Source organism: Neofelis nebulosa, chromosome 1 (assembly GCF_028018385.1).
Source record: "Neofelis nebulosa isolate mNeoNeb1 chromosome 1, mNeoNeb1.pri, whole genome shotgun sequence".
Taxonomy (NCBI): domain Eukaryota; kingdom Metazoa; phylum Chordata; class Mammalia; order Carnivora; family Felidae; genus Neofelis; species Neofelis nebulosa.
Window position 1 is genome coordinate 66945594 of NC_080782.1, and position 140174 is coordinate 67085767.

General features: G+C 47.2%; 5 protein-coding genes, 2 long non-coding RNA genes, 1 other non-coding gene and 1 pseudogene across 36 annotated transcripts in view; 4 read left to right on the forward strand and 5 right to left on the reverse strand.

Moving 5' to 3' along the window:
* Window positions 1-4539: 4539 nt before the first annotated feature.
* On the reverse strand, window positions 4540-22714 carry PDLIM7 (PDZ and LIM domain 7). Of its 6 annotated transcripts, none has more exons than XM_058724769.1 (13): window positions 22563-22714; window positions 21522-21628; window positions 17608-17759; window positions 17497-17527; window positions 16474-16490; window positions 16090-16226; window positions 15892-15928; window positions 14829-14890; window positions 14433-14670; window positions 13255-13435; window positions 5242-5362; window positions 5034-5149; window positions 4540-4878 (listed from the first exon to the last, which is right to left on the reverse strand). In XM_058724769.1, exons 2-13 carry the CDS (start codon window positions 21615-21617, stop codon window positions 4792-4794), a joined length of 1275 nt encoding a protein of 424 aa, XP_058580752.1. In that variant the 5' UTR covers window positions 21618-21628; window positions 22563-22714; the 3' UTR covers window positions 4540-4791. The 6 variants fall into 6 exon arrangements, with proteins under 6 accessions (XP_058580752.1, XP_058580746.1, XP_058580738.1 ...); XM_058724763.1 differs by having other exon boundaries at window positions 14829-14899; XM_058724755.1 differs by lacking the exon at window positions 16474-16490 and adding an exon at window positions 16893-17011.
* LOC131509272 (uncharacterized) lies at window positions 22117-47270 on the forward strand. Of its 3 annotated transcripts, none has more exons than XR_009260401.1 (7): window positions 22117-22240; window positions 23044-23143; window positions 35172-35327; window positions 40382-41602; window positions 42666-42788; window positions 43841-44219; window positions 46996-47270. It is a non-coding gene; the product is annotated as an uncharacterized LOC131509272 (long non-coding RNA). The 3 variants fall into 3 exon arrangements; XR_009260402.1 differs by having other exon boundaries at window positions 35257-35327; XR_009260403.1 differs by lacking the exons at window positions 22117-22240; window positions 23044-23143; window positions 35172-35327 and adding an exon at window positions 35618-35783.
* Window positions 29225-33856, reverse strand: DOK3 (docking protein 3). The gene is made up of 5 exons (XM_058724792.1): window positions 33703-33856; window positions 32447-32752; window positions 30542-30641; window positions 30259-30431; window positions 29225-30138 (listed from the first exon to the last, which is right to left on the reverse strand). Exons 1-5 carry the CDS (start codon window positions 33766-33768, stop codon window positions 29440-29442), a joined length of 1344 nt encoding a protein of 447 aa, XP_058580775.1. The 5' UTR covers window positions 33769-33856; the 3' UTR covers window positions 29225-29439.
* On the reverse strand, window positions 35809-41234 carry DDX41 (DEAD-box helicase 41). Its single transcript, XM_058724722.1, has 17 exons — window positions 41094-41234; window positions 40902-41012; window positions 40488-40647; window positions 40336-40410; window positions 40149-40209; window positions 39885-40021; window positions 39424-39496; window positions 39149-39302; window positions 38936-39072; window positions 37920-38082; window positions 37609-37740; window positions 37246-37317; window positions 37014-37110; window positions 36725-36874; window positions 36570-36641; window positions 36343-36453; window positions 35809-36163 (listed from the first exon to the last, which is right to left on the reverse strand). The coding sequence occupies exons 1-17, from the start codon at window positions 41118-41120 to the stop codon at window positions 36027-36029; spliced, it is 1869 nt and encodes a 622-aa protein (XP_058580705.1). The 5' UTR covers window positions 41121-41234; the 3' UTR covers window positions 35809-36026.
* Window positions 43808-76009, reverse strand: FAM193B (family with sequence similarity 193 member B). 21 transcript variants are annotated; one of them, XM_058724620.1, is made up of 14 exons: window positions 74604-75670; window positions 74145-74262; window positions 69138-69198; window positions 63758-63837; window positions 62793-62855; window positions 61085-61327; window positions 60053-60281; window positions 58427-58814; window positions 56177-56378; window positions 55020-55259; window positions 47674-48694; window positions 47442-47517; window positions 46507-46604; window positions 43808-44190 (listed from the first exon to the last, which is right to left on the reverse strand). In XM_058724620.1, the coding sequence occupies exons 6-13, from the start codon at window positions 61196-61198 to the stop codon at window positions 46508-46510; spliced, it is 2367 nt and encodes a 788-aa protein (XP_058580603.1). In that variant the 5' UTR covers window positions 61199-61327; window positions 62793-62855; window positions 63758-63837; window positions 69138-69198; window positions 74145-74262; window positions 74604-75670; the 3' UTR covers window positions 43808-44190; window position 46507. The 21 variants fall into 21 exon arrangements, with proteins under 21 accessions (XP_058580603.1, XP_058580667.1, XP_058580639.1 ...); XM_058724684.1 differs by lacking the exons at window positions 74145-74262; window positions 74604-75670 and adding an exon at window positions 75694-75826; XM_058724656.1 differs by lacking the exon at window positions 74145-74262 and having other exon boundaries at window positions 69138-69193.
* A 35-nt stretch (window positions 76010-76044) lies between these two features.
* LOC131509281 (uncharacterized) lies at window positions 76045-84332 on the forward strand. Of its 2 annotated transcripts, XR_009260404.1 has the most exons (4): window positions 76045-76412; window positions 78661-78775; window positions 82891-82971; window positions 84091-84332. It is a non-coding gene; the product is annotated as an uncharacterized LOC131509281 (long non-coding RNA). The 2 variants fall into 2 exon arrangements; XR_009260408.1 differs by lacking the exon at window positions 82891-82971.
* An 11072-nt stretch (window positions 84333-95404) lies between these two features.
* Window positions 95405-114623, forward strand: LOC131509287 (apolipoprotein C-I-like; annotated as a pseudogene).
* LOC131489416 (U6 spliceosomal RNA) lies at window positions 105160-105266 on the reverse strand. The gene has a single exon (XR_009250546.1). It is a non-coding gene; the product is annotated as a U6 spliceosomal RNA (small nuclear RNA).
* Window positions 114624-127312: 12689 nt separating the features above from the next.
* The window catches only part of MCC (MCC regulator of WNT signaling pathway), a 435778-nt gene continuing 422916 nt past the window's right edge, over window positions 127313-140174 (forward strand). The window contains exon 1 of the mRNA XM_058724854.1: window positions 127313-127486. Within this exon, the coding sequence (XP_058580837.1) occupies window positions 127335-127486 (152 nt within the window). The 5' untranslated portion in view covers window positions 127313-127334. The remainder of the gene's footprint in view (window positions 127487-140174) is intronic.

Sequence of the window (140174 nt, forward strand, 5' to 3'; positions counted from 1 at the left end):
TCTTCACCTATAAAATGGGGATGATCATGATGGTACCTACTCACAGGGTCTGTTTGAAGATTTTTAAAACATTTCTAGATGGTTGCCTGGGTGGCTCAGTTGGTTGAGCATCCAACTCTTGATTTCAGCTCAGGTCATGATCCCAGGATCATGGGATTGAGCCCTGCATCAGGCTCCGAGTTGAGTGCTGTGCGTGGAGCCTGCTCAAGATTCTCTCTCTCCCTCTCTCTCTGCCCCTCCCCCCTGCTTGTGTGCACTCTGTCTCTCAAATAAAAAAAGTAATAAAGTTCTTTAAAAAAATAAAGATAAAAAAGTATCTAGAAAGTGCTTAAAATGACAACTGCATACAGTAGGTGCTATTGATGTGTCAGCTGTTATTACTGTTTTACAGATGGGAAAACTGAGGCTCAGTGAGGGGCAGTGACTTGCCCAGAGGCATGCAGCTACTGAGGAACAAAGCCTGGATGGGAACCCAGGTCTATCCCATGTCACTTCACAACCATATGCTCTCCCTGCTTCCCCTCCTGTCACCCCCATTTCCAGGGGTGTGGCCTGGCTAGAATTCGGTCAGAAGTAGTTCTTGAGGCTATAGCTGTGGAGACTAGGGTGAGAGTCAGGGGGCCGGGGTCCTGGGTGTGGAGGGGAGGAAGTGTGCCCAGTGCCATCCCTATCCCTGTTTTCTGGCTGCTTTTCCACTACAGGCTCCAGAGGGGAGCATGTAGTCCACGCTGGTGGTCAGCTGCAGGGACTGCTTCAGGGATGGACATGTTTCCCAAGTCGGTCCAATGGGTGTTAGCTCTGAGCCTATTGCTGGAACCGTTAAGAAAGCTTCCACCTGGGCTACTGAGCTGGCAGGATGTGGGCCTGGGGCTGGTTGAGGGGCATCTTTGCCAATAATGGGGAGAGCCACCTGACAATACAGCCAGCATGAGGAAAACAGAGCTGACACATGGAGAGTAAGCAAGAAAGCAAGCTCAGAGAGACTCCCACTGCCATTAACTTTTCTAGTTAAATGAGCCAAATTATTCCTGTCTTTGCTTAAACTCGTTTGAATGGCAGGAGTCCCTCCTAATCTACCCAAGTAGTAGTCACTTTTGTCAGTGACAGGGAAATGGGTGAAAGCTGAGTTGGCCTTTTAGTGCCCCACCCCACCCCAGCCCTGAGTGGAAGGACCCAGTCCTGTGCTGGGGCCTTCCCTGGCCACTCGCAGTGACCTCACCACACAATCTCCCAGGGCTGGCCTGGCCCCGTGAGTTCTTCCCAGACTCCCAGCAAGCTTCTTGCTCCACTACAGCCCCTGGAGCCCTAGTCCTCCTCCCCCCTTTAGGCTCCATTGAGGAGGGGCCCTTCCTCCACTCACAGGGTTGTCGGAATCCGTGCACCGAGGGGCCCAGCCCTTTACCCCATGGTCTCAGCTGCCTTCCCCTAGTAGGACTGCTTGGAGGGGTCCACGGGACTGTGCATGTTCCAAGACTACATCGGAGCCGGCACTGAGGAGGCAGTACCAGAATCATCAGTTCTCTGTCCTCTGTACTCCAGTCCCTCACCCTGCACTGCCTCTCTTCCTGCTGACTTCAAATGAGCTCAAACTGCTCAGAGCAGGCAAAAGCCCCTCCTCTGCCTGCTGCCTCTCTGGTTGCCCACTCATGCCCCCGCTGTGGGCTCTGCCCCCTCGGTTGGAGATTGCACTCTCCAAGGGTGCTAATGGCCTCCCCTGCCTGGCACAAGGACATTTCCCAGTTCCCATGGCCTCCACCCGCACAGCCTCACACCCCAGCTTTGGAACACTGTGATCCTTGCAGCTCTAAGGTTTGGAGGGGACAGTTGGGAGGTGCAGTGGGGAGCACCTCAGCTTTTGATCTTTGGAGGAATATACCCAGGATGTTCTGGCTGAGTGGCTTTGGACAGGTCATTTTCACTCTCTGAGACTCAGTTCCCTCATATGAAACATGCCTTTAGTGACATCTCTCTTAAGTGATTTTCTAGGATTAAATTATATATAAGCTATTGCCCTGTGGTTCCAGGTAGAGAGAGGCAATGTTCAGAGCAGGTGCTCCAGGCTTGTGTTTATTTCCATCTAGGTTAGCTCCTCTTTCCTGAGATTCGGTCTCCAACTCTCTGTCCTTCACCCTTCTGTCCCCACTGTTCCCCCAACCCTGCCTCAGCCCCCGCCCCACTCCCACCCCAACTTCCCTTTCTTCTACCACCTTCCCTGGGCAGATACCGCCGATCTTCCTCCCTCCACCCATCTTGGCTGCCCAGCTGACTGTAGCTGCTAGTGGTCAGACTTCCTCCTGGCCCACCACAGCCAAGCCTCTTAAGAGAGTTGTCTACACTCTCTCATCTACTCTCATTCTACATCTCACCGGCCCTCCCCCGCCTAGTTCCTCTAACCCTGGCTGCTGCCCCAGCTTTCTGCTAAACTGATCTGGCAAACATCATCACTTGTTGCGAAATGCGATGGGGACTCCTTGGCCTTATCTGCCTAGATGACACTGTTGGCAACTTCTGGAAACACTCCTGCCCTGCCCTCGCCTCCCTGCCCTTAGCTCTCCAGAGGCTGTCATCTGTCCTCTGCCTCTGGAGGTTCCTTCTGCTTTCTCTGCCCAGTGCTGTGATGTTGCCGCTTCCTGCCCTCTCATTTCTTCCGTGGCTGTCCTCATGCTGGATTTGTTCCATGTTTATTATTTTTTTAAACAGGTTAAAAAAGAATCTAACTTAGTTGCCAACATCCAAAAACCAGATTTCATATTAAAGTCTGAATCTCTGGATGCCCTTGGTAAACTGTCAGATGTGGCCACAGCTCAGCATTCACACATGGCGGCCCTTGCTTCAGGCCGAGTGGCTGCCCCCAGAAGCTCCCCCCAGACTGCTCCCAGCAGCACTCAGCATCCTTCCCTGTGTTCTTGCTCACTTGTATCCATGGAAACCAAGGATGGACTGAGAGGGCTTCATGGTTCAAGAGAAGTGGGAGAGAGTGCATTTCTTTGTGGAAGTGAAAGATACTGTGTTTAATATGCTAGGGATGTCTTAGTTCCAAAGGAAATTGCATCTCACCTGCTTTACTCCTGCTGTGACCTACCTGGGCCCTGCTCCTCAGCCCTCTCTCTGGCCATCAATTACAAGCATCTGTGACCTCCCCATCCCTGTCCCAAACTCATTCCTGAGTTGAATCTGAGGTGAATACGGACTTGACTCTTCATCCGCTTTCTGAATTTGTCACCTAAATGTCCCACAGGCATGTCATCCAGTCATTTAACATTCATTGGGCATCCACTAGGTGCCAGGCACTGTTCTAGGCTCTGAAAATAACACAGGAAGCGCTGCACTTATGCTCCAGGGGTCCTCAAGAGAACACAACAGAGTGGCCGTTTCTTCTCTTAAAAAGGATGGGCCCAAGGACCTGTTGAGAATGTCAGCAACTTCAGGTGTGCTAAAGGTCCTCGTGCCAGGGAGCCCTGAAGGACAGGTGGCCATGGGCAGGCTGAGTTATCCTAGCCCTAGTTTGGGCTCCTCTCCTCGGTCCCTCTCTAATGCAGGTGAGATGGGAGAGAGGACAGTCCTCCCAGGGTGGTGGAGGGCATCAGTGGTAAGCAAGAGGCCCCAGAGAAACATGGGGCCACCACCAGAACCTCCAGGTTTTGAAATAGCAGGCAGAAGGGAGCTTTTAAAGGACACTCGCTGGTGAAGGTGCTTAGTGCCAGCCCATCCCGGGACTGTGTGCCCAGCTTCAGGCCTGGTGTCTAGTGTGGCTCAGGGCTCAGGAGCTATGAAACCTTGGTCAGGTCTCCTAACCTCTCATGTCTACAATGAGAGTAAACACCTCACAGGGTGGCTGGGAGGATGGCACGGGACAGTGTAAGCAGTGGCTGGTATATTCCAGATGCATATCAGAATTGCCTTCTTGCCTCTCCTGACCTCTCATCCTTCAGGCCCCCACTCTAGGCTCCATGGGATCTGTCATCAGGTCCCATCTCTGCCAAATCACTCTCTGCTCCTCCCTTCTTGTGGCTCCTGCCCCTCCTCCTTGTCCCTCTCCTTCTGTCCACCTTGCTCACAGTTCTCGGAGCTCTTTTACAATACAAATCTGAACTGGTTCCTTCCTATTTCACACTCTTCTGTGCCCTGACACCCCTACCCCACCCTCAAGATGAAGTCCAGCTCCTTGTCCTGGCACTTGTGGCTTCCCAGGACCTGAGGGCTGCACTCTCCAGCCTTACCTTCTGTTGCAGCACAGGGCTGACACCTCTGGGCCTTCACTCTGGCTGTCACTGTTTTCCATACCCCATCTCTGCAGATGTACCTCCAACTCCTCCTTTCTGACCTCCAAGCCAGTCCAGATTAGGCACCCCCCACTTCTGTAGGTGCTGGGGTGCACACATGCGATCCCCATTTACCTCCTCCTGCAGACCATGAGCTGTCCAAGTCCCCATCACAAGGATAACCAGGATGGCTAGCCCTGGGAAAACCATCTTAATCTCCACCCTGCTGTGCCTCAAACCACACCTTTCCTAATGCATAGACAGCACACATGGGGCATAGTTGGATATAGGTTTATTGTGGCACTGAATGTGAACAGGGACTGGTGTGGCCAGCACCGATGTGTGGTGGTGGTGGAGGGAGTGAGGGGAAATGGAGGGGGTAGGGCAGGGCCCAGGGAACCCCAGGCTCAGGCCAGGAATTGGGGTTGGGGTGACCTTTGCCAACCCTATCCAGAAATCTGGGGTGATGACTCAAGAACTGGCAATCCCTCTGGCTGGGCTGGATGAGGCAGCAGTGGATGGGAGGGGCTCACACATGGGAAAAGGCGTGGCTCTTGCAGAGGGGCTTGTCCTTCTTGGAGTAGAAAGTCTTTCCTTCCAGGTTGATCTGGCATATCTGAGGACAGCCAAGGTCAAGTCACATGCGGTTGGGGGTGGCAGGAGAGTCCCCGTCCCAACCTCTCAGGAATTCCAGAGGCAGGGGGTGGGAGGGAGGCTGGTAAAGAACATGGCACAGGGGTGAGACCCAAGTCCAGGGAGGGGGGCACTCACTGCACACACGAAGCAAGTGTCATGCCAGCTGAAGCCCAGCGCCTCCAGGAAGCGGTCCCCTGCGTCGATCTTGAAGTCACAGCCCCGGCATTTCGTGCCAAACATCTTCTCATAGTCTGAGGATGGAGGCAGAGAGGAAGGGGGCACTGAGTTCTGGCCTGCCCCACCCCCATCCCTTACCTGTGCCCCCCCTTCGCCACCCCCCTACCTCGCTCGCAGTAGGGTGCGCCTTCCTCCATGTAAAAGGCCCTGTTCCGAATGGGCGTCTTGCAGGCCGCGCAGGTAAAGCAGTGCACATGCCAGGTCATCTTTAGGGCATGCATGATCTCCTAGGAGGATGCTACAGTCACCAGGCAGCTCGGCCCCTCCTCTCCAGAGCTGGGGACACAGGAAGGCTGGCCTTGGGCCCTCTTCCTTCCTGTGGTAAATGTTACATCTGCACATACACCATTCTCACTCTGCCTCCGGCCCTGAGGTCTCCCGGTAGATGTCCACTATGTTTCTGAGATTTGCCGTGTCCAGATCTCAGCTCCTAACCTCTGTACCCCAAACCTGCCTCCCCGACAGCTGTCCCTATCTCAGTTGACAGCAACTCCATCCTTCCATCTGCTCAGGCCATATGCCCTGCTTTCTCTCATGCACCACATCGGATCTTCCAGGAACTCCTGCTGGGTCCGCCTTCAAGGTGCATCCAGATCTTGCCCACTTCTCACTTCCTATCTGACATGGGATGTGAACCTCAGGCACCCCTGGCCTTGGTGATGCACAGTAACACTGACTTCTGAGCTCCTCCTTCTGCCCCTACAGACTGATACCAACCTGAGTGAGTCCACATTCCCCTCTGCTCGAATGACTCCCTGCCTTTCCCTCTGGCCTCTGTATCCTCTGAGCTCCCCACATGGCCTCTTGCCTATGGTTGATGCACCGGGCCCGCCAGTCTTGGGGCTTCACACTGGCTGTCCCCTCTGCCTGGACTGCTCTACCCCAGGTATCTCCACGTCTCACCCCTCACTGCCTTCAAGTTTCTGCTTCAATATCCCTTTCTCCATGAGGCCCGTTCTGACAACACCAGTTAATACTTCCTAATCTGCCTTTCCTTTTTTTTTTTAATTAAAAAAATTTTTTTTAATGTTTATTTACTTTTGAAAAAGAGAGAGACCGAGCACGAGCAAGAGAGGGGCAGAGAGAGAGGGAGACACGGAATCCGAAGCAGACTCCAGGCTTCAAGCTGTCAGCACAGAGCCTGATGCTGGGCTTGAACTCACGAACTATGAAATCATGACCTGAGCTGAAGTCGGATGCTTAACCGACTTAAGCCACCCATGTGCCCCCAATCTGCCTTTCCAATGCCATGTTCCCAATACTTTTAACTCTGTTCTCTTTATCCCTGAACACTTTTACTAACACACCACCAAGTAATTTACTTATTGTGTCTACGGCTTATCATCTGCCTTTCCTCCCTTCTTCCTGCTCAAATGTAAAGTCCAGGAGGGAGCCAGTTGTGACTGTTCTATTAGTGGATATACTGTAACAGTGCCTGTCTCTGTGGGTGCTCATCAGCAAATATTTGCGAGTTAACCTGCACTACTGGAGTGGGAGGAAGCAGAGGCTCAGGGAGAGTCTGTGCTCTCACTGGCCTCGGCTGTCAATCCTGAGGACCCTTGGGCCAACCAGGGTCAGCAGCATTCAGATCTAGAGCAGGCAGAGGGCAGTGTGGGGCTTTGAGGGGGTCGGATCTGTGGCTCCAACCAGACCTTGCTTCTTAGCTGGGTAACTTGGCCAAATTACCTTCTCTTGACAGTTGGTTCCTTCCCTTGTGATCTGGGAACCTAATCCCAGCCTTGCAGGTTGTTGTAAGAATGCTCCTACAGGGGCGCCTGGGTGGCTCAGTCAGTTAAGTGTCCGACTTCGGCTCAGGTCATGATCTCGCGGTTTGTGAGTTCAAGCCCCGCGTCGGGCTCTGTGCTGACAGCTCAGAACCTGGAGCCTGTTTCAGATTCTGTGTCTCCCTCTCTCTCTCTCTGACCCTCCCCCCTTCATGCTCTGTCTCTCTATGTCTCAAAAACAAATAAACGTTAAAAAAAAAAAAAAAAAGAATGCTCCTACATTTATGTTGGGGGTCCCAGACCCTGTGCCTGCCAAGGTGTCGTTGGGGGAGCACCTATTTCTGCCTGTAGGGATGGTGAAGACCAGTTTGTGCAGAAATGCCTGGAAGGGTCAGGTTGAAATCTAGGTGTTACAGTGAAATCTGATTTTCAAATGGTGCCCACTAATTTATTATTATTTTTGTTGTTGTTTATTTATTTTTGAGAGAGTGTGTGAGAGTGTGAGCAGGGGAGGAGCAGGGGGAGGGGGTGGACACAGGATTCGAAACGGGCTCTGTGCTGACAGCAGCGAGCCCAATGGAGGGCTTGAACTCACAAAGTGCAAGATCATGACCTGAGCCAAAATTGGACACTCAACCAATTAAGCTACCCAGGCGCCCCTATTGCCCATTAATTTAAAAGGACAATGTAGACCAAGCAAGACATGTGGGCATCACCTAGCTCTCAGATGGCCTATCTGTGCCCTCTGCATCTATGTCACATCTCACATATACCTCACAACCATCCTGGCCAGGAAGTTACTGCCACCATTTTAGTGAGGCCCAGAGACAGTGACTTGCACCAGGTCACATAGTCAAGAGATGGTAGAAATGGGTTTCGTGCCCAAGTCTGGCTAGCTTCAAAGCTGGCTCTTCCCACTGTCTGGTGTTGCCTCTTTTCAAGGAGCGGACAAAGGGTCCAAGGGAAGGAACTTGGCTGCAAGCTGGCAGGACAGGGGGCTCGGGCAAGAGCATGGGCAGCCCAGAGCTGGGTCCAGTGGATGTGTGAGCAGGGAGGCAGATTTCTGCTGGTATTCAGAAGAACCTGTAAGTCAGTTACCAGTGTTTATTTTACGCCCTAGTTCCTAAATCTGTCTGCCTCTCCCATCCCCAATGCCCTGACCCAGGCCCCAGCAGCCTGTTCCCTTCCCTAGCTCTGTTTCCCCCTTCCCAGAGGAAGCTTGCTGCAGCACAGCTGACCTCATCAGCCCCAGCTCCAATCTCCTAACACGGCCCCCACTCACCTCTTCTGCCTCATCTCACACCCTTCCCAGGTGTTACCTTGTGATACGAGCTATTCCTTCTGCTTGGAGTGCTCTTTCCTGACCCTTCTTCAAGCTAATTCCTACTCATTTTTAAAGTTCAGCTTAGAGGCCACTTCCATCCATTCCTTCAACCATTTACTGACCACCTCCTGTACACAGAGCCCAATCTAAAGCAAGAGCAAAACAGCCCTGGTCCCAGCCCATGGAGTTCACACCTGGGGAAAAGATGGGGCAAAAGGACTGGGAAGTAGTGAGCAAACTGTGGGAGCCCTAGCCTGGTAGAAGGATTACGTCTCACGGGAGGTGTTCCTAAGGAAATGATATGAGTCCAAGATGAGAAGGAACAAGATAAAAAGGGTGCTAAACTAGTATTCCTGGTGGAGAGGACAGAATGTGCAAAGGCCCTGTGGTAAGGGAAACAGCACACTGGCAAAATGAAAGGGCCCACATGACTGGAGCACTGGAGAGGGGCTAGTGATGAGAGGTGAGCCTAAAGAGTATAGGTTTCCAAGGGCACCTATGTGATTCAGTTGGTTGAGCGTCTGACTCCTGGTTTTGGCTCAGGTCATGATCCCAGGGTCATGGGATCAAGCCCTGCATCAGGCGCCGTGCTGAGTATGGAGCCTGTTTAAGATTCTCTCTCTCCTTCTCTCTGCCTTTTCTCTGGTTCATGCTCTTTCTCTCTCAAGAAAGAAAGAGAAAGAATGAAAGAACGAAAGAAAAGAGTATAGGATTCCAGATGCGGTCCCCAAACCAGGGTAGGCCCCATCTAATGTGTCACTCATGCTGTGCTGCTTCCCTCCACCTCCACTGAGACAATCTCCACTGAGACTGTCCTGTATTTCTCTCCTCGTGCTCCACGCTGATCTTCCAGGGCAGGCACAGTTCTGAGCTCTGGGTGCAGACAGGGCATGGAGCACCCAGCAGGTTGCGGAGGTAAGCTTCCTTCACCTTCCCCCCAGGGTGAGGTGGGGGCTTCCTAGAGTTTGTTAGGCCCTGAGTCCTTGTAAGAGGGGAAGCTAAGGGCCCCTGAGTTTCTGTGGAACATTAGCCTGAGCTGGGGCACGAGAGGGTTTGCCACCCAAGGCTTGCTCCAGGACCTGGGAGCCAGCCAGGCCCTATTAGCCTTGGCTTCCCATCTGTGGCCTGGGTGATAACCCTGCCCACCCGGGAAGGGGGAGTGAGGTAGGACAAGAGTGCAGTGTAACACAGAGCAGTGATTGAACAGGAGGGCCTTGATCTGTAGATGCCCAGCTCAGGAAAGGTTCTGGGATCCAGCCCATTCTGTTAAAACAGTCTAATGGGGTGTGGCCTAGGCTGGCTGGGAAATGACTATGATCCTGGGCAAAATTCCCTCATCTAAAAGACGGGAATACCAAACTGACTTCCTACAGTACAATTGTGAAGCTGGATGCCTACACACTTTAAGTGCACCACAACACAAATTGGCATTACAGTGACAAAGACTGTGATCATATCCAATTCCCCCTTCCTGTCTACTGATGGAACCTCCATTTTTTGCTGGGCACATGACTGCCCCAAAGATACTATATTTCCCAGCCTCTCTTACAGCTCAGCAGGGTCACGTGACTGGGATTTGGCCAATGGGATGGAAGCACAAGGGTTGGGTGGCAGCATCTTCTAAAGATGGCTGCCACAAGACTTCCATTCCTTCTTCCCTTTCCAGCTTCCTGCTGGCTGAAACGTGGAAATTTTAGCTGAGGCTCAAGGGTCTTCTTGGACTGTTTAGTAAGCCTCTGCTGAGAATGGCCAAGGATCAAGATACAGAAGCCTAGATCTGTCTACTAGTCCCGGACTGCCCACCTCTGGACTTTCTTAAGTGGGAAATAAGCTGCCACTATTTTGAGTTTTCTACTGCTCATGCTCAAAGTAATCCTTACTAATATGAACATCACCACAGAGCTCTCTGGCCACATCTGGTACCTCTGCCTCTGTATCCAGAAATAAGGAGAGGCATGAATGTCAGGAAGAGCCCAAGCAGGGAGTCAACAGTGCCTGGGGCCACTCCAGCATAGCTCTCATGCTCTGTAACCTTGGGCAGTTTCTCCTCCTCTCTGGGTGTCAGTTTCCATACATATGCAACAGGAACCCCTTTAGCTTTCACCCTGCCTGCTCTGCCCCCTTTGCCTCTGACTGTACCCTTGGCTCCTGACATCCTCTGAGTCTTCCCATCCTAGTGTGAGCTCCTGTGGGCAGGGCCTGTTACTTCACAATGTGTCCTCAAGCATGGGTCACACTATCTGGCACACTGCCCACACTTAAGAGAATGAATGGGGGAAGGCAGATGGCCCATCACTCTTTGCTCATGACACACACTGACCAAAGTCCCAAGCCTGGCTCCTGTTGGCAGCTAGGTTGCCCTGCAGAAAATATGACCAGGCTCTACTGTGTGCTTAGCTTCAGTGGGAAGAACAGGATTTTTTAGTGTTTATTAACTTTGAAAGAGAGAGAGACAGAGAGAATCCCAAGCAGTCCCTACACTGTCAGTGCAGAGCCCGACGCAGGGCTCAAACCCATGAATCGTGAGATCATGCCTGAGCCAAAACCAAGAGTTGGACACTTAACTCACTGAGCCACCCAGGCACCCCAGGATTTTTTAAATCAAGATTATTATTATTTTTTAAAATGTTTTTATTTATTCTTGAGAGAGAGAGAGCATGAGCAAGGGAAGGGCAGAGAGCCAGGGAGACAGAGGATCTGAAGCGGGGTTCTGTGCTGACAGCAGTGAGTCCAATGTGGGGCTGGAACTCACGAACTGTGAGATCACGACCCGAGCCGAAGTTGGACGCTCAACCGATTGAGCCACCCCGGAGCCCCGGAAAGAACAGGATTTTGAATCACAAATTTGTGTGTCTGCATTTCTGGCTTTGTCACTCCATAGTTCTATGCCCTTCAGACACATTGAGTTACCTGTCAGTTTCTGTCCTCTCATGCACTGACATGGCAGACACTGTGGATTGGCCTCCCCAAAGCCTGTCATGATACTCTTCCTTTTCCCCTTCCTTTTTTATGGGAGACAAAGGCTAAAATACTGAGTTTGCCAAAACCCCCCACAGCCCAGGTGCTCATAGGATAACAATTCCAAACACAGAGATGGAGATGCAAGTTTCTGGCTTTCCTTCCAGAGTCAAAAAGCAAAACCTTGTTAAAATCATGCCATTTGGCCCTTCCCTCTCCTTCCTGCCTGAATATACAAGAATATCAGGCCTGGGGCTTGAGTCGTCATCTGGTAACCATGATATGATAGGCTTGGGGACAAGGGTCCACATGCTAAGGATTTCCGAGCCAAAGGCAGGAAAAGACTAAAGGCATCCTTAAGCTGCTGTTTCAGCTCTGGAATTCTTTTTATTTATTTTTATTTTTTTATTTTTAAAATTCTTTAATCTTTATTCACTTTTGAGAGACAGAACATGAGTGGGGGAGGGGCAGAGAGAGAGGGGGGACACAGAATCCAAAGCAGGCTCCAGGCTCTGAGCTGTCAGCACAGACCCTGATACGGGGCTCGAACCCACGACCCCTAAGATCATGACCTGAGCCAGAGTCGGACGCTCAACTGACCGAGCTACCCAGGTGCCCCTCTGGAATTCTTTTTAAATGTTTATTTTTTTTATTTTTGAGAGACAGACTGAAAGCAGAGGAGAGGCAGAGAGAGAGGGAAAGAGCGAGAATCCCAAGCAGGCTCCACGCTGATGGCAGAGTCTGATATGGGGCTTGAACTCACGAACCGTGAGATCATGACCTGAGAAGAAGCCGGACGCTTAACCAACTGAGCCACCCAGCCGCCCCAACTCTGGAATTCTTATGGCTGAAGTAAATAACCGCTTCTGTTTAAATCTCTGCAGTAGGGTTTAGTTATTGCAGCTGAATGCAATCCCACGGACACAGCCAGCATCTCTTATTTTGGCCTCATCAGCACCTACCTTCTTTCTTTGGGTAATGTCATCTTGTTTTATTTCAGGGAACCAATCCTCCCTCACTCAGTCTATGGTTCAGGTAGGGCTGCCTGACCCCTGCTTCAGTGGGTGTCACCTGGGCTTGGCTAATCCGAGTCCTAGGGATTGGTCCAGAGATGGGCATGTGACACAAGCTATTCCAGTGAGCATCAGCACCGGGCCCCTTGGCGCATCAGCTTGCACGGAGGTGCAAGCTTCTCTTTGCAGTGCTAAGCTGGGGAGATGTAACCCTGGCACCACTGTGGCACCATCTTTGCCACCTTCTTGGAAAAAGTACGCGGGCAACGAAGCCAACGCAGACAAAAACAGACGCAAGTAGTGGAAAAAGTCCTGATGACCCCGAGACCTGCAGTCAGCAGGGCCTGAAGTTGGTGCCCCTTGGGCGTTCTGATTATTTGAGCTGATACACATATCCCTCGCTTTTCGAATGTCAATGTTACACCACCTCACTTTTATGAGAGACCCGCCAACTGAAAGGAATCCGATAAGGAATTTTGCTTTTAGGAAGAAAGGCGAAAAGTGAAAACGGCGTTCAGCATTTTGTTTTGTAGTGAGCCATTACTGAGGCAGCACACACCCTGTACCCTGAGCAGCAAGCGGCCCCACCCAGCTCCTTCCCTGGAAACCACACTTAGCATCTCAGCATCAAGCAGCCACAGTTCTGAACTGTGTCTATGAGCATCTGTGCTTTATCTCAATTTACTTCGTGCATCTGTTAGCAAGATGTGTCCTAAGGTACCAGAAAAGCCTACAAGAGGTTATTTTTTGGGTCTGGGAATGCTCAAGTTTTTTTCCCATATAAATGAGCAGTACTTCCTTCTTCACTTTATGCCATTTTGGCTTGGGAAAGTTTTCATAGGAACACTCTACTTTCAGAGAATCGGGGAAACCTGTACACTCTTTCTTGCTTGAGCCCCTCTGAGCAGGATTTTGGTCATTTGTTAAGAGGATCCTGGCTAACACAAAATGAGGCCAATGTAGCAGCCTATTCATGAAGCTGCTAAGGATCCAAAGGGCTCATGACAGGAGAGCCTCTAGGCCTAAGAGTTGCTCAATAGTACTCCTCAATGCTGACAGGGTCAGATTCACCCTCCCACCCACCTGCCAGCCTTACTCACGCCTGTGATCTTCTTCTTGCACTTGGCACAGCTGGGTGCATAGCGCACATCATAGCAGGGGGGGCAGAAGATGGCACCCTTCTCCTCAAAGAAGCCGCCCTCTTCCAGGACCTTCCCACACTGGCTGCACACAAATTCCTCAGGGTGGTATGCATGGCCCAGTGCCACCAGGTAGCGGCCCCTAAGAGGGAGGCGAGGGCAGTAAGTGGGAGTGTATGCAGAAGAGGTGGGAGGTCCTGGCCAGAGCCCAAGTGGCTTTAGTGAACACCTGTTCTGAAGCCTGGAAGGGAAACCCTTTCTCCCAATTTTCCAAATGAAGGAGAAACAGGCTTGGGAGGTGACCCAAGTGATGACACAGTGATGAAACTGTGCTGCTTTGATGACAAGAGATGGGGACAGAGGCAGTGTTGGAATAAGGAGGATTACATTGGGTGGGGGCTGCTGACTTGGGCCTAATGAGACAAACCAGAGGAGTTGGTGCCCTGGGAACGGGAGGCCCAGAGTGCCCATCAGCTCCGAAGACCAGTAGGTACCTGAGCCGATCCTGGTGCCCACCCTGTCCCACTTGCCTAGTCCATCTGGCCTGGAGAAGGGCCTGCAGGTCCCAAATAAATGAGGGTGTCTGAAGAAGGGGATTCTCTGCAGAGCCTGAGAGCTGACAGGAGTTGAGAGCAGTGCAAGACCAGGGCTGAGAACTACCAAGATTCTAGAAGCCAGCATACTGACTGGGGGGCTGTGTGACCTTGCTGGGCCCCAGGGAACAGTGCAAGGAGAGAGAGGCCTCTGGCCTGTCTACTCTGAAAGCAGAGATTTGGCAGAGACCAAGTGAGAAGGAAGGAGAGGCAGAGGAGCTGGGAGGGGCAGGCCCTTCCCTGCCCAGACAGCAGCCTTTCTAGGGGTGCTGCTTGAATGTATTGTTGGTACTTCCTCCATTTCAGCAGGGCAAACGCTGATAGAGGCTGATGCAGGGTGGGGTGGGGGAAGTAATGCAGGATGCAGAATCTGAGGACCTAGGCCAGGTCCCTGCCCCCACTGCAACTGGGAACTGAATCCTTATCCTCCCACAGTGACAGCTGAGATGAGTGGGGAGGCAGACGGGGGAGCAGAGGTCGGAAAGATGCCAGGGCCAGGCTTTAGGACAGGAAAGGCCAGGATAGGAAAGGAACCGGGCCACCCACCGGATGACCTTGTGGCACTGGTGGCACACGGGAGTCTTGCCATTGCTGCCACCACCTGCTCCTGTGCCTCCTCCAGTGGCTGCTTGCACGATGGAGGTGCGGTTCTGCAGAGGTGTGGGTGTGGCTGGCTGGCTGTGCCGGGTCAACACCGTGCTGGTCTTGTCCGGGGCGTAGCGCTCAGCAAATGCAGGGTCCACAGCCCAGGGTGGGCGGCTAGTGGGGCTGGGGGTGGTAGGGCCTGCCAGGGCCAAGGAAAGTGGCTCCAGGGGGTTGCCCAGGGACCCCAAGTGTCAGAGGGTCGAGCCAGGGGCAACTTGGAGCACCCCCCCCCCCCCCACCCTGCATGCCCCTGGAGGCTACCCACCCTTCCCAAGACCCAAGCCCACTCTCTCTCACCAGGCCAGGGTTCCTGGGGTGTAGCTGAGGCTGGGGCTGGGGCTTCTGTCCTGGGCACCTGGCTGCAAGATCTGCCATTCAAGGCCCTGTATGGCTGGAGCTCCTGGCACGGCCCCACCCCCCAACCTTGGTCTTCCTGGCCCCATGGGAGATGACTGGGTACATGAGAGTTGCTGGGCTGAACTCCAGGTCCCACTGGGATAGGTATGTGTAGGGCAGCTTCTCCTAGCCAGGTTCTAGCCATCAGGTCTGTTGTGTGGGACTGGGAGGTGGAGAAGGGCTCTCCCTTCTGAGGCAGCTCTTGGGGCTTCCTCATTCCAGAGATCTAGCTCTGATGGCAGGTACTACCCCTCACTGAGACCCAGACTGGCATGGCCCACACTGGGTTTGAACACCTAACACCCCCACACCCAAAACAAGCCCACAAAGATAGAAGACAAAGGCGGAGAAAGCAGGGCTGAGAATGTTTATTTCCATGCCTAAGCCAGCACAGACCTGGCAGATAGCAGTACCATAGGGCAAAGAGGGAAGGCAGTGTCAGACAGAGCCAGGCTCTCTGCCAGGCCAGCAGGAGGCTCAGTCCAGGGGCAGGAAAGGAGTGGGTAGGCAGAAGCTGCAGCAACCAAGGGGGGTGCCCTCGGTGGGAGGAACAGAAGAGAGAGGCAGAGAGGGCAGCCGGCCGGTGAGGGCCAAGCTACGACTGCACGTTGAGCACGTGGGCAGAGCGCTGGTGGTGCCAGTCCCGGAGGCGGGTGTAGCGTGGGCTCTGCAGCTCCAGGACATACTTTTCCCTGGGGGGGCAGAGAGAGAAGAAGGAGGAAGTAGAAGGAAGGAGGTGAAAGGGAGGAAGGGAGGGAGGATGGAAAGGAGGAAGGAAGGAAGGGAGGGAGGAAGGAGGGAGGGAGGGAGGCAGGGAGAAAGGAAGGAAGGAAGGGAGGAACGAAGGAAAGAAGAAAGGAAAATGGAGAGCCCTGGTTGTGGACCCTCAGAAGCAGACATAGGGCAGTGGCTGGAATGGAAGAGACAAGAGGTAAGAAAGAGGGGCTACTGCCCATCCTTTTACCTTGATTTCTTCAGGTGTTCCTCATCCGGGTCTTGCACTGAGAGGGCAGAGGCAGGCATTGACCAAGGGAAGACAGAAGGCCACCCCAGCCCTGAGCCCTGGCAGAAGGTCACAGGGCACCAGAGCAGGCTCCATTTGAGCCCAGGCCCAGGCTAGGGGCCAGAAGGAGAGTCCGCCCTGCCCTGGGCTGGCACTTACTGAACTCGGTGCCCGTGAGGTGGGCAAGGATGCGGAAGGAACGGGACTGGCCTGTCCCGGGCCGAGGCCGCCAGTCCTCTGTGTCCTCCATCAGCCGCTGCTTGCTGGCATCTGGAACCAGCGGCCGGAGCGGCTGTCTGTGGGGAGGGCGTGGCTCAGAACTTCATGCTGGGGGTGGGTAGTGGGGGCAGCCCCTCCCAGCATTGGTGCATGTGGGCTATGGTGCTTAGGAGAGTGGAGGAGGGCAAGGCCAGGGCCCTGCTAGGTGAGGGGTGGGGAGGGTAGCTACGTGAGAGGAAAGGAGGGCAGCTAGGGTAGGGAGGGGCCACCGCCCAGAATGCAAAAAGGAAGGAAGAAAGGAACAGGCAGAGGGGGCTCACTGACTTGTCAGGGGTCTGCACCTGTGAAGGAAATAGACAGATGGACAGATAAAGGGACAAAGGGACAGACACAAGGAAGAAGAAAAATGGCAAGGGGTCAGAGTAGCCAGGGGCAAGGCTGTACTGAGTGTCTGGGGCTCAGTTGGCCCGACACCACACCCCAATCCCAGGCCACCAGTGAGGGGGGCCCTGCCTAGTTCAGAGCCTCCAGGAGGGCAGACCCTGGGCAGGAGCCACACCCTCAGAGGGGCCCTGTATCTACAGCCCCCGCCCCGGCCGCCAGGGGTCACTGCCGCACGGATCTGCCTCATGGTTCCAGCCGGGCTGAGGCGCAACGCAGACTGAGCAGCAGCGCGGGCAGCGGGCTTGGGGCCTTGGACAGATGGCGTGGGCGTGAGAGGTTGGTGGGCAGGACCGACGTACCCATTCTGCTGCAGGGCGCTGTCAGCGGGCGGGGGCGCCCCAAAGGGCCGGGCCGTCTTGTTGAGGGAGGCGCTGGGTGCAAAGGTGTACCGCGGGGGGTCCGCGGCAGGGGCCAGGGCCTGAGCGGAGACAGAGCCGGGCAGGGCGGGCAGGGAAGACGCTGGGCAGGGGGAACGCTCAGCCGGAGGTGAATGCCCCCCTGGCGTGTCGTGGAGAGGACAGCGGTGCTCCAGCCCCACCCCCACACATCTGGACAGAGGCCTAGGGGAGGTGGGGGGGTGCTCAGGTTTCAAGGGGCCCATTTGGGAGGAATGATCTCAGCCCACGCAGGCCAAAGGGCAGACGAGTACGGCTTGTAGCACAGGCCAGCGGAAGGCAGCGGACAGATAGGCAGTCATGCATGGTGCCCAGACCGTGCGGCAGCTCCCGGACCAACTCCCAGTCTCCCAGACTCTCCCAGCTCTGGCCCCATCCTCTACTCCAGGCCAGGGATGGAAGTATCAAGGCTCCTAGTTGCCGGGGAGGGCAGGTCAGCCCAATAGTCCAATCCTACCCCTCCAACCACCCAGATGTCTCGCTCACATGTCCCACGTCCGTTGCCTACCTTCTGCGGTTTGCTCTGAGCCGGCTGGGCCCTGGAGGAGAAAGGGAAGGGGTGATAGGAGGCCAGGCCTGAGGGTGCCCCCACCCACTAGACAGGCCAGGGCCCTTGTACCTGCTGAGACCCAGGCTGAGGCGCTCCCCACAGGCACGAATCTTGTTCTGGGCTTCAATGTGTGTGAGGCCCCCTGCATTCTCACCATCGATGCTCAGCACCCAGTCACCCACAGCCACGCCTGCCTGTGAAGCTTTGCCTCCAGGAGTCAGCTGCAGACAGATGGAAGGTCATGGAGGCCCAAGCCTCTGCAGACCAAACTGAAGCCAACATTAGTCAACTCTGCTTAAGCTGCCCCACTTCTAGAACCTGGAGGCCTTTTCTTCAACATATTTCTGGGCAGCTGCTGAATACTAAAACAATCTGGGAGGGGTGGAGTTCATCTGAACCTCACAATCACCCCAATCACTGTTTATTTAGTTGTTTGTTCACCTCCATGACCCTCCTCCCCGCAGCCCAGAAACTGCTATGATGTCAACAAGCAGCCACCTTCAGGTTAAACCCCAAGCTTCTCAACTTCAACCACAGCCCTTGAACCCCCTGCTGGCCTCCTGCCTGGGCTATTTCACCCACCCTCTGGCTTGTGCATATGGTGAGTTCCTCTGTGACGCTGAGAGGTGCTCTCACTGACCTCTTACAATCCCAGCACCCTGTCCTGCAGCCATCTGCAGGGATCTGCCAGGACCCTTTGAGAGCCAGGAACAGGCCCCCATCATCTCCAGGTACCCCATGAAGTGCTTGAAAGGGGCCCAAGGTGTCAGCTAGGGGTGTAAAAGAGTGTCACCCCCAAGCCTTCAATTGCCACATCACCCTCTTCCCTAATCCTTTGGGCTCTGCCTTGGGAATCTCTGGTTCCTGTGGCAAATAAGGTAATAGTGGCTGGCAGTAATGGTCACCACTAGCATGAACTGAGCCTGCCAGGAAGGACTTCTGGGAAGTGGTGGGCCTTGATGAAAGGACAACGGGATGTGTTACCCAGGGGGTGAGAGAGTCTACTTAATGATGGCCTTGAATGCTGGGACGGGGAAGGAACCAGGACTTGGCCTTGAGGTTAGGAGGGGCCATCAGCAGTTTGAAAGCTCCAGTGGGGTATTTCCCAGACCCCTGATAGAGGTAACCCTGACAAATCCCACTGGACCCTACTGGCCCTCTAGCCCGGAGGCAGCGACCCAGAAAGGGGTGGGACAGCTGTTCATGGGTTTAAGCCCACAGGGCTGCCCAGGTTTCTGTCAAGAAGCCTGGCATTAAGTAGACTTTTATGGGGGAAGTGCTGGAAGGCAAATTCACACTTCATAGGTCGGGGGGGGGGGGTGGGTAGAACTGTGAGGTACTGGCTATCCGTGGCCCCAGGAGGCTCCTTAGTGGGCTGAAGCACAGACTGAGTTGAGGCAGGGAGAGGGGAGGTAGGAGGTTCCAGAGAGATCTCCAGAAGGCAGAGAGACCAGATGCAGAGACTGACAGCAAGACTGACTAGGGCAAGAAGAGAGAGCTGGCTCTATTGCATGCTTGGGAGGTTATAAGGGCAAGACAGCTGGGTGCCTCCTTCTTCATCTGCTACATGGTAACAAAAGCAGCTTACACTTATTGAGCACCTAGTACTGTCACATACTAACAGTGAATCTTCTAACAACCTGTGGAGTGGAGTCTCAAATTATATGCATTTTACACATGAGAAAAAAGACAGGTTATGTAACTTGCCTCAAGCTGCTCAGTTAGTCAAGAGGCAGGACCAGGTCTGATGCTGACCTTAAGGCTCCACTACTAGGCTACCTCTGCTGGGTGTTGGGACCCAACTCAGAGGTCAGCCCACCTAGAACAACTTGCTACTCTCTGGCTGGGTCTGGGGCCTAGATCTCTCTTGCTTTCAGTTCAATCCAACAACCCCTTATAATGAGCATAGAAAAGGGACACCCTTGAAAGGAAGTGACTTACTCAAGGTCATGGTGAGTCAATAGAAGGGAAACCTGGTCCAGCCACTCCCTACCCACACATGCTGACTCCTGGGAGGTGTGGGCTGAGCCTGAGGTAGATAGAGGTCTTGGGGGTGGGCAGGAGCAGCTGGCGCTCAGGGAGGGGTGGGGAATTGAGGGGTGGGAATTTCCTTTCCTGATTGAGGAGGATAGGAAGCACAAGAGGGATAGAGCAGTGATCAGAGAGGTGGAGAGAGAAGCAGGAGAAAACCCTGGGAGTGGGGTGGGGTGGCTAGAGAAGCAGGGAGGTCTGAGGATTCAAGGAGGGGAAAAGCCAGAGGGCTGGACACTGCAAGGGGTGAGGGTGAGTCAGCCTGAGGGCTCCAATGAGCGGCCCAACCCCCAAGTCTCAGACATTACCTCATCTCCCAGGCCTGGGCCCACAGCCAGCCCTAGCCCCTCCCTCCTCCCTGGGGTCAGGGGGGAGGGAGGGGCTGGCCTACCTCAGAAAAGACCACCCTACCCCACCACCCATCAGGGCCCAGGTCCAACTCCAGGGCTGGGCTCAGCTTGTGGCCCCACCCACAGCTGGGACTGCTGACAAGGAACCTCAGGCCCAGAGTGCCCCCAACAGGCCACATCTTAAAGTCCATCCCTCAGGCTACTATGTTGCCCATCTCCACCAATGAAGAAACTGAGTCTCAGAGTCCAGCCTATGGCTCCCCAGCCACAGTGGTCAGCACTTTCCCAGAAAGGGAGATGTAGAATACGTTTTCAGGGCTGGCAAGAGTTGAAGATTGCGTAGAGGTGGGTTTGTGTAGTTGGGGGACCACTACCGTAAGCTACCCAGGGGCAGGGCAGTTTCCAGGAGAACCCCATGGAAAGGTCCCTGGAAAGAACAGTGACCGCCTGCCTGCCCTGGCCACCAAGCCAACTCCCATAGACAAACTTGGTCTTGGGGCCCTTCTCAGGCTGTGCAGTGCCTAGACAACCTTCTGGCCCCCACCACGCTATGCTTGCCTTGGGCTTCCTGCCAACAGTTGCCTGCCCACTGGGCTCATGGGTGGGCCTCTCTGGACAGGCGATGTGGGGGCAGGAAGTCCCTACCCTCTCCTGACCCTCAGGACACAGACACCAGCCCAAAGGCTGGCCTCATTCTCTCTGGGCACCCTCGTTGTGTCCCACAACTGACCCTACAGTTGGAGCCATGGCCTCATGGTCACCCACTGAGGGGTCCACCGATGGCATTTAGGGGTTCAGGCCTCAGCCAGCCTTTTTCACCTCTGCAGACTCCAGCCACCAGCTGGCCATCCCAGCGTGGGGCTGCATTCTTGGGCTTATAAGGCAATACCCCTGCCACAGGGAGGAGCCAGCCCCTCAGCTCCGCCCCTCACAGGGAAGGCCCTCAGGAGCTGAAGTTAGAACCCTAGAGCCCCATTCCACACCCTTGCTTCGGGTCAGAGGCCACTGCATCCTGAATAGGACCAGGGGATGAAGATAGAGAACCTCACAGAGGCTGGAGAGTGTCCTCCTCCCCACCAAACTGCAGACCATCCCAGTGCCTGAATTCAAATCCTTGCTTGCCAAGGAATCACTGAAAGGGCCCTTCCACCTCTCTGAGCCCTGAATTCCATCACTTGGAAAAACAGGGTGACAACTGCTATTTCCCAGGTGGCAATGAGGTTGAAGTGAGATCCTGCAGTCAAGAGTGCTCTTCCTGAAGCCTGGCTCCAAGCACTGCTCCCTCAAGCAGGTTAGATACTTCCTGGAGTCCTCAGGCTCCCCTGCTCCAGAATGGGCATCCCCCAGGGGCCTCAGATTTGGCCCCAGTAGCTTTGTGGAATGGCATCAAGTACAAGACAGTGCTGGGGAACTGTGGGTGCTCCTCTCCCAGTACCCACCTGGTTGAGAGCCTTTGTGGTGGGTGCCCACCACATCTCTGGACCTAGATACCTCCTGCCCTACTGGACCTGGCTCACTCCTGCTCAGATTCTTCCCATCACCCACCACAGACTTGACACCCAAAGACCCCTGGGAATAGCACCTCCCACAACCTTGGCTCACCCGGGAGATGGAGAGGGGCACATTGAAGTCCTTGCCCCCCTGCAGCCGAAAGCCCCAAGGTGCAGGCCCCTCCAGCACCACCTTGAAGGAATCCATGGTGCCTGCTCCTGGGAGGAAAGAAAAGGTGAGTGGACAGCATGGTGGGTGTACAGGCAGGCCCAGCTCTGGATACCAACCTTGGACTGGTGCCAGGAAGGCACGAGCAGCCTCTGAACACACCCAGGGCACCAGCAGGCATACATCTTGTCAGGTGTGGCTGGCAGACCTCACTTTGCAGAGGCAGGGGCAATCCCCCTCCCCCAGGGACTGGATGATGAGGGGGTCCCTTCACTCAGTCTTGAGGTTCTTTTCATTCAGGAGTGGGCCGCAGAGCTAATTTGACATGGATTCCCCCCAAGCCAGCCTTAACCCTCGGACCGAAGGGTGAGTCAGGGGCCGGCGCTCCTCTCCCCCGCCCCCAGGTCCCGACAGGCAGGCCTCGCAGAAGCCTGCTCGGACTATATAAGGCGTGTAAGCTGACACTGTGCGGAGCCAGCGGAGGGAGCACACGGGGGCTCGGGACGCGAGGGGGAGGGGTGGGGAAGGAGGCTGCTGGAGCGGGTCCTGGCCATTCCCAGACGGGTCGAGGCTGATGAGGACTCCCAGGCGCTGGGGGCGGCACAGAGGGGCCGTGGCCCCTATGGAAATCAGAGAAGTCTAGGACCCCAAAGCGTGGCCAGGTAGGGGGCTCATCCTGGAGTCCAATGGGGGTAGTGCCTCCCGCACAGGCCTACTACCATCCCGACATGACTCAGTTTCCCCTGTCCCCCACCCGGGCCCAAAGCATTGGCAGAGTCTCGGGCGCAGGAAGCAGCGCAGGCGCCAATCCGCCCTGCCGCAGCCGGCTTCGCCGCAGGAAGGCGGGGGCGGGGGCGGAGGCAGGGGCCCAAGCCCGCAAGAGGAAGTGCAACACTGGCCCCGACCCCAGCGCCCTCCGTGGTCCCCAGCAGGCTCCTGCCCTCAGCTTGGCCCAGCCCGAGACGCCCGCGCGGTCGCCAGTACCTGCTCGGCCCCGCCGAGGCGCTGCTCGGTGGCTGGCCCCACAGAACCGCGTTGGGATCGGCCACCCGTGTTCTGACCCCGCCCCCACGGCCGCAGTCCGCTTTGAGCTCGCGGAAGGGGGCGGAGCCACAGGTCACGCCCCGTCAAAGCCACGCCTGCGAGCGGCTTCTCTACGACTGGGAAGCCCCACCCAATCCTTCCGCCCCGCCCAATCGCGAAGTCCCGTTTTACTTTGTGCTGGAAGGCCTGTGGCTGCCCGCGATCCCTTGATGGGGCGGAGTCTGGGCAGAGCCTGGGCGGAGCCTGGGCGGGGTCTGGTCTACAGGTCTCCTAGTCCAGGGACCAGCTGGCAGCTGGAGCAGCCCCATGCGCCTCCCTCTGGCCGAGCCGAAAGAAAGCGGCCTTCGGTACCAAACAGACCTGGACATCCTGAATCTCAGTTTCCTACTCAGAAAAATGGACAATAATACTCGCCTTGCAGGCCCATCGTGAGGATAGGCGTTGTTCCGCGGAAGGTGCAAGCCATCAGCGGCTCCAGAATTTCTAAACCGGAAGGACTTGCGGGTGTGGAGCACATGGAGGTGGGTTCAGATGATATGGGGACAGGGGATCTTGAAGCTAGGTTTGTAGAACCCTCTACAGAAGGCTGAAGATAATGGCAGGAGCGGACAGAGTTGAAGGGAGCCCCTGGCTTGGCTCTGAGCCTGACCTGTGGGCCTTTCCATTCCCTGACCCCAGGCAGTCAACAGCCCTCTGCCCTGGGACAAGCCCACACTGATGAAATGGGCTTTTGCCTGGTACCCCACTCCAGAGCGGTCAGCGCCTGTGGTGGGGGTGTAACAGGGTGACTCTAGCGGGGGTGGCAGAGTCCCCACTTTGTCCCCATGGGTCATCCCAGGCAGCCAGCGCAGGTGGCAGGGGAAATTGAGAGCCAGAGTGTGTGGGTAAGTGAATAGGTGTCCACCCCTTAGCTCATTCTAGGGCATGGCTGCTGCTGTTCTCCCCCTCTGCCATCATCACATTTCCCTCTTCTGCATCATTCCCCTCACTGAACAAACTATTGTAAGAGTTATCTTTAAAGAAATCCTTTTTTGACCCCATCTCCCCTCCAACTATTGCTCTTTTGTTCTATTCCCCTTGGGAATAGAATTTCTCACAGGAGTTATCTATAGCCTTGTCTGCACTTGCTTTCCTCCTGTTCTTGCTTTCCTTCTGCTCTTTCTTTTTTATTTTTATTTTTTATTTATTTATTATTTTTTTTTTTGCTCTTTCTTTTTTAAATGTTTATTTATTTACTTTGAGAAATAGAGAGATAGAGAGCAAGTGGGGGAGGGGCAGATAGAGGGAAACAGAGAATCCTAAGCTGACTCCAATCTGTCAGCGCAGAACCTAATGTGGGGCTCAAACTTACAAATTGCAAGACCGTGACCTGAGCTGAAACCAAGAGTCAGACGCTTAACTGGCTGAGCCACCTCCTGCTCTTTCTTGAACTCACTTCAGTCAGGCCATTGTTTCCACCAGTCCTCTAAACTGATTCCCTCTTCTCAGGGTCTCCAATGACCTCCACATCATCATGTCAATGGTGATTTCTCAGCCTTCCTCTTACCCTGCCAGGGAGCAGCACTGGTCCAGGTGCCTTCCCTCTTTCCCCTGGCATTGTGCCTCCTCCTGCCCCACTGGCTGTTCCTTCTCCACTTCCTTTGGTGGCTTCTTATCTGCCTCCCAACATGGCCATAATATGTTTTCTGGCTACATTCATTCTCTGGGACCCCATCTTGTCCTGTGACTATCAATAACACCTATATGCCAAGGACTCCCAAGTTATATGTCCAGCCCTGACATCACCCCAAGAACTCCAGGCTCTAATATCCAACACCATGCTCAATCTCTGTTTGGAGGTTTACTAGATATCTCAACTCATCATATCCCAATTTGAACTTGTGATTTTCTGCCTAACTTTTTCCTCACCTTAGTAAATGGCATCACAGTTCATCCACCTGATCCAGTAAAAATATGGCATTATCCTTCCTTTCTGTTATACCACAGACTCTGCAAATTCCACCTTCAGAATATGTTCCATATCTGGTCACTGCTGCCAGTGTTGTCCTAGCCACTCATCTTGTGCCTGGACATCTTAACAGTCTAACAGATCTTCCCGCTTCCATGCTTACCTACTCCAGAGTCTCCGTGCAGCAGCCAAGGTGATATTTTAAGCAGAAATCACATCACATCATCCTCAGCTTTTAGCATTCCATTAGGTTCTTGTTGCACTTGAAATAACACTAAGGCCCTTAATATGTACATCGCATTAATAAGCTCAATCTACCTCTCATCACTCTCCTCCTTGCTCACTCTGCTCCAAGCATGCTGGCCTCCTTACTGTTCCTCCAACACATCAAGCATATTCCTGCCTCAGGGATTTTGCACTTGTAGCTCCTTCTGCTTGGAACAGTTTCCCCTGATATCTAAACGACCAGCTCTCTCACTTTGTTCAGGTCTCTGCTCAGCTGCTGCCACCTCCAAAGGGCCTTCCCTGATCACCCTATCTAAACAATAGCCTCCTAATGCCTCACTCGCATCAGGCACTTAGTCCCTTACCCTGCTTTATTTTTCCCCATAGTACTTACCACCATCTTACATTATATTAGGTGCTTGTTTCTTCATTGCCCTTTGTCCCCATTAGAATGTCAGTCCCATTAGAGCAGGGACTTGTCTGTCCTGTCCACCATTGCCCCAGTGTCTGTACACAGTAGATGTGAATGAACAGATGAAAGAAGGATTGAGAAAGTGAAACAGCAAATGAGTAAAGGAACAAGCGGCAGCCTGGGGGTCCTGGCAGTCCTCTAGCAGAGGACTCCAGGGTCCTATTCCTTAGATTGTGCAAGGCTCAGACCTGGATGATGCCACCAGTGTTCCCTGCATAGGCAGCCCAAGGGAAGGAACAGGCCTCAGGCTAGGACACAGTGCCCCCTAGTGTCTGGGACACCTGCAGTTCCGGGGTGAGGCCCTAGAATCCTGGAGATCTGCAAAGACATTCTCTTTCATAGACCATTTGGGACCTCACAAAAATTTTTTTGCCATAAAGCAAAGAGGCTTGGATTTGTAATGAAAAGCATGCCAGAACAGAGATCCAGAGTTCTGGGTTCCAGTTCTGGCCATCACCCTAATACTTTGAGCAACCTCCAGTGTGTCCTGGGATTTGCTGAGCTGCCAAGGGCTGGCTTGTCACCATGGGGTGAAGGGGTCTCTGCTGTAGCCAGAGTGACTGGGGATCCCCCTGGCCTTAGCTTGCCCTATGGTTGGCAACCTGAGCGATCATGGGAAGACTTTCCCTGTCATGGGTAAAGTCTTAGGAGGAGCTTCCATAAGTGGGAAGGAAATCTATCTCCCCATGATTTCAACATCCTTCCAGACTTTTCTGTCTGTGGCCAGCACTGCAAACAACCCCCCTGCCCACAACCTCTTTTCACACATTGCATTTGGAGATACTTTTCAGACATCCAGAAGTCTAGTGTGCAATTGGATTCTTAAATCTGTTGCTCAGGGGGACTGGTCTGTGCTGAAGATATATCTTTTGGAATCATGAGCATTTAGATGGTCTTTGAAACTGGGAGATGGGTTTGGCTCACTTAGGGCAGTGGTTTTCCACCTTGGACTCACACTGAAATCACGCGGGAAATTGAAAAAGCACACTGGTGCCCAGGCCCCACCCAGACTGATGGAATCTCAGGCCCTGGGTGCAGACCCAGGCATGGGCATTTTTAAAAAGCCTCCAGGTGGGCGCTTGTGTGGCTCAGTCGGTTAAGCATCTGACCCTTGATTTCAGCTCAGGTAATGATCTCATGGTTCATGATTTCATGAGCCCTGCATCAGGCTCTGTGCTGACAATGTGGAGCCTACTTGGGATTCTCTCTTTCCCTCTCACTCTGACCCTCCTCTGCTCATGCACGCTCTCTCCTACCACTCTTTCTCAAAAATAAGTAAGTAATTAAATATTAAAAAAAATAAAAAATAAAAAGGCTCCAGGTTATTCTGTGTGCAGCCAGAGTTGAGCTACACCGTGTCTGAAGCCAGAGCCCCAGGCAGAAGTCTGGCAGAGGAGGAGCCAGAAGAGGCTGGGAAGGAGAGATTTGTGAGGATGGAAGAAAACCAAGTGGAGTGTCAAATGCTGCTGAGGAGTCAGGGAGGCCAGGTTGCTTTTGTTTTGGGGAGCAAGGAAGTTGGTGACCCTGATAAGAGCGATGTAATGGAGCAGGGGGGACCACGGGGAGACTTGAATTGGCAAAAGGGAGAATAGGAGAAAGTGGAAATGAAAGTAATCAACAACTCTTTTGAGGAGTTTCGCTGTGAAGAGGAAAAGGGAATGGGGAGGGGTCTGAAGCAGAATGCAAGGTCAAGGGGTGCCTGGGTGGCTCAGTCGGTTGAGCACATGATTTTGGCTCAAGTCATAATCTCACAGTTTTTGGGTTCGCGCCTGTGTCAGGCTCTGTGCTGACAGCTCAGAGCCTGGAGCCTGCTTCAGATTCTGTCTCCCTCTGTCTCTGCCCCTCCCCTGCTTGTGCATGCGCTCTCTCAAAGATAAGTAAATACAAACATTAAAAAAAAAAAAAAAAGAATGTGAGGTCAAAGGTTTCCTTTATTTTTATTTATTTTTTAAAGTTTATTTATTTATTTTGAAAGAGAAAGAGAGAGAGCAAGCATGCACAAGCAGGGGAGGAACAGAGAGAGAGAGAGAGAGAGAGAGAGAGAGAGAGAGAGAGAGAGAGAGAGAGAATCCCAAGCAGGCTCTGCACTGTCAGCACAGACCCTCACGAACCGTGAGATCATGACCTGAGCTGAAATCAAGAATCAATTGCTCAACCGCCTGAGCCCCCTAGGTGCCCCCAAGGGTTTCCTTCAAAGATGTTAAATTATGGAGCATGTTTACATGTGGCTGGAAATGATGATGATGGTGGTAGAATTCATTGGGCTGAGGAGAGGGGACAGCTCAGTGTGCTGAGCTGTGCAGTAAGGAGCTGGGGTCGGAGTGCGGGCTGGGGAACAGACATTTCTTCCATTGCAGGGGTGGAGGGACATGGTGCAGCTGCTGGGGCCCTTGTTGATGAAGTGGTGGAAGGACAAAGGCGTTCACTTCTGTCAGCTGCTATTTCTCCAGGATATCTTTGAGATGAGAATGGGTAGGGATGGAGAGGAGAAGGTAGGAAGGTCTTGAGAGGAGGAAAGCATCTCTCCTGAGAGTCTGTCTATCTGAGCTTCGAGATCACAACATGAGAGAATGTGGTCAGCCTGGTTATGTAATTTCCGTGGCCATGGGCAGCTGCCAGGGTGCAGGCACAGAGGGAAATTGGGTTCATCTGAAGCTGGGTGCTTTGCCAGACAAATAAGATGGAAGGAGAGAGGAGCACAAGGGGGTCACTCCATTGGTGGAGCACAGAATCTAAGTTGGACAAGGATGCGGACAGTGACTGGACAGATGGTGAGGAAAGGGTCATGTAAGTCAATGAGGCTGAAGAGGAGCTTTATGGGCCATGCTAGAGGAAGAGGGCTGGAAGGAGAAAAGGAGGTGGCTAGAGGTGGATGCTTGGAAACAAGATTGTGCCGAGGGAGCATCAATGTCATGAAGAAGAGGTTCAGGATGTGCCAAGGGCATGGGCAGTTGAGGCACAGTTGAGGTCAAGGGGCTGGGGGGGGGGCAGGTTCTTGGGGGGCATGATGCTTTTGTGCATGGAAGCCCCAGGGTTAGTGACCAGAGTAGCATGAGGGCACTAAAGTCTTCAAAAGGTTTGCTTATCTCCTTCTGGAACGTGGGCTTCTTGAGAACAGGACCTCACTGTCTTGAACATGGCTGTGTCCCCAGTGCCTGGCATAGAACAGGCACGTAAGTAAAACTCTAAGGAATGAATGCATGCCCGGTAGGTAATTTGAATTTTGTCCTTGACAGTTGAGGAGACTGAGGCCCAAGTTTCCCTAGAAGTGTCTGCACATTTTTAAGTCTCAGTGGAGCAGGCATTTTGGTTGTGCAGATCTTTGAAGTCCCTTTGACACCCCCCCCCCCCATTATTTCCTCCCCAGTTCAGGCTTCCTGGCCTCCGGTTAGACTCCCTCAAATTTGTTTTCCATGCTGCTCCTTTCTTTATCTGGCTGTGTCTCTCTGCTGAAGATGAGACCAAGCTCATTGCAGGATGGTCAGGCCTCTCATGCTCGGCCACCAACTCCCTATCAGCCTCTTGGAGCCCTCTGTGACCATGCTTTTCCCTTCATCTCAGGGCCGGTGCATACCTACACTCAGCCTGGAAAGCCCTGGGGCTAGCTGCCCATCTGGTAATGCCCTGCCTACCCTTCACACTTAGTTCAGAGGGCACCTCACCCATCAGCAAGCCCAATTTCTCCTCCTGCCCTACTGTCCCAGCCATTTTTACTGCCCAGGACTATACGGGCCATAATTATTTGCACCCCATACATCTGCTCTAGTGGACTTGAGCCCACGGGTCGCAAAGGTTAAGTCTGGCTTATGTGTGTCCCCCAGAACCCAGTACAGGGCACTGGTGTTAGGTGCAGTACACATGAGTGAGGGGCTGTGTGTCCATGTGGATCAGTGAGTGCCATTGCCAGGAGCTGAAGATTGGAGGTGCACAGTGTGGGCTATAAGGTGGGACCAAGAGCAGAGCTGGGAGGTTTTATTACCAGCAAATCTGTACACTATACATTGGGGGGCCCACAGGGCACATGAGGGGTCCTCCCCAAGCTGCCTGCCTTTATATCCGCAGGCTAGAGTGGATGCCGGTGTGTGTCCCAGATGTCCATTGTTTGCCCGCCTTCCCGGCCCAGGGAGAGCAGAGCACCTTTCTCTCCTATGGCAGAGATCCATACAAGGCTTTCAGGGCCGGTCGCAGGGGGCTGGGCCCTTCCTCCGCTCACGGCTCAGCAGCGTCACTAGCTTGGCCTTGAAGCCTGAGTGAGCACTGGGGCGGCCAGAGCCCCCCACCTCATCACTGTCATCCAGCTCCAGTTCCAGCAGCCTCCGGTACTGGGCCTCCAGGCTGCTGTCGTGGGCAGGGCTAGGCCAACCCAAGTCCTCGCTGTTATGGTAGATGGGGCTGGCCAGGGGGCTGTGGCGGCTGGGACCCTCCTGCTCCGGGTCCCTATCCCTGGGCAGCACGGGACCTGCCTCCAGCATGCACAGGTTCTCATAGAGGTGCTCGGCCTTGCCTGGGGGCACGCTGGCTCGCTTGCACACTGAGGCATAGAGCCCAGGTGCCGACTCATCATGGGGTGCCGGGCTCAGCAGTAGGGGTAGGCTCTGGGGCCCAGGCTCAACCAGGCATGCCCTCCGGGCGCTGGGTGGCTCGGGCCCCGGGGGCACCTCCCGTAGCTCTCCTGGTGGGTCCAGTGAAGGCAGGGAGGTAGCCCGAGGCAGGGGAGAGGGCCGGGGCCCAGCCAGCTCTGGCAGCCGCTCCCGCTGGCGGCCAATGGCAGCAGCCACAGCCCTGCACAGGTCGAGTGCTTGGGGGCTGCTGAAGGCGAAGAGGCCCTCGCCAGAGTCACAGCGGCGGCCGGCTTCAAAGGAGAACACGCCCTGGACATGGGGGTGGGGGGTGGTTTGGGCGGATTAGAGGTGGAGGGACCCGGGGCACCCCTCCACTTGCCACCCTTCCCAGCAGGGCCAGTGGGGTGGGGTAGCTGCCCAGCACCTCACCTTGTCAGAGCCGAACTTGCGCAGGAAGTGGTAGGGCCAGGTGTAGAGGGCCTGGGGGCTGGAGGGCTCCCTTAGCTGGATGGTGTTTTGGCCTAGCACCAGGAGGTAGGGCCCCTTCAGCTGGCAGCGGGTGGCAGCCTCCGTCCTCTGTACCACTACTGGAAACTCGCCCTCTGCAGGCAGGATGGTGGTGAGGCATCAGGTACAGCCTATATGGGTCCTCCAAAGGACCCAGCCCCAAGTATAGGATGGCTGAGGCTGCACCTGCACCTCCCTGACTCACCTTCCTGCCAGGAGGAGTAGATGGAATTCTCCTCCATGGGGACCAGGCCCCTCTTGGGAGCCTCCACCTCCCCTGATCCTGAGGGATACTCTCCTGTGCCCTAAGGAATGAAAAAAGGCCAGAAGTTAGAGCCCTCACCCCCACTCCTCTTCCCACATCCTTTCCCTGGGCCAGTAAACCAGGACTCCAGGACAAGCAGGAGCACCTAGGGACTTGGGTGCCACTTCCAGCTTTGCCCCTGACCCACTGCATGACCTTGGGCACCCCTCTATTTTCCCATCTGCAACCCCCAGCTTCCCTCTTGAGGGTGCCGAGAGCTGTAAAGTAGTGACACACAAGAGGATGTCCCCATTGCACCTGCACTTGGCCAGGGACTGGGCCTGCCTGTATGTGTCCCTAACAGCTTGGAGTGACAAAGGGGCAGGAGCTTCAGGGATGGGACACATGAGTGAACTGGCTACTAGATCCTCCCCAAGGCCTCTTTGGCCAACTCCCCCTTCCAACTCCTCATCCCCTCAATTCCTCGGAGCTCTATCAGCACCTCCTCCACAACCACCTTGGCCCATAGTAGTATGGCCAGGGTCACATGCAACAGCTTCCTCACTGGTTTTCTTGCTCCTGTTCATTTTCTTCATTTGTTTGTTTTTAATTTAAAATATTGTGTTGAAATACACAACATAAAAGTTACCATTTCACCATTTTAAAGTGTATAATTCAGTGGTTTTGGTATAGTCACAAGATTGTGCAACGATCACCTTTATCTAATTCCAGAATTTGTTCATTGTTCCAAATGGAAACCCTGTACCCATAAGCAGTCACTCCCCGGTCCCCCTTCCCCCAGCCCCTGGCAACAACAAATATGCTGTCTGTCCCTATGGATTTGCCTATTCTTGGTGTTTCACATGAATAGAATCATACTAATATGTGGTCTTTTGTGTCTGGCTCCTGTTACTTAGCATGATGGTCTCCAGGTTCATTTATGGTATTAGCATGTATCAGTATCTCATTCTTTTTTATATGGCCAGGTAACATTCTGTTGTATGGATGGACTATATTTGGTTTATCCATTCATTGGTAATGGACATTGGGGTTGTCTGCACCTTTGAGCTATTGTGAAAATCGCTGCTCTGAGTATTCTCATACAAGTGCTATCTGAACACCTGTTTCAATTCTCTTGGGTATACACACCTACTAGTGGAATTGCTGGGTCATATGGCGACTCTATGTTTAACTTTTTGAGGAACCTCCAGCCTCATTTCCTTTTGGTCTATCACAGACCCTGTGAAGCTGTAAAGCTCTCAGTCCCTGGCTCCCCAAAGACCCCCCACCCACGCCAAAGGCTTCTCTCACTCAGAATAAAATTCCAAACTCTGCATGTGTCCTAAAGTAGTTTCAGCTGGTCCCACCATGTTCTCCAGTTTTGCTCCCTCCTGGGTTCCTACCCATTCCTTATCCTCCAGCCACGCTGGCCTTTCTGCCCTTTTAACATACCAAACTTTTCCCTGCCTCAGGGCCTTTGCCCACTCTGCTCCCTCTGTTCAGGACGCTTCTCAGACCTTAGTGTCTGCATCACTCTTCCCTCAGATCTTTGCCTGGTGGGTCCTTATTTGTCTTTGAGGACAGTCTCACTGTCCCTCAGTCTCACTGTCCCTTCCTGAGAGGCCTTCCCATCTAATGTCCTGCCATTCACCCCTGGTCCTACTCGGGCTTTCATGTTCTCCATAGCATGTATGGCCACTGGAGATTCATTCTGTGGGCTTCTGGGCTATTTCCCTAGGCTTATGGGTGCTTGGCAGGTACTTGCTGAGTGATAGGATGTGAATGAGCATGGAGATGAACAAGGTGGGGGAGTCAGGTGGTCCACCTCTGGCCCCTGGATGCTCTGCCCACCAGCCTTATGCTCACCTGGAAGGCCAGCTGACAGATGGGGCCCATCCACTCCTGGCGATGCTGTGCGGCCAGTAGATGACTGCGCTCTGTGGTGGTGAGCAGGAAGGCACCAGTGTCTCTGGGGCAGTTCTCACCATCAGCAGGCAGCACAGACACGCAGTCAGCCAGGCGGATGACCCGCCGTTCCCCACGCCGGCCAGGTCCCGCAGACCTGTCACCTGCTGGCCCCAGGCCACCATCCCGGACCTCCCAGCTCTCCAGCCGTGCCACACCTGATGGGCCTCCTGCATACAGCAGACCCCATACTTTTCGCCAGGACTTCTGTGGGAGATGAGGATGAGGGATAAGACCCTTGGGTAGCAGTTCTCCCCATAGCTCAGCTCTGCACAAGCTGCTTAGCAAATGCTCCTGACCACCCAGGCTGGCCTCTGCTTGCCCCAGAGGAGGAGGCCTTGCCAGGGCCAGCCCAGCAGGGGAAAGTCTGTGCTTGGGGCCAGTCATCTGTGGGTTCAAATCCACTCCACAAATTGCCTGTGATCCCCCCTGGGCACTAGTGTGCTCATATCTCAAAAAGTTATGAGAACACAAGGTTGAGGCTTCTGCTGGATCATGTCTCCGAAGTATCTAGCAGCTAAGCAGATCACCTGACACTACCATTATGTTGGTACCCCCTAACACCCAAAGAAAAGATCACTTGGGCCAGAGGGACAAGGCCTGGGGCAGGAGGAAGGCCTCAGTCTCATGATGGCAAGGAAGGAAACATGCAAATAGCGTAAAGCAAAGGAAACAGACTGTTTATCTGACCAGGCAGCAGCTGCAGCTGAGCTGTGAGGGTGTAGGGCCTACTGCCTGGTGAGAAAGGTAAACTCCCCTATGTCCCTTAACAGAGCTGGGAGGAGCTGAGCCCTCTTCTGCAGGGTGGGGCTCCTCCAGCTCAGCCCCCGGCCTTCTCTCAAGGGGCCTAGGTGCCTCTACTACACAGGGCGGAAGGCTGTTGGGTTAGCTACCCTTGCCGCTCTGCTCTGCCCCAAGGTTTGGAGTCTTAGACCCTCCCCACTCTTGGCTTCCCCATCCGTAAGCAAGGCAGACTCTCAAAAAGGCCCACTCAGCCCAACCCACTCAAGCTGAGAATGGGGTTCTGTTCTACTCCCCAACACCTTGCTTGGGTCCCCCACCCTGACTCCCTTCCCCATTCTCCTAGGTCCTGGTAGGCTGAGGCTGGGGCAGAAGCCTACTGTCCTGGGCAGCTGCCTGCCAGCTAGGGTCCTCACCTTTCCAAACTTGACGTGCTGTTGGTAGAGGATGCCGTCCTTGATGGGAGTCTCCAGAGGCTCCATGGCCGCAGCCAGGCCCCAGGGCTGCCACTCCGACGCCCCGAGGAGACTGGTGACAGGCCAGAGGGGAACTCCTCACACTTCCCCTTCTGGTCACTTCCCCCTCCCTCTGTCCAGAGAGGCAGCTGCAGGGCTGAGAGGGGGAGGGGAGCCTGTCTTCAGTAAAGGAGCTAGGAATGGGTAGGGGCATCACATATTTCTCCCTTGGGGTTCAGTTGGCCCAAGGTGCCCACGTGTGCCTGGCCCTGGCAGGGGCCTCAGACCGCTGGATGGCAAATGACCTATGTCTGCACCTGGGTCAGCTGGCTGTGAGTCATAAGCTCCAACCTCTCCTCTGTGCAGGGTGGTTGTACACCCCAGCACCTGACATTCCCACAGTCCTGCCCCAGGACCCCCCCTCTAGCCAGACTGGCCAATTCCCTGCTTTCCCACTCTTGAGCCCTGATTGGTACCCTCTCAGTCCTACTCTGCTTGTCTTTATCTTGGAAATATTTCTAATATTCATCTGCTCCTGTCTTCACAGCCCCTGTCCATTGCCAGCCTCACATCTCCCCTTCGAACCACTGTCCCACAGGGCCCACCATGGTCCTTTCTATCAGCCCCAAACCAACCGGTCTCTCCCCTTCCCAAGCCTTTCCTGGTTTCCCACTGCCCTTGGGTCTAGCCTGGGCTCCTCAGTGCATCACTCAAGGTGCTATGTTCTGGCCTCTACCTCCCTTCAGCCCAATGGCTCCAGGGAACCCCCTATCACTGTGCCACTCCAGCACCAGGCTGCCTCTTCCCTGGGAGGTCCCCTTGAGCACCCCACGCTGTCTGAGTGCCAGCTTCACTGGCCCCACCAGTGAAGCTCAGTCCTCATGGCAAGGCCTGGTCATGTGAGTGTGGGTGGTATGCCCCCAGTAGGCCCCTAGAGAGTTCACATGTTCTTTTTTAAACTTTGCTTCTTGCTGGGCACCTTTTTTTTTTTTGCCTCACCTTGCCGGAGGCTAACATCGGGGCTCTGAGTGTGTGTCTGAATTCTGGGGACAGACTCATGTCACTCATTCAATGCCACCTTTAGAAAGGAATGTGTAACCAGGCTAAGCAATACCGTTTGGGGTCACATATGGGGTGCGGGCAGGAAATCTTTCCAAGGGTCTCTCCACCTGGCTTTGTATCCAGTGCAGTCCGGGCAGCCCCGAGCTTCAGTAGCTTGACACCATGTCCTTTGCATGTTCATTGCCATTTCAATGATGAGGAAATTGAGGCTCAGAAACATTAGGTAACTTGCCCCAAACCAAACACCAAGTGACAAACATGGCTTGAGCAACTGCTGTCCTGCTGGGATAAGCATGTGGTCTTGCACATGAAGTGCCGGGCACAGAGAAATCGTTGCCAGTGCTCTTCCTCTGCCTACCCCTTGCCAGATGCTGAAATCCTGTTCCATTTGCCAGCGGTCTCCTGACCGCCACCCCGTTATTCATTTCTCATCTGCCTCTGCCACTTACCTAGGAGCTTCCCAGCAGACGTCTATCTGGATTGCCTGGATCCTGAGCCCAACAGACAGCTGGGCATGAGGTGAGGTAAGTGAGCACTAGTGGCTTGAGCAGCAGTCCTGTGGCATCTGCTTACCCCCTTGGTGAGGGGAACAGAGGGTTCCTACTGGGAGCCTGTGTGAGCCGGCAAGCGGGCAGGGGGCCTGAGGCAGGAAGTCGCCTCCCAAGGGGCCCCAAGAGCTTCATTCAGCTGACAGGAAGAGGGAGGCTGGGGCAAGGCTGGAGATTATAAAGAGCCAACCAGAGACCAGAAAACCCAACCATTTCCCCTTGGCCCACCAATGCGGTCTCTCGAGTCACCAATCCAGCTAGCCCAGAGGAGATAGCCAGAGCCCCCAGAAGGGGACCCCAGCTACATGGCTCCTTCCACAACTAAGACCCAGCGGGCTGAGTGTTGGCGGAAGCAGTAGCAGATGCCAGTTCCCTGCCTCAGAGGGGCTATGGAAGTCAGAGGGTGAGGCCTACCCAGGAGGCAGGGGTCAGGTAAGATGAAACACAGAGGCAGGGCTGGGCTGAGACCAGAGAGGCTTGTGTTTTAATGACAACTGGGGTAAAGGGGAACAAAAATAGAATCCTGGGGGACACAGGGAGCAGGCAGCCAGGCCCAGCCTGGCCCAGCCCAGGCCAGCTGGGCCGAGGATGCTGGCTTTTTGTCCAAGGGGCTGGTGTGTATGTGGGAGGTGGCTGGAGACTGAGGCCTCTTGGAGACAAGGTATGATAGATGGCTTAGAAGTCCATGGAGCTGTGAGCCAGGTAATCCTTGCGGCCAATGTTGCTGACCTGCTTGGTCTGCATAGCCTCCAGTTTGGGGCAGTCCGTGATTCGATGGCCCAGGCCACCACAGAAGGCACAGCCACGCTCTCCTGGGGGCACGGGGGTGAGAGTCAGCATGATCGCAAGGCCAGGCTCCATATCCCAGACCTTGGCTCCCCCAGGACCTCCTGCCCCTGCCCTCTGATGTGCAGCACAGACTTGTTTTGTGGTGTTCCTGTCATGTCTCCCCCCACCCCCCACTGGGCCCCCACTCCTGCTCCACAGTCACCTCCAATGTCTAGCATGGACTCATCTCCACAGTGTAGCACTTGCAGCACGGGTGGTACCTTCTGCTTAGCCTCTAGCAGCAGGGCTTTGAGGTCCATCAGTACCGATTCATCTGTGGAGGTAAGGATAGAACCATCAGGACCAACCCTGGGCCCTGTAGCCAAGACCCATGTAGCCACAGGCAGATGACCCAGGGGACAGCTGAGGTGGCCCTGGTGGCAGACTTACCACAGGCCTTGTTGATGAAGGTCGTGGCAATACCTGTGTTTCCTGAGCGCCCGGTACGGCCGATACGGTGCACTGCAGAGAGAGGGAACAGATCCTCTGGCCCACTGCCCATGGGTTGGGGTCTAGCCCGCACCGCTGACCCCCAAGCTCCCCACCGTAGTTCTCGATCTCCTCAGGCATGTCATAATTTATGACATGCTGGATGGCAGGGAAATCCAAGCCCTTGGAAGCTACGTCTGTGGCCACCAGGACATCCTTCTTGCCTTCCCGGAATGCCTCGATGGCCTTGGTCCGTTCCTCCTGGTCTGGGGAAGGTTAGGCAGGAGCCATCAGAGTGACAGCAGGAGTCTGGGAAGTAGTGCTAGGCTCACCAGGCAGGGAAAGGGTTTAGGTGAGGGGCTGCAATGGCAGCAGAATCCATGCCTATGCATGTACTACTCTGACCTTTGCCCCCATGGATGGCCACCGCTTCGACCCCCTTGAGCAGCAAGTACTCGTGGATGGCATCCACATCTGCCTTCTTCTCCGCAAAGATGAGCACCTGTCCAGAGGACCAACTCCAGTCATGAGGGTTGACTCCAACTGGGCATGCCCAACCTTCTCCAGCATACTACCCCTCACTGCCCTCTCCCCTTCATCCCAGAGGTCCAGGGTCAGCCTGGCTGGCTGCACTCACGGGTGGGGGTGTTTTCTGTAGGCACTCGAGCAGGTATACCATCTTGGCCTCTTCCTTCACATATTCCACCTCCTGCCACCACAGGGGCCAGGTCAGGTGGGCCTGCAAATGGGCTCACCAGCCATGACCCTGCCACAGAGCCTGGGCCCCCAATCCTGGCTGGGAGGGGACCAGAAGCCTATTGTCATCAAGGACTGGTCACCTTAAGAATGTCTGCTGCTAAGGGCTGAGGCTTAGATGAAACCCCCAGTGACCACAAGGTGGTCCCTCAACCCTACTCCAACAGCTTTGATGGAGCCTAGGCAGATCCAACCCTCACAAAAGAGACCCTAGAAGGTGCGCTCATCAGGAGTGCCTGCCTACCTGGATGACATCCAGGCTGGCAGCTCCGGCACGTCCCACGTTGATCGTGACAGGCTTTACCAGGGCACTCTTGGCAAAGTTCTGAATCTTCTTAGGCATGGTGGCACTGAAAAGTAGGGTCTGCCGCTGGCCCTGAAAAAGAGTAGGGTGGGAATGAGGGAATGGGAGGCCTGGGAAGACCAAGGAGCTGGGATGTAGCCCCCTGAATCAGGGCCAGTGGGTGTGCAGTGCAGGGCCTCAGGGCCTGCCACAGTTGAATGTGGCATCCTGGGGAGGGTGGCCAGAAGCTCTGGCCAGGCAGGCATGGGCACCTTGAAGTAGGAGAAGATGGTGCGGATGTCGCCCTCGAAACCCATGTCAATCATGCGGTCAGCCTCGTCCAGAGCCAGGTAGCGACAGATGTCTAGGCTGACCATCTTCTTCTGCAGCAGATCCATGAGGCGCCCAGGGGTGGCCACCATCATATGCACACCACTGGGGATCAAGAAGAGACCCTGAGGTCAGGGCTACCTGCCCATCCCTGCATCTAAGGGCTGGCACTCTGCTCATTCTGCCCTCTGGCCTCTCTCCTGTCTCTCCTCATCTGTCCCCTCATCAATTCCACCACCCTGCCCTACTTGCAAAACACATCTCTCCTGGAAGGGGCTACAGCTTTCTTGACCACTGCTCTGCTCCAGAGCTCCTACCCAGCCATGAGTCACCTCTGCTTGCATATCCTTCCCCCTTCTAGATCACTTACTCCCCTTGCCCCCAGGAGGGTTTATCTAAATCTCCAAACAGGCCTTAGTCTGTGCTCCTGTAACTCCCTTTGTAGGTGTTGACGGGCTCACTTTCCTGGTATTCTGAATTAATCTTTTCTGTATCTGAATCTTCCTTGAGACTGGGAATGCCTTGGAAAGAAGGGTCTGGGTCTGGCCGGTCTGTGACCCCAGAGCCTGGTCCAGAGCATCTGGCATTGTCTCCTAGGGACTGCGCTGTGTGGAAAGGCCATGGATCCAGCCCTGCCCTAGTGCCTCAGCTTCCATGATGGACCACACTGGATGGCTCTGACCTTCCTGGAAACCCTGGGTCCCCCACCTCTGTGCCTTCTGCCCAGAATGCCCTGACCCCCTGACCTCCCAAATGTCCCCATTCCATCTGTTGTGCTCCCACAGTACCTTACCACATCCCTCTGTCCCAACCCAACTGATCTCACCATCAGACAAAAAGCTTCTTGAGGACTAGGTCCACAGAAGGTTTCTGTAAGGGTATGTGGGGGTAGTTAAAGCAAAGGGCGCTTTGGCTTATCTAGGGGTTCTGGGGAGGCCCAGGGGGTGCTTATGCTCACTGTCGGATGGTTTCCATCTGCTCTTTGACAGACATGCCCCCAATGCAGAGAGCGCAGCGCAGGAGTGGGGAGCTATCCTCCTGTAGCAGGCGGCAATAATACTCCAGGATGCCGTGGGTCTGCCGGGCCAGCTCCCGCTGCAGGCACAGGGGCAGAGGTTAGCACCAGAAGGCAGGCCTGTCTCTGCCCTGCCCTCCAGCCTGGCTTACTTACTGAGGGACAGATGATGAGTCCATAGGGCCCTTCACGCTTGGAGAAAGGTAACCTCTTTTCTTGTTCCAGGCAGAACATGATGACAGGCAATGTGAACACCAATGTCTTACCTGAACCCGTGAAGGCAATACCTATCATGTCACGGCCAGACAGGCTATTGGGAGAGAACAGGCCTGATGATCAGGTTCAGTAGAATGCAGGGAATGGATCTCCAGATGGACACCTAGTGACTACTCCTTCCCATCACCACCCTCTTCAGGGCCTCCCATACTCACATGGTGGGGATGCCCTGGATCTGAATGGGTGTTGGGTGGTGGATGCCTTTCTTCTTCAGGCCTCTCAGGATGGCTATGGAAAACAACTTTAGCATCATCCTTGTGTCTCATGGATACTTTATCAGGCCCCCAAAGCTGTAAAATTAGCACTACCCTCTTTGAGTTACAAATGAGGCCCAGAGAAAGAGAGAGAGAAAAATAGACTTGTCCAAGACTTCTAGGCTGAGTGGAGGCAGGATTTGCACCCAGGTCCATTTAAGGCTAATGTCACTTGCCCACTGAAGTTCCCTAATGGCAGAGGACAGTAAATAGGGACAACTAGGACACATGTAATTCAAACCTAAAGAAACCCCTCCTCAAATCCCTCCATTCTCACTACCTGACTCATCGCTGCAGATGCTAAGCTCAGGGGAGGCTGGAACACAGGCTCACAGTTGTTTGACCATCAAAGTTCCCAGTACCTGCAGGAAATTTCATTTCCTTGAAGCTCTTTATGGGTGGTGGGATACCATCTCCTTCCACCAGGATGTGATACTTCTTCCTCACGCGCTCATGCCGCTCTTCAGACATGCTCAGGACATAACGGGGAGGTGTCCAACTGTGAGTGGGTGGTGGGGGTCAAGAGAGGTCCCAGGCACAGCTGGCTCTGGGGTGTCCCTGCCAGGCTCAGCCACATACCATGCCAAGTAAAGATGACTGCTTTTCCACAGACTAGAAAGACATACCTGGTTTTGATTGGATCGTCATATGTGATTCCCTTGGCCATTTCCTTCACCGACATCAAAGCTGAGGAGACAGATGTGGCTCAGGGATGGCTCTTGCTTCCCAGAGGCCAGGACCTTCAGATATAACATGCTTGGGGCTAGGGAGGAGGCTTAGTGCACCTCTCCCCCTGCCTGACTACAACCATACCTCGGCCCTCTGCCACACTCTCCAGGATCTTTTCCTCTTCTTTCAGCTGCTTCTCCTTGGCAGACTCCTTGCGAGCTGAAAAAAGAAGCAGATGTCAGAGACATGCCAAAGCAGTGCACCAAATTGAGCCTCCCCGCTGCTTCCCAGCACACCTTCAGCCTTCTCTTTAAGGTGCTGGTGCTGATCCAGGAGGCTGACGTTGGACTGTGGGCCCAGAGGGATGTCGTCCTCATCTCCCCGGGGCTCGCTGCCGCTGTCCTGCAGCTCCTCCTCCGCAGCTCCTTTGCGCCTTCGTTGCAATAGCTTCTGGAGCTGAGGTTCCACCAGCGCCCCTCAGAGCCAAGCCCAAGACAAAGTGGAGTATCGGGCCCAGGGGGCTTGCGTCAGGATCTTGGCTTTTGGGAGAGGGTCCTGGGCCACGCGACATGGAGGTGCCCTACCCCTCAGATCAGACTGGCAGTCCCTCGTTTGCCTGGGGGCCACGGTCCCAACTACTGACAGCTCACTCCACTGGATGCCACCCTCCCTCCCACACCCTCATTTCTCTTCCGACCCGAGGCTCTCACCAACAGTTGCCGCCGCTGTCGCAAAGGCACGTAAGGCACGTAGTCTTCGTCGTCCTCATCCTCCGCCTCGGAGCGGCTTCCTGTGGCAGTCGCTTCATCTGTGCGAACCCGCTACAGATACACATGAATCAGGCCCAGGCCCCCGCTTTCACAGCTGCTCGCCACCCGCACCGACCCCTACCTCGCTCCCACCTTCCGTTCAGGTTCCGAGTCCTCCATCCTTTGCTGTACGCAGGCGCGCTACGGTAAAACCCCGCCTCAATTTTTGCGTGAGATCCAATCAGATGTGAAGAAGCGGAAGGTCGGCACCTAGTAACGACCTCTGAGTGCCGGATCGCGCAGAGGGACAAACTTTCCCGAGACCCTGTCAGGCAGTGCAGCGTCAAAGTACCCTTGGGCGGCTGCGCATTTGTTGCCAGGGGCGAGGGCGAAGCGTCATACAATGCATTATGGGACGCTGGAGGACTTGGAGCATGCGCTAAACGCTCAAACGAAGACTGGTGGAAGGTCCCACGAGTGGAGATACAGAAGAGACCCGCCTAGCGGAGGCCTAGCTTCGCCCAGAGCCTGACGTCATCTGGCACGTTCCGGGACTGGGCCAGCTGGGACCCCACCGTGGACTGCATCCCGGGCACGGGGCGCGGGTAACGAATCAACTTGCACTGCAGCTGTGACTGGCGTCCTTATCTATGTGACAACACGTATGTTCAGAGTGGTGAGGGATAAATAAAATACTGATGACAGTGTTTTCGCTGAGGGTCTGTACTTATGTACGAAGTTATTATTATTGTAAATGCTGTGATAGAGCTTAGAGTAACTCACTGCCTGGGGAACCAGAGGCTTCGAGGAGACCTAGATCTGAGCTTCCAGAGAAGTGTCGAATCTCAGAACAGGGAGGGGAGGAAAGGGAGAGAAGCCTTCTGATGGAGGGCCCTGCAGGAGTGAAGGTCTGGCCTTGTGCAAGCACACAGATTCCTCAAGGAACAGAAGGGTCACGTGGCCGGCTGCTGTAGGGATAGGAGTGGTCAGAGCTAAAGCTGGATAGGTAGACAGGGACCAGGGCATGCAGGGCCCTGTCAAAAGTAACTTCAACTTCACTGGGGACTTTTATTTGAGAAAGAATGAGCGTGAGGGCAGGAAAGGTGCAGAGAGAGAGGGAAAGAAAATTCCAAGCAGGCTCTGCGGTGTCATTGCCAAGCCTGAGCTCCGGGCTCCATCCCACCAACTGGGAGAACATCGCCTGAGCCAAAATCAAGAGTCAAGGCTCAACCAACTGAGCCACCCAGGCAAGCCCACTGGTGACTTGAAGAGGAGTTATGGGTCAGTACTATTCTTTCCTCCATTCATGTATTTAACATGAGCACGTGCTGGGTATTGTGCACAGTGCTGAAGCAAATGAAAGATGAAGACACAAACCTGACTTGTGAGTTTATGGATTAGTTGAGACAGAAATATAATGGATCTTGATATTCAGGAGAAATATTTTAAGACAGATAAGGTAGTACTTTCTGGAAGCATCACAAGGCAGGGCAAATTGATTCTCATTGTAAAATGGCCTTTCAGCTTGAATGTGAAGGATAAGCAGGAAATGATAAAGGAAAGGTAATCTAGGAAAAAGGAAATGTGTGAGCAAAAGTTGGGAGACCTGAGAGTGCCAGGCCTAGATGAAGACTGAGGTCATCTGGTATTGCTGGAGTGAAGTGCTGGGAGGTGGGGGCTGGTTGTGGAAGCCTCTGAATGCCACCCACAGATTTTTCTCTGTAGGTAAAGCAGCTCCTTGATCAGACCTGCAATTTTTGAATGATGAAGCAGAATTTTAGATAATTATGCCAGTTCAGTTGCAGCACAGGAGCCTGGTGCAAGAGTTGAAAGGAAAGAAGAACAAAGGTAATACATATACAGACAGGTTTCACAGGGGAGTTTGCATACTTTCTTGGAGATTAGGAAAGTCCAGGCATCAGGAATTGTGAGCCTGTGAGTGATGCTTTTTAACATCTTTAGAAGAGGAAACTGGCACTGACAGCCCGTGGTGGGATTCGACCTGGGAGGAAGAGAAGGGGGAGGGAACAGTTTCTGATCCTGCTCCCACCTCTCCATAAAGGGCTCTTAGTGACTGAGTGGCCACAGCCTCCACTGCTTCCCACACAAGCTCAAGTTAAGTGTCAGTTTTAGAGAGAAGATGACATTGGGGGCAAGGAGTTGGAAACACAAGTGTGTACGAGAAAGCATTGTTTAACAAACCTATTATATTAAAATCTGAATTTAAGAACCAGATTTACTGTGGGGGTGGGGTGGGGTAGGAATGAGGTAGTTTGCTTTACTTTACAGAAGGGTTCATTATCCTCTACAATCCAGTACTTAGGTTACAGGTCTCATTCCCATTGGAAAGTCAGATCCAATTTATAGGAACTTCATTTATTCCACTTCTCCTGACAATGTGAATCACCCAGGTTACAGGTGTACAGTCCATAAAGGCCGTAAGCCTTTCCCAGACTCCATCTCACATCAGTTGCAAAGAGATCGAGTCTCACTCCTCCAACTCACTGGTTTTGCAGAGGGGGAAACAAACACAGTATGGGGAAACAGCTGCTCAAGTTTACATACCAGAGTCCTCCCAACAGGAGGAAAGAGCACAGATGCTGCTGTTATACAGGCCTATGCTCTAATCCTAGTCAGCCAGACTGAGTGCACTGAAGTCACTTGCCCATCTTAGCTTTAGTTTCCTCATCTATAAATTGGGATAACAGTCCCATTTAGAACTGCTGTAAGAATTAAGAGGAAATTACTGAACTGCTGACACATAGTATGTGCTCAATGAGGTTAATGACTAAGGCAGAGCCCATGCTTCTGAGTACATTCCTCACCTCACCCCCGTCCCAGACCAGCAAACCACCAACACACCGAACTCTGTGTCCAAATGTTGCTTTATCTTTCGGCAGGAAAGATCTTCACAGTATCAAAAGTAAAGAATTGAAAAACAAGAACAAAAACAAAACCAAACACAAAGAGAGCAGTGTTGGGCCAGCAGTACCATCAGCCCCCAGCCCACAAGCCAGTTCAGCCCCCGGGCTCTGAGTGAGGAGGCTGCGTAGCACCAGGAAGCGGCTCTGCGGAGGTCCTGAGGGGCCCCAGCATGGCACAGCGTCCATTCAACTTTTGGTTGGTCCAGGATGGCGAGGAGCAGGGAGGATCTTGGGCAGGTGGATAGGGATGTGGCGGAAGAAACTGTAGACCTTCAGCTGGCAGTTGGGGTCTCAGGACACCCTGAAGAAGCTTGACCCGGCAGGGGCTGAGAAAACAGGAGAGCATGACTGCACCGTGAGTGAGAACTTTGACTTAGCCTCCCCATGTTGGCTCTGGGTTTCCATGGGTCCCCATGGGTAGGAACAACTGCCTGCTATTTTTACTCCCTGGGCTGAAAATCTTGAATAGACTTCCTTGATTATCTCCAGCAGAGGATGAAAGTTAAGACCCTGCCGGGGGACAGCTCCCCTGTCACACCTCTTTCCAAGTCAGGGTAGGGTAAGAGCCCAGCCTCTGGTCTTTGCTCTCCTACTGACAGGAAGGGGAGAGGCGGCATATGCATCCTGACTCCTGCCTCAGGCTCTGGGTACACAGCCCAGGCTAGGTCCCAAATCTGTGCCAGCACTGCTTTCTCATGCACTCTCAGGGCTCCCACTCTGAGGAGGGTGGAAAAGCAGTGGAGAGCCCTTATGGTGGGAGTGGGACAGGGAGGGAACATCTTCAGTCTTGGGAAAAGAAATCAACCAAAGAGGGAGTCCTTGAGAGAAGACGGCTGGATGAGGTTTCCTGGCTGACAAGGGCATTGGGCTGTGGGAGAAGATGTGCCCCTTTTATTTTCAGAAGAGGCAAAAGATGAAAGTGCCTGGGGTCCCCGTCACTCCTGGATCCTGTGGAGGTAGAAAAAAGAGGCAGGAGGGCACCCTGGTCCTGGCAGAAGCTCCTGAGGGTGTGGACATTTCAGTTTGGCCAAAGACCAGGGAACCTAGCCCTTTCAGAGAGAGGGGCTAAGGTGAGTCTAAAGACAGTCCTGACTCCGGGCAGCCTGAGGTGCCATAGGGAGCCGAGCCTCAAAGACTGCCCTAGCTTCAGGCTCTCTGGGCTGTTCCTGGGGAGCTGAAGCCAGCATCAAGGGTGGGGAATCCTGACCCAAAAAATGACAAAGGGACTCAGCTGAGGGTCCAGGAAGTCTGCTGCCCTGGCCCAGAGAGGCGTGTTCCTGGCACTGAAAAAAGGAGAAGTACAGGTGAGGACACCCTCCCAGGGGTCCCTGAGTTCAGCCTACCTGCCTCAGTTTCCTGTTGCCTTAAGGGCAAGTTGTGTGATTGCCAGCTAGAAAAGGCCCGATCCCAGGGACAGAGCATGGAGTTAAGACAGGGCACTGCACAGCCATTAGGCTGCAAACCCAGCACCAAGGCCTGTCTGCCAGCCAGCCTTCTCTCCTACACTATGGTTCTCAGCCCTTCTTGGTCTTCTATTTGCAGTCCAGAACATCATCTGATATGTTAGTATTGCAGGGGCACCTGGGTGGCTTAGTCGGTTGAGCATTCGACTTCAGCTCAGGTCATGACCTTGTAGTTCGTGAGTTCAAGCCCCCTATCAGGCTTGCTGCTGTCAGTGCAGAGCCTGCTTCAGATGCTCTATCTTCCTCCCTCTCTGCCCTTCCTCACTCTCTTTCTCTCAAAAATAAATAAAACATTGGGGCGCCTGGATGGCACAGTCGGTTAAGCGCCCGACTTCAGCCAGGTCACGATCTCGCGGTCCGTGAGTTCGAGCCCCGCATCAGGCTCGGGGCTGATGGCTCGGAGCCTGGAGCCTGTTTCCGATTCTGTGTCTCCCTCTCTCTCTGCCCCTCCCCCGTTCATGCTCTGTCTCTGTCCCAAAAATAAATAAAAAACGTTGAAAAAAAAAATTAAAATAAATAAATAAATAAAACATTAAAAAAATATGTATGTCAGCATTTCAGACAAAGGACCAGTGTAGGTGGCTCGGAGAGGAGGCCAGAGCCCAGCTCAGGGCTAGATCTCTTCTTCAGGAGGCAGCCCAGCTATCATTTCTTCATGGAGCTTGTCATATTTGTGGAGAGCGCTCACCAACTCCTCCATGCCTAAATGACCTCTCCAAGGTCTTGGTCTACCTCATCTGCCTTCTCACTGGTCCTTTGGGGCTGGCCCCTTCTTGTATGGTTTTAGCTGGGAAGCATCCTGGTAGCCTACCAGGCCAGGCAAATGAGATTCAACCCTGAGGCTAATAATGTCAGGTGTGGGGGCAGTCCTCTGGGGACTACGGCTGCTTGAGAGGCAGATGGTAAGGGAAGCAGGGGCCTGGCAGAGATAGTCCAAGGATGGCAGTGCAGGAAGGATCCTTCAGGAGCACAGGCAAGAGGGAACACAGGAGGGTCTGGCCCAGGATATCTTCAGAGAGTGTAACTTGTGGTGCTGTTGCCGTGGAGGTACAGGGGCCAGGGCTGGCAAGCTGCTAGGCTAACTCCATGTGCCCCAGAGCATGAAATGGTCTGGCGGGGGCACAGAAGTGACAGAACTTGGGGAGAGGGAGTACGTGCAATACTTAGGGGTCTCCATACTTCACTGAACTGTGCTGGGAGTGGTTTTCTTGAGGCTGAAGTTGGTCCAGTTCACAGCAACTTTCTGACGAGTTTGCTTTGCAGAATCCAAACAGAACCTATTGGTTTTGAGAGACACCAAAAAAGCACAATTAGAGGTTCTCACTGCTAGACCCCCGTTCTAGACCTGTGTGTCCTGGTCAATAAAGGAACCAAGTCAGCTCTGTACCAGTCCTTTGGTTCCAGGGTATTGGGATCTAGCAGGTTATGTGAGCTCTGCTGGCTTTCTGGACAGAGTGCCCACAAGCCAAGGGAACAATGTGTTAAGAGACCAACACTGCCTCAGGATACAGGGTTGCTCCTCACAGTGTATTTTTACTGCAGCTACACTGGGTTGCCTTCTGTTCCCCTAGGTACTGCATGTTGCTTTCAGCTTCAAACGTCTATACCTACTAGCTCCGCTGTCACAAAGGCCCTGTTTTACCTTGCCCACTTGTTCTTATTTCTCAGGTCTCAGCTTGGTTGCCACCTCTACTAGGAAGGCTGCCCTGGCCTCGCCTACGTTTCAGCCTCGCCTGTCGCCCCACTTCTAGCTGCCTCCCCCACAGCCCCATACCCTTACTCTTCCAACAGCACTCAACACTGTTTATGGCTCTCTCTGCACCTAAGCTGTGTTTGATTTGCCTCTACCCTAGAGCTCAGCCCAGGCAGAGCAGAGAAAGTGCAAATGAATAAACAAAGTGAATAAAGCTGGAGAAAGCCCTGGTTCTTGGGGCCTGACATGCCTCCTTCTCCCTGTCCCTTATACTTTTCCAGATGCCCTGTCCTGCCATGTGGCCACCTGGGTTCCAGGAGATACACTGGTGGGAGAGAGCTTGGAGAGGCTCTCCCTCTGAGGGAGTTGGGCTGAGGGAGAGCCTGAGTGTGGGTGGGCGAGAAGGCATCCCCACACCTACCTCTTGAAGTACTCCACCTCCCGGTCAGTCTCATCCATCTCCACCCCATCCATGTCCTTGGGCAGGAACACATCGTCTAGGAAGACACAGCCAGGAGGGCTTAGTGCCCATGGCCAGGCCTCTGGGGTCATGCTCTTAGGGCAGCACTGCCCACACGCAAGGATTACCCTCCACCCTCTGGCCTGGCTGGGGTGGGGGTGGGGGTCAGCCACTCAATTCCTGGTGCACTCACCCAAGGAGGCGGCTGTCTTCTCCTGCTTGTTGCGGCTCCGGCGGCTGCGACCCTTGCCCTGTGGCAAGCTCTGTGGCCTTGCTGGGCCTGGGGGCTGCACAGACTCTTGCTCCAGAGGCCGTGCTTTGGCCTCACCTGGCCAGTTTCGCCAGGAGCTGCCCTTCTCGTCAGCTTTGGGGCCAGCAGCCCAGCCTGGTCCTGGCTGACTCCCCCGGCTCCCTTCTCCAGCCTCAGCACAGCTGCCCACCTTGGGAGGCTCTGTGGCCTTGCCTGGCTGCTTGGTGCTGGGGATCTGGCCCTTGGCATTGGGAACCTCAAGGCTGGCAGGGGACCGTGGGGCTGGGCTTGCCTCGATCTTCTTGGCCTGACTGCCCTGTCTCTTGCCCTTCCGCGGCTTCCCAGCTGAGACCACAGGCTCGGGCAGCTCCTGCTTGCAACTGGGAACCTCCTTTGGGCCTGGCTCCTCAGGGCTAGGGTTGCCTGGCTTGGGTGTCTTGACCCAGATCACCCGGGACAAGTTGGGCACGGCGTTGAGTCTCCTCACTAGCCCATTCTCAGGGATGATACCAGGAGGGGGCCCCCTCACCTCTGTCCATGGTGGGTGGGAGCCTCTCATTTCTGTCCATGGTGGGGCTGGCTCACCTGGAACTCGTAACGTGTGGTTCTGAGAGGAGCCCAAAGTCAAAGGGGACAGGTCAAGATTAATGTCAGGCCGTTGCTCTGAGGAACCATTGAGGTTTGAGGGGGATAGGCTCTGGGGCTCTGGCTCAGCAGCACCCTCCTTAGAGAATCCATTGCTGTCCATGTTGAGCTCACATACACTGAAGCTGGCACGGATAGAGTCCTTGACAGTGTTCTTGATCTCTTGCAGACGGCTGCTCAGGAAGCTATTTACTCGATCCAGCTCCTGGTCAGGCCACTCCAAGAGCCTCTCCCTGGCAGGCCTTGGCTCCCGGCTTCCAGAAACACTACGATTCACCTGCTTTAGAGCTTCTGCTGCCAAGTGGGCCTTCTCCTTTTCCTGCCAACATAAGACGCAATTTCAGCGGAGGCCAGGCAGCTACCAGGCACAGTGTGACACCTGACACATCAGCCTGGGGCCCGCCTTTGCAGCTAACTGGCTAGAGGCAGGGTGTTGCCATCCTGGCCTGCTCACCCACCCTGTGGGAGTGAGGATGAAATGCAATCAGACAGGTGCATGTCCTGGGGATGGAGACAGACCCACAAAGGATAGGGTTTTTATAGCTTGTTCATCCAGAGCCCTGGTGTCGTAGGGCCTACGGACACTAGGACTCAAAGGGATAGGAATGCAGCTAATTGTACCTTGCCTTCCAGGCTTGAGTTTAAGCAGTTCAATCACTTGCTGAGTCTCCGTGGACTCATCTGCAAAAGGGGGGAACAATAATTCTGGAGTGAAGACAAAACTGGGGATGCATGTGAGGCAGATGGCTGCTACAGAAGCATTCTCTCCAATTCTGCTGGTGGTAGGGGAAAAAAGCTGTGGTATCATGAGGGGCGAGGGCTTTAAGAAGATGGGCTGTGAGACCACCATGGCCACCATGGTAGGTCAGACTGCTCTGGATGGCAGGAATGTGTGTATGGGCACTATGGAAGAGGGCGAAGTTCCCATACGAAGGCCACTCACCACTCAGCTGTCTCCAGTAATCAAGGCCATGCCTGAAATGTGCCTGATGGCATACAGTGGCAGCCACATGGGGCCCCACAGCAAGATGTAAAAGCAGCCACTCTACCTATGTGAGAACTTGGGGGCTGGACTGTTAGTGTCAACAGATCTCGTTCTGGAGAGTAAAAATGAGAGTCTTTGGGTTCTGAGTCACCCCATTCCTTTGCTCAACCTCAAGTGACCAGCAGGCCAACAGGCCTTTATTTTTAAAAAAAAAAAAATTTTTTTTTTCAACGTTTTTTATTTATTTTTGGGACAGAGAGAGACAGAGCATGAACGGGGGAGGGGCAGAGAGAGAGGGAGACACAGAATCGGAAACAGGCTCCAGGCTCCGAGCCATCAGCCCAGAGCCCGACGCGGGGCTCGAACTCACGGACCGCGAGATCGTGACCTGGCTGAAGTCGGACGCTTAACCGACTGCGCCACCCAGGCGCCCCCCAACAGGCCTTTAGAGGGAGATGGGAGACAGATGTCAAAAGCCCACGGGAAGGAGGTGATGGTGGCGCTGGGCGAGGGGCTAGATGACTTCCACATTTCATGTATTTCTAGTTGATGTGGGAATGGAGGGGAGAAACAGGAAAACGAAACTGGGGAGAGAAAAGAGGGCTTGCGACCACTTCAGAGTCAACTTAAAGAGGGTGACTCTGTGCCCCAGCAAGCATCCATCTGTTTTAAATATGGCTCTGCAACTGACTAGCGCCACAACTGTGGGACCTTGGACAAATCACTTACTCTCTCTGAATCTTATTGTCCCCCTTTGTTAATTCGGTAGAAAAACTACCTACCTATTCCTCATGGTGTTGCTAGGAGGACATCTGAGGGGGCATGTGTCCCTTTCCCTGGGTGCTGACAAGGCTGTGCCTTGGCACCATGGTGCTCATGTGAGGAAGCAGCTCAGTCTGGAGCAGTGTTTCCAGCCATGTGCCCTGAAGTTTAAGGCCATGAGGATGGACAAAGGACTGGAAGGCCTTTCAAATCACTCCTCCCCTGCACCAGCCAACTTTTTCTGTTAGGAATGGAAGTTCTATGGAGGATTTCAAATCTGAAAACGAGTTAGAGGGAGCGATGTGGGACCACGTACGGCTTGGTAGTGAGAGGAGGACAGAGCACAGAACACTAACTTTCTGTTACATGCCATGAGCCTGACCCTTCCTGCATGTCATCTCGTTTCACCCTCACAATGGCCCCTGGCAAACATTATCCTCAATTTGCAGATGAGGACATGTGACTTTGGAACGAATAAGGAACTGGCCCAAGGTTACATAGCTAGAAAGTGGCAGAGTTGGGACAGCACATCCAGGTGTGATCTGCAGTTCCTATGGCTTTCAATCCTGTTTGACAATCACTTCTTGACCATCAACTAGGAGGCACTGGGCTGGGCTCTGGGCAATTTTACTATGCATGAGAATTCTGCTGAGGGAGGCAGACATGCAAACAGGCTGTTTAATGCTGAGTAACAGGGAAGAAAGTACTATTGATACTCTGGGAACCCAGACCAGGCCATCAGAGGCGCTTCCCACAGAGGAGGCAGTATCTCCCTGGGCACTGGAGGGTGACTGGGATCGTCCTGGACAGAGACTAGCACTTTCTAGGCAGGAGGAGGAGCAAGTGTAAAGACTGGGAAATGGGCACACACAATCTTTAGGGAATGCAAATATTCATAGGGAGAGCTGGAGCCCCAATTTCTTTTAGGAGAGTGGTAGGGAGTGGTGGGCAGGAAGGCCAGAGGGGAGAGACTGAGAAAGAAAGCTGGCAAGCTAAGCAAGGACTGGATCCTGAAGAGCCCTGCAGGCTCAAGTCTGGGTTTGATCCCGAGGGCAATGTTCGGCCACTGAAGGCTTTTTAAGTAGTAGTAGTACGGTGGAGAGAGAAGTGGATGGTCTGAGCTATTTGGGAGGTAGTGTGGCTGGGATTTGGTGGCAGGTGGGGAGAGAATGAGAGGAGTTACAAGAACGACACTGACAACCACTGGTGCTGCTGCAGCAGCTTCCCTGACCACACATTTTGTCGAACCTTTCTGTGCATCACTCCATTTCATTCTCGCAACCATCTGAGTTAGGTTCTACTGTTATTCTCATTTTGTGGATGAAGAAACTGAGGCTTAGAGGTGAAGTGATTTGCCCAAGGTCATCCAGCAAGTGTGGCAGAGCCAGGTTCCAAACTGAGGTCCGATTCCAAGGCCCGCTGCTCTCAATCACCATGATGCGTTCCTCCCAGAACGGCATCCTGGGTTCTGGTTCAGGCTACTGGGTAGATGGTGGTGGTGCCATTAACTAGACAGACAACGAAGAAGTAAAAGCAGGCCTCTTTGGAGAAAGATAATAAGCTCAGTTTTGGATGTGCTCAGTTTGAGTACTGGTATGACATTTGTGAGGAGGTGCCCAGTAGCAGCAGATATCAGTGTGAAGGGCAGGGAGGAAACAGGTGGACATAACGAACCAGGAACAACACTATCTAGATGGCTTCTCTTTCTCAGAAAGATATCCTTTAGGGGGAGGGTCAGAGAGAGGAAGAGGAGTCCACAAAGGAGACAGAAGAGAGATCAGAGAAGGTGAGAAATCTGGAGAACACGGCATTCCCATTGTCCTTTCCCTGTCCCCGCCTGGCTGAAGACAGGGCCAAAGAAAGCAATATTTGAAAAGGACAACCAATACAAAATGTGAGATGCTGCCTAGCTGACAAAGAAGGTGGGCCAGGAGAGTGTGATTTGGCAACAAAGTTGTCACTGGTGGCCACTGGTGTCACTGGGGGATAGTTTGTGAAGACAGTGCAAAGACAGTGAATGCAGGTAACATTTTTCAAGAAATTTGCCAGGAAAGAGAAAGAGGTGAGGTGGGTGAGAGAGAGAGAGAGACAGAAGGGGGGGGGGGGAAGGGGAGGGAGGCTGTACCCTCAAGGCACAATTTGCTTTCAAAAGAGAGAGTACTGGGCATAGTGAAACACTGGGAGACAGCCCAGAGGAGAGGCCAAAGCCAGAGCAGGAAGCTGAGGTTAGACTGAGGAGGCAGTAAAGGACTGTAAGGCCTTAGGCAGGAGAAGGGGTAAACTCTTCCCTCATGACAACAAGTCTGCAGGTGGAGTGGTAAGATGCTGAGAGAGTGCCTGTCTGCTGGCTTTTTTCCCTTGCTGAAACAGGAAGTGAGGTCATCTAACAAAAAAGAAAGGCTGGGTGGGGAAAGCCTGGAGGTTTGAGAAGAATCTGGAGGTCTGACAAAGAAGCTGTGGTAGACAGAAATGATGAAGAGCGTAGATCAGGGAGCTATGCCTGTTGGGCAATGTGAGGGCTCAAGCAAGCAGGAGACCAAGGGGCTTTGGTGCCACAGACAGATCTGATCTAGAGCTTTCCTTGAATTACAAAAGAGGAGAGGCAGGTAGGGGTCAAACCCAGGGCTGCGATTTTTCTGAGTGGGTGTAATGGAAGGGCAACAGGGCAAGGAATTGAGAGTACTGGTAAGACAGTGAGTCAATGATAGTCAGGGGATCTCTATGGCCTGGGTAGTGGAGGAAGGGGCAGGTGACAGCCTTTAACGGACGAATAGGAGTGGCTGAAAGGTTGTAGATGACCGAGCCAGGGTCAGTTTCAAAGGAGTAGGGGTTAGTACATGAGGGACAGACAGTCATGGGTCTGCAAATGATATAAGGGAGCAGAAAGACACTTAGCTTTATTGGTCTCCTGAGGTGGGAGAGAATGAGCAGTCTCCACTGGACGGCTCCCAGGGGAAGCTGTGTTTGTGATGGACAGCCAGACTGTGGTTAAGTCTGAGGGAGAGGAAGGACACTGGAGAGGAGGCTGATGTATAAACAGATAATGACCATGACTCCCTATCACATGACCTTGCAACTGCCTGGTGCTATGTTGTATTCTGGCCTCTAGACTGGGCTGGGCAGACAGTAGCTGTGCAGCAAGTTTCCGAATGAGTGAATAGAGGGTGATAAATGGCAGCTAAGGGAGACATGCAAGGTAGAGTGGCAGTACAGTAGCAGGAGTTACCTGAAGTCTGAGCTTGGAAGGAAGTTGTTGGAAGGAAAAGGAGGGGAGAAAAGAAACTGTTACTGGTGTTACCAGCAAAGGGGTAGGGATGTATGAGCACAGATTTACGGAAAGCACGCAGGCCTACGAACTTCAAGGTGTGCTCGCTGGGACCTAACTGGAAACCACTGCCTTAAGCGGCTAGGGAAGGCTAAAGAGACTGCTGTTGCCCACTAGACACTTCTGGCCAGGCAACACTGGATGGGAGAAAGAAAGTGCTGACCATTTTCTGAAGGCAGCAGTGGAACCTCTTGGCTCACTACTTCAGGCTGCAGGGAAAGGGTCCTGGTTTGTCCTTTGGGCTGGAAAAAGATGTAGAACTGCTGCTTTCCAGAGCACCAGGGCCGTTTGACCACCCAGGACCTGGAGCAAGCTGGTTGTCAAACCCAACTCTTCGGCTGCTGGGCTCCCGTGTGGCACTGTGCAGACACAGCTGGGGGTGGGCAGGTGAAGAGGTGATGAGGCAGCAGGGGACGGGCCGTCAAGCCCTGGGGCTCGCCTGGGAGCAGGGCTGCCCAGAAATAGCTCACTGGGTTCTCTCCTCAGCCCTCTGAGGAGCTCACCCAGCCCACGGCTGGGTCCTTCCCATGGCTTCAATTACACCTCCAAGCTGGAAACTCCCAGTCCCACACCTCCATCTCCACTTGGAGGTGGCGATTCTCCTGAGAATCTCCCAAGTCAACGTGCCCCAACTGAATTTCCTGTCTTCTGCCAATCTCATCCTCATTCAGTGAATGGAGGGCACACCATCCTGTCAGTCATCCAAGCAAACACCCGGGAGAAATCCTGACTCCTTCATCTCTGTTCTACAGTCAGATTACCAAAGCTGGTCATGTCTGCTTCCCTTGCTCCAGCCCCAGCATCATTCGGCTCTCCCCTGGCCCTCGATATTCCTTCCTGGAGTGTCAACCCTCCAGGCTACCTTCCATATTGCCACACAGTCACAGTGGAATACAGATCTGACCTAGCACATCCTTTGATAAAAGTCCTGCGGGGACTCCCCTCAGCTATAGGATCAAGTCAAAGCTCTTTAGCAGGGCCTATGAGGCCCTTTCTCACCTCTACTAGCTGTCCTGCCTCTGCTCTATTCGAGCTCTGGTTACACCAAACTGCTGTGGATGTGCTATGCCTGCTGCCAGAACTCTCCTAAGGAATCTGAACTCACTCCCTACAACTCAGCTTTCAAGTCAGCCTCTTGGTAAGCCATTTCCAGCGTGCCCAGGCAAGATGGGGGGAGGGGGTTCCCTTATCCCAGTGCTTGACACATGCTAATGTGCTAGTCCAGTTTTGTGTCAGTCTCTCCACTGGACCGAGCTTCTCCAGGGAGAGAACTTAACTGCATCATGCTTTGGCTCCCAGTATTTATAGAAGTGTTTGCTGAATGAATACATGACTGGCTGACTGAAGGAATCCAGCAGTTTCTGAGGCCAGGACTCGTCTTTTCTCCAATCATTGGCCCCAGGCTCCCTGACCCTTATGCCTCCCAAACTCATACAGACCTTCCCATAGCAGTGAGCTGTGCTAAGGCTTCTGGCAGCCAGCACTGTTCGTGCCCCTGAAGTCTTGGGGGATTGGGGCAAGGGATTCCTTAGGGAGGAGAGGTGGTACAGCTAGGCTCCCCCCCACACCCACCTTCTTTTTCAGCTTGTGCCGGGCCCGCTTGGCGGCCCTGGCGGTGTTGGGGACTTTGGGCTCCGTGCTGTTGATGAATTCCAGCAGCTCATCCACATCTCGGTGGTCCACGGCGGGCTCCCCAGGGATCCCGCCCAGGGTGCCCCCCTTCACGGGCAGCTCCTCTTTCCGCCTGGTCAGCCTCGAGCGGAGCTTCTCTCGGATCTCTGTATAATTCCGACTCGTCGGGGCAGCGGGTGGCTGGGGGAGGGGGAGGTGCTGACGTTACACACCCTGGGCCCGGGAAGCCCGGAGCACTCCCACCCGCTGGCACCGAACATGTGGTGAGAAGCGAGACAACTGTTCTTTCTACCACAGCCACAAAGGCCAAGTGGCTTCAGCCTCGGCCAGGCCCAGAGCTAAGGCAGCGGTGGGCGGAGGGAGTGGGAGGTATGCAACAGCATTGTAAGCCCACTGACTTGGGAGCCAGGAAAGCAGGTTTGAGCCCGGGCTTTGTCACTCGGAAGCTGTATGACCTTGGGCAGGTCACTTAGTCTTTGTGTGCCTCGATTTTGTCATCTTTGAAATGAGAATAATAACCCCTAGCTCAAAAGTGACTAACAATGTGATTACTTTCATTTCTTCTGTCCTCAACTGCTCTCCCCTAGCCGGCGGCCCTTTGCTCTGCACTTTCAGACTTCTGAACTGTTTTCGCTCTCTGTACAGACAGCACGTACTCTGCCCTGAACCTTCTTCCTGGTGCCGCCTGCACTTACGGCCTGTCCCTCGCAGTCTCTCACACTTGGAGGACTGAGAGCCTTTGCTTCCACTCTGCCTTCATCACGCACAAGTGTTCACTTCTCTGTGATTACACACATATACATACTCATCAGAAACATAGCTTTCTCTCTACCATTTCCTTTCCTTTTTGCCTACGGAAAAAAAGTCAATCTTAAGGAGAAACCAGGAAAAGAGCAAAGGGAGCAAAGTGTTGAAAAATCCCTACCTCACAAATGTGCTGTAAGGGTTAAGTGAGTGGACACAGGCTGCGAGAACTCAGAAGGTTCCAGTGTGGTTATAATCCCCCTGAGCAAGGGGAAATCTGGGGAGAGTAGGGTGCTCCTTTGGCTCACCTTAACTGGCCCTCAGCCCTCTCTGGCCTGGGCAGGCTCACTCACCGCATTGTGGCCGAAGAACTCACAGTAGCAGCAGTCACAGAACTTTCCATCTCTCTGGTGAGTGGAGGATGAGGTGCAGGAGCTGCGCTCTGAGCTGCTGTCCTCTTCCTCACCCAGGCCCTCATCTGCCTCGCAGGGCTGGGGGAGCTGGCAGGCCAGGCCACTGTGTGTAAACTTGTGCCCTTTACACCCAGGGTCTCTGCTGATGGGGGAAAAAGATAAACCCACAGATGAGGGAGGGCATGGCAGGAGCAGGCTGCAGCAGGAGCCCGGGGAAGCATTCTCACCATTGCCATCCCAACTACCCTTCATGTGCCTCATCCCACAAAGGCCGAAGCAGTCAGATTGTTATCAGTGCCTCTCACAAAAACAGGGCCATCACCCTGTGGGCTGTGGGCTGATGGCTCTCCTGAAGCATCCAAAGGAGGTCAACAGGGTCAATTTCCTTTTACCCTTTAGGTCCTTAGACCAAATCTGCACCAGTGGGTGGATTTGTCTTAGCTGTGGGGCCTTAAATCTGGGAAAGTCAATGTGCCTTGTGGGCCAGACTCTAAGAGCTACTGTACTGTTTGGGACAGGTACTATATTTAGCATATTCTAAGCATCTCCCAGGTCCTGCAAAATAGATGTTGCACTGGAGATAACTTGCAGTGGAGGTAACTAAGGTAGGTAACTAAGGGTCAGAGTGCTTCACTGCTTTGCCCAAGGAGAGGCTAGGGCTCAGCCTGTGCCTGCCTGTGTGCAAAGCTCATGCTCTCCCACTGTACTGCTCTGTCTCTGGACTTCAGGAAAAACTGGGGGCATCACATAACATAGACTATTTTTCCAGGATAAGAAAAAGACACTGGCCCACAAAGTCCCAAAACTGGAGCCAGAAGAATAAGAGCCCTGCCCTGGCCATCAGAAGCTGGAATGCCCTAGGGCTGGGGACATGGGGTGAGGCTGGGATGGTGGGAGCCAGGAGAAAGGGCAGGGCAAGGAGCAGTGAGAAGGCTTGGCTCCCAGGGCAGTCTGTTGTGCAAGGGGTAGAAAAGGAGGGGCAGGAACCATTATCAGTGGTGCTCAGAGAAGCTTAATCCAAAATGACCATTCTTCACCTACATTAGCAAAATTAAAATAACCCATGCTCCTGAGAATATGAAGAAGCTAGCACCCTAATACTGGTGGTTACATAAATTTGGAGAGACTTTTGGAAAGCAATTTTTCAGTATGTATTAGGAACCCTTCTCAAAAAAGACCTTCTGACATCTTTTAAACAGAGAACTTTTTTCATTCTGAGGGACCTTTTCCAAGGAGAAAACCCCAAAAGAGGGAAACAGCTTTAGGCAAAGACATCTTTAGAGACATTATTTACAATGTTAAAATACCGGAATGATTTAAATCATTAGCAACTAGAGAACAGGGAAGTGCACTATGGAGAATATTCTCCACCCTTCAGCTGAGACCCGGAAGACCACATAGGAACCACACAATGAACGCTATGTGAAAGAGGACAACAACTGTATAGACACCACCAACACTGTGTGGGTAAGACCCGTAGGGAAAACTGCTAAAAGTGGTGGCATTGGGGTGGTGGGATTTTAGAATGAGAAAATTCAAATGCATACTAAACACAGCTCTGATTTCTAATACAAAAATACGTACCTTTCTCCTCCACAAATAATTTTATCTTTCACATACATGTTAATATAAACTTCTTCAGTACTTAGAATTACTTTAGGGAATCCTTAAGGCCATAATTCCTGACTCAAACACAGATTTGGGTACAAGAATGTTTATTACAGCCTTGTTTTTAATGGTTAAAAACTAGATATACCCAAATGTCCAGGAATAGGGGAATGATAAAATAATTTATGAATTATGCTACTGCTATGCAAGAAGACATTTTGAGACCACTGGAAAGTTTTCTGAAGAATTTTAACTGGGGAAATGATCTATCATGTTAAAAAAAAAATAACTACACAAAAATATATAAACAGAGACCTAATTTATATACAGAGACATCAGGAAGAAAATATACCAGTGTTAGAGGTTTATCTTTAGGTTTCAAGGAAATTTTTTCTTCGTTAGACACCCTGAACTTTTCCAAGTTTTTAAAAGACAACAGTTACTTCTTTTAGGATTGTAAAAATGATACAAAAGACATAGAATCTATCGTTCAATTTCTACCCCAAAGGTATGCTCTGTGAAGTCTCTCAGAACTCAAAGTCGAAGTTAGCAGGGAGTATACCCTTTGTGCCACTCACTTACCTGTGAGTGCTAGGGAGCTGCTGAGAGCTGGGAGGTGGGAGGAGAGTCCCGCTGCAGTGCCCGCCGCAGTGCCCACTACAGGGGTGGCTGCACCCTGAGAATGGTGGAGGCATCTTCAGGAGCGGCATGCTGGTGGAGGGCAGGTGGGGAGTCTGACATGCCCCTGGGGTGTGTGGGGCGGCAGCAGCGGCAACAGGGCATTCTGAAGCTTGGGCAGGGAAAGGCGCTGCCGGGGTAGCAGGTGGCAGGTGTGGATGGGGTGGTGAGCCAAAGGACCCGGGGTGAGATGGGATCGGCGACGCGGGCTGGGGGTGGTGGCCAGTGGGGCTGTTAGGTGGAGCAGTGAGGTCTGAGTGCCGGTGGTGCTCCGAGAGAGAGAAAACCTCACCTGTGGACGGATGGGGAAGAAAGGGGTCAGAGTGAGAGCCAAGACCCTGGGAAGGAAAGCCCAAGGGCTCACTGCTACAACATCCTGCTTACTATGACCAGAGGGAACCTGTCTGGGGATAGCCTCTCAGCACAGTGGACCCTGTGAGCTTTTGGGAAGGTCTAACAGTGCCTCAGACTGGAGAGTTTTTCCTTGCAGGCAGCAACTTGGGTAGACAGGGTCAAGGAGCCCAGACCTGAGAGAGAAGGCACCAGGAATGCCCGCCCCACAGAAGGCCCCAGCACCTCTGCTGTGGCACAAACGGGGGATATGTGTTCTGTCTCTCGGGGCCTCTCTAGGATTGCTTGTTCATAGGTATTCCTCAGGCCCAGGGAAGGGTCCACAGAAGCCAGTGGAGCAGCAGGCCAAAGCTCTGCCTCTGGGCCATGAGGAGACTGAGGCAGCCAGGGTGTACCAGACTCTCAGGTGGCTCTAGATTTCAGAGAAGTGGGAAAAGGCTTTGAGGATTCACTTTCACTTATGCATTAAAATAAGTGGAATTCTACTCATCTCTCACAATTCTGGGAGGAGCACCCCTCTAGAGAACTCAGGCCCTTAATTTAGTTATTATTATCTTTTATGTTAATTCCAGTATAATTAACATATGGTGTTACACCAGTTTCAGGCCCTCAATTTAGTAGCAGACAATAATTAGTATTTATATCATACCTCAATAACCCAAGACCTTTTCTTTGGGTCTCTAAGGGTTAGCTCAGGATCTAAAGAAGGCTTATATATCTGTGAAGTTGGCTAATAATCCTGGCAGCTTGCACCAACTTCTTGTCGATAGAAGTGCAGTGCTTTTATATCTGTTCTTTAGGTGGAGAAAAAGAGGTCTGGGAAGACAAAAGCACTCAGGACCTCTGTGCTGCTGCAGGGGTCAGGTATTAGGTGACTGTAGTCCTAATTCCCTAAGGATACTCCCAGACTCCACTTTCTGTTCAGCCAGTGTTCACCATGCCCCCTCCTGAATCTGATGGGAAAGCTATCACAGCCAACGACAGTTATTTTTCAACTTCAGGGTTGTGGGGAAAGGGGTGCCACGGAGACAGTCAAGGGCTAGGTACCCCCTGCTTCCATTAGAACAGCTCCTTTTACTTATTTTAATAACTGGCCTCCTGATTTGTTTAATAAAGTGGATAGGAAAATAGCTCTCTACATTTATGTGGCCTGGCTCTCTCCCGAGCTCGGAGACTCACCAGGGATGGTAGGAGGACTCCCGAGTGAGCTACCCGGCACGGCCCCACTGGAGTGCGGAGAGTTCCAGAGGCCCGAGAGCTTATGTGCTGACAGGAAGGAGCTGGGATCCCAGTCCCCTGAGTTCCCATGGCAGGAGGAGGAGGACGAGGACGATGAAGAGGAGGACGAAGAGGAATGAGAGTCACCCCCACAAGACTGTGATTTGCAGGATGTGTGTGACAAGGAGATCTGGAGAAGGGGGAAGAAAAAAGCTCATGGTAAAACAGCAAACATCAGAGCTGACCCTCTGTGGCCTGAGCTTACCCAGGAGCACCTCCTCCTCCAGGTCCTGTGCCATGGTCAAAGCACAAGTCCCACAACCCCAGGTGAAAGGGCCAACGTGGATCAGGCCTTTGTTGGGAGAGGCCGAGGTGCTCCCGATAAAGTGAAGTGTGTGGATACTGGTGACAGAGACTCTGGTAGGGATACAGACTGCCTGTCAACTGTGGGCCTTTGGGGAGTCCTGATAGCTGCCAAGGAAAGGAAGGGACTTTAAGTCAAAAGTCCTGAAACGGACATGACCCTGGGGAAAAGAAAGGGGCTGGAGGGGAATGAATGAGAAATGAGGCAAGTCTGACTGCTGTGATTCAGGAGATGCCAGTTAGATGGCTCTTGGGCATCTTGGAGGCCTTCTAACTGAGGCACATGGTAGATCCTCAAACCAGCCTTTGCTCTCTGTATCATACTGGTTGGCTTTCAAGCTGCCACAGAGCTGAAGGCAGCACGGTGACATGGAAGGGGCAGGATCTCCATCGACCAGTACCTACAAGCTGGCCCTCACACTGCAGAGACCCTCCTCAGGGGCAAGGGGGCTCCCTGAAGCCTCTCTGTTCTTGCCCCAATTGTGAACCCAACCCGCAGCCCCTAAGTGCTCGGGCGCAGGGTCTGCTGGAGAGCACCTGAGAGAACAGGGAAGGAACAGCTTAACAGCCTGATCTCTCTGGGCAGGCAGCCCTCCTGCATTCAGGGACCCCTCCTCAGCTGTTACCTACCGCCACTGCATGTTCTCGACCTGTCTGCCTTTCATCTTCCTCCATGCTCTTTCGGCAACTCTGGCAGACCCATAGAGGCATCTCGCCTAGGAGATTCTTGACGAGCTTTGGCATGAAGTCAGGGGGCAGCTTCTCACCCTGCAACACCAGTCCATTTTGGGAAGGGCCTTCTTCCCAGCCTTTGCGTTCCCGATGACATAGTAGGCAGCAAGTCTGCACAGACTGGGTGGATGTGGGGGGAACCTGTCCAATAGACAGAAACAGGGTTTCCCAGGAGGGGAAAGGTTTTGCTTAGAAATAATATCAACAAAACTAATACCTTCACTTATTATGTGCCAGGCACTGGGTTAGGCACTTTATTAGGCACTACATAATTTTAGTCCTAGTGATAGCTCTGCAGACTAGGTGTTATTTCCTTTTTTTTTTTTTTTTTTTTAAAGACGAAGAAACAATTTCAAGAAGTTAAGTAAGTTGCTCAAGGTCTTAGAGCCAGTGAATGGCTGAATTAGGAGTTGAGTCCCAGTGAGGTTGACTTCAAAGCTCATGCTCCAATGCCCTGATGTCTCCAAATCTTGAAGATTAAAGGAAGGTCCTCTTCCTTCTCTGGTATGTCTGGGAGAGCCCGCCATTCTTAGGCTGTCTGTGTAGTCCATAGACCAATTCCCATCTGGGGGTGGGGGATGCTCTCAGTTAATGCTGAGTTTGGGAGAATGTCAGGGTTTCCTGAAAGCTGCACAATTCCATTAGGATCACAGCAGAATTTTGGAGGCGGGGTTTTGCACAGCTAGTCAGAAAGCATTAATTCAATAAAAAACTGAGTTGGAGAAAGGGTAAGGCAGACCCTGGCGTTCTGAGAGGTAGTGAGGTATGGTGAAAAGAATCTGGGCTTTGTGGGTCAGACTGACACACATTCTAATGCCTCCCCCCTAGCACACATTAGCTGAGTGACCTTGAGCAAGTTATTCAACTTCCCGAGCTCCGATTTCCTACCTACCTTGCAGAGTTGTTGTGAGACTCAGTGTATAAACAGGGAAAGTGCCTAGCCCTGTGCATGCTCAAAGCATAGACCCAATATACAGTAATTATTATTTGGACTTTCTTTTTTCCTTCTAGGACAAATGACATAGAAATAGAAGTCTATAGGTTTTATGTCACATTGAGGGGTATGATTGGGAACCCGATTGCATTTAATGACCCCAATTAATGGCTTTCCTATATCCTGCAACTTTGGAAGGCAGCTTTGCTCACCACTATACCAATGCCACTGCTTCCAGGGCTATTCTGCAACTTTGTAGAACCCTCTCTCTCTGACACTTCGTCATGTCACTTTCTTTGGCCAATGGGATGTTAGCAAATTTGCTGCCAGCATAAGCTTAAAAGTATGTATGCATTTCTACTTGCTTCTTTGCATGGCTGGGCTTGCTCGCTCTTGCACCTCTGCCTCCCACGAGAGCATGACTGGGCTAGCTGCTGGAGGGATGTTGAGAGACACGTGGAGAAATCTGAGTCTTCCTCGCTGACTGGCCAGTGGATCTGATAACATGAGTGAGCCCAGCTGAGATCAGTCAAGTCAACCCAATTGGCAGAAATACCCAGTCAACCCAGAGACTCATGAGAAATAATAAATGGTGTTGTTTTAAGCCACTAAGTTTTGGGGTGGTTTATTACATGCAATAGTTATATTAACTGATATACCTTCCAAACTTACCCACCACTAGGTAACAGGTGTTTGCAGAGGCCTAAGCAAAGGAATAAGGGTATCATCCTCATCCTACCAAGAAAATAAATGCCATCATCTTTCTCGAATAAAATCACTTTCTCACAATAAATTGGCATCAGGGTATCCTTAAACCTGTAATGTTACAATTACACTGACCTGGGTCTCTGGCTTCTAGGAGGAAAAAAAAAGGAACCAAATAGTAGTACCAGAAGCATAATGAAACATTTGGGGCAGTACAAAGACCTTCGAAAAGAGTACCAGAGAAAGAGAAATCTTGTATGTGGAACTCATGTGAGATACTACCTAAAAGGTTTCTGTCAAAGGAACATTTCAGTGGACAAGGCAACTGCTTAACTGTACCTGCATAAGGATATAGCTTCTAACCCACTGGTGGTGAGCATCTTATGGAAAGGGTGGGAGTCTGATGGAGGAGGATGGTATTCTGAGAAGTTAAGGCAAAGGAGGCCTTTCTGAGAAGTATCCCCAGGCAAATTTTCTTAGCTATCTATAAGGTGCCATAGTAACTCCAGAGGGAGCAGGTGAGATCAACACCCAAGTCCCTTTTCCTGTACTGATGGTGACCATCCATATTCTTATGGAAAACACCAGGACATGTCATTTTACTACAACAGAGTTTCATTTCATTTGGGTATTAGGTTCTAAAGTTACTACATAAGAGGAAAATCTATGGGTAAAATTATTCTGAAATTCTTTGTATGCATTGTGAAGTATAGTATATATAGTTCTGGCACAACCAAGAATTCAAATGTATAACATATATGGGCAATGTTCAATAAACGTTTTTTTTCCTTTTAAAAGCAAATACAGAATTTTTATAAGTTAAACACGTGATCAGTGTGACTATACTTAGTGCCAAAGTACTTGTGGGAGGCACTGGGTGTAGTGGAAACGACACTGGTTTTTGGCACTAATCTTGGGCCTCTAGCACTTACCAGCTGTATGATGTTGGGCAAGTCCTACTCTCTGTTTCTTCATCTGTAAAACGGGATTAAGTCCTAACTTGTAGGATTGGCTGTGAATATTAAATGGACAAAGCACCATGCTCACTTTGGCAGCACATATACTAAAATGGACAAAGCACCTACTCCAGTGCCAGGCCCATAATACGTTGCTCAACATATGGTACTAATTATGAACATGATGGGAGTGATGGGAAACATTTAAAATCAGGCCTAAGCTTGAAAAATACAGAAAATATGTCACTCTACTTTTTAATACAAGCATCTCTAATGTGCAGTGAATTTAAGGTGACTTTTAGACATCTTAATCTCTGCCCTCTACCCCATGAAGTCATTCTTTAAGTTCCCCAAATACTTTCTATACTCTCCTACCTCTACCTTGTGCCTTTGCTAAAGGGGATCTTCTGTTTTGAATCCCCTTCCTCCCAAGTTTATCAATAAGTAGTTAGGCAGGGCTTAAATCCAACTTCATCCAGGCTTTCCCAGAGGGTTCCTGTTGTAATTTACCTCTCCTCTCCATATCTCCACAGCACATTATGCCTTGGTTACAGCATCTGTGCCTTCCACTTAACTTATTTACCTGCATTTTCTGTCCCTTCTACTAGAATGTGCTCCTAGAAGGCAAGCATCAGGTATGATTCTTGTCTGGATCTCTTACAATGTACCAGAGGGCATAGGATCAGCTGGGCACATAGTGGCTAACTCAAATTTATTAGATGTCACTATGGCAATACAGCTTAGTGAGACATTGCTTGAAATTCTGAAATTATTGCTTCTCACAGAGAAAGTCCATCCCCCTACCCTGGACCTTCATCTGAATGGTTCCAATCTCAAGCATGCAAGAGTGAAAGATCACATTCCTTGGGGATTACAATCAGATGGCTTCATTTATGGAATAATGTGGCTCTCCCTAGAGCCAAACTGGTCCGCATTATAAATGAGATTAGCCATCAATGGAAGTGAACTTACAGGACAGGCTGTCTTTCCAGTTAAAGAAAAGAAAACACAGGGCATAGAAAGTTAATTAGGTCCTAACTGAAGCAGGAATGATACCACCTACATTGCATAAGGTTGTCTAGACTAAGTGACATTAGAGATGCAAAGCTTATTAGCTCAAAGGAGCCATACAGTAGACACTCAATCTATCATCACCTAGGCCTTCTGGCTGTTCTGTTCTTAATAAATCTACATTGGAAACCAGTTATCCACTGTCATGAGCTTGGTATACTTTTCTTCTTTCTGGCCTGGCAATTCTTGGGGCTATCTCCAAAGCTGTCTTAATCCTAAATCTTAGTGCCTGCCCCTGAATACAATGCATGGTGGAACCTGGGGACTTTTTTCTCTGACATTTTCATCTCTACTGCCAGAGGGTGGTGAAAATCCCAAATCCTAGAGATGTTATATTCAGTCAGTACTACCACTGTTCCTGCAAATTTTTGCTTTGCTATAGAAAAGCTCTTGGTTCAGAATTCTCTTTGACTGCAATGTCCTGCCATTTTTCAAATTCCCGTCAATCATGACCCCTTATGTCCTGAAGTCAACTCAGGCTTTTAAAGTAGCTGTTCTCAAGCTGCATTTTTTACACCAGGCACAGTATCCCCACACAAGAACACGAACAATAAATGTTTATAGAATGAATGAAACACCCAACCATTCTTCTTCATCATAATGGGTAGGGAACTGATCCTTAAACTCAGGAGCCCTGGACAATAATTATTCCTTCTTACTTCAGTTTAAATGTCAGAGCCTCTCCAGCTAAAGATCTGGAACTAGGAAAAAGATAGGGGAAGAGCTAGGAAAGGTTCTAGACTTGGGATCTGCTCAAAAAAGACTCCAAGATTAAATTCTGCTTCACTCTAGACAAAACCAGAATCTCTGGAGTGTGGGGTTACTCACCCGAGGGTCCTGTTTTAGCATGCAAATTCCCAGAGCAGTCAAGGAGCCAGGTGAACCCTAGACTGTAGCCACTCCTTCCCCAGGGGGCAGGCATATGCAACCACTATATCTCTGCTCTCTCACCTGACCAGGTCCAAGACTTTTCTGTCTTGGCCTGAGAAACATTATGCTAGGGTATTCTAGATATTTCTGGATAAGAATAGTTAAAATCAAAGGAAAAGGAAGCCAATTTTTCTCATGGAACACCATTTTTACTTGAAGAATGACTGACAAACTCTGGTTACTCAGACTTGAAAAATGCCAGACATTTTCTCAAAAAATGAACAAAATGAACCCATCACTTCCAGGAAAACAACTTTTTACTTGTGGCCAATGACAAAATTCAAGCTTTCAGGCAAAATTCAGAATTTTGGAAATTTGGAAATTAGAATTTTGTATCCACCATCATGAAATCAAAAGCTTCCCAATCCTTAGACTTTTCTGGTGTAAATGGTGGTTATAGTGACAAATGTTATTTTTTGATACTGTAAAATGAAATGGGAAAACATTTGGAAGAGCTGCATAACTCAGTGAACCTATTTTCCAAATGAGCAAAGCATGATGTTTCAGAATCATGCATTGTTAAAAAAAATCCATTCAAAGTGCTAGATAAACCAACAGATTTTAATGTAATGAGTGCAAAGACTTCATTAAAATGGTCTCAGATTCCACACTGCAAAGAAGAATTATCAACAATCACCTGGAAAGGCTTTTAAAATACTCCTTCCTAGAGGCGCCTGGGAGGCTCAGTTGGCTGGGTATCTGACTTCAGCTCAGGTCATGATCTCCCAGTTGATAAGTCCGAGCGCCGCATCAGGCTCTGTGCTGACAGCTCAGAGCCTGCAGCCTGCTTCGGATTCTGTGTCTCCCTCTCTCTCTGCCCCTCCCCTGCTCATGCTCTGTCTCTCTTTCTCTCTCTCAGAAATAAATAAAGATTAAAAAAATTTTTTTAAAATACTCCTTCCTTTTCCAACATCTGTTTGAGGCTGGATTTTTAAAATACACTTCAAAACAATGTACTGCAGCAGACGGAATACAGAAACACATATGAGCATCCAGCTTCTTTCTATTAAGCCAGACAAACAAATTTGTGAAAATGAAAATGAGACCAGTCTTCTATTATTTTTTTGGAAAATGTATTTTCCATTAAAAAATTATGTATGTTAACATGACAGGTTTAATATTGATATTCTTAAATGATTTAGTAACTAAATATTTTTAAACTTTCTCAGCTTTAATACTTATTTTGGTAAATATGAACAGATAAAACCAACAAAAGAAAGCTCTTTTGGGTCCTCAATAATTTTTAGGAGTATAAAAGGTCCCTAAGACCAAACACTTTGAAAACTGCTAATGTAAAGTCTCTAATGGTATGGTGCCTGTAACCCAGTGGGTGCACAGTAAGCAATAGCGATTATTAACAATGATAGTTCATGGCATATCTGGACAGCTCTTTTGGGGCATAAATTTCCCACCTCATCTTTCTGTCCACAATTTGGGAATTGCTGGAGAATAACCCAGGTCACCAGGCGAGGCAGCTATCAAGGTCTGCTCTGAGGCTGGATCTAACAGCCAGCACTAAACCTGTTCTCATTTCTCTCATGGATTCCTTTTAATCCCAAGAGTTTGTGTATGTTTGTAGAGGATTCCCCCAAGACATATGCTCTATTTAACCAGTGGTCCTGCAATAGCTTCCAAATTCTATTCTGAAATGGCCCATTAGAGCATTCAACTCTCAAGGCACCCAACTCCAAGAGCCTCCCTGTCACTAAGGCAGAAGACAACAGTAGCAGCTAAAATTCCCTTCCAGAAGCAGAGAAAATTATTAATACCCAGCCTACCAAAAGTCACCAGCTCGGTTACTGCAACTTACTCTTCCATTCACCCACTCATTTCCTCCTTTAGTGAACATGCTCAGAGCCCATTCTCATTGTGCTAGGTACTGGGAAACATCGAATAACATAGAATTTCTGCCTTAAGAACACATGCTTAAACCAGGCAGGTTCATGCATGGGGACATCAATACTCCCAAACTCCCAGATGCCTCATATTCATTTTGGAGAATCAGGCAGGGACACAAATTAAAATAACACACAATTAAAATTAATGTAACAAAATAATATACAAATTAAAACAACCAACCAACCAACCAACCTGGGCACTGGGCTTCTCTGCTTCATGTAAGCTTATTATGTGCCTTCTCATGTACCTATCCAATTTGAGTATCTCCTTCTTTTAGCTCCTTTTCCCACCTTGGTCTCTCTTTAATCTCCTGGCTTTCTGGTTGAGTTCACTACTGCAGCACTTTCTGGCCCCTGTGTTTCATGACTTGGCCCCAGCTGACCTCTCCATGCTTCATTTCCAAGCTTAACATCTGAGAATCTTAGGTTCTATTCGTACTGCTCCTCCAGCAAGTACACTGTGCCCTGGAAACCTCAGCATCTCAGTTCCACTCCCCAGCAAATTTGTACTCATGCCCTAAGATCTTGGTCAAAGGTCAAGCTTTTGCTGGACCAGGCTGAGTAGAACTAATTCTTTTACTATAGTACCTATCACACTACACCATAGACATATTCTGTCTGTCTCAAACCCCTGGTGGAATGGGGACTCTTTGGGGGCAGGGAGTGCATCTTGGTCATTTAAGTGTGCCCGGGAACCCAGGCTTGGCTTGGACCTGACACATAGCAGGCATTCACTGAATAAATGAATAAATGCTTAAAAGCCCACCTGGCTCACATTTTAGTTGCTCTATACAAAGGACAGAGTCTAAAGACAAGCTGAACTAGCCACTTCCTGGATATGCTATGCTAAAGGGCCTATCTTTGTGACTCTGGGCTACTGATGAGAGGGCATCAGTGTGAAGAATCTCAGACCATTCTGAGGCTGGCAATCAGAGCTACATTTAATTCTTAACGAGGTGATATAAGTGCACCTCAGTGCCCTAGAGCTTTCACCCAAACTCCCACTCAGTCTGTTGTCTCAGTTCCTTCCTGGATGAACAGCTATTTCATATCAGCCAGTTTGTGGAGAATCTTCTCTGGTTGTACAAGCTCAGCCAAGGACAGGGTAACGAGTCTCTCTGACCCCAGTGGCCTTCCACCTGCCCAAGGCTAGCTCATCTGTTGAACCTGCTTTCTGGGTGCGGTCAGCCACAAGAAGGCCTAAACTGTTGCTTAATAACTTAGAACTTCAGGCAAATCATATAACCTACTCTGTCACCCGAGCATGGATTTCTCATGGGTGGAAGAGTATGAACTTTGGAGATAGACTGTTGTGAGTTCAAAACCCAGTTCTGCCATTTCAGTATTATCTTAATTACTCAATTTCTTTGAGCCTCAATTTCCTCATTTATGAAATGAGAATAAAACCATACTTCACAGAGTTGTGAGGACAGAAGGAAATAAATTATGTAAAGTACCTGGCCTGGGCCTGGCACACAGTAGGTGCTCAATACCCGTTAGTTTCTTTCCTCTTCTGTCCTGGAAGAAATGACAGGGAAACTTACTAAGTGAGACTTGCCCAATCCAAAGTTATTACTTGAAGCACAGGACAGAGGACTAGACAGGTGACCTTCAAGGCCCCTTTGAACCCCCCCATCCACGATCTCTGGCTACAACTTCCTAATAAGACCCTTCCATGTTTCAGGGTCCTTCTTACTATCTAGTTTCCCTATATCACTTTTCAGAGTAGATGAAGAACCTATTCATTTCAGAATGGAGAGAGAACCACAAAAGTTGCTGGACAGCTGAGAGCCTTGAGGAGGGACTATAAGGAGATGGCCTAGGACTGTAGCATGTTCATCCACCTATAGGTTGAAGGATGAGTGTGGGAGCAAGGGCACAGAACCAAAGGGTGTAAACAAAGGGCCCTTCCTGGGACACAAGACCTTCTCTCCTTAGTCCTTTTCTGTTCTGCACATCCTGCCAGGAAAAACCATTAACCACTCCTTTCCCCAATATCCATTCTTTCCCCAAATATATAAAGCACCACACCCTCACTGATGTTGTTCCCCTCTGCCTCTTCTTTTTTAGGCACAGTTAGGGTGTTACTTCCTTCTAAGTCCACAGGCAGAATTAACTGCTTTGCTCTGGGATGCCCTAATGCTTTCTTACATACCTCTTGAATAGAGCTTATCGTACGTGTCCCAGTTTTTGAGATCTGTCTTCTCCACAACACTGAGAACACTGAGGGCAGGACCTGTGTCCCATGACTCACTGCATCCTGATCATTCAGCAGAGATGACAGCATGTAATGGGCATGGGTAAGAGTTTGGATACACAAGGGAAGATCAGCAGTTGGAGAATAACATTAATGGGGCAACAACTGGAAAACTGGGGAAAGCCTGTTTTTTGTTTTTAAAACTAAGGCTGTTTCTATTCCTGCTTATGGAAAAGCTCCCCTCTCTGGAAGCCCTATTCTTTGAAGAATATCCTAGGCTTCCACAAAGCTCCTCATACCACCCTCAACTGAGCAGTTAGCAGACCCAGCCACATACCAGAATCACCTGGGGCAGTTTAACAACAAGATTCCTGGGCTCTGGACCTAGAGACTCTAATTCTGTAGGTCTGGGACAGAATCCAGCAAAACACGGAGGATCTGATGATTAGTTAGGCTAGGATGAGGAAGAAGTGGAATCAAGCAATCACAGCTACCTCTTCCACTGAGAATTACGTCCTCTCATGCTATCAGAGAACTTACCCAAGAACATGTTTATTTTCCTATTTAAAAGCTTTCATTGATTCCTCACTGCCTGCAGGATAAAGCCCAAACTTCTTGCTGTGGTTTTCTAGAACCCTACTAACCTCTCCAGCCTGATCTCATGCTACTCTGCCTGAATTGGGCAATTCTCGCCTCTGGGTCTCTACATTGCTTTCTTTGTTTAGACACTTTCTCTCACCTTCTCTAAAGGAACTTCTACTCAACCTTGAAGCATCAGCTCTGAGAAATCTTCCATTGGTTATCATATTTGTGCATCTTCAGCACCAAATATCTATAATAATCATAGCTACCACTTGTGCTAAGTGCTTGACATGCAGCACTTGCTGCCCTAATGTGACTCTGGCATCACTGTCATACATGTGAGAAAACATGCTAACAGGGCTAAAACTCTTTGAAAGGCTGCGTACTAGGATCTAGGATTTGAACCGTAACTCAGAGGAAGTGATGCTCTTCTAGCCTAACTACAATTAATACATACATGTGGGCAGGAACTGATTCACTTCTGTATCCTCAGCTAGCCTAGGGTCTGGTACACAGATCAGGTGTCCATTAGTATTTGCAGAATAAATGAACACCAGATCAGGTGAGAGGGAGACTGGGTGTGATGTCTAAATGAATGAATGACTGCCAGCCTGGCCCAGCAGTAGAAGCTGGTAAGCACAAAGTGGAAGAAACCTAACTTTTACTTCTTTTATTTTCATTTGGTTTAACAGCCACTTATTGAGCACATGAGGACCGTGCACACTAAATACCCCACAAATGAGTTAAATATAGCCCCTGCTCTTAAAACTTCTAGGTTCAGTATATAAAGTCGTTAGGATCTTAATAGTTTATCTGATATTAGATATTAAGATTATAGCTCTGGGGATATTTTAAGGAAATTAAAAATTAAAAAAAATCTCAGCAGCTAAGTCTTCATCTTCAAAGGCCCTTTAACATTTCTACATAGTGAATCTCTACTGGCTTACAAAGAACCAGAGGTGGCAGGGATTCACCCCTTCTTGTATCGTTTCCTACTACTTGCAGTGAAAGTGGCCAGGCTGGGTGGGCAATGATTTTAAGGGGGGAGATTCCTGGGTATAGGGACTATCTTATTTATCTTTGTGCCCAAAATGAAAGCCCTAGCACAGAGGTCATAATGCTTGCTCAGTGGATCAAACATAATGAGATGGTTTCAATAAAGATACTGACTAATCCTGTGCTCCAGTCTCTTGAGGGAGCAGGTTTAACTCTGAGCAGTGGGGAACCAGGTCTCTAGAGTCTCTTTAAACTGGGCCAGGCAGGTCTCAGCAGGTGCCGTAGAGGTGAGAGATGGGAAACACAAGATGAGCTCAACCAGCACCAACTGCTGGTTTACAGTCTGGCAAGTCTCCTGAGGGTTTACTGAGTGTGCCCCTGGACTGCAGGCTGAGTGGTCCAAGAGAGATGGAAAGACAGAAGCAGAGCTGGCAGGCTTTGGATGGCACAGTTCCCACTATCTCCAACTCCTGCTCTAGCCTTGATGTACTAGGTGCTAGGTGGGTTGCTCCACATTTTCTTGTGATGTTGCTGATGAGGCTTAGGGAGGGGAAAAAACATGCCCAGGAACACAAAGCTAGAAAGAGACTGACCTTGGAGTTCACCCCAAGTCTGGAACACTAAACACTTTCTCACTATTGCCTTATTCAGCTGCTTTGTAAGGTTTTTTGTTCTTTGTTAATAAGGTAGTAACAGTTTTAGTTTAGTGAATGAGGATTTGGATTGTTAGTGAACAGATCAATAAAGTTTAGTGACCTGAAACAATTCTAAATAAGGACTTTTGGGATCCCCAATAAGCTAGCTCAAGGTCCCACATTTAAATGTGCACAAGTAGGGGCGCCTGGGTGGCGCAGTCGGTTAAGCGTCCGACTTCAACCAGGTCACGATCTCGCGGTCCGTGAGTTCGAGCCCCGCGTCAGGCTCTGGGTTGATGGCTCGGAGCCTGGAGCCTGTTTCCGATTCTGTGTCTCCCTCTCTCTCTGCCCCTTCCCCGTTCATGCTCTGTCTCTCTCTGTCCCAAAAATAAATAAAAAACGTTGAAAAAAAAAATTTAAAAAAAAAAATAAAAATAAAAAAATAAATGTGCACAAGTAATGCAGGGTGCCTGGATGGCTCAGTCGGTTGAGCATCGAACTTAGGCTCAGGTCATGATCTCACCATTCGTGGGTTCGAGCCCTGTGTTAGGCTCTGTGCTGACACTCAGAGCCTGGAGGCTGCTTCAGATTCTCTCTCCCTCTCTCTCTCTGCCCTTCCCTAGCTTGTGCATGTGCATGCTCTCCCTCTCTTTCTCTCTCAAAAATAAGTAGATAAACTTAAAAAAAATTAAATGTGTACAAGTAACCAAAGTGAGCGAAAGGGTCTGGATGGAACCAGAGTGGCCTTTGAACCTGAATTCAGAGTAATCATGGCTCTTCCAGCCTACCTGTGATTACTATATACATGTTCTCTGAACCACGAGCCCTTTGTGGGCAGGGACCATGTCTGAATTACTTCTGCATTCCCAGCTAGCCCAGGGCCTGGCACAGATCAGGGTGTCCTTCATATCAGGGGCAGACACTACTCAAAACTTCATATTATTGCCTTGCAGAAATTGGGCTCAGTGGCACCAGATTTTTAGAGTTTTAAGACATGGCACAAATCCAGTTTGTAGGAATCTTTTGGCTTTTAAGAAATTGGCTTAAAACAAAACCAAAGCAATATGTGACCTGGGACATTAGAACCTATCTGTGGATTGGAAGTGGTCCTATTTGCTGTCTTTGGCATGCGACAGTGAGTTTCACCTTGCTGGCCCACTCTGTGTACACAGAGTTTTAAGTGGCAGTGGGAGACAGAGATCCTCATCACAGGCACGCTAGGGGGCAGAACAATGACTCCAACCCTTTCAGCAGGTGCTTCTCACCAGGGCACAAAAGTCTGCTTCTGGCATTCAGAAACCCCCTCCCCAGCAAAAAAGTGGGGTACAATCAGAAAAGAGTTTGTCAGTTTGTTTTACCTCTTTGTGGCTATAATAAAAAAAAAATGCCTTGTAAATCCCACATAGTACACAAGAGTGTCCTTTTTTGGGGGCCAGGAGGCACCTGTGACCTATAGTGGGAGTTATTTGGGCATATGTCATATTTGTTTCTTCATCTGAAAAACAGTGTAATCGTATTTATATCCTTCAGTTCGTTAATATTTGTTAATTACCAGGCATAGGGGTACAATGGTAACTGACGTGGTTCCTGCACTCTCAGAGTTTATGTAGCAAAAGTAGACCAATAATTAAACCAATAGTTAACTCATCACATTTGTACTAAATGCTGAGGAAAGAACAGGAGTGGTGGGAAGATTAGAAGTATGGTATGTAGAGTGTCTGGCATGAATAAATTAATGAATTTGCAGGTCAGGCAGTGGAGTAGATAATGATGATTATAGCTCTTAGGAAAGCTGCGTCCTAAATAAAAATTAAATGATTAAGCCATTATCCAAAATTTTGGCCATGAATACTATAACCTAAGTGGCAGGCGACCCTAAAGTATTGCTGGTCTGAATGGGAAGGAGAGAAAACAACAGCTCCCCTGGCTCTCCCTATCCCAACTCTCTCCTTTTGTTGGACTCCCAGGGTGGCCCAGAGAAGCGAAAGAGGAAAGCTAGAGGGGGGAAGCAGGTTCAGGGTCTAAAGTCAGACCAGGCAAGGGTGGGGTCCAACCTGGGGAGTTGCATCCTTTGGAACCAGTCTCAGCCCAGGGGAGGGGGTGGGGTGAAGGTGGGGCTTCTGACACTCAATAAGTGGTGAAATTTTCATTAATTAAAAATCTTACTGTGATCTGAAACACAAAGGAGACCAGCATCAAAACTAGGTTACAATAAGCACAGGTTCTCAACGGATTCATTCTCTCTCTCATTCACCTAGTTATTTCTACTCAGTGTCAGCAAGGCCCAGGGCTAGGCATGGAGAATCAGAGATAGATGACATAGTCTGTGCCCCTGCGGAGTTCACAGTGCAGTGCAGGGAACAGATACATCAACAGAATGTCTCACTGAAGAATGGGGAGTGCTACCAAAGGGAAGCACAGGGGGCTGTGGGCACAAAGGGGGCACCTCACGCAACTGGGAAAGTTAGGGAAGGCTTTCTGGCAATGGTACCCCAAATGACATCCCCACTCACATGCACAATTCCAGAGATTCTACTAGAAGGCTGTCAAGAGCCATGCCTTCTGGCTGCACCAGCCTCCCAGAGTCCCCTGCTGCCCGATGCAGTGTCTGCAGAGCCAAACGCATCTTCCGCCACGCCTCATCCTCATCCGGCGCTGCATCCGACCCTCCAAGACTCCTGCAGGAGCCTGCCTTCCTTGGCAGGCTCAGCCAAAAGACCAACTCAAAACTCTTTTGTCAGAGCAAGCTTAGGGCGAGCCACCCAGCCCCATGTGCCACAACCCTCCCGGAGCAACTGAGGCTCATGTCACCCCGGGCTCTCAGTGAACACTGGCAGGGTACCTCCCATTATCTCCTTTGCTCAAAAGAAAGTGACCTTCTTCCAGGTGGCAAGCTGGAGGCTTTGCGGAATCCTGCTACTACTGCTCACTCTCAGCAGGATTCACCAAACCCAGGGATCTGAGGGTTGAGATGGGCCACCTTGTGGGTCAGGGGTATAGAGGGAAGAAAGGGAAGGCTTTGCTAGGTTTTCACTTCAGTGCAGGAGCCCCACTAAATAGTCTTTGGGGCTGCCTGACAGTCTGCTCCAACTGCTATGTTGGGCAGGGAGAGGAGGGAGGCCACAGGAGACATACGCTGGGGGCACACAGCTGCTGAGGGGGCAGTGGCTGCAGGCAGTGAAGGGAAAGGGTGGGGCCGTTCCCAGGGTGGGGGGAGAGGGAAGAGGCTGTAGCCTTCCAGGCCACAGCGCCCCAGGCTGCTCTGTGGGTAGGTGGTGGAGCAGGTGGGCCCAGGGGGAGAAGGGCAGAGAGCTGGGCTGTGGCCTCAGGATCAGAGCCCAGTCCCAGTGTGGGTGGGTATGCGACCACAAAGTCTAGCCCCTGCTCCAGCCCGGAGGCGGCGGGAGAGGGCAGGCAGCCTGGTCACAGGACAGGACGGGCCATGCTTCGGCTTGGAGAGAAGGGTCCAGCCTCCACTCCCGCCTCGGGGGAGAAAGCCTCAGCCCCAGCCGGTGGAAGATGGTTCATCCCCAAGCTCACCCCGGCCCCGCTCCCGGGAAGTGAAAGTGCCGGAGCGGCCGGACTCGCCTTGCTCGCTCCTACCTGTGGTCCGGGAGCCAACTTGGGCTCGTCCTCCTCCCTGGGGCCGTGGCGGTCCGGCTCCGCGGGCGCCTCCGGGGGCCCTGCACCCGCTCCAGCTTCCAGGCTCGGCGGCGGCGGGGGTTCGGGAGCCTGGGGCTTCTGGTGCCCCGCGGCTCGCACCCGCTCGCGCCGACCCGCGCCGCCGCTCGGCCTGCTCCGCCTCCGAGTCATGCCGCTGCTCGCGCCGATCCCTCGCTCCACACGCGTCGTCGCCGCCGCCGCCGCCGCCGCTCCCCTCGCAGGACAACAGCCAATATGGCGGCGCCCGGCTCCCCCCTCTGCTGCTGCCAGCAGGTCATAGGGCGCGGCGGCCGCGCCGCCGCACTAGCCCCCGAGGCTGCCTGCGCCATTTTGAATAAGGTCACCACCTGAAGTTCTGTAAGAGTGAGAAACTGGTGGACTCCCGGGATGCGACCTGTGCCAGGGAAGGGTGGTTGCTGTGGTAACCGTGCTGTACCGCCCCGGGCCTGTAATAACTGCCTGCTAAATGGATGAGTGAATTAATTATTTTCTAGAGTACTTTCACACCCACCATCTGACTCCTTGCAGAGTCGCTCCTCACACGAGGAGGCAGGTATGGTCGTTCCCATTTTGCAGCGGAGAAAAATCGAGGCCAAAAAAGGCGAAGTGGCTGCTCAACATCAGCCAGCCGGAACTCATGGGCTCGTGGATAGTTTGAGGTGAAAGGGACGAGGGAATGGTCTGGGTCTTTTGTTTGTAACGTATGGTCAACTAGGAGTCCAGCGTTCGTTGCTTGGGACAGCAGAGCTCAGACCCCACTCCTGTCCCCAGTCTGGTGGGGAAAGTGGATAGTTAAATACACAGTTACAACCAGTGTGATGAGATGAAAATGACTGGGGCACGTACTAGGTCAGTGTTTTCCCAAAAGTTGTGTGCAGGAGAGGATTTTGAGTGGTACACAAAGGAGCATTTAAAAATGTAATAATTATGTATTTAATTGTTAAAATGAGTTTTCCCTACTTTTTTGAATATATGAGATATGCACATGGTGCACATTTGTAGAAAAAGTTTTGAGTGCAATCTTTCTCATGCCAGGGCCAGTGGTACCCTGCAACTATGTAGTGGGTTATATGTAGAGTTGCTCTTGGTATCACTAAGAAGACGGAATAATGACATTAGCCTAATTAATGGGAGCAAGGGCTATTTTGAGAAGCAGTGCTACATGGCCTTGGAGCTTTCCTTAAGTGCCAGGAACCTAAACGAAAAATACTTCATCTTAGGTGGCCAGGTGGCTCAGTCATTTGAGCGTCTGACTCTTGATTTCTGCTCAGGTCACAGTCCCAGGGTCTGGATCAAGCCCCTGCCTCATGCTCTGCACTGAACGTGGAGCCTGCTTGGGATTCTCTTTTTCTCTCCTTCTGCCCTTCTCCCTCACTCTCTGTCTCTAAAAAATGAAAAAGAAAAAAGAAAAATACTTCATCTCATTATGGGGATTAGTGCCATCATCAAAGATTTGAAGGATTTCAGGGTGATTCCCACTACATCAACATGACCTCTTAGTTTGGACAGAATAGAAGCTAGATACTATTTTTCCCCCCATTTATTTATTTTTATTGTGGCAAAATATGCCCAACATAAAACTTAACGATCTTAGCCATTAAAAAAATTTTTTAAGTGTTTTATTTTATTTTTGAGAGAGAGAGAGAGTGAGAAGGGGAGGGGCAGAGAGAGGGAGACATAGAATCTGAGGCATGCCACAGGCTCTGAGCTGTCAGCACAGTGCCAGACACAGGGCTCAAACTCACTGATGGTGAGATCATGACCTGAACTGAAGTCGGACACTTAACCAACTGAGCCACCCAGACACCCCCTAATCTTAGCCATTTTTAAGCATATAGTTCAGTGGTATTAAGTACATTCATATTATATGCAACCATTACCACCATCCATCTCCAGAACTCTTTTCATCTTGCAAAACTGAAACTCCATACTTGTTAAATAATTACTCCTTATTCTCCCCTCCCACAGCAGCCCCTAGAAACCACCATTCCACCTTAAAAAAAAAAAAAATTTTTTTTCTGCACACCCCAGCCTCTGGTAACCACTATCCTACTTTCTGTTATAAGTTCAGCTTTTTTTTTTTTTTTTTTTTTTTTTTTTTAATACTCCACATGTAAGTGAGATCATGCAATGTTTGTCTTTTTGTGACTGGCTTATTTCACTTTGCAAAACGTCCTTCAGGTTCATCCATGTTGTTGCAAATGGTAGGATTTTCTCCTCTTCATCCTCCTCCTTCTTTTTAAAGTTTATTTATTGACAGAAAGAGAGAGAGAGAGAGAGAGAGAGAGAGAGAGAGAGAGCACAGAGCCTGCTCTGGGGCTGGAACTCAGGAACCATGAGATCATGACCTGAGCCAAAATCAAGAGTTGGGTGCTTAATTGACTCAGACACCCCAGGATGTTTTTCTTTTTTAAGGTTTAATAATATTCCTTTATATATATATATACACACATATATATATATATATATATACATATATATATATACATATATATATACGTGTGTATATATATATACACATATATATATATACACATATATATATGTACATACATATATATGTATATATCTTTTTATACTTTTTTACATGTATTTTTCATTCATATATATATATATGCCACATTTTCCTTATTGATGGAGAAGATAGGTTGTCTTGAAGAATGACAGAGCATTATGACAAACTTATTCTGGTAAGGACTCCAGTTGCAGGCACTTTTTCAGAGTGGTCATTCTTGGATCATGTGGGTGCAGTTGTTGGCCTCTAATAGACAACTGTAGGTCTAGTAAGTGCTTTTTCTTCTATACCAAACCTCAGGAATAGTTTGTGTTCCTCTGGCAGGGGCAGCAGTAAACCTTTACTGTTTTGCTTCAGGAATATGTCACGTTCTGAACACACTTACTTTACAGGAATTTTTGACCAAATCACCATTCCATTGGCTATCAGGGTAATCTACTGTGACACTGATGACATCATTTTGATGGGCCTTGAGAACAGGAGGTAGGAGATACCCTGGATGACTTGGTAAGCATGATGTGTGTGCTAGAAGGCAGATAATAAATCTCACAAATATACAGTGGTCTGTCCACTCAGTGCACTATCCAGGGGTCTAGGGTGTGTTGAGATATTCCCTATAAAATTAAGGACAAGTTGCTGTACATCATACTCCCTATCACTAATAAAAGAGGTACAATACTTGGTGGGCTTCTTTAGACTTGTGTGGCAAAATATACTGTATTTAGGTATATTATTTTACTTATTACTGGGTCACTTGAAAGCTGTCAACTTTAGAGGGGACCATACGAAGAGAGAAGGTTTTACTGGATCAGGTTGCAGAGTAAGTAGTTCTGCCTTTGGTCTTTATATTCAGGCATTGAATTTTGGAACAAAGTTATGCCCTCCTTTGGCAAGTAGCATCTCCTTTTGAGATGCTCCTGACTTGCTCCAGGAGTCTGGTGAAACTGGTTGTCTGACCGTGGCATACCAGGTTACCAGGTGACCTAAGGTACCATGTTATCTGATCTACCCAGCCATAAAGTCAGGGGTGGCCAGCAGTACTCTATTACCAAGAGGAGTGGCATATATGGCCTGGGTCCAAGCAAGCCCTAAAGGCACAAGTGCAGTAGGTTGTCTGAGCAAGTTGTTTACATTCCTCTCCTGTTACTGATATTCATGGTCTCATGGGGAATTGTTTACGATATAAGTTGACTGAGGAAGAAAAATCTAAAGCCCACTTTATAGATGGCTCTGCACAGTGTGCTGGCTTCACCCAGACTTCCTCCAAGAGAGCCTAAGGGACCTAGAAAAGGGAAATGTGCCCGGAAGCCCTGAAGTACAGACACACTGATTTCTGGGCATTGGATAATGGTTTAGTCTATTGGTCAGAAACTTGAATGGAAACCGACTGAAGGTTAGTGATAGTAAGTTTTGAGCAAGACAAATGTGCATGAACTACCCAGAGTGGCTTCAGAGCATTAAGTGATTTGTGTCTCAAGTGGACATTCACCAAAAGGGCCTCACTATGGAAGAACCTCTTTTACCCGGTGGGCAGTATGACACCTTCTGTGACTATCAGGCAGTCCCCCTTCCTAGCCATTTTGGGATTTTCTCAGTGGGTTTATGACAAAATTGGCCCAGCAACATGGACTGCTCCCTCCCATAGCTAGCCTCGCCGCTATCAGTGCTGAGTCTGCCAGTCAAGAAACCAGCCTAAGCCCCTGGGGTGGAACCTTACTTTGAGAAGACTGGCTAGCTATCTTCTGGTAGAGATTGCGTTGGATTGTGTGTTAGTTAGGGTTGGCCTCTGGCTGTGACCAACAATCCCAACGTGTTAGGGGTTTAACACCATAATAGTTTAGTTATTTTTCATGTTATAGTCCAATGCCAGTCAAAGGGGATTTGCTTCATGCACTTATTCAGGAATCCAGTCTCCTCCTATCTTGTGGCTGTCCCTTCATCCAGGTTCTCTCCATTCAACTAGAGGATGGGGAAGAAGACAGAGTGAGGGTTGCATGGGATGTTTTTATGAGCAATACCCAGAAATGACTATACATCATTTTCACTTCACGTTCCCTTGGTGAGATGTTAGCCATATGGCTCCACCTGATTCTAATCCATCCCCTCTTCCCAGGCAACCGCTGATCTGCTTTCTGTTTCTATGGATAATTTTGCATTTCATATAGTATGAATTGTTTTGCCTGAGTTCTCTTCCTCAGCATAATTACTTTGTGACTCATCTATGTTGCGGTATGTAACCATAGCCCATCCATTCTTACTGCTGAGTGGTAGTCCACTGAGTGGAAGTACCAGTTTGTTTATCCATTCAACAGAGATGAGCTGTCAGGACAAACATTTCTCATACATTAAATTAACTTTTTGCCGGGCGCCTGGGTGGCTCAGTCGGTTAAGCATCCGACGTCGGCTCAGGTCATGATCTCACAGTCCGTGAGTTCGAGCCCCACGTCAGGCTCTGTGCTGACAGCTCAGAGCCTGGAGCCTGTTTCAGATTCTGTGTCTCCCTCTCTCTCTGACCCTCCCCCATTCATGCTGTCTCTCCCTGTCTCAAAATTAAATAAACGTTAAAAAAAAAATTTAAATTAACTTTTTTGCTGCTCTGAGAACTGGAAGAAAATATTTTTTTTATGTCATGTTATATTATGTTATTTATTTATTTATTTATTTATTTAACGTTTTTTATTTATTTTTGGGACAGAGAGAGACAGAGCATGAACGGGGGAGGTGCAGAGAGAGGGAGACACAGAATCGGAAACAGGCTCCAGGCTCCGAGCCATCGGCCCAGAGCCTGACGCGGGGCTCAAACTCACGGACCGCGAGATCGTGACCTGGCTGAAGTCGGACGCTTAACCGACTGCGCCACCCAGGCGCCCCTGTTATTTATTTATTTTTAATATAATTTATTGTCAAATTGGTTTCCATACAACACCCAGTGCTTATCCCAACAAGTGCCCTCCTCAATGCCCATCACCCACTTTCCCCTCTCCCCCAACCCCCATCAACCCTCAGTTTGTTCTCTGTATTTAAGAGTCTCTTGGGGCGCCTGGGTGGCGCAGTCAGTTGAGCGTCCGACTTCAGCCAGGTCACGATCTCGCGGTCTGTGAGTTCGAGCCCCGCGTCAGGCTCTGGGCCGATGGCTCGGAGCCTGGAGCCTGTTTCCGATTCTGTGTCTCCCTCTCTCTCTGCCCCTCCCCCGTTCATGCTCTGTCTCTCTCTGTCCCAGAAATAAATAAAAAACGTTGAAAAAAAAAAAATTAAAAAAAAAAAAAAAAAAAAAAAAAGAGTCTCTTATGGTTTGTCTCCCTCCCTCTCTGTAACTTTTTTTCCCCCCTTCCCCTTCCCCATGGTCTTCTGTTAAGTTTCTCAAGATCCACATGAGTGAAAACATATGGTATCTGTCTTTCTCTGACTGACTTATTTCACTTAGCATAATACCCTCCAGTTCCATCCATGTTGCTGCAAATGGCCAGATTTCATTCTTTCTAATTGCCAGGTAGCATTCTATTGTATATATAAACCACATCTTTATCCATTCATCAGTTGATGGACATTTAGGCTCTTTGCATAATTTGGCTGTTGTTGAGAGTGCTGCTATAAACATTGGGGTACAAGTGCCCCCATGCATCAGCACTCTTGTATCCCTTGGGTAAATTCCTAGCAGTGCTATTCCTGGGTCATAAGGTAGGTCTATTTTGAATTTGTTGCAGAACATCCACTCTGTCTTCCACATCGGCTGCACCAGTTTGCATTCCCACCATCAGTGTAAGAGGGTTCCTGTTTCCTCATATCCTCGCCAGCATCTATAGTCCTGATTTGTTCATTGTAGCCACTCTGACTGGCATGAAGTGGTATCTCAGTGTGGCTTTGATTTGTATTTGCTTGATGATGAGTGACGTTGAGCATCATTTCATGTGTCTGTTGGCCACCTGGATGTCTTCTTTGGAGAAGTGTCTATTCATGTCTTTTGCCCATTTTGGAAGAAAATATTTTTAAATCAAGTATACAGTATACTGGAGCTACATCTTCTGCAACTGTGTATTTATATATATATTTTTACATGCTAACTCAAAAGTGTATGAAAGCAGGACTAGCTTCCTAGATGCACAGCCTGTGTAGCCACTCAGGGCACCACCTTGAGAAGGGCTGTGAGCTTGGCTTAATGCCTTGCCTTTGTCTTCTTAAAATTTTTTAAAAATTAAGATTTTTAATTCCAGTATAGTTAACATACAGTGTTATATTAGTTTCAGTGTACAATATAGTGACTCAACAATTCTGTACATTACTCAGTGCTCATCATGATAAGTATACTCTTTAATTCCCTTGAACATCTTTTTTTCTTTTTAATGATTATTCATTTTTGAGAGACAGACAGAGCCATGAGTGGGGGAGGGGTAGAGAGAGAGGGAGACACATAATCCGAAGCAGGCTCCAGGCTCTGAGCTGTCAGCACAAGAGCCTGATGCAGGGCTCAAACCCATGAACTACGAGATCATGACCTGGGCTGAAGTCAGACGCTTAACCAACTGAACCACCCAGGCACCCCAGTCCTCTTGAAATTCTTAATAAGATTTGAGTAAGGGACCTATGTTTTCATTTTGTGCTGGGTGTTACAATTTATTTCGCAGGTCCCATGCAAGAGCGTGTGTAATTTTTCAAACTGCTTTCAAACAGTCAAAAGTTTGAAGACCACTGGCTTCATCACTTAAGTCTGTAAGGGCTTGGGCATGGAATACAAAATCCGGATAGTTTGCCAGTTTTACTTTGACTTACTTTCTTTCCCACCCAATGTGGTGGGTACAGAACTAACTAAGTGCTTGAGTGGAGATGGGGACAGGGGAAATTCTAAGGGCAGTGCAAAGTGGATTACCACCTTGGCATTGTTTCCATCTGCACAGGTGATGCTGGGCATCAGTGGGCCTTCCACAGATGGGAAGCCAGCTTCAGCTTCATCCAGCCCCAATGCAGTTACTGAGCCTCACCCAGCACACCACCCTCATCCTGGCCAGCTTCTGGGAAGAAGTGATTCTACCAGAGGAAAGCGGATCAGGGCCCCTTCCTCCCATTGAGTCCTGTAGTTGTACCTCAGGCTAACTAAGGACTTTCTTAGCACTTTTTGATGGAGGTAGCCAATTTTCCTGCCCTCTCCTTCAATCCAACTCCCTCTAAACTTGAGAATGGGCTTGCACCTTTGGGCAGGAGGGCCTGAGGCTGACTCTCCCCACTTCCCCCAAGAGGGAGATGGGGGTTAGAGGAGAAGAAATAAGGTTGGAGAGGATGAGAGCTAGGGTCCAGTGTGAAAGGTCTTGAAACCCAGGGTGAGATTTGGACCTTCTATGAGGGTGGTGGGGCACAAGGGAAGAATGAAAAAGGGTGTCTAGATGAGGTGCTCTGGAAGGGGAAGTGTGTTGTTCTAACCTTTCTCAAGCCCTACAAGCCCCACTGGTTTTTTTTTTTTTTTTAACATTTATTTTTGAGACAGGGAGAGACAGAGCATGAACAGGGGAGGGTCAGAGAGAGGGAGACACAGAATCTGAAACAAGCTCCAGGCTCTGAGCTATCAGCACAGAGCCCAACTCTTGAACTCACGGACCGCGAGGTCATGACCTGAGCTGAAGTCGGCTGCTTAACCGACTGAGCCACCCAGGCACCCCTACAAGCCCCACTGTTACAGTGACTCTAGTACAGTCTGAATGGTACAATTCTAACATGTTTTTTTTCTAGGTAGTAAATAGAAAATGTCTTTAAGTAGGTTGCTTTATAGAGCAATTGGTTATTGTTCCTAATCATTAATTGAGTGGGTAAGAACAATTGAACCTATGTTACAGGGCCATGAGAGGAGACCATTGCGGGGAGACAGGAGAACTTTGCAGACAGTATTGAAGAACCTGAACTAGCCTGGGGTGTTCGGGAAATAAATCTCTTAAATGGAGGAGAGACTTTCTCCTCCTCACCACCCCATCATCCATCTGACTTCCAAGTCTTGTTGATTCTGCCTTCAAAATATCTACTCCAGCAAGGAGGAATCTGTCCATAAATTCACCTGTGCAAGAAATATAATTAAAGTTTTCTTTTAACTCAACTTAATTTCTATTTTGAACTCCCATTCTGTTGGAGTGGCAGAAACTTAATCTCAGCTAATTGAGGGTTTTACCCCTTCCCTGGAGGTTGTTTTGGGGCCCTGGAGCCCTATCTAATGTGTGTGTGTGTGTGTGTGTGTGTGTGTGTGTGTGTGTGTTGGGGATCTAGTTCTCAATGTCATCTGTCTACATAGACATTCATGGAGATGTCATTGGTGCTGCTGGTTGCTGCTGAGACCTGCCTGTTCTCACTCAGTCATCTGCTAGAGACCCCAGCTGTCTTCCAGCTGCAGGCCACTCTTGCCTGTGGGACTAGCTAGGTACTTTTTTGCCTAGATGTGCCTCGGAGCCATCTCTGTGATAGGTGTTGCTGCTTCCCAGGGCAATGTTCCTCTCTGCCCCTGGGTTTTCTGCCCTGTACTCCAGCCCCTGTGTACTCTCATCACTTCCCTCCATCCTCCTCTTTTGCACTCCCTTTTCTCCAGACCTCAGAAGCCCTCGTTTTGGGGTCTCTGGAGGACCTCAGTAGATGGCACTGTCTTCCTGACTAGGGTTCTAAACATACTAAAAAATGAAGCAAAGGAGAGGTGGGTGAAGGCCAGGACATTGCCTAATTGCTGACAAAGACCAAGGTGGAGCATTTTCTCGGTGTGGGTAACTGAACCCCTGAGCTAGGCAGACACCTTCCTGTCCTCCAGTCATGGCAGTGCTCGACTGGGTGGGCCTCCCTCCGAGAGTCCCTGAAGGGGCAGTGGATGTGGCAGATCATAAGAGGAAGAAAAGCAGAGCTGAGCAGAGCATGCACTGTATTCTTCCCAAATACATAAATCAGATGAGTTCTTCTCTCCCTCAGGCACAGAAGTATCCTATAGGCAGAGCCTCTTCTCCTGGGCCAATTCTCCCCACCTCCTCTTCCTCATGAATTTCGCAGAACTTTTCAGCTAGGTCTGAGATTTCTCTCCTTGTCCCTAAGTCCTTTTTGAAACCAAATCCAGTAATACTTGAAAATTTTCAAATAAAACTAAAAAAAATGTAGACAGATTTCTATAATGAATCCCTTGCAGTCATCATTCAGCTTCCACAGTTATTAACTCATGGCCAGTCTTGCTTCATCTAAAACTGTCACCCCCACCCCCAACTCCTGTATTATTTGGAACATGTCCAATATATCATACCAGAAAGATTTGTTTCTGTCCTGTCACATCCCACTCCCGAGGGGCAATGATCACATCATGGACTAGCTATTTGAAAGGAGCTGGGGGATGAATTACCAGAAAAAAGAAAAACAAAGGGTCACATTATAAAAACATTATCCTGCCATAGCAGTAAGGCTGTTTTCATTTTTCTTACCACTGTTGGGAGTCCAGGACTCATTTGTCTCTGGCAACAACCTCATAATTAGCCTCCTTGTTGCTTCTCTCCCTCTGGATTACTGGTGTTTCTTCAAGTGATGATTCACATCAGAATCACTTGGAAAATGTTAAAATGCAGATCCCTGGGCCTCTTTCCAGCCCTGTTGAATCACACTTTTGAGTGTGGGTTCCAGGTGTGTTTTACAAGCAGCCTGGATGATTCTGATCCACACCCATGCTGAGAACTGCTCTTCCAATTCAGCCTCCTGCTGTCCCCAGATTGTCTTGAAATACCAAGTCTGACTATGTCTCCCCAGCTTAGGACCACCCAGGAGGCCCCGCCCCCCCTGCCACCCAGGGTAAGTTGCAAGTCCCCAAGCCTGGTATTTAAGGGCCCTCATGAGCTGGCCTTTGCTTGTAGCAGCCTCTATCCTCAGCACTGTTTTCCTTGAACCCTGGGTTTCAACCTTTCAACCCCATCTTACAACCTTGTTGTGCTCAAACACTATATTCTCTCCTTTACTCCTCCTGGGTCTGATAAACTTATACTGACCATTCAACGGCCAGTCCAAGGGTGTCTTTTTCTTTGAAGCCATCTGTGACTCACTCCTCTGTACTTTGTAGGCTTGGGACTCAAACATTTAGATTTCAGTCCAAGCTCGACCACTTAATGGCTATGTGACCTCAGGAAAGGCCTTGATTTCTCTGTGACTCAGTCTTATCATATAGAGAATGGGGATAAAAGTAGTGTCCCATGGGATTGTGACATATAAACCAAGACCTTAGTACTCTAGGGAGGCAAAACTACCTCCATCCTCTTAGGGTCTCCAGCTGAGCCAGAGAACTAAATTGACATGGGACAGATTAATAGGAGAAAGTATATAGATTTTCACATGTGCATGGGAACCACCACAGGAAATTGAAGACCCACAGAGGTGGCCAGGCCTAAGTGTTTATATAGTAGGTTGAACAAAGAGAGGCAATTGTGGAAAAGTAACTAAAATGGCAAGACTAAAGATAAGAATTATTTTAACAAAATCTATTTGTACAGATTTCTCTTGGGCTCAATTCCCTGTTTCTGGTGATAATAACATTTCTCTACTCCTGGTATAGGCAGACCATCTTTCACATGGGAGTTTTATCTTCTGCTTTCAGGAAGTAAAAGGGAGGTCAGAGTTCCTTTCTTGTACCTGCTGTTTTTCAAGGGACTATAGCTCAATAATCCTTATGCCAAAGAGGCATATTTTTGGGGTGGCATATTCTGCTCCCTTCAGCACAGAGCCTGGCACATATAGTAAGATGTTTGTAAACAAAAGTGTCCTAACAAGATCTTGGCCAAGAGAGAGTTAAAGGCCAGAGCATTCTGAAATACTGTGATAACTAATATAGCCTGCCCTGTCAGAAGTCAGCTAATACAGTGATTTATCATGGAAACAACAATGAAGTCATCACCATTATGTTGGCCAAAAATAGCTCCACTGCAGTGCATTCTGACTCTTAAGTTTGTCCCTCCAGCCCCCTGCCACCCACTGCTCTAGAGAGAATTTTCTAATAGTATGATAATGTTGTAACTCCAGGTTTTAGTAAATTTTCCTAAGTGGCATTCCATGTCTGCACTTTTGACCAGTGTTCGGTTTTTAAATTCTCTGCAGACAGAAATAGTCAAACTGAAGTAATAAGAAGAATTCTTCTACCTCACCGGAAATGAGGAAGAGTCTCATCTGCACTCCTGAGAATACATAGTTGTGGTAGGAAATCATTCAGATTAGGGCAGAGTATGGATGGGGAGTCTTCAGGGGGCAGCCCACTCTCACACTCCCCAGTCCCACTATTATTTCTTGGCTTCAAGTGGGGCCAGTAGATGAGAGGACTAGTAGTCTGCAAGAGATGTGAGCTCCAATGGGCTTGGAGCCCACACCCAGGGACATGAGTCTGTGGGGAGTAGGGATCCTACATTGCTCATATCCACAATGCCCATTACATTGGCTTCTTGACAAGTAGTTAATTCAGGGTGGCTTCCGTGTAGCCACACATTGGGTATGTGATGAAAACTTCTATTCAGGATGCAGGCAATAAGGGGTGTGTCTGCAGAGAATTTAAAAATAATAACACCAGTTAAAAGTTGGCCTGTAAGAAGGTGGCTTCTTCAGAGTAGTTAATTGGCAAGAGGGACTGTTTTAGTAACAAATTACACTAAAACTTAGTGGCTTAAAACAAAAATAGACATTATCTCACATCATTTCTCTGTGGGTCAGGAATTTGGAGCAGCTTATCTGGGTGTTCTGGCCCAGGGTCTATCATGAGGTGTAGTCAAGATGTCACTCAGGGCCACATCATATGAAGGCTTTGATGGGGCTGGAGGATCTTCTCCCAGGATGGAGCCAAGATAGCTCATCACATGGCTATTGGAAGGAGCTTTGGTTCCTCACCATGTGGGCCTCTCCACAAGGCTAGTGGAATGTCCTCCTGACTTGGTGGCTGGTTTCCCTCAAGTAAGTGATCCAAGTGATAGCAAGGCCGAAATGCAATGCCTTTATGACCCAGCCTTGGAAGTCACATGTTCTCATTTCTGCAGCATCCTATTGGTTGCACAGATCAATACTGTTCAGTGTGAGAAGGGACTACACAGGACCATGAATACCAGTAAGGAAGAACCATTAGGAGTCATCTTGGAAGCTGGCTGCCACAGGGCTGCTGTTTCATGCATCCTTGGATTACCAAGATGGAGGAGAAAAGAAGAGGTCCCCCCACTCCAAACACAAAGTATTATACGAAATGTAGATACATTGTTCAGCTTGAGAAAAAGGAAAGTGCATCTTCAGGGTCAGGAGAAAGAGGCACATCATTGTAGCAAGTGAGCCTTGAACGCCTGTGAGCAACAATGAGTGAATGAACTTTAGGAGATGGAGTGCACACATAACCTCATGATGCCATAAGATATATCCAGTCTCTGGGCAACAACTTAGTGCACAGCAACCTTCACCCACATGGTGTCATGCTGATCTATTAAATGGATGACATCATGGTGATAGGAATAGCTTAGATTCCTCCCCATTCAAAAAAAACCCCAACACATTGCATGTCTTTTAATGTTCCTGTTAACTGGGTTGGGGCCCTACTTACCATTCCAAGAATGTCTTCCTTCCCATGGTGGGTCCACAACTTTGTTGCCCTGGTCATCCTGGGTGAAGGTGTTTACAGGATAGGACCCTGGAAAGCTTGAAGAATCTCCAGAAGCACGTTGATTTCTCTGGATGTTACTGCTTCCAGAACCCCACTGTATGGTGTGGGGAAGTCTGTTCTGGTGTAGCTGGAATGCCCTTAGGCCCTTAGGAAGCTGGGTCTCTGCCACCATCGCGCAGACTGTTATCGCTTCTGTATATCAGCGGCTCTGGGAGGAAGAGAGCAGTGGGTCCAGGAATCTGGCTCACCTTGGCCATCTCCTTGAAGAAGGAAGCAGTTCTCTGTTAGAGCCTCCAGAGACTCTGATTTGGTCTGGACCACACTGGTGGCCTTGAATTTGAGGCACTTCTTTTTCTCTGTTCCAAAGCCCACTCTCATTTTCTATCCAAGAGGTGGTACATCCCTTGGGGAGATTAGAGGAAGCTAATGTGGCTACATTCTTTTCTGTAGATAAGTCTTTGCAGTTAGTTACAAGGATGACACCCTCCCTTCAGAAATCTTCTTGGAGAGCACCTTGTTAGAAATGTCCTATGCTTCTAGCCTGGTCCTCCAGGGCTGAGGATTTCCACATCCAAGGTAGCTTTTCACAGAGCTTGGGTTATGGAGGGGGCATTTTCTTTCTTCCTCTTCTTCTTCTTTTTAAAATGTTTATTTATTTTTAGAGAGGGAGGGAGAGAGAGAGAGAGCAGGTCAGAGAGAGAGGGAGGGAGAGAATCCCAAGCAGGCTCTGCACTGACAGCACAGGGCTTGAACCCATGAACTGTGAGATCATGACCTGAGCCAAAATCAAGAGTTGGATGCTCAACCAACTGAGCCATGCAGGCACCCCTATAGATAATTTTTTAAATTTATTTTTTAATTTATATCCAAGCTAGTTAGCATATAGTGCAACAATGATTTCAGGAGTAGATTCCTTAATTCCCCTTACCCATTTAGTCCATCCCCCCTCCCACAACCTCTCCAGTAACCCTCTGTTTGTTCTCCATATTTAAGAGTCTCTTATACTTTGTCCCCCTCCCTGTTTGTATTTGTTTCCCTTATGTTCATCTGTTTTGTCTCTTAAAGTCCTCATATGAGTAAAGTTATATGATTTTTGTCTTTCTCTGACTAATTTCACTTAGCATAATACCTTCCAGTTCCATCCACATAGTTGCAAATGGCAAGATTTCATTCTTTTTGATTGCTGAATAATACTCCATTGTATATATATATACCACATCTTCTTTATCCATTCATTCATCGATGGACATTAGGCTCTTTCCATACTTTGGCTGTTGTTGATAGTGCTGCTATAAACATTGGGGTGCATACATCCCTTCGAAACAGCATACCTGTATCCCGTGGATAAATACCTAGTAGTGCAATTGGTGGGTCATAAGGTAGTTCTATTTTTTTGAGGAACCTCCATACTGTTTTCCAGAGTGGCTGCACCAGCTTGCATTGCCACCAACAATGCAAAAGAGATCCTCTCTCTCCGCAGCCTCACCTACATCTGTTGTTGCCTGAGTTGTTAATGTTAACCATTCTTACTGGTGTGAGGTGGTATCTCATTGTGGTTTTGATTTGTATTTCTCTGATGTCGAGTGATGTTGAGCATTTTTTCATGTGTCACTTGGCCATCTGGATGTCTTTGGAGAAGTGTCTATTCATGTCTTTTGCCCATTTCTTCACTGGATTATTTGTTGTTTGGGTGTTGAGTTTGATAAGTTCTTTATAGATTTTGGATACCAACCCTTTATCTGATATGTCGTTTGCAATATATTCTCCCATTCTGTCGGTTGCATTTTAGTTTTGCTGATTGTTTCCTTCACTGTGCAGAAGCTTTTTATTTTGATGAGGTCCCAGTAGTTCATTTTTGCTTTTGTTTCCCTTGCCTCTGGAGACGTGTTGAGTAAGAATTTGCTCTGTCCAGGATCAGAGAGGTTTTTGCCTGCTTTCTCCTCGAGGATTTTGATGGCTTCCTGTCTTACATTGAGGTCTTTCATCCATTTTGAGTTTATTTCTGTTTATGGTGTAAGAAGGTGGTCCAGGTTCATTCTTCTGCATGTTGCTGTCCAGTTTTCCCAGCACCACTTGCTGAAGAGACTGTCTTTATTTCATTGGATATTCTTTCCTGCTTTGTCAAAGATTAGTTGGCCATATGTTTGTGGATCCATTTCTGGGTTCTCTATTCTGTTCCATTGATCTGAGTGTCTGTTCTTGTGCCAGTACCATACTGTCTTGATGATTACAGCTTTGTAGTATAGCTTGAAGTCCAGGATTGTGATGCCTCCTGTTTTGGTTTTCTTTTTCAAGATCGCTTTGGCTATTTGGGGTCTTTTCTAGTTCCATACAAATCTTAGGATTCTTTGTTCTAGCTCTGTGAAGAATGATGGTGTTATTTTGATAGGGATTGCATTGAATATGTAGATTGCTTTGGGTAGTATGGACATTGTAACAATATTTGTTTTTCCCATCCAGGAGCATGGAATATTTTTCCATTTTTTTGTGTCTTCTTTAATTTCTTTCATAAGCTTTCTATAATTTTCTTTTTTAAAATTTTTTTTTTCCAACGTTTTTTATTTTTATTTTTGGGACAGAGAGAGACAGAGCATGAACGGGGGAGGGTCAGAGAGAGGGAGACACAGAATCGGAAACAGGCTCCAGGCTCCGAGCTATCAGCCCAGAGCCTGACGCGGGGCTCGAACTCACGGACCGCGAGATCGTGACCTGGCTGAAGTCGGACGCTTAACCGACTGCGCCACCCAGGCGCCCTCTATAATTTTCAGTGTATAGATTTTTCACCTCTTTGGTTAGATTTATTCCTAGGTATTTTATGTTTTTTGGTGCAATTGTAAATGGGATCGATTCCTTGATTTCTCTTTCTGTTGCTTTATTGTTGGTGAGTAGGAATGCAACTGATTTCTGTGCATGGATTTTATATCCTGCACAGAATTTTATATCCTGCACATGGATTTTATATCTGCACTTTGCTGAATTCATGAATCAGTTCTAGAAGTTTTTTGGTGGAATCTTTAGGGCTTTCCATATAGAGTATCATGTCATCTGCGAAGAGTGAAAGTTTGACCTCCTCCTGGCCAATTTGGATGTCTTTTATTTCTTTGTGTTGTCTGATTGATTGCAGAGGCTAAGACTTCCAATACTATGTTGAATAACAGTGGTGAGACTGGACATCCCTGTCTTGTTCCTGATCTTAGGGGGAAAGTTCTCAGTTTTTTCCCATTGAGGATAACTAGCATTGGGTCTTTCATATATGGCTTTTATGATCTCGAGGTATGATCCTTCTATTCCTACTTTCTTGAGGGTTTTTATCAAGAAAGAATGCTGTATTTTGTCAAATGCCTTCTCTGCATCTACTGAGAGGATCATATGGTTCTTGTCCTTTCTTTTATTGATGTGATGAATCACATTAATTGTTTTGTGGATATTGAACCAGTCCTGCATCCCAGATATAAATCCCACTTGGTCGTGGTGAATAATTTTTTCAATGTATTGTTGGATTCAGTTGGCTAATATCTTGTTGAGGATTTTTGCATCCATGTTCATCAGGGAAATTGGTCTATAGTTCACCTTTTTAGTGGGGTCTCTGTTGGTTTTGGAATCAAGGTAATTCTGGCCTCATAGAAATAGTTTGGAACTTTTCCTCCATTTCTGTTTTTTGGAACACCTTTAAGAGAATAGGTGTTAACTCTTCCTTAAATGTTTGGTAGAATTCCCCTGGAAAGCCATCTGGCCCTGGACTCTTGTTTTTTGGGAGATTTATGATTACTAATTCGATTTCTTTACTGGTTATAGGTCTGTTCAAATTTTCTATTTCTTCCTGTTTCAGTTTTGGTAATGTATATGTTTCTAGGAATTTGTCCATTTCTTCCAGATTGCCCATTTTATTGGCATATAATTGCTCATAATATTCTCTTATTATTGTTTTTATTTCTGCTATGTTGGTTGTGATCTCTCCTCTTTCATTCTTGATTTTATTTATTTGGGTCCTTTCCTTTTTCTTTTTGATCAAACTGGGTAGTGGTTTATCAATTTTGTTAATTCTTTCAAAGAATCAGCTTCTGGTTTCATTGTTTCATTGATCTGTTCTACTGTTTTTTGTTTGTTTGTTTCAATAGCATTAATTTCTGCTCTAATCTTTGTTATTTCCTGTCTTCTGCTGGTTTTGGGTTTTATTTGCTTTTCTTTTTCCAGCTCTTTAAGGCATAAGGTTAGGTTGTGTATCTGAGATCCTTCTTCCTTCTTTAGGAAGGCCTGGATTGCTATATACTTTCCTCTTATGACTGCCTTTGCTGTGTCCCAGAGGTTTTGGGTTGTGGTGTTATCATTTTTATTAGCTTCCATATACTTTTTAATTTTCTCTTTAACTTCTTTGTTGGTCCATTCATTCTTTAGTAAGACGCTCTTTAGTCTCCCAAGTATTTGTTACCTTTCCAATTTTTTTCTTGTTGATTTCTAGTTTCATAGAGTTGTGGTCTGAAAATATGCATGATATGATCTCTATCTTTTTGTACTTGTTGAGGGCTTATTTGTGTCCCAATATGTGGTATATTCTGGAGAATGTTCCATGTGCACTGGAGAAGAATGTATATTCTGCTGCTTTAGGATGAAATGTTCTGAGTATATTTGTTAAGACCATCTGGCCTAGTGTGTCATTCAAAGCCATTTTTTCCTGTTGATTTTTTGATCAGATAATCTGTCCATTGCTGTGAGTGGGGTGTTGAAATCTCCTACTATTATGGTATTACTGTCAATGAGCTTCTTTATGTTTGTGATTAGTTGACTTATATATTTGGGTTCTTCCACATTTGGTGCACAAATATTTACAATTGTTAGGTCTTCTTGGTGGATAGACCCTTTCTTCATCTCTTGATACAGGCTTTATTTTAAAGTCTAGAAAGTTTGATATAAATATGGCTACTCCGGCTTTCTTTTGTTGACCATTAGCATGATAGATGGTTCTCCATCCCCTTACTTTCAATCTGAAGGTGTCTTTAGGTCTCCAGTGGGTCTCTTATAAACAGCATATAGATGGATCTTGTTTTCTTATCCATTCTGTTACCCTATGTCTTTTTATTGGAGCACTGAGTCCATTGACGTTTAGAGTGAGTACTGAAAGATATGAATTTATTGCCATTATGTTGCTTGTAGAGTTGGAGTTTCTGGTGGTATTCTCTGGTCTTTCTAATCTTTGTTGCTTTGGTATCTATCTATCTATCTATCTATCTATCTATCTATCTATCTATCTTTTTCTCCCCTCGGAGAGTCCCCCTTAAAATTTCTTGCAGGGCTGGTTTAGTGGTCACAAACTCCTTTAATTTTTGTTTGCTGGGAAAACTTTTTATCTCTCCTTCTATTTTGAATGACAGACTTGCTGGATAAAGAATTCTTGGCTGCATATTTTTCTGATTCAGCACATTGAATATATCCTGCCACTCCTTTCTGGCCTGCCAAGTTTCTGTGGATAGGTCTGCTGCAAACTTGATCTGTCTTCCCTTGTAGGTTAAGAACTTTTTTCCCTTGCTGCTTTCATGATTCTCTCCTTGCCTGAGTATTTTGTGAATTTGACTATGACATGCCTGTTGATGGTTGGTTTTTGTTGAATCTAATGGGAGTCCTCTGTGCTTCCTGGATTTTGATGTCTGTGTCTTTCCCCAGGTTAGGAAAGTTTTCCACTATGATTTGCTCACATAACCCTTCTACCCCTATTTCTCTCTCTTCCTCTCTCTTCTGGGACCCCCTATGGTTCTGATGTTGTTCCTTTTTAATGAGTCACTGATTTCTCTAATTCTTAAATCATGCTCCTTGCCTTAATCTCCCTCTTTTTTTCTGCTTCATTATTCTCCATAAGTTTGTCCTCTATATCACTGATTCTCTGTTCTGCCTTATCCATCCTTGCCACCGCGGCATCCATTCGAGATTGCAGCTCAGTTATAGCATTTTTTATTTAATTCTGACTAGTTTTTACTTCTTTCATCTCTGCAGAAAGGAATTCTAATCTATTTTCGACTCCAGCTAGTATTCTTATTATTGTGATTCTAAATTCTGGTTCAGACATCTTGCTTGTATCTGTGTTGGTTAAGTCCCTGGCTGTTATTTCTTCCTGCTCTTTCTTTTGGGGTGAATTCCTTTGTTTTGTCATTTTGAATGGAGAAAAGGAATAAATGAGGTATAAAAAATTAAAATTTTTAAAAAATATATTAAAATTAAAAAATTAAAAACAAACACACAAAATAAAATAAATGATGCTAGATCCTAGGTGTGTTTTGGTCTGGGTGTTGAAAGTGACTTGATAGATTAGAGAAAAAAGGAGGAAAAAAGAAAAAAAGAAAAAAAAAGGAAATCGTTTGAAAATTTGAAAAAATGAATACACTGAAGTAGACTAAAATGAAATGATGGAAGTAAAATAGAATTTTAAAAAATTTATACAAAAGTAAAACATATGGTAAAAAAACATTAAAGAAAAATATTTTTAATAAAAATTGAAAATTAATTGAATTTTTTCTCTTTCTGTATTCAAGAAAAAGAAACGAAAAAGAGAAAAAGAAGAAAGAAAGAAAATTGAATAGTTGGACCAGCTAATGGACTGAAATACAACTGAAATTACTTTGTTTTCCCCTAGAAGTCAAACTATAAAGTGCTTCATAGTCCATAAACTAAGCAGGCGGTGAGACTTGTGTTCTTGAAGAGCGAGGTTGGCCTAGTTGGGCGGGGCTTAGTGTAATGGCTCTGTTCTCCACTAGATGGCACTGCTAGCCTACTGGGGTGAATTGTGGTGCTTGTAGGTGCATATGCACATGCGTGGCAGTGGTGAAAATGGTGTCACCCAGCTACCCAGTCTCTAGTTTCAGAACTCTGTTCTTCCTGATCAGCAATCATGCACCCGTCCATCTTCGGCTTCTGTCCACTCCCTGCTTCCACACTGTCTGTGACCAAGCCCCAGGCAGCACCTCCCTCCTGAGTTTTGTCTCAGATGTGGCTGACTTCCCCGGCACCCCATTTCTGAGGCACTGCGGCTTTGACCTGCTCTGCCCGCTGCGGAGGATCTCACTGAGCAATGGCCCGGTGCCTGCCGCACTGAGGAACACTTGTGGGACCGTGATGCTGCTGATGCCCAGAGACTGCAGCCAGGTGCCAGCCCACCCCAGAAAAAGTTCGCGAGATAGTGTAGCAGCAGCACCTCAGGGATTATGGAAAATCACAACACACATCTGGCACCAGGCTTAACCCCCAACGATCTTGTTCCAGCACCAACGAATGTGGCCGTTCTCTGGGGTCTGCTGAGCCCAGGTGGCCTCACAGCCTCTACCAAATGTCCTTCCAGCAGTGGAACCGCTTCTCCCCGTGTGGCCCAAGAACCTCCCGGACCCCACTCTGCTCCTGAGGATTCGCCCTTTCCACCAGAGCACCTCCAGGTATCGAGCTGCAAAGTTTCAGACTCTGCGTTCCCCCTGATTACAGTCTTAATGGAATTTAAACCCTCTCCTTTCTCCTTTGTCCTTTCTGCCTTTTTAGTTCAGTCCCTGTGGCTGTTTCCAATTTTCCACTTTCTCTCCAGCTGCTTTTGGGGATGGGTGCTTTTCCCATATTCTCCCCCAGTCTCCATCCTCTCTCTGCATGCAAAAGCGGCTCCCCACCCTCTGTGCCTTCTCTCTCCCCAAGTTCACCTCTCCATGCCACATACCTGCTGAATTCTGTGGTTCAGGTTGTGCAGATTGTTGTTAATTCTCAGATCGTTTTCTAGGTGTGCAGGATGGTTTAGTGTATGGTATGGCTGTATTTCATTGACGGGAGACACACAAAAAACTTCTGTACTGTTCCACCATCTTGGCTCCTTCCCTCTACACTAAAATATTTTGGAGAGATGTTCTTCACTTGCTCCTTTATTTATCCTCTGTCTACGTCCCTGCCACCATGTTCTTCCCCCACCCCAGCCCGGAGATTCTTTACCTATTCATTTTGTGGTCAAATTCTTCTTGGATTAGCTGTTTTCACAAGGATGGGGTTGGGGAGAAGCCAAGGTATTTGTACTGTTTCATGGGGAAGACAGGTACTTGTGCCTAAGGCTGCCAACCTCTTTTTTGCTGAGCTGATCAAGAGCTGCAGCTTTGGGGCTGTTACTTCCCCCAGACCCCTTTTCTGTTCCCCATGTTAGCCAATGTAGTGGTTTGCTGCTGTATGTGGTCTCTTATCTCTCTGAGCACCGTGTCTCCTTCCACTCTACTGTATCAAATGTGATTGTTTTGTTGTTCCCCCACCCCTGCCCCTGCTCCTAGGTGGGCCATCGACCTGTATGGGTTTGTCCTGTGCTTCCCCTACCTTGAAGGTCTCCCTGGATGGCCTGGTGTTCTCTGCCCTTATCAGTCTTTCTAATTTATTTTGGAGTTTGGAGTTACAGGTTTTCCCTCTAACTCCACTTAATCAAAGATAGGGAGTTGCTGTTTCTTATTTGCTTTGCTGCTTTTGGTGGGTTTGGGGATGAGGCAGAAAGGAAATTATGAGGAGTCTTTTCTCATATGTTCTGATGCGAGAACTCCCAAGAGCAAACACTTAAGAAGAAGTAATGAAAATTTGGACCTTCCAATCTGTCCCTGATTATAAAATGAAGGCAAAATTAAATACATGTAAATTTCTTGGATGCCTGGCTGACTTGGTTGAATGTCCGACTTTTGATTGCAGCTCAGGTCATGAACTCATGGTTGTGGGATTGAGCCCCATGTTGTGCTCAGCACAGCACAGAGCCTGCTTGGGATTCTCTCTCTCCCTTGCTCTCTGCCCTTCCCCAGCTTGTGTGCATGCTTTCTCTCAAAATAAATAAATAAACTTAAAAAAATAAATACACGTAAATTTCTGAATTTAGCTCAAAATCTGTACAGGAGTACATACTCTCCCATACATACTTCAGTTTATTATAGTAAAAATATATGAAATGCTCCAATGCCTTTAAAACTAAATTTCACTCTTGCACTGTTGGTGGGAATGCAAATTGGTGCAGCCGCTCTGGAAAGCAGTGTGGAGGTTCCTCAGAAAATTAAAAATAGACCTACCCTATGACCCAGCAATAGCACTGCTAGGAATTTATCCAAGGGATACAGGAGTACTGATGCATAGGGGCACTTGTACCCCAATGTTTATAGCAGCACTCTCAACAATAGCCAAATTATGGAAAGAGCCTAAATGTCCATCAACTGATGAATGGATAAAGAAATTGTGGTTTATATACACAATGGAATACTACGTGACAATGAGAAAAAATGAAATATGGCCTTTTGTAGCAACGTGGATGGAACTGGAGAGTGTGATGCTAAGTGAAATAAGCCATACAGAGAAAGACAGATACCATATGGTTTCACTCTTATGTGGATCCTGAGAAACGTAACAGAAACCCATGGGGGAGGGGAAGGAAACCAAAAAAAGAAAAAAAAAAAAAAAAGAGGTTAGAGTGGGAGAGAGCCAAAGCATAGGAGACTGTTAAAAACTGAGAACAAACTAAGGGTTGATGGGGGGTGGGAGGGAGGGGAGGGTGGGTGATGGGTATTGAGGAGGGCACCTTTTGGGATGAGCACTGGGTGTTGTATGGAAACCAATTTGACAGTAAATTTCATATATTAAAAAATAAATAAAAAAATAAAGGCATTGTAGAATTAAAAAAAAATAAAATAAAATAAAACTAAATTTCAAGTGTATTATATAGTTCATATTTTAAGTCAAACTATGCCAAACATTGCTTCTGAATGTGGAGAAAATCCAGCCATCTCCATAATGTGGTAGCAAATAGTTGCCTTATAGGAAGGCAGAAAAACCACTTTATATAAAAGAACAATTGGTGTAAAATACTTGGCTAACTGTTGCTCCCATTTGAAATCAACATTGGGGTTTTCTCTCTGCCTCATCTTCTCAAATCATATCACAAACCTGTCCAGGTTGGATCTCTCTGGGGAAATGGAGATCTCCAACAGGACTGGGTCCTTAGAGGGTAACTGGGCCTCTTTCACCTGGTGCTGTGTTGGGCCCTTGCAGGGTCTGTGTCCACTTGCCTGTGATTTGGGCCTCTCTGGAGCATTATGACCTGGAAGGGTCCAGACTTCTTTATGAGGCTACTGGAGGCTCATAATCCTTGAAGTCATGATCACCCAGGGCTCTCAGCCTTGGTGTTTTCCAACTGATCCTCTAAAGCCAGTTCGCCAGGTCATCTGGCCTGTCTCCACTGTGCTTGATGTTCTCCACCTCTCCCTACAGGCTACTGCTATCCTAAGGGCAGTCTTCACAGTCTTCCCTGGCCTAACTAAAACCTGGCTCCCTCCCTTGTTGACCCCCCAGTGTCCCTTGCCTAAGCCTGTAAAAGCCTGTAAAAGCTCTGCCTGTAAAAGCCTTCCATTTTTGTGTAGCTCCCTAGAATTCCTTTCTGACTGCTAGATGGGATGCTGTCCTATTCATGAATTGTTGAATAAAGCCAATTAGATTTTCAAATTTACTCAGGTGTCTAAAACAGCCTAAGCTGAGATTGGAGTGTCTTGATGTTGCAGCCTCCTCCCTGCAATTTTGCCCTGATGTCCCTTTGAAATTCTCAGTTTGGGCTCAGTACCCTCCCATGAGTGTATATCATGAGGATATTTCTCATCACTACCCTGGAAGCTCTGGATCTGTGGCTCTTGGCTTCTGCTGTAGGTACGGGAGATTTCCAGAGCCTACTCTACTGTGAAGGGTTATCCCTGCGCTTCCCCTGGATGCCCGCAGCACATCATTTGCCCCCAGGCCCATATGGCCCTGATCTCTGGGCATAGTTCTGTTTATGCGAGTGTCTTTCCCACCCACTGGAAGCTCCTCTCCTAAAAGAGGGTCTTACTCATCTGTGTCCCATTGTCAAAGTTAGAGCCATGCCCTTGATCAGCTCTAGGCCTGTTTTAAGAATAAACACAAGACTGGAAGGCAGGCAGGCAGAGAAACAGTCTCTGCTCTCCTCTGCTGTCATCATGTCCCTGCCCCCACCTGGAAGTCTTTCTCCGTCTGCCAGTTCCACAGGGCACTTCCTTCCTCCTCCTTCCTTTCTCTGTAGCCCTCAACCACCAGGCCAAGTCCTCCTGGGCCTGCTTTCTGTTCTTTTTTCAGCTTAGATTAGGAGAGGTAGCTGGAGGCCTGAGCGACTGGTGGCCAGTAGAGGGCAGGCATCCTCCCATTTGGACAAATTGTCCTTTCCCAGTGCCTGGCAAGCCAGGGAGGCACAGGTGAGATTAAGTAAGTGTGTGCTGGTGCTGAGCCCTTAGCCCTCTTGCTGTCTGTAGCTGGTGCCCTACTCAACAGCCTCCGCAGGGAAGGGTTTGACTACTGACATCCTGAGGAAGCCTCAGGTAGGACAGGGAAGGGATGCGGCTCCAGAGAAGGTGGGGTGACTTGACTATCCATTGATGAAAGGCTTTGGGGGCTGATGGAGGCCAAGCAGGAGCATGGGAAGAGCTACAGACAGAGAGGTGGGAGGCCCAGGTTGGTAGTTCCCTCTGTGCGGGTGCTTGTTGCTGCCTGCTGTCCACTTTTCTGTTCCCAAGTATCACAGATGGAAAAAGCTGTCTAGGAACTTGCCTGGAACTGGAAAAGAGTGGGTAGGTGGTGGGTCAAAGAGTTGTGTTTGACCAGGTCTAATTTTTCCACCCATTTATTCCTTTTAAATTATTATGAAAATCTACAAACATAAGCAAGTACAGAAATTCAACAGTGGACTTGCATATCCCCATTCTTTAGACTGAATAATTACCAAGATTGTATTGTATTTGCTTTGTCACTTTTTCTTTGTGTTTTAAGGCAATCTCGGATATTTTTGCCATTTCACCTTTAAATACTTTGATATATATACATCTTTTAAAAATATGATCTTTAAAAAAAATAACTGTAATGCCATTGTTATATTTAACAAAGTTAACAGTGCTTCCTTGGTATCAACTGATATCAATTCATAGATAAATTTTTTAGTGTATTTTTACTATTGTTTTGCATGTAAGCTTCAACATTTGGATGTGATCTCTTTGAGTTTGTTTCAATGCATCCCATACATTTTGGTTATTTTGTTTCCATTTTCATTTGTTTCAAGTTATTTTTTATTTACTTTTGATTTCTTCTTGATCCATTGGTTGTTCAGGAATGTTGTTTCCTTTCCACATATTTGTGAATTTTCTCAGTTTCTTCCTGTTACTGATTCCTAGCTTCATGCCATTGTAGTTGGAAAAGATACTTGGTACAATTCAGTATTCTTAAATTTGCTAAGACTTGTTTGTGACTTACCATGCTCTATCATGAAGAATGTTCCATATGTGCTTGAGAAGGATGTGCATCTGCTTCTGTTGGATGGTAAGTTCTATATGTATTTGTTAGGTACATTTGTACTAAAGTATAGTTCAAATCCAGCGTTTCCTTCTTGATTTTCTGTCTGAATAAGCTACCTTTTGTTGAAAGTGGGGTAGTGTCTATTTCTCCTTTCAGATCAGTTGGCATTTGCCTAATATATTTAAGTGCCCTGATGTTGAGTACATATATATTTGCAACTGTTATATGTTCCTGAGGAATTGATCTTTTTATCATTATATAATGACCTTCTTTGTCTCTTGTTACAGTTTTTGGGTTAAGTCTATTTTGTTTGCTATAAACATAGTTAATCTTGTTCTCTTTTGGTTTCCACTTACATGGAATATCTTTTTCTATTCCTTCACCTTGAGCCTATGTGTGTCCTTAAAGCTGAGGTGAATCTCTTGTAGGCAGGATATAGTCAGATCTTGTTTTTTTTTAATCCATCCAGCCATTCTATGCCTTTTTAAGAATACACTCCTATGCTTACTGCACCATTCATAATAGCCAAGAGATGGGAACAACCCAAGTGTCCATCAACAGATAAATGGACAAAGAAGTTGTGGTATATAGATACAATGGAATATTTTAAATTTTTATTTATTTATTTTATTGTAGAGAGAGAGAGGTAGAGAGAAAGAGGAAGAGAATGTGAGTGGGGGTAGAGGGCAGAGGGAAAGAAAGAGAGAGAGAGATCTTAAGCAGACTCCACGCTCAGCACAGAGACCCATGTGGGGCTTAATCCCACGACTTTGACATCATGACCTGAGCCAAAACTAAGGGTCGGATGCTCAGCCGACTGAGTCACCCAGGTGCCATGATACAATGGAATATTAATCAGCCATGAGACAGAAGGAAATCCTGCATTCTGTGATAACATGGATGGAACTTGAAGGCATTATACTAAGTGAGATAAGTCAGACCATGAAAGACAAATACTGTATAATATCACCTACGTGTGGAATCCGAAAGAGCCAAACTTATAAAAACCAAGGATAAAATAGTGGTTACCATGGGCTGGGGTATGGGGAAGCAGGAGAGATTTTGTTTAAGGGTCCAAATCTTCAACCAGTAGTCAGATAAATCCTGGAAATCCAACGCATAGCATATAGCATATAGACAATAAAATTGCATTATATTCACCCAAAATGATAAGAGATTAGACTTTGGTTGTTCCCACCACAAAAACAAAATAACAATTATGTGACATGATAGAGGTGCCAACTATCACCACAATGATAATCGTATTACAATACATATATGCATCAAATCAACATGTTTTGTACTTCAACCACATAATGTTTTATGTGAAACATAATTCAATAAAAAAAGAAAGCTGATTTCCATCCTTCTCAAGTTTCAGAAGTGTCTTTGTCCCAGAATCACCAGAACTAGGCAAGTGGTATATCCCAAACCTCAATCAACCCAAAGTATGTGGGTAAACTGCCATAAATCTCACCCCAGGGGATGCAGGAGAAGACATCTTTGGAATGGAAGGATGGGAGGAGTCTGGCCACAAGAAGAATAAGTGCAGTCTTGCTCCTGCTAATAGCATGACAGTAATTTAATGCCTTTATCTTCCCAGACAAAGGTGCAATATGTTCAACCTGAAGAGTCTTCTGGGAAGAAGGTAGCTGTAAAATGTACAGGCTCACCCATGCTGTCCTACGACTGATCCAGAGTGCCCCTCTGGCACTGCCATGAGGCTCATCTTATTGCCTCCAGTCCTGCTGGTGGTTCTGTCAATGGTTTTGGAAGGACCAGCCCTAGCCTGGGCAGCCCCAGATCTCTCCAACACCTTGGGGACACATCCTGGATAAGCTGAAGGAATTTGGAAACACCTTGGAGGAGAAGGGCCTGGAAGCCACTGAAAGCATCAAACAGAGTGACATTGGTAATGTTGATCAGCTCTTTCATCTGCAGGATGACTGGGGTCAGGGTCCCGTCTCTTTCATGAGGGTGATTTAGCTCTCCAGCCAACCTCAAACACACCAGCTCTCAGATATACAAACATGCAGAGCTCATTGTTAATGAACTGGGGTAGACAACATCTCAAGTTCCATGGCTGCCCAGTAGATCAGGGTCATTTTAGTAGTGGCTATTGATGATGTTTTCTGAAGGAAAATCTTTGTTTTGGATTATAACTCTGGTACATTGATTCCCAGCCACTTCCTTCTCTTCCCACAGAGGGTCCTGAGGAAACCCAGCTGCTGTCAGCGTGGACATGTTTCCAAGTTGTACCACAGCCAGGGTGATGCCTCCCTGATGGGATTTCCTGAGGAAATCGAGCTCCTGTCAGTGTAAATGTGGTGGTAAGTCCACTCTATGCCCTTTGATTAGAATTTATGATATAGTTAATAGAATCCATGTTCCTTTAATGCCCTCCAAGAGTCCTACTTGCTCCTCCCAGCCCCAGTCATGCAGCACACAACTCAGTACCCTGAATGGGGCAACAGAGAAATAGGCCTGTTTTCCAGATTTCTGCATAGCCTGGGAAGCCAGGTGCTCACTTGCATGCCCTCACTTTCCCCCTGCTAGAGAAGTCATGGGCTGAGAAGGTGATTTCTTGGCCCTGAGCCGTGCTGCTTGGGGGACAGGTGATGTGGGCAAAGTCAAATTATACCTCTTACCTTCTTTGATGTGCACACACACACACACTTTTTGCTGCAACTATGTGCTGGAAGTTCTCTGGAAACCTGGACTTCTATAAAGGCTCTCTTCTCTAAGAGTGATTGTCTAAGACAGTGCTCTCCAAGGTCTCTTGAACCATGGCTGACTGGGGCTAGAGCTGATTCATGGGCCATTTCAGGGTTACAGGTGGGACTGAGGTCTGTTACTTGACACATGGGTGTTTGAGACTCCTCTTGGGTCTCCTGGCATGTGGTGCTGGACCCCACAGCTCCCATAAAGGCATTTTCATCTGTGGATGGATGTCAAGTTGTTGGTTAGTCATAGATATCAGTGAGGGATATTGTACTGGACTATGTTGGACTATGTTGCTGATGTCACTGTAAGCCCTCTTCTGTGCCCCATGTTGCTTCCCAGGGATTAAGGTGAGGGCAGAATTGTACATCAACCTCAGAAGAGGGGGGGAAATAATCTGCTTTTTCCTATTAAACTTTAGAGGCCACCTTAGCACCAAGTACCTTGTCCTTTCCCCAGGATTTCCTGCAGGCACAAGGGATGGGGCAAGGAGGAATGCCTAGTTCAAGGCTGGCCCTCAGACTGGTAATCACGTACCCAGTTTAGACTGGTGGAGTCATTTCTTCAGAGCAGACTCTGTGGCTGAAACTGGAGTCACTGAGTGTGACAAATCTAGTAATAGGAAAGAAGGAGAATCTTGTCTGTAGGGCAGCTCACCTGTTTGCACTAAAGCCTTCTCTGCCCTGTTCTGGGTGGGGCCAAGGCTCCTCAGGGCCTGGCATGGGGATGGGCTGGGGAAGGTCCAGTCTCTAGATAATTCTGCCTTTTACTGCCCTGGGCTGATCATAGCCTCCCATCTCACCCCAGGTCAGAGTGGAATTTGGGAGTTCCTGCTGGATGGGTAGTGGAAGTTGGTGAGGCTGCCTATGTGGCTGATGACAAGAGAAAGTAGCATAGGCCCTACATTCAGCTAACAGTCCAGCTATGGAAGGGACTCTGGCTGGAGCAGCAAGATGGTGGGAGAAACCTGTGTCCCTCTCTGCCTTGCTCCTCCCTGTGGTCATTCATTCATTCATTCATTCATGAAATATAAGAGTGTCTACTGGTGACCTAGGCCTGTGCTGGGATCTGGGAACATGGAAGTGAGTAAGGGCATATGAGTGTGAAATCAGAATTATTTATTTATTTATTTGTTTTTCTAATGAAATGTCACAATTTCATTATTCAGTGTTGCACGTTGTGCTTTGACTCACATTGTTTCCTCTAAGTTAATCCACAAAGGGTGGCAGTTTGCTGGAGAGCTGCATAAAATTTGGAAGGCTTCATGAATTTACATGTCATTCTTGCACAGGGGCCATGCTAATCTTCTCTGTATTGTTCCAATTTTAGTATACATGCTGCCGAAGTGAGCACAGAAATCAGAATTTAGATGCATTAAGATAAGTGTAGGATGGGAAGGGGTGATCAGGGAGGGATTTTTTTCATGTTTAATTTTGAGAGAGAGAATGCATGTGCACATGTGTGTGAGTGGGGGGAAGGGAGATGGGGAGGACAGAGAGAGGGAATCCCAAGCAGGCTTCGTGCTGTCAGTGCAGAGCCCAATGCAGAGCTGAATTTCACTAACTGAACCGTAAGATCATGACCTAAGCCAAGATCAAGAGTCAGACACTTAACTGACTGAGCCACCTAGATGCCCCTAGGGAAGGATTAATATGAGAGTGAACAGTAGAGTCCTCCAGGATTAAAGCAGAGCCTGATGAGGACAGAAAATCAGGGAACCCAGAGTCCAGGCCCTGTGTATGCCCTTTGTTGGGGGGAAGCAAGAGCCACAGTAGGAGTGTGGGAAGATGGTGGAGCCATGTGCTATGGGTCTTAAAGGGAAGAGGCTTTTACCTCTGGGGATCAGGGAGAATGCACATCCCTCTCTAGGCCTAGGAATCCATGGATGTTGGGGGATGGGAAAGCCTAGCTTGAGAAGACACAGGGAAGAAGGGGCATTAGAGGAGTTCCATGTTGTGGTTCAGGCAGGGGTGGAGGGAAATGCATTGAAGAGGCTGAGAATGCAGAGATTTGTTTCCCATGAACCAGGGAATCCAGAGGCACAGTTGAGAGGTTGACGTGGAGAGCAGCTGAAGGAGATTGGATCAGGGTGGGGAAGGGACAGGTGCTGGATTGTATTGGGGTAGGGAAGAAGGTACCATGGAGATCCTGAGGCTGTGGTGAGGATGGAAAATCATGTAGTCCCAATAGTTTATTTTAGCTTTAATTTTCCTTGCTTTGGGAGACATATCTAGAAGTGTTGCTACGTCCCATGTCAGAGACATTACTGCCTGTGCTCTCTTCTAGGATTTTAATGGTGTCAGGTCTCACGTTCAGGTCTTTAATCCATTTTGAATTTATCTTTGTGTATGGTGTAAGAAAGTGTTCTAGTTTCATTCTTTTGCATGTAGCTGACCAGTTTTCCCAACATCATTTATTGAAGAGACTGTCTTTTTCCCATTGGATATTCTTTCTTGCCTCATCAAAGATTAATTGGCCGTATAACTGTGGGTTCATTTCTGGGTTTTCTATTCTGTTCTTTTGTTCTATTGATCTGTATGTCTATTTTTGTGCCAGTACCATACTGTTTTCATTACTACAGCTTTGTAATATAACTTGAAGTCTGGAATTGTGATATCTCCAGCTTTTCTTTTCTTTTCTTTTCTTTTCTTTTCTTTTCTTTCCTTTCCTTTCCTTTCCTTTCCTTTCCTTTCCTTTCCTTTCCTTTCCTTTTCTTTTCTTTTCTTTTCTTTTCTTTTCTTTTCTTTTCTTTTCTTTCTTTCTTTCTTTCTTTCTTTCTTTCTTTCTTTCTTTCTTTCTAAGTTTATTTATTTTTATTTTGAGAGAGAGAGAGAGAAAACTAGCAAGGGAGGGGCAGAGAGAAGGAGAGACAGAATCCCAAGCAGGTCCTGCACTGTCAGTGCAGAGCCCAATGTGTGGCTTGAACCCGTGAACCACGAGATCATGACCTGAGCCAAGATCAAGAGTTGGACGCCTAGTTGACTGAGCCACCCAGATGCCCCTCCAACTTTGCTTTTCTTTTTCAAAATTGCTTTGGCAATTTGGAGTCTTTTGTGATTCCATAAAAATTTTAGGATGTTTTGGTTCTAGTTTTGTGAAAAATGCTGTTGGTATTTTGATAGAGATTGCATTAAGTGTGTAGTATAGACATTTTAACAATGTTCTTTCAGTTCATGAACACGCAGTGTCTTTTCATTTCTTTGTGTTGTCTTTAGCTTCTTTCATCAGTGTTTTATAGTTTTTGGAGTAAAGGTCTTTTACCTCTTTAGTTGGATTTATTCTTAGGTATCTTATTTTTGATGCAATTGTAAATGGAATTGTTTTCTTAATCTCTCTCTGCTGCTTCATTATTAGTGTATAGAAATGCAACAGGTTTCTGCACATTGATTTTGTATCCTGTGATTTTACTGAGAATTCATTTATCAGTTCTAGTTTTTTGGTGGAGTCCTTGGGTTTTCTATATATAATATCATGTCATCTACAAACAGTGAAAGTTTTATTTCTTCCTTACCAATTTGGATACCTTTTATTTCTTTTTGTTGTCTAATTGCTGTCCCTAGAACTTACTGTACTATGTTGAATAATAGTAGTGAGACCTTGTCTTGTTCCTGACCTTAGGAGGAAAGCTCTCAGTTTTTTCTCACTGAGTATGATGTTAGCTGTGGGTTTTTCATATATGGCTTTTTTTATGTTGAGGCATGTTTCCTCTAAAGCTACACTGTGGAGGGTTTTTTTTTTTTTTATTATGAATGGTTGTACTTTGTTAAATCCTTTTTCTGCATTTATTGAAATGATCGTATGGTTTTTATCTTTTCTTTTACTGATATGATATGTCATGTTGATTGATTTGCAAATATTGAACCACCCTTGCTTTCTGGGAATAAATCCCACTTGATGTGGTGAATGATTTTTTTAGAGTATTGTTGGATTCTGTTTGCTAGTACTTTGTTGAGGATTTTTGCATCTATGTTCATCAGAGATATTGGCCTGTAGTTCTCTTTCTCTCTCTCTCTCGTGTGTGTGTGTGTGTGTGTGTGTGTGTGTGTGTGTGGTGTCTTTATCTGGTTTTGGTATCAGAGTAATGTTGGCCTCATAGAGCTAATTTGGACGTTTTCCTTATTCTATTTTTGGAATAGTTTGAATAGGGTAGGTATTAATTCTTCTTTAAATGTTTGATAGGGGTGCCTGGGTGGTTCAGTTGGTTAAGCGTCTGACTCTTTGTTTTGGCTCAGGTCATGATCTCATGGTTTGTGAGTTTGAGCCCTCCATAGAATCTGTGCTGACAGCTCTGGAGCCTGCTTGGGATTCTTTCTCTCTCTTTGTCCCTCCCCTGCTTTCTCCTCTTTCTCTCTCTCCCTCTCTTTCTCAAAATAAATAAATAAAAACTTAAAAAATAAATGTTTGGTAGAATTCACCTGGGAAGCTATCTGGTCCTGGACTGTTGTTTGTGAGTTTTTTGATTACTGATTCAATCTCCTTGCTGATAATCCTTCTGTTCAAATTTTCTATTTCTTCCTGCTTCAGTTTTGGTAGGTTATATGTTTCTAGGAATTTATCCATTTCTTCAAGGTTGTCTAATTTGTTGCCATATAGTTTTTCATAATATTCTCTTATGATTGCTTGTATTTCTGTGGTGTTTGTTGTTATTTTTCCTCTTTCATTTGTGATTTTGTTTATTTGAGTCATTTCTCTTTCTCTCTCTCTCTCTTTAATGAGTATGGCTATAGGTTTATCAATTTGGTTGATTTTTTCAAAGAAAAAACTCCTGGTTTCATTTATCTATTGGTTTTTAGTTTCTATATCATTTATTTCTGCTCTAATCTTTATTATTTCATTCCTTCTGCTGGTTTGGGGTTTTGTTTGTTATTCTTCTTCTAGATCCTTTAGGTGTAAAGTTAGGTTGTTTATTTGAGATATTTCTTCTTCTTGTGGTAAGCCTGTATTGCTATAAACTTCACTCTTAGAACTGCTTTTGCTGCATCCCAAAGGTTTTGTACCCTTGTGTTTTGTTTTTGTTTGTTTTCATGTACTATTTGTTCTTTGATTTCTTGGTTGACCCATTCATTGTTTAGAAGCATGTTATTTAACCTCCATGTATTTGTGGTCTTCCCAGATTTTTTTCTTGTGGTTGATTTCTAGTTTCATAGCTTGGTGGATGCATGGTATGACTTCAGTCTTTTTGAATTTGTTGAGGCTTGGTTTGTGGCCTAATATGTGATATATTTTGGAGAATGTTCCATGTGCACTTGAAAAGAATGTGTATTCTGCTGTTTTAGGATAGAATGTTCTGAATATATCTGTTAAATCCATCTAGTCCAGTGTGTCATTCAAAGCTACTCTTTCCTTGTTGATTTTCTGTTTGGATGGGATGTTAAAGTCCTATACTATTATGGATAAGTTCCTCTATGTTTGTTATTAACTGTTTTATGTATTTGAGTGCTTTCATGTTGGGTGTATATATATTTACAATTGTTATATCTTCTTGTTGGATTATTACCTTTATTATTATACAGTGTCTTTCTTTATCTCTTCTTACAGACTTCGTTTTATTTTTTTTTTCAGACTTTGTTTTAAAGTCTTTCTTGTCTGATAAAAATATTGCTACTCTAGCTTTCTTTTGACATCCATTTGCATTATAAATGTTTCTCTATCCCCTCACTTTCCATCTGCAAGTGTCTTTAGATCTGAAATGATTCTCTTGTAGTAAGCATATAGAGGGGTTTTGCTTTTTTATCTACTTTGTCACCCTATGTCTTTTGATTGGAGCATTTAGTCTATTTACATTCAAAGTAATTGTTGATATATATATATTTATTGCCATCTTGTAACTTGTTTTGTGTCTTGTTTTGTGGTTGTTTTGTAGTTTTTCTGTGATCCTTCTCTTTTTCTCTTTTCTGGTTTGCTGGTTTTCTTTGGTGATATACTTGGATTCCTTACTCCTTATTTTTTTGTATATCTATTACTGTTTTTTTTTTTTTAATTTGTGGTTACCATTCAGTTTATATATACAATCTTCTGCATATAGCAGTTTGTATTAAGCTGATCACTTACTTTTGAACCCATTCTTTACTTCTCTCCACTCCCTCCATGTTTGAGATATTTGCTATCATTTTTTACATTCTTTTATTCTGTGCTCATCTTGGTGGATTTTTACAGATACACTTACTTCCACTGTTTTTGTGCTTCCTATTTTTCTTACTCTTATGGTTTTTGTTTTCCACTCACAGAGTCCCCCTTAACATTTCTTGTAGGGCTGTTTCAGTATTCATGAATTCTTTTAACTTTCGTTTGTCTGGGAAACCCTTTACCTCTCCTATTCTGAAGATAGCCTTGCTAGATAGAGTATTCTTGGCTACAGACTTTTCCCTTTCAGCACTTTGAATACATCATGCCATTTCCTTCTGGCCTGCAAAGTTTCTGCTGAAAAATCATCTTGCTTTAGGGCTTCTTTATGTGCTCTTTCTTCTGGCCAGAATAGTCTTCCTTCAGCTAACTCCTATTATTAGTCATAGTTCTAAAAAAGCAGCTTTCTCTGACCATCTAGATTAGGCTAGGACTCCTGTCATGTCACCCCTGGCTTCTGCCCTTCTCAGAAATATGATCACCCTTATGTCTTGTTCAACCTCCTACCTCATTTGGTGTCAGACCTCACGCTCTGTGGGCAAGAATGTGCCTATCTGGGTCACTGTGTTTCCCCTGTAGTGGAGAATAGAGCACCCCAATTTCAGCTTTAGGTGAAGGAAATGGACCCTAAGGTCATATTCTCTGATCAGAGTTTACTTTCCCATGGTTTCCACCACTCTATTCCACCCAGCTTCAATTAAATCCCATTGATACTTTCAGAGACCAATTGTAGCCAGACCCACAAATAAGCAGCATCCCCGAGGTTTGCAGTCATCCCTCAATAGTATCCCAGGGGAAGGTGGGTCTATTTCAGGAGCCAAGAGGTGAGGGATGTCATGGCTCACCCTCTTCATGTGGAGTCTCCCTTTAATGACATCCTTGGCTTTGACAATTTGGACTTGATTTTGTTGAAGATGCCAACCAGTGAATTTCCTTATAACATAAAATGTCAAATTCAAATAAGAGATGATTATATTCCAAAAGGGCAACCAGCACAAGGCTTGGTAACATGTGGGTGAGATCAGGCAGAAGCAATGGGGGCATGGGTGCCTGGTTATCAACTGTGTGCACATGTAAAGATTGAGTTACAGGGCATGCTGAATATGATGGAAACAGTGACTTAGAACCATATAAAAGCAAACATCTCCTGAAAAAATTTAACCAATGACATCATAGAGACCCAGATTGACTGAAAAATAGTAGGAAAACCAACATGCTCATGTGATCTCCTGGAAAAACCCAGAAGTCAGGGTGATTGGAATGGAATAGCACATGAACCTGACTGGAACTCAGAGAGAGGCATAAGATCATCACAAGCACTCAGGTTATCCAAAATATGAGCCCAAATTGGCCTTTTCTGGAAAGAGCTCTCCACATGTTACGAAGGCTTCTGGGGTGCATCTTTTCACCCCAACCAATTTGAGATCAGTCCCCCACCAATGCATGCAGGGTTTCATGTTAATATCTGGTTAGACACAGAAAACACCAGAATTAATTGCAGAGTAGGAGGCAATAAACGTTTAGGTTAGAAAGTCTGCAGTTTATTTTCACTCTTATTTCTCCTTCTTGGGATAGTTCATCCATCCTGTTTAACCCCTTCCTGCTTAGCATGATGAATCACAAAGGAGTCTACATCTTCTCTTATCCAAGCATCTCCAACTGGAAACCCATTCTCTCCCCAGTGCTGGCCAAGAAATGAGTTCTGTTCCCCTCCAAATAGCAAGGAAACCTTGTGGGGTTGGGAGCGGTGGGGAAAGCCAAGAGATAGACCAGGCCAGGCCATTTCCCACCAACCAGCAGAGGGTAGTGAGTGGATGCTAGGTCTTTTGGACCCATCTACACAAGCTTCTTGGCTTTAAGGAAGCTCTTGAGGTACTGTATCTGCCAGATGCCAATGGCCACAAGGATTAAGGTCCATAGAATGGACCACAATGGCACCCACTGATTGGTGCTCTTGCTGGCCTGCCAGAAGCGCTCCTCTTGCCTGTGGTAAGGGAGAAGGGAGAAGGTGCCTGGCTAGACTGAATTTCTCCCCTCTCTCAAGAGGTGGAAGACTTACTCCCTGGGAGGTTACACATCCCTCCTCCCAACTGGGTCAGCTGAGCCCCTCACCCTCCAGTAGTCCTGCTCCTTCTGGATCTGCTTCGTCTACTCCACCTGCTCCACCAGCTGCTGCATGCACAGATGCTGCCAGGTTAGCTTGTTGTTGGCCCCAAATTCTGCATAGTCATTGGTATGTCCACCCAACTGCATGTCCAAGTGAGTGACCTGGGGAACAGGGAAGCCGAAGGTGGGGGTCAGGGACCTTGGCTCTACATAGAGCCTGAATAGAGCTTGCCAGAAACCCAGCTCCCATGCTCCAATGTTGGCCTAAACAGGCAGTTCAGTTCCTTACACTCACTGACTTAGGGACTGGCCGTGCTCCGGGTGCTGAACACCAGATCAGGACTTGCCTGCATAGAGTTCCATGTTCAAATGACAGAAGGGATGGGACAACATATTCAGAGAAGTAGAGGTATGACTCAAGTGTTTGAGACAGACTGTTACTAGAAGTACTGTGTTGGTGAGAGGTGACCATGGAGAGCCCGGAAGCACCGAGATACAGAACAGCTCTGAGTTTCACATTATGAAGCTTGGTCTTTACCCTAGGGATGGCAGGGAAACAAGGGATAATTTTAGGTCGCAGTGATTCCCTCACAGGGTACCCTCTCATCTTCATCCCCTCTCTGTATGCTTACTTTCTGTATCCCCTTACTTCCTGCATCCCCTTATTTCCCCAGCCCCCATCCAGGCACCACCTGCTGCACCCTTCTTACCCCAGGGATGGAGATGTTGAGTCCATGAAACGGTCAGCCTCTTGCCTGCTGCACTCACCAGCTTGCCAACATAGAGGAGGGTGAAGTGGATGGACTGAAGATGAAGGCAGATTTGGTGCTCTTGGGGAGGCTGGGAGGTAGGTGATGGTGAAGCTTCCCTGAGGGCCATACTGATGGACCAGAAGTTTCTAGAAGACTCAGCTTCCAGTGAGCATATGTACCTGCTTCCAGGAGAGGAAATCTGGGGATCTAGGTCCTAGACCCCCATCGGCCAGACCAGAGGGGAAGGTATGAGGGAAATGGCATTAGTTTGGGCTGGAAAGTCTCAGATCCCAGCATCGCCAATACACAGTATTCTGCAGTTTGCAAAGAGCATGGTCCTCCTTGAGCTTTCCTGCCTGTGAGGAGACAGGCCCTCCTCTGAGAAATGGAGGACTAGCCATTGATGCTGAAGGCTGGTGTGGCTTCAAGGAGTCAAAGCCCACCTTACCCTGTTCTCAGTGTCCTTCACAAACATGAACAAATTGATCTACTGTGAAGAGGGCTGCTACTTTTCTATAGAGGGATCTTATAGTTACTTAATGGAAAAACAGTATGGAGGCTCCTCAAGAAATTAAAAATAGAACTACCATATGATCCAGCTTTTCCTCTTCTGGGTATATATTAAAAGGAAATGGAACCATTATCTGTACTTCCATGTTGATTGCAGCATTATTCACAATAGACAAGGTATGGAAGAAGCTAAGTGCCTGTCAATGGATGAATAGATCAAGAAAATGTGATACATATATTATCTCTCTATATAATAGAATATTATTCATCCTTAAAAAAGAAGTAAATCCTGTAATTTGCTACAACGTGGATGAAACTGGAGGGCATTATACTAAGTGAAATAAGCCAGACAGAGAAAGACAAATACTGCGTAGTAAAAAAAAAGGTCAAACTTATTGAAACAGAGTAGAAGAATTGTTGCTAGAGGCTGTGGGGTGGAAGAAATAGGAATACTTGGGAGAGGAAGAAGTCAGGTACTAATATGCCTGTGAGTTGCTAAAAAAGGAGCCCTGAGTCCTGCTGTCCTAGAAGAGAAAAAAACACAAACTCTGCATGGTTTGGGAGATCCTAGAACAGAATGACATGTGCTGCTTCCCCAGGTGGAGCTCCAGAGAGGCAGCCCAGGAAAAATGGTGGTGTTATGTGCCTAGGCAGGTGGGGCTCAGTGTGGTGTAGAGCAGCAGGAGAGATCCAGAATCAGCACTTATATACCAGACCTGAAGCTGTCTTGAAGCTGGGAACAAGCAATGAAAGACTCAGATATGACCTATGTTATTTGACAGCCAAGGATCAGAAACTCTTTCTCACACTTCCTGATGACTTGACACCCTTTAAATCCCTGAGAACTTAGAAGCAAGCCTAGGGATGGACGAGGGGGCCCCTAAATTAACTGAGATTAGGTTAGAGAGAAATTAAGTCCATGCATCTGTGGAATGAAATCTGTTCTTACCACCTGAGGTTTAAGTAATTGTAAAATTTCTTCCAGCTCTATCATTTGTTATATACAGAATTATATATACATCCAAAAATACATATTTTGCTAATACTCTATGTATCTAGTGATCAGCTTAAAATGTGTATTAATATGTTAGCCACAAGGTGGTACCAGAAAGCTATCTTTGGCTTTCGGTCCTCGGCTTTGAAAGTCGCTGATTTTACTATACAACTGTAAACTACTGTGATAATGGCATGAATCATAATAAAAGTTGAGATGGAAGCAGTTGGGTTCATGTGATGCAGTGTTTGTATTTAAAAATCATAAAAACAGACTCTCTAGAAGATGCTGCCAACTAGTTTGTACTCTTCCTCTTCCTTACCCACTGTCATGTCATCATAGAATAACCCGATCATTACCCAAAGCACCAAACACTAATATATTCAGTAGTCATACAGAAAAATGTAAATAGACACACTCTCTTAAGACTTAGAGTTTAACATTTAAATGGATATTTTTATAAGATGTGCCTCAAAACCATCTGGAACACCCTTTAGCCGTCTTCCAAACAATAAAAAGCTCAGCCCCCAAATGTGAACACAATAGGTTGGCAAATGCATCCTGTAACTTCTGGAGCCCTTGCTCTCATACTATGAATGACTAAGAGGAGGGAAAGCTCCTTTTCCTGGTTTATCTCTCTTTCTCTTTTTTTGGTCTTTGTTTGCTATTTTTTTCTTAAATTCCTCACATTAGTGAAATCATATGGTATTTGTCTTTCTCTGCTTGGCTTATTTCCCTTAGCATTGTACTCTCTACATCCATCCATCGTGTTGCAAATGCAAGATTTCATTCTTTTTTATGGCTGACTAATATTCCATTGTATATATACATATACTACATCTTCTTTATCGGGCTCCTAACTATAGAAAACAAACAGGTGGTTACCAGAGGGGAGGTGGGAGGGAGAATGGGTGAAATAGGTGAAGAGGATTAAGAGTACACTTATCTTTTTTTTTTTTTTTCAACGTTTATTTATTTTTGGGACAGAGAGAGACAGAGCATGAACGGGGGAGGGACAGAGAGAGAGGGAGACACAGAATCGGAAACAGGCTCCAGGCTCTGAGCCATCAGCCCAGAGCCTGATGCGGGGCTCGAACTCACGGACCGTGAGATCGTGACCTGGCTGAAGTCGGACGCTTAACCGACTGCGCCACCCAGGCACCCCAAGAGTACACTTATCTTGATGAGCACTGAGTAACATATGGAACTGCTGAACCACTGCATTTTACACCTGAAACTAATATAAACTATATGCTGACTACACTGGAATTAAAGTAAAAAAAAAAAGTAAAATATACCTCTTTCAGGCAGTCTTGCTAGGTTCCCTTCTCCTATCCAGTAAATGTAATTTGTTTTTTTTTTTAAGTTTATTTATTTATTTATTTTGAGAGAGAGCACAAGCAGGGGAGGGGCAGAGAGAGAGGGAGAGACAGGATCCCAAGCAGGCTCTGCGCTGTTACTGCAGAGCCTGATGTGGGGCTCAAACTCACAAACCATGAGATCATGACCTGAGCAGAGAGCAAGAGTCGGACGCTTAACCGACTGAACCACCCAGGTGCCCCACCAGTAAATGTAGTTTTAAAGGGATGTACAGTACGGGGGAAAGAAGAAGTTTGGAAAAGGTCACAGGAATAACTTTCTGATTATAGGGTTGGTAAAGAAGAGAAAGTACCATGTCACAACACTGAAGATCACTCACTGGGAACATGAAGAGGTATCTGGAAGGAAGCAAGAAAGAAAGCAGTGACCCAATGTAAGCCATGGGAGTCTAGTCTGTGGTCTGGTAGCAGAGAAAATTTACTTTCCTTGGAATTGGAACCACTTTATGGATTTAAAGATGGAAGTGACATATGTCCTTGTAGAATGTCAAGGAAACCATGCTGTTAGGATGCTAGTCAAAGGTAGGCTCTACCAAAGCATAAGAGACTGTTAAAAACTGAGAACAAACTGAGGGTTGATGGGGGGTGGGAGGGAGGGCAGGGTGGGTGATGGGTATTGAGGAGGGCACCTTTTGGGATGAGCACTGGGTGTTGTATGGAAACCAATTTGACAGTAAATTTCATATATTAAAAAATAAATTAAAAAAAAAAAAGGTAGGCTCTAAAAATCAAGTGTGGAAATTATGACACTTTAGGGATTTAACTGTGTTTGTACAAAGAATCAGATGGGGATCTATAAGAGGATGCAGTAGGGTTGGAGGAGTGATGTCCCTAGGTTTCTCTTTCAGGAGACTGCTAAGATGGACTTGGATATGAAAAAGGGAAGTCTGTCTGTCTATGGATCCTTCTCCTGGGAATCCCTTCCTGGGGCCCTCTGAAGAGAAGAAAACATAAAAAACCTGCTGAAAGAAAAAAGGTTTATCCCTGAATATTGAATGTTTCCATTTTATTAAACACTCTAGTTTTTATTTTTTATTGAGTTTTTAATTTTACTTCTAGTATAGGTAAACATACAGTGCTATATTACTTTCATGTGTGCAATGTAGTGGTTCAGTACTTCCATACATCATCCAGTGCTCATCTTGAGGAGTACACTCCTTAATCCCCATCATCTATTTAACACGTGCCCCCACCCGCCTCTCCTCTGGTAACCATCAGTTTGTTCTCTACAGTTAAGAATCTGTTTCTTGGTTTCTCTCTCTCTTTTTTTTTTTCCTCTGCTCATTTGTTGTTAAAGAATCCAGTTTTAGGGGCGCCTGGGTGGCTCAGTCGGTTAAGCGGCCGACTTTGGCTCAGGTCATGATCTCGCGGTCCGTGAGTTCAAGCCCCGCGTCGGGCTCTGTGCTGACAGCTCAGAGCCTGGAGCCTGTTTCAGATTCTGTGTCTCCCTCTCTCTCTGACCCTCCCCCGTTCATGCTCTGTTTCTCCCTGTCTCAAAAATAAATAAAACATTAAAAAAAATTTAAAAAAAAGAAAAAAAAAGAATCCAGTTTTATTTATTTATGTATTTATTTTAAAAAGTTTATTTCCCCCTTTTTTTGAGAGAGAGAGAGAGAGAGAAAGGGAGCGAGTGAGGGGCAGAGAGAGAGAGAGAGAGAGAGAGATAATCCCACACAGGCTCTGCACTTTCAGTGTGGAGCCCAAATCAGTACTTGAGCTCACCCGATGTGGGACTTGAACTCACAAAGAGTGAGATCATGACCTGAGCAGAAATTGGATGCTTAACTGAGTCACCCAGGTGCCCCGAGGACCCAGTTTTTAAAGCTTAGGTCAGATTTACCCTTGCATGTGGTTGAGGAAGAATTAGACACATTCTCCTGTAGCTCAATAGTGTATTTATATGCCACTAAATAATGAGTTTATTTCCCCCATGGCACATTTAGTACTTTGTAGATATAATGCTTTGTCTCTCACTGGCATTTTCCTTTAAAATCTTCACAGGCAATCACTGAATCTGAGTGGTGAATATATGGATGCTCTTTGTACTGCTCTCTTTTTACTTTGGAGTATGTTTGAAACTTGATAATTAAAAAATAAATCATTAAAAGTCTTTCCAACTTTTTCAATACCTAGCAAGTTGGTAAACCTATTTCTCATGTGGGATAGGTCAAGAGGGAGGTTCCTTTAGGAAATGCAATCACCTTGTCTGGTTGGGTCCTCTAAAAGTAGTCAGAAAACTTCTTGGGGTCTGAGAAGTGCTCTGGATTCATGTAAAAATAGCACCAGCCTGGTAGTCTCTGAGAGAGGAATGATGTTTAAGAATATTCCCTTGCCAGGGACATTTCTTTCATGCCTGATTTGGCAAATTGACTCATGGCTAACACTGGAAGGGAAGGGGGCCATGTGATTAAAAGGAGATTGTATTAGTCAGCTCAGGCTGCTGTGCCAAAATACCCACCGGCTGGGTGGCTTAAACAACCAAAGTTTATTTTCTCACAGTTCTGGAGGTTGGAAAGTCCCAGATCAATGGCTGGCAGCATCCAGTTCTGGAGAGAGCTCTCTTCTTGGCTTACAGATGGCTGCCTTCTTGCTGTGTGTTCATATGAACTTTCTTTGGAGTGTGTGTGTGGCCAAGGGGGAGAGAGCAAGCTCTTTTGTGTCTCCTCTAATAAGGCACTAATCCTATGATGGGGACTCTCATAGCCTCATCTAGCCCTAATTACCTCTCAAAGGCCCCGTCTCCAAATACTATCACATTGGGGCTTAGAGTTTCAACATGTAGATTTTGTGGGTGGTGTGGAGACACAAACATTGAGTACTTAACACAGATGTAAGGAACTTTGGAATCATGTGCTAAAATTCACGTGGACTGCTACTGATTCAAGTCCCCTCAAACTATTCCCCAACCTTAATCCTTTTGTATTTCATTTCCTGCAACAACTGGTCTATTACTTGGGGTGGTGGAGTCCAAGTGCACTAGACTCACATCAGTGCCTTCACACTCTTCTTCAGTCCCTTCTCCTACTGCCCACAAGACCTGTTTACCTAATGGACTATTTCTACAAAGTTTTAAATGAGTGCTAAGGGCTGAGTAGTCTTCCAGGGGCATTTCCATTTTAATAGGGATTCTTAAAAAGAACCTCCAAAATTCAAAGAAAAAAAAATCTCTTCTAGTGTAGTTTCAGGAAATGCTATAGCTAGTGAGGAGTTTGCAAACTTGGGATTTCATCTCCTTATGCTCTAAATCACCACAAAGTAGTCACTATTTTCTCTGCTTGTGAGACTGACCCTTGTCAAGAAATAGGTGACACATGAGCCAAGGGCAATTCTACCTTACTGATAACTTGCCAATAATGGATGAATGAAACCTTTTGGCAAATAAATAATGGAATTTTAGAAATATCAGCCAGATCATGTTACAGATGAGGAAATGAAAGTATAGCTTAGCTGGGTGGATTGCCCAATATTGCATAGTAACTTGAAGGTCCAAGATTAGAACACCTTTCTACTATACCATTTCATATTAGTGCTCCAGTTCTGTCTCAGATCATTAGACATCAAGACCAGCCTCTGGCAGCACATCCTCTTTCTGGGCCTGTTAATGAGGAGGTAGATGAGGGGGCCATTTCCTCATCAGCAAGACTTTAATTTCATAGCCCTGAGCACGTAATTCTGTGAGTTTCATGCTGTGTTAGGCCTCAAAGATTAGTTTGCGATTTCCTGTTAAAGCAAACCACACATGTTGAATTGCCAGCTGTTGCCACCTCACCTACTCTATTCATAATTCAGAACGTCTGGCACTTTCCAGGTAGACACAAGTCTTGTTGCCTTAATTATCAATGCAGTGAAATAACAAGCATGAGTCTCTTCTATCTTTACAGGTTCCTGGGAAGATCTGACATCACAGAGCCCTGTGGGTTGGAGACGTACTGGATTTAATACATGTTTCAGACACAAAGCCACCATCTCTATCTCTTATATTCCTTCTAAATCTGGCATGACTATAACCTGGTGTGACTATGGCAGATAGGCTGCTCCTGGACCATCTGGTCTATAGCAACTTCAGGACTTGGCTGTTGGGAGCAGCCAGAAATGTGGAAACAGTCAATTCATTGCTTCCATGTTGGTGAGAGGTTATGGAGAAAAGGCAATATTAGCCTTTGGATAGATTAATAACAAGGAGGAGTGTTAAAGACATTTTGAGGCATTGTGGAAAAATTTCACATACAAAGTAAATAGAGTATAATGAATCCCCATGTACCCATCACACAGCTTCATTCTTTTTTTTTTTTTTTTTTTTTTTTTTAGGGATTTTTAATGTTTATTTTGAGAGAGAGAGAGAGAGAGAGAGAGAGAGAGAGAATCCCAAGCAGGCTTCATCCTCAGCATGAGGCCTGATGTGGGGCTTGAACTCATGAACTATAAGAATGTGATCTAATGGACTGAGTCACCCAGGTGCCCCAACAATCTGCCATTCTTGATCCATCTGTACCTTTACACACTTCCTACTCTTAATTATTGTCATTTTTAAAATTAAAATATATGTACATTGAAATGCACAATTTTTAGCTATATAATTTGGAAATGGATATACTCATGTAATCCATATCCCTGTCATCTCCTTTTGGCACATTTAAAATATATAAGTTGGTAGATAAGGTAATAGTTGGTATGTTTTAGCTTTTCTCATTTTCAAATCATGAAACATTGCTGTGGATGTTCCTCATTCTGGGGATTCTTCCCTTTGCTCCTGCCCTCCCATTTCAACACTGCAAGATCAACCCTTCCTCCTTCACCCTTATGTCTCACACTGTTTGCCTCTGCACATTGGCTTTGGATTTCTGCCTCATTCCTTGGATTTGAAGATCCAAATGATATTTCTAGTAATTTCTTCATTGGCTCCACCTATCTCAGATAAGAAGCCTGTTCCAATCCCTTCCAAGAACCCAACAGCCTAGCTCACTCTTGATTATTTTGCCTGCTAGGAGAGAGAAATGGAGGAGTCCAGCCTTCTTAGCCCACCCATGTCACCAACTGGAAGGGAAAAGGGGCATAGAAGGAACAGAAATAAGGTGCATTCTTCTTGATCACCCCAAGTCTAATGAATACAGGATGAATGAAATGGAAAGGAGTAAGAGAGATGCCTCAAGCTATTCATGATCAAAAGAAAGGAAAGCAAAAGTAAGGCTTCTAGCCTGAGTGTCAGGGTGATAATTCTAAATTTAAATATATGGGGCGCCTGGATGGCGCAGTCGGTTAAGTGTCCGACTTCAGCCAGGTCACGATCTCGCGGTCCGTGAGTTCGAGCCCTGCGTCGGGCTCTGGGCTGATGGCTCGGAGCCTGGAGCCTGTTTCCGATTCTGTGTCTCCCTCTCTCTCTGCCCCTCCCCCGTTCATGCTCTGTCTCTCTCTGCCCCAAAAATAAATAAAAAACGTTGAAAAAAAAATTTTTTTTAATTTAAGTATATTCCCCCTAAGGCAGTATATTTTAGCCAGATACACAACCAGATACACACTCACTTTATGCTATATCCCAGAAAAACATACATTCACAAATGAAAAAGTTTTCTGAAGCAATATATATATATATATATATATACACATATACACTTATGTTTATATGTTTATATATGTATATATACACATATAATGTATACATATACATTATGTATATATGTGTATATTACATAATGTATACATATACATTATGTATATATGTGTATATTACATAATGTATACATATACATTATGTATAATGTATACATATACATATGTATACGTATAATGTATACATATACATAATGTATACGTATAATGTATACATATACATATAAACTTATGTAATATATTTCTCTAGCTCATTAAAAAAAAAAAGCTTGTCACCATCCACTAAAATGATTTTGTAACCCTTAGATAGGATATAGACCTGCAGTTTTAAAACTATGCCTAAAGTCTTTGAGATGTTGGGTTGGGGCCCCTCTCTCTGGGGTTCTTGGACTCACCATTTCCTTCACTGGCGGCCAGTTTGATCCCTCACAGAGTATGGTTGCTCAGCTTGAATCCAGGATACCCAGACTCCTTACAGGAAATGATATTTAGCTAGGGATTATTTAAATCCAATCAATACTGAGTACCTGCTACATAGAAGGCTCCTCTTCACAGCCTGCCAAAGTCACCACAGTTGGGGTGGAGGCAGCTGGGGAGTCAGCCATCACCTGAGGTAGCCATGCAAATGCTCAGCCTGCCCCTCAATTTCCTGTTGTGTTTGCCATACCCTTCAGCTGCAAGAAGAAATGCAAGCCTCTCACTGTGTGCTGTGTGTGCAAAGAAAGTACCAGGCCCATTTTAGAGAAATCTGAATCTAAATCCTATATAGCTGACTTCCTATATCTGAACCCAGAAGGAAAAATATGAAAAAGAAAAGGTCTGATATCAGCTATCCAACAATAAACATCTTAGATATATTATGATGCATAGCCTGATCCAGATTTTTTTAACTTTTTTTTTTTTATTATTGAAGTATAGTTGACATACGATGTTAAATTAGTTTCAGGTGTACAACATAGTGATTTGACAATTCTATACATTACATTATTCAATATTCACCACGAGAAGTATAGTCACCATCTGTCACCATACAACATTATCACGATATTGTTGACTATATTCTCTGTACTTTTCATCTCTGTGCCTTACTTATTTTATAACTGGACTTGTGTACCTCTTAATTCCCTTTACCTATTTCATGCATTCCTCTACTGTCTCCTCTGGCAACTACCAATTTGTTTTCTGAATTTATGAGTCTAATCTAAAAAACAAAATCAATGAACAAACAAATAGTTCTTTGATTTTTAGATTACACATATAAGTGAAATCAATTTATCCTTCTCTGTCTGACTTATTTCACTTGGCATAATACCCTCTAGGTCCATTCATGTTGTCACTAATGTCAAGATCTCATTCTTTGTTGTGGTTGAGTAATATTCTATTGTGTATATACACCACATCTTCCTTATCCATTCATTTATCAATAAACACTTGGTTTGCTTCCATATCTTGGCTATTGCAAACAATGTTGCAATAAACATAGAAGTACATATATCTTTTTTGAATTAGTGTTTTTATTTTCCACCCACTGGTCGTACTACATACTGCACCACAAGAAGCTGCTGGAAAGAGTAGAACAGCCCCCTAGAAGCACAGCTAATTTGTCATCTTGAAGGTGATACTTTATGAGGATGGTGAACCACCTTCCAGAGCTCAGTATATATGTTGAACCAAAGACTTCATATAGTGCTGCATCCCCAATAAGAGGTTTCCATGGGTCTAGAAACCAAAAGGTGGAAGCAAGAATGACCACACTTGCCTCAACTCACTATTGGGAAATTATCCAATTGGGAAATTTGTGCCTCTTGTCCCCAAAGCTCTTGCCTCTGCAGGGTTACGAGGTCTGTTCTCCAATGGAAGACCACTTCCATCAAGGGATACAGACAGCAGCAGGCAAGAAGAGTCATTATCTTGGCTGAGGTAATTGACGCTGATCATCAAGAAGAGGCAGTGCTACAATTACATAATAGAGGCAAAAAGGAATAGGTTTATACCTCTTTGTTCTCCCTTCAGTTTAACAGTAAATGAACAAGTGCAGCAATCAGAGATGAGAATCTGGGTTGTGTCACCCAGTAAACAGCCTAGGCCAGCTCTTGAGGGTGAGGAGATCTGACTTGCTAGTGGAGGAAAGGGACAATGAGTAGCATTTGGGACCCTAGGACCTAAAGCAGTGGTGGCTATTATAATTTTCCCACTAAACTTCCTCTTCTAAGACTCCCCCTGAAAGAGAGGCTCACCAGAATCTTGGAGGAGAGGCTCCCCAAATATATATGAAGGAGTAGATCCAATGGCTCAAGAAGTGACCTGTGATGAAAAAGGGAATGTACCACACAGTTCTCCCTTCAAGAAAGGACTTGTTTGGGCACCTGGGTGGCTCAGTCAGGTAAGTGTCTGACTCTGAATCTTGGCTTGGGTCATGATCTCACAGTTCATGAGTTCGAGCCCCGTGTTGGGCTCTGTGCTGGCAGTGCAGATCCTGCTTGGGATTCTGTCTCTCACTCTCCCTCTTCCCCTCCCCCTACCAAATAAATAAATAAATAAATAAATAAATAAATAAATAAATATTAAAAAAAAGAAAGAAAGGACTTATTGCCCAGCTTCTAAGAGTACTGTCAGAAAACAACCTTCAGCTGTCAGTCCATCGGGAACTGACTCTTTACTTGGGCACACTGCTATTAATTTTTTGGATTTACTCCTCTTCACTTACCTCCCTCCACCCCATAAATAGGGATGATAAGTACTTTCCCCACTCTATAGCATTAAATAAGGTATTTAAACATTTAAATCAGTACTTACTGATTTGTGATAAGGGCTCAATAAATGTTCATTGAGCTCCCTCAACTCTGCCTTACTGTTTTCTCTCAGGAGTTTACAACCTCATTTATTAATAAATATTTGGTAATGTGGGTAGGGAAGGCAAATCACCATTAAACTATATGATTCTGTCCTCAAAATGTGTGCTTCAAGCTAAGAGAGCTCTGGGACATCATTGTGACCTGGGGAAGTAAAGGAAGGCTTTTTGAGGGATATAGGAACTTAGCTGGGCTCATAAAAACACCTTAGAGAGAGAAGGGTGGGTAGAGGGCACCAGGGCAGGTGTGTGAGTGTGTCCTCATTCCAACTCTAACATGTGGTCCTAGTTTAGGTAAAGAGAATTTGGAATGGCAAGCACCAGGTAATCAAGTTTTCACAACTCTGCAATGGTTTTATTTGTTATAACTGGTAACTTTGGACATAAAGGACAGTATGTCTTATAATATACATGGTGTATTTTGAAATGTATGACATAAATGTGAAGTGTTATTATAACCAAAAGGAATCTGAGAAGAAAAAAAAACTGGATAAGGACGATGTTGAGCTACGTACTCATCTTGGATAAATACTTAAAACCTTTAGAATTATGACATAACCAGTACTGTTAGATTTATGGCCATGGGTATTGCTCTCATTCCAAGCTCCTACTTTACATTTATCATCTTTATATTCATCTGGCATCTCTATTTTCAATGTCTTACAAATTTCTCCCTCTCCTAGTAACCTTTTCAGCTGAAATTTCATATGCTTCATATTAGCTCAGAAGCAAATTCTTTTCTGGAAGGTTGAACCTATCTGTTCAGCCATTTCTGAATTACCCAAGCATGAGCATAATGTTGCTTAAGAAATTTGTCAAGATCCACTTTTTTGTATGTTCAGATTTAATTCAAGATGGTTTAAATTTAAACCTCCAGAGCTGTCATGCACATATTCTCCCAGGAGAAAAACATTCTTTGCTTTGAAATATAATTGGTTGAGGTTTACACTCTACTTTCTGTAAAAATGAAGTGTGGTTATAAAGAGATCTACTCAAATCCTGGAAAATCCTTTGGTTTCCAGACCCTCCATACATGTGTATTTAGAAAAATGCCCTTTTTTTTTTTTTTTTTTTGCCCCCAAACCATCAATTGTCTATGAGGATTTGAGGGTAACAACTCCTGTCTGGCTGTATTCTCAGACAGTAATAAAAGTTTTATTCTGTGAAAAATGAGAAAAAGATTCTAAATATTCATTTATTTTTTAGACACTTGAACATTGGTCCTTGCTCTATTGTAGACAGGAGTATTTGTGTTGAGAGTAGCATCTTTTAGCAAATACTGTTGGATATACTGACAGAATTTTTCTAAGATGACATTTTATTCAATGTACAAATTATAAGTGCCCTGAAGTCCTGGGAACTTAACAGAATTAAAAAGAACTGAAGTCGGATGGAGTGGATGGGGCACAGAAGGGCGAGAAGAGAGCAAAAACAGTTTCCTTCTGACCTGGCAGACAATTCCAAGACATATGGATATCTTCTGGTTCTATTGCTGCATGACAAATGACCTCAAAACTTAGTGGCTTAAAACCACAACAATCCTTTAATTATTGCCATCTTATCTCTGGGGGTTGTCAGGGCTCAGTTGGACAGTGTTTGCCCAGGGTCTCTAATGCAGTTTCAGTGTCTAGGTCTAGCATCATCTGAAGGCTCTCTCATTCACTTGTGTCTGGCACCTGGGCTGAGAAGACTGGAATGTCCTAGGCTCCTTGGACATCTCTTTCTGTCTTTACACAGTCTCTCCAGCATGGAAGCTTAGTGTGGACAAATTTCTTTCAGGGCAGTTCAGGGCTTCCAAGGTCCCTGTCCCAAGTGAAGGAGCCAAATGGAATTTGTAGTGTCTTTTCTAAACCAGCCTCAGAAGTCAAGAGAATCACAAAGGCCCACTCAGGTTCAAGGGAAGGCAAACAGTCTCCACCTCCTGATGAGAGGTGCACCAAAGAATCTGCAGATGTGTTTTAAAACTACCACAGGAATTCTCAGACCTCTGGCAGAAAGTCTGGGACAGAATAATGAGTCATTCCCTAAACCACAAATTGGTTCATTGTGGTTCCTTTTCTGCTGTGGTGGAAGGATACTGTCGCGTTTAAGGCCTCCTGCTCTGGTTAGACTGCTTGCCTGGGCTTGCCTCTGCCCTGACGCTAAGCCTGGAACCTTAAAGCAAGTCTGGGTGCCTTGGTTTTCTTATCTGTAAATTGGGGATAATGAGAGCTAACAGTTATTAAGTGCTTAGTAGGTATCAAAATATACTATCTTATTTTATAATCATGATACTATATGAAGTAGTTACCTACCTCCTAAAACACAGGGCTGATAATAAAGAGATATCTTTCAGGTGTGTAGTGTGGGTCAAATGAGACCATCTATTATGTTCGCTCTTGATGTTATTAAAACTGTTGGGCCAAATTCTAGTGACGTCAGGTCAGGAGCTGTTTCCAGAAATGGACCAAACGTTCACAATGCCACACAGGAGAGCAGATTATTTCCAGTATAGTGTTGACGATCGGCCGGAGTTAAGGAGGGTCAGATTTCTTGACAGGTGTTAAAAATGCACAAAACCCTAGACATTAAAGGGTCTCATCTGGGGCTATGGGTTCAGAGTCCAGCGCAGTCTTGCAGCCTGGGACCAGAAGAACCGCTCTGAGTTTGCAAAACGGGAGTGTTTATCTTCTTCCTGAAAAGAAATCCACGACTCTGGGCGGCTGGAGGAGTTCCGCCGGGAGCACACTCCCTTCTGCTTGAGTCCCCAAGTGTCAAGGGCCCGCGTCGAGGTTGGATGCACGGAGTTGACACCCTTCCAGGAGACCTCCTGTGTACTCTGCCCCCCCTCGCGTCCCCTCGCCATCCCTGGCTCCCCGACTCCACGATCCACCTTCCCCTCCTCCCTCTCCGCTGAGGTGCCTACTCCCGCGATTGCAGGGCGCCCATCTTCCCAGCCCGGGCAAAACCCGGAGAGCTGGAATCCCGCGCCCGGAGCGCCCCGGCGGCCACTGGGCATGCTCCGTTGTCAGGCAGGTTCGGGGCTGCGAGCCGCTTTTGCGCCTCGCGGATTCCTCCCGCGGCCGCGCGTCCTCCTCTTCCCGAGCAGGCAGCGGGCGCATGATGGCGGCGGCGGGGAGCGCCAGCGGCGGTGGCAGCAGCGGCGGAGGCGGCGGCAGCAGCAGCAGCGATACATCCAGCACTGGCGAGGAGGAGCGGATGCGGCGCCTCTTCCAGACTTGCGACGGCGACGGCGACGGATACATTAGCAGGTACTCGGGGAGGTACGCGGAACGGGCTGGGGCGCGCGACCAGCCTCTCCGACCCTTCCTCTGCCCCTTCTCCCCAACTTCCAGCAAGTTGCTCAGAAGCTCACGGGGAAAGTTGGCGGCGACTCTGAGAGCGCATCGCTGGCTCGGCCACTGAAGCCTAGGGGCTGATCCGCTCGCCTTCTGGTGGTGCTAGTTGGTCCAACTTTTCCCAGCGCTGTCTTTGTCTGGGCGTCGGGAGACATCTCTTTAGGATGCACGTCCTTCCCGGGTCGTGGAGCGTTCATGCCTGTGGGGAGAGGAGTTCTGGCCGCTTGTCCCAGGTCAGAGGGGTTGCTCTGCAGTCTCGGGCTCCTGGGTGTCAAGATGCTTTGGCACCAGGGAGCGATCAGTCCGGCTGCTCAGTGGACAGCCCTGGGGCCAGACCAGGATAGGGATGTGCTCCCAGTGACAGCTTTGGACGTGAAAACAAGCTGCGAAGAACTTTCGGGTGCTGCAGAGCCTCTGTGTTCCAAACTGGGGAACCCACAGAATGGACATAGCTTGCCACCCAGTACTGATTGAAACCTGTTAGCCTGAGGGGAACCAAGTGCGTAGGCACAAATTGGGGGTTTAGAGGTGAGTCTGTAATATAGACCCGACCCCATACCTCAGCTCCAGAAGCTAACCAGGTGAGTGGGGTGTCCGGACACCTCTGAGTGACCACTCATAACGCTCCCTGTGTTTGCTTCTAGATTCCGTATAGAAGCTGTGTTGAGGCTTCAAGCCGCAGGGCTTGGCGAAATGATTACTTCTGCCCACATTTTTTATCACTTATCATACAATGATGGTGAAGAAGGCAGTGTAATGTCTTGTGGTATGCTTCTTTGAAAGGTTGACATACCGCACTGAAGACCTTTCACGCTGAAATTTGAATTGCCTTCTAGGAAGAAGTCCACCTAAGTTGGATATGACATGTTAGTTTAGCCTTTGTCTTGGTAATAGTAAAGATCTCTAAAAAGCCCGGCTGCCTCCTGCTGATTACCCTTGCCTACTTAGAGAAAAAAAGAGTGGGGAATTTCCACCCCCACCCCCCAATTTTTATAAGATCTCTGAATCAGGTAATTTGACATGTAAGATTTTGGCAATTAAAAACATAATTTATTTGGGACTCCATTCAATTATGATAATTCTTGGCTGAATTTTATTACTTTTCTAGAGTTTCATTAGGAACCATTGAGAAAGATACCAGAAAACTTTGTGGAGTAATTCTATTCTGAAATGGGGGGGAAAATGTAATTCCAGTTAACCCCACATAGATTTTCATCTGGAAGTCTTTCCCTGTTTTGGTTCTGTGATAAAAAATTTCATCATATAGTGTAGATTTTTTTCCTACTTGAAAAGCCTACTTGAATTTCCTACTCGAATGGCCATTGTGTTATTTACAATAATAAAAAACAGTCTACATTCTTCACATTAGGATGCACAAAGAGTTTAATTTCACATGGGCAAGGGTGTATGTAGAACGCTAGTAGAATTCTCTCCTTTCCTTCCTTTGATTTGGACTATTAGTATGTTGCTTTATCTGAACTACGCTTTTTGTACAAATGTTCATTTTTTTAAAAAAATGTTTAATGTTTGATTTTGAGGGGGGGGGGTACAGAGAGAAAGGGAGACACAGAATCTGAAGCAGGCTCCAGGCTCTGAGCTGTCAGCACAGAGCCCAATGCAGGGCTTGAACCCACAAACTGTGAGTTCATGACCTAAGCCGAAGTCGGTCACTTAACCGACTGAGCCACCCAGGTGCCCCTGCTCATATTATTTTAAATGGTGGCTGTCTCTACCCCAAAAGATAATGAATTCTGGAGGCATAATTTGAGGATTTTGTTTTGGAGGATGAGGCATTGTATGTAAGGGGGTAGTAAAGAGGAGATTTCATATTAAAGTAGAAACCTACTAAGGCAAAAGTGGAAAAAACTGTATCATTCCTTGAGTCATATCATTTTAAAATATCTGCTTGAAAGATGAAAGGTGTGTGCAATAATGAACCCTAAGCCATAATTTTGCCTGTGGGGAGAGTTGCTCTTGAAGTTATTTTATGCTATGACAAAATTCCCATTTAAGAAGAGGAGTTCAGGGATGGCAATCTCATTGAAACGAGGCACCAAGGATCTTCTCTAGAAGTATGTTTACATAGCAAGCACAGTTTTACCTGGAATATATGTTTATTTGATGTGGCATGGGAAATGGGGTTAATGAAGTTAGGTGGCATTAAATGACTCCCTCTCTGAAGTTGCTCCTTTGTGCTCCCTTTGTTTAATGACCTTTACTGACCACTCAACAGTAGATGATAAGGAGTGGAATGCTGTGAATTTTCTCTTTTATAAACATGAGAGTTGGACTTTCTACATTAAGACCTTAAAAATCTTGGATTCTTTAAAAGATGTTAAGTTTATGTTCATAGTACACCACTGTATCTGTTAGGATTTCAGTTGGCTGTATATAATGGAAAACGAACTACAGTCAAATAAGTACAGACTTTCTTACCTAGAGGTCCGGAGGTGGTTCATTCAGGCTGGGACAGCCATTCCACAATGGCATTAATGCCCAGCTTCCTTCTATCTCTCTACATCGCTATTCTTGATATAAAATATTCATCCTCATGGTTATCTCATAGTCTTAAAAAATGATTGCCCTGTCTCCAGCCTCATGTCCAGGTTCCAGGCAGGAAGGTACAAAAGGAAGATGAAATGAGTAGAGCATATATCATTAAGGCAGAGCTTTCTCAAATCCCTTAATTGAAATCTTATTGGTCAAACTATATCACCTTACCATGGTGACTTTCAGTAGAGTTCAAGGAAGCATCTAATTTGATTAGTCACATTGCCTCCTAAACAAAATCTGAGTTCTGTTACTAAGAGCAGGGAATGGATATTGAGGAGGCAAGAAGCAACCAAAACATATAATAAAACTTCCATGGTAACCCTCATTCAACTATATTGGCTTTGGTCCTTTGCTTAACTCTCATTCTCAAACAGGAGTGGGCTGGAGGTCTCATGTTTAGAGGAAGGCTAGTGGAAAATAGATTGAGACCAGGAGGGGAAACGTCAGGGCACACCACCTCAGGAAGAGGGAAGTAAAGGGTAGGGCTTTGAATCTTCAATATTCTCTTGGCCCAAGCTTCCTTAGCAGGCTGACAAAAAAAGCACCAGCTAACTGGAGATTCCTGGAATTGCTGCCTCTGCCCAGGAACTTCCAGCCTGCCACCAGGACCCAGAATAATCCCCATGGATAGTTAAGCTGGAACTGACAACTACTGTTAGGTGGAGCCAAATTGCAGCTTGGACAGGGTAGGATTGGGACTGTATAGTGGGACCACAGCAGGCTCTTCTGGTGCATTTCATTAACTACGATGACTTAACCCCACATTTTATGGTATTGAACTTTTTGGACCCTATTTATCGTGGTATAGGAGGTGGTGGGGTTACTCTATTTGTTGAGATTAATTTCCCTTTGGAATTGTAAAGCTTCTTATTTTTACCTTTAAGTTTTAAGAAACCATCTTGAACATTTGACAAATATTAAAAACCACCATTTACCTTTGTATCTAGTTGCCAAGCCTCAGCTGAAATGTTGGTGTCTTAGAGAGAGCTTTCCTGACCACTGTATCAAAGGTTAGCTCTTCCCCACCAATATCCTCTGTCATAGTACCAAGGGCTTTCTTCCAAAGTACTCTTTACAACTTGTAATTGCATTTCTATTTCCTACCTTGTTTGCCTGTTCATTGTCAGTCTCCCACTAGTTGTAGCTTCATGAGGGTAGGAATTATGCTTATTTTGTTTAAACAGTACACTCAGGGGGTGCCTGGGTGGCTCAGTCGGTTGAGTGTCCGATTTCAGCTCGGGTCATGATCTTACAGTTTATGGGTTCAAGCCCCGTGTCAGGCTCTGTGCTGACAGCTCAGAGCCTGGACCCTGCTTCAGATTCTGTGTCTCTCGCTCTCTCTCTCTCTGCCCCATCCCACTCATGCTCCGTCTCTCTCTCTCTCTCTCTCTCTCTCTCTCTCAAAAATAAATAAACTTTGAAAAAAAAACAGTACACTCAGGATCTAGTGCAGTATTTGCCATACAGCATACAATCAGTAAATTCTGATGAAGAAATGACCAAGAATAAAGATTGGTATGTTCATGAATTTTGAAAAATCTTTCAAGCATTTTCATTTCCAAGCATATTCCATGTTTATAAAGTACTTTAAATGTAAGTGTATTTTATTAAAGAATATTTTCCTTTAAAAATAACTTCTTTCTGGTTATACAAAAGATATTCTTTGTTGACAAATGGGAAAATACAGAAATGTTTAAAAATAAAATAAAAATTATCCATTATCCCATAACCAAGGAATATCATTTCTATTTTCCTGGTGACATAGCTACATCATATTATTCCTCTAGTACATTAAAAAGGATTGGATAGGGGCGCCTGGGTGGCGCAGTCGGTTGGGCGTCCGACTTCAGCCAGGTCACGATCTCGCGGTCCGTGAGTTCGAGCCCCGCGCCAGGCTCTGGGCTGATGGCTCAGGGCCTGGAGCCTGTTTCCGATTCTGTGTCTCCCTCTCTCTCTGCCCCTCCCCTGTTCATGCTCTGTCTCTCTCTGTCCCAAAAATAAATAAAAATCGTTGAAAAAAAAAAATCTTTAAAAAGGATTGGATAAAAGGAAAGACATCCCATGTTCACAGATAGGAAGATTTAATATTGTTATGATGTCAGTGCTTCCCCAAGCTGATCTACAGATTTAATGCAACCGTTTTCAAAATCCAAGCTGTCATTTTATGCAGAAATTGACAATTTGATCTTAAAATTCATATGGAAATTCAAGTGACCCAGAATAGTCAAAACAACCTTGAAAAAGAAAAACCAAGGTGGAGGATTCGCACTCCTCAATTTCAAAACTTACTGCATAGCAACAATAATCAAGACAGTGTGGTAGTAGCAAAAGGATAAACCTATAGATCAATGAAATAGAACTGGGAGTCCAGAAACAAACCATGTGTCTATAGTGAATTTATTTTTATTTTATTTTATTTTTTTAAAGTAGACTCCATGTCCAGCATAGAGCTGAATGTGGGGCTTGAACTCATGACCCTGAGATTAAGACTTGAGCTGAGATCAAGAGTTGGATGCCTAACCAATTGGGCCACCCAGGCACCCCACTATAGTGAATTTATTTTTAACAGGAGTGTGAAGATAAGGGTTTCAAATTCAGGGGTGAAATAGGGAAAGAATAGACTTTTTGACAAATGGTGCTGGGGCAACTGGTAGCCACATGTGAAAGAATGAGCGTGGACACTTTCTTCACATACAAAAGTGTATATATTCCTCATATACAAAATGTATATAGTCCTCACATACCTCACATGCAAAAATGAACTCAAAATGGATCAAAAACTTAAATGCTAAGAGCTAAAACCATTAAACTCTTTGAAGAAAACATAGAACAAAATCTTTGTCACCTTGGATTTGGTAATGGATTCTTATATATGACACCAAAACACAGGCTACAAAAGAAAAAATAGATAAATTGGGGTTAATTAAAATTTTTAAAACTGGTGCTTTACAAGGCACTCTCAGAAAAGTGAAAGATAACCCAAGGAATGGGAGAAAATATTTACAAATCATATATTTGGCAAGGAATTTGTATATAGATTATATAAAGAACTCTTATAACTCAATAATAAAAAGATAAATAACCCAATTAAAAATGGACAAAGGGTCTGAATAGACTTTTCTCCAAAGAAGATATGCAGATGGCCAATAAACACATGAAAAGGTGCTCAACATCATTAGCCACTCGGGAAATGCAAATCAAAGCTACAATGAGTCACTACTCTGTATCCAGTAGGATGGCCATATCAAAAAGTCAGATAATAACATGTGTTAGCAAGGATGTGGAGAAACCAGAATGCTCATACACTGTTGGTAGGAATGTAAAAAGGTGCAGTCACTTTGGAAAATAGTCTAGTAGTTCCTCATAAACTTAAACATAGAATTCCCATATATATATATTCCAGCAATTCTACTCCTAGGTATATATGCAAGAGAACTGAAGACATATGTCCTCACACAAACTTATACATGAATGTTCACAGAAACATTATTCATAATAGTCAAAAGATGTAATCAACCCAAATGCCTATCAACTGATGAAAGAACAGGCAAGATGTGATCTATCCATACAGTGGAATATTACACCGTCATAAAAAGGAATGAACTACTGACACCTGCTACAACATGGATGAACCTTTTTTCTAAATTTTTTTAAAATTTATTTTTGAGAGAGAAAGGGAGAGACAGAGGGTGAACTGGGGAGGGGCAGAGAGAGAGAGGGAGACACAGAATCTGAAGCAGGTTCCAGGCTCTGAGCTATCAGCACAGAGCCTGATGTGGGGCTCAAACTCACAGACTGCAAGAGCACGACCTGAGCTGAAGTCGGATGCTTAACCGACTGAGCCATCATGGTGCCCCAACATGGATGAACTTTGAAAGTGTTATGCTAAGTGAAAGGGTCCATTCCCAAAGACCATATAATATATGATTCCATTTATATGAAATGTCCAGAATATACAAATTTATAGAGACAGAAAGTAGATTAGTGATTGCTTTAGGGCTGGGGGAGGACGATAGCTAAAGAGTGCGGGATTTCTTTTTGAAATGATGAAAATCTTCTGAAGTTGGTTGTAGTGATAGTTCCACAATTCTATGAATATACTAAAAACGATTGGATTGTACACTTTACATGGGTGAATTTTATGGTAAGTGAATTATATCTCAATGACGCTATCATCAAAATAAAAAAGATTGGAAATGTGATTTGTAATGATAATATCCCATTATTTACTTATTCAATTTATTTGATTATCCTTCAATTGTTGGACATTTAGATTGTTTCCAGTTATTTGCTTTGGAATTTTGTTAAATCTAAGATGCTACAGGTTGGAACACACATTGTTTTCTGTATCAGTCACACTATGATAAGATACAGATCATTGAATAGATTTTTAATTTTATTTATATTGGAAGTTCTGCCTTAAACTTCTTTAGTCATAGATTTTATATTTTACTCTTGTGCATACATAAAAAAAGGAGAATAGGCTATCATGTTGTTCAAAATGATCCTAAAACTTCTTCACAATTAAAGTGCAAGTCTTCCAAATCACTTTTTGGTTCAGAGTATTGATGTTGGGTTTTAATATCCAGTATCAGCCTCAGTGGCATCAAAGCATTCAGGGATGCAACATTTCTTTAAAGGAGGCTCCGCTGTTTGCTACAGGATTGTCATTTAAGATGCTGACACCTTTTGGGGCACCTGGATGGCTCAGTCAGTTAAGTGTCCGACTTTGGCTCAGGTCATGATCTCGTTGGTCATGAGTTTGAGCCCCACATTGGGCCTGTGCTGACACCTCAAAGCCTAGAGCCTGCTTCTGATTCTGTGTCTCCCTCTCTCTCTGCCCCTTGCCTGCTCACACTCTTTCTCTTTCTCAAAAATAAATAAACATTAAAAAAAAAAGATGCTGACACCTTTTTGCAATTACTGACATTGGTATTTCTGGTCTTACCGGAAGGTGTCAATGGAAGTAGCCAGGACTTGAATTCTTATGGAAGCATGAGAGTTATGCTTCCTTAAGAATTCTTATTGACTTATGCTAGTCATGTTACCGGGAATAACAACATGATTCACACTACACAAGCGATCGTAACTGTGTCAGCGCCAGGCCAACAGAATTATAAGAAACATTCAGATTTCACAATATTAAACTATGCATCTTAGAAGTTTGAAATACAGTATTTTATATAATGCTAGAATAAACACCTTCATGGTGCCAGGTACTGTATTACTAAAGAATGAGTCAAAAGTGGAATTATCAGTGAAATGTATGAACTAGAATTGCTTTGCAAACATTTTGCTTCATCTTCTATGAACAATAACAGCAACTACAACAAGAGGTTTTCAGGTCAAATGGAGACTTACTGTAATGTTTAAAGAACCACAGACTTGCAGATTAAACAGACTCTATTATTCTTCCCCCGGACAGTTAGCAGAAATACGGTTTAGGGAGGGTAGAGAGAGGAGTCATTTGGCTTTAAAAGTTACAGGAGACACTTAAACAGAAGGTAAATGGAGTAGAAAGACTATGCCTTCTAGATTCCTTGTGTCATGGCCAGGTAGATCCCATGACATAAGGATTATTCTTAAAGTTGATAACTCTGGAACACAATTTTTTAAAAGTTTTATTTATTTATTTATTTTGAGAGAGAGAGAGAGAGAGAGAGAGCGAGCGCCAAGTAGCTGGGGGAGGGGAAGAGAGAGGGAGAGGGAGAGAATCCCAAGCAGACTCCAAGCTCAGCAGGTAGCCTGAGGCAGGGCTTGATCCCACAACCATGAGTTTCTGACCTGAGCCCATATCAAGTCAGACGCTCCACCAGGTGACCCGCTCCCACAATTTTAAAAAGAGAGTCTTTGGTGATATTCAAAGAACAGTATAACCAAAGCCAAACTTTGAAGAAACTGAATAATATTGAAAGCTTCAAAACTATAATCAAACCATAACGTCACTCGGAAAGGCACAAACTGAACCTAAGTGAGGGAAAAAAGGAAATCCATTATAACTAATATGAGGGAGAAAATTTTGAGTGGGACAAATTTTGTACCCAGTCATCCAGAAGAACCAACTCTGATACACAGTATTTCCTGAATCACAATTTTTTCATATGTAAAGATTCTTGAGAATCATGTCACCTAGAACTTCCCAAACTTGAGTCATTTGTCTACCACATTTATGATCTTTCCATATCACTGGCCACAACCTCTTCCTTGAATTTAAGACAGGAATATGCAGTAACTGCATATTTGACTTACATGTCCAAAGACATCTCAAACTCAGCATGTACAAAACAAAATTCCTGACTCCCCTCCCCAACTCTTCCTCCCTCTGTTTTCTTGATTACAGTAAATGTCTTTTCCCTTGCTAGTTGCTCAAGTCAGAAAATAAAGTCATCCTGCGTTCTTCTCTTTTCTATCAGTACATTCAGTCCATCAGCAAACCCACCAATTCTGCTTTTAAAATATAGCTTCTTGGGGGCACCTGGGTGGTTCAGTTGGTTAAGTGTCTGACTTTGGCTCAGGTCATGATCTCACAGTTTTTGGGCTTGAGCCCTGCATTGGGCTCTGTGCTGACAGTGTGGAGCCTCCTTGGGATTCTCTCTTTCCCTCTCTTTCTGCCCCTCCCCTTTCTCTCTCTCTCTTAAGAATAAATATATAAAAAAAATATATGTATAGCTTCACCCTGACAGTTTTTCATCACCTTGCTACTTAGGTACAAAATATCACCCATCTCACACTGAGATTAGTACAACAGGCTCCTCCTTCTGCCCTTGCCCCCTCCACCCTCCACACACTCAGATTATGCATACTGCAGCCAGGTGACTTATTGTAAGTCAGATCATGTTATTCCTCTGCAACATAGTGGAAAGGGCCCTGGATCTGAGTCAGGAAAGCTGGGTTCACCCCAGGCTCTGCTACTAAGTAATTATGTGACTTGGTACGAGTCCCTGCCTCTGTCTTAGTTTCCTTACCTATAAAGTGAGATGATAAAACACTCATCTGTGTTTTCTCTTGCTTGGGGTTTGTTGAAATTCTTGAGTCTGTAGATTTAATTTTCCTCTAACTTGGAAATTAATCAGCCATTATTTTTTTCAAACATCTTTTCTGTCCCTTCTCTAATTTCTTTTTAGGACTCCAATTATGCACATATCAGATTGCTTGATATTTGCCCACTTCTCATTGAGGCTCTGTTAATTTTTTCCCTTATCTTTTTTCTTTCTGTGTTTCCTTTTGGATAGTGTCTATTGTTATATCTTCAAATTTTCTGATCTTTTCTTCTGCAGTGTCTAAGCTGCTATTAATCCCATTCATATTTCATTGTATTTTTCATTTCTAGAAGTCCCATTTAAATATATGGAGAGTATTCATAATAGCTACTGTAACTTCCTTGTCTATTAATTCCATCATTTCTGTCATTTCTGGGTCTGTTTCTTTTTAAAAATTATTTATTTGGGGCGCCTGGGTGGCTCAGTCGGTTAAGCATCCGACTTCAGCTCAGGTCATGATCTCGTGGTCCGTGAGTTCGAGCCCCGCATCAGGCTCTGTGCTGACAGCTCAGAGCCTGGAGCCTGTTTCTGATTCTGTGTCTCCCTCTCTCTCTGACCCTCCCCCGTTCATGCTGTCTCTCCCTGTCTCAAAAATAAATAAACGTTAAAAAATTTTTTTTTTTAAATAAAAATTATTTATTTATTCTTTGGGAGAGTACAAGCCAGGGAGGGACAGAGAGAGGGGGACAGAGGATCTGAAGTGGGCTCTGCGCTGACAGGCTGACAGCAGTGAGCCCATGTGGGTCTTGAACCCATGAACCACAAGATCATGACCTGAGCTGAAGTCAGACGCTCAACTGACTAAGCCACCCAAGTGCCCCTCTGGGTCTATTTCTATTGATTAATTTTTTTACTGCCTATGGGACATATTTCTGTTTCTTTGTATACCTGATAATTTTTGGTTGGAGATAGGACGTTATAACTTGTTGAGTTCTGGCTTTTGTTGTGTTCCTTTACCTTGTTCTGGCATGCTGTTGACTTTGGATCTTTTGGGAGCTTGCCTTTAAGCTTTGTTAGGCAGTATCAGAATAGCCTTTAGTCTAGGGTTAATTTGGCCTCTGCAGATCTCTGGAGCTCTCTTTCTGAGACGTTCCCTCATCTTCCCTCTGTACCACAAGTTCTATCCACCTTGGATTTCCTGAACTTTGTTCTTTATCTTCTCAACTCAGTGGGACCACTGAGTGATGGATTCCCTCTCCTGTTCTGCAGCCTGTAAATTGCCCCCAGGCAGTAAGTTGGTATAAATGTAGACTCATCTTGCTGGTTTACCTTTACTCAGGGATTGTAGTCTTGTGCTGTTATATAATGTCTGGAAATTATTATTTCTTATATTTTGTCTGGATTTCTAGTTGTTTAGGTAGGAAAGTAAGTCCAGTCTCTGTGATTATCTAAAGACCTGAAGTGGTGTTGTGATTTTTCTTTTTGAGTGTCTTAAAGTGGGCCTGCCTATTTGGAAGCGCTCTGTTTATTAAGTTTACATATAAATAATTTTATATAACATTTACAACAATATGTTACTATTTTTAAGTTACTACCTAGAGGCCCACATATCTTTTTTTTTTTTTAAACAGCTAACATTATTGAGTGCTTATCATGTGCTAGGCTGTACGCTAAATCAGCACTTTGTATACGTGACCTCAATTACTATTCATAATAGCCCCTTTGAAAAAAGAATTATTATTACATGCAGTTTAAAGATGAGAAAAACAGGCTCAGGGATATATATTGCTATTTGCTCAAGATTCCACACTAGCAAGACCCGAAATTCAACTGATATCTCTGGTTCTCAAATGAGGGCTTTGACCACTATTCGGTGCTGCTTTTCACATGTGTGTCTTTCAGATATTTTATAACAGCTTTATTGAGCTATACCTTGCATGCTATACAATTTGCCCATTTATTTTATTTATTTTTTTTTTTAAATTATTTTTAACGTTTATTTATTTTTGAGACAGAGCATGAACGGGGGAGGGTCAGAGAGAGGGAGACACAGAATCTGAAACAGGCTCCAGGCTCTGAGCTGTCAGCACAGAGCCCGACGCGGGGCTTGAACTCACGGACCGCAAGATCATGACCTGAGCCGAAGTCGGCCGCTTAACCGACTGAGCCACCCAGGCGCCCCACAATTTGCCCATTTAAAGTGTGCAATTCAAGAGGCGCCTGGGTGGCTCAGTCCATTGAACGTCTGACTTCAGCTCAGGTCATGATCTCGCAGTCCGTGAGTTTGAGCCCCGCATCGGGCTCTGTGCTGACAGCTCGGAGCCTTGGATTCTGTGTCTCCCTCTCTCTCTGCCCTTCCCCCACTCATGCTCTGTCTGTCTGTCTCTCTCTCTGTCAAAAATAAATAGACATTAAAATTTTTAAGTGTACAATTCAATGTGGTTTTTTGGTATATTGATAGTTATACAACCATCATCATAATCAATTTTAGAACATTTTTATCACTCCGAAAGAAGCCCTGTATCGTTTAGCAGTATTCCTCCATCTTCCCCCCCGATCTTCCCAGCCCTAAGCAACCATTAATCTACTTTCTGCCTCTAAAGATTTGCCTACTATGGACATTTCATACAAATGGAATCATACATTATGTGAACTTTTGTTGCTTGGGTTTTGGTGACATATCCAAGGAGACTTTGCAATCCTAGGTCACCTATGTTTTCTTCTAAGAGTTTTATAGTTTTAGTTCCCACATTTAGGTCTATGATCCATTTGAGTTAATATTTGTAGGTGGTGTGAAAAGATGTCCAGGTTCATTCTTTTGCATGTGGATATCCAACTGTCCCAGCACCATTTGTTGAAAAGACTACTCTTTTCTCGCTTTCTTGACACTCTTGTCAAAAATCAATTGACCATATATGTAACAGTTTATTTCTGCACTTTCAGTTCTTTTTGATTGATATTGATACTTATTCTTGTACCAGTACTACACTGTCTTGGTTACTGTTGCTCTGTCATTAAGTTCTGAAATCAGAAAGTTTGAATCCTTCCAACTGTTTATTCTGTTTTTC

Bases quoted from the DNA above. Each gene is read 5' to 3' on its own strand.
- DDX41 (XM_058724722.1), bottom strand. From the start codon at position 41,120: ATGGAGGACTCGGAACCTGAACGGAAG. The intron at 39,303-39,423 runs GTGAGTATGGGA...CTCTCCCAATAG, and splicing joins ATCCAGGGCATCCCCACCAT to CCTGTCTGGCCGTGACATGA. The intron at 37,318-37,608 runs GTAGGCAGGCAC...CTGTGGTGGCAG, and splicing joins CCAGCCTGGATGTCATCCAG to GAGGTGGAATATGTGAAGGA.
- DOK3 (XM_058724792.1), bottom strand. From the start codon at position 33,768: ATGGAGCCTCTGGAGACTCCCATCAAGGACGGCATCCTCTACCAACAG. The intron at 32,753-33,702 runs GTGAGGACCCTA...CATCTCCCACAG, and splicing joins AGCACGTCAAGTTTGGAAAG to AAGTCCTGGCGAAAAGTATG. The intron at 30,642-32,446 runs GTGAGCATAAGG...TTCATTCCTTAG, and splicing joins TCTGTCAGCTGGCCTTCCAG to GGCACAGGAGAGTATCCCTC.
- FAM193B (XM_058724543.1), bottom strand. From the start codon at position 75,903: ATGACTCGGAGGCGGAGCAGGCCGAGCGGCGGCGCGGGTCGGCGCGAG. The intron at 60,282-61,084 runs GTAGGTAACAGC...CCCCTTCTCCAG, and splicing joins GTCGAGAACATGCAGTGGCG to ATCTCCTTGTCACACACATC. The intron at 46,605-47,441 runs GTAGGTGTGGGG...CAAAACCAATAG, and splicing joins GAGGTGGAGTACTTCAAGAG to GTTCTGTTTGGATTCTGCAA.
- PDLIM7 (XM_058724750.1), bottom strand. From the start codon at position 21,617: ATGGATTCCTTCAAGGTGGTGCTGGAGGGGCCTGCACCTTGGGGCTTT. The intron at 14,900-15,891 runs GTAAAAGGATGG...CTTGAATGGCAG, and splicing joins GAACACCTGAAGAAATCAAG to ATCTTGCAGCCAGGTGCCCA. The intron at 14,671-14,828 runs GTGAGAGAGAGT...TGGCCCTGGCAG, and splicing joins ACCCCAGGAACCCTGGCCTG to GCCCTACCACCCCCAGCCCC.